At 49.3% G+C, this 139,291-nt stretch overlaps 6 protein-coding genes and 1 pseudogene across 23 annotated transcripts in view; 2 read left to right on the top strand and 5 right to left on the bottom strand.

Annotated features, from left to right (window-relative positions):
• The first annotated feature begins 903 nt into the window (after nt 1-903).
• SPRYD3 (SPRY domain containing 3) lies at nt 904-15,952 on the top strand. 2 transcript variants are annotated; one of them, XM_060166131.1, is made up of 11 exons: nt 904-1,005; nt 2,620-2,766; nt 3,775-3,850; nt 4,312-4,436; nt 4,739-4,874; nt 5,768-5,953; nt 12,649-12,798; nt 13,229-13,286; nt 13,902-14,021; nt 14,107-14,279; nt 14,598-15,952. In XM_060166131.1, exons 2-11 carry the CDS (start codon nt 2,630-2,632, stop codon nt 14,730-14,732), a joined length of 1,296 nt encoding a protein of 431 aa, XP_060022114.1. In that variant the 5' UTR covers nt 904-1,005; nt 2,620-2,629; the 3' UTR covers nt 14,733-15,952. The 2 variants fall into 2 exon arrangements, with proteins under 2 accessions (XP_060022114.1, XP_060022113.1); XM_060166130.1 differs by lacking the exon at nt 904-1,005 and adding an exon at nt 1,036-1,134.
• A 237-nt stretch (nt 15,953-16,189) lies between these two features.
• Nucleotides 16,190-34,907, bottom strand: TNS2 (tensin 2). Of its 14 annotated transcripts, none has more exons than XM_060166137.1 (29): nt 34,782-34,907; nt 27,773-27,881; nt 27,235-27,272; nt 26,304-26,342; nt 25,977-26,015; nt 25,774-25,823; nt 25,354-25,543; nt 25,026-25,076; nt 24,611-24,733; nt 24,460-24,524; nt 23,550-23,633; nt 22,880-22,992; nt 22,725-22,785; nt 22,386-22,461; nt 22,001-22,130; nt 21,847-21,912; nt 21,652-21,765; nt 20,247-21,458; nt 19,955-20,105; nt 19,243-19,832; nt 19,045-19,134; nt 18,616-18,741; nt 18,318-18,410; nt 18,114-18,191; nt 17,868-17,945; nt 17,289-17,457; nt 17,130-17,198; nt 16,994-17,023; nt 16,190-16,829 (listed from the first exon to the last, which is right to left on the bottom strand). In XM_060166137.1, exons 1-29 carry the CDS (start codon nt 34,854-34,856, stop codon nt 16,691-16,693), a joined length of 4,248 nt encoding a protein of 1,415 aa, XP_060022120.1. In that variant the 5' UTR covers nt 34,857-34,907; the 3' UTR covers nt 16,190-16,690. The 14 variants fall into 14 exon arrangements, 11 of the variants coding, with proteins under 11 accessions (XP_060022120.1, XP_060022122.1, XP_060022121.1 ...); XM_060166139.1 differs by lacking the exon at nt 34,782-34,907 and adding an exon at nt 32,302-32,389 and having other exon boundaries at nt 25,354-25,525; XM_060166138.1 differs by lacking the exon at nt 34,782-34,907 and adding an exon at nt 32,302-32,389.
• Nucleotides 34,908-38,797: 3,890 nt separating this feature from the next.
• Nucleotides 38,798-63,956, bottom strand: EIF4B (eukaryotic translation initiation factor 4B). Of its 4 annotated transcripts, none has more exons than XM_060166147.1 (15): nt 63,827-63,956; nt 55,581-55,718; nt 54,117-54,325; nt 51,984-52,100; nt 50,090-50,144; nt 49,272-49,406; nt 46,544-46,681; nt 46,268-46,441; nt 43,052-43,280; nt 41,781-41,872; nt 40,731-40,944; nt 40,143-40,198; nt 39,461-39,566; nt 39,120-39,189; nt 38,798-38,985 (listed from the first exon to the last, which is right to left on the bottom strand). In XM_060166147.1, the coding sequence occupies exons 1-15, from the start codon at nt 63,837-63,839 to the stop codon at nt 38,905-38,907; spliced, it is 1,827 nt and encodes a 608-aa protein (XP_060022130.1). In that variant the 5' UTR covers nt 63,840-63,956; the 3' UTR covers nt 38,798-38,904. The 4 variants fall into 4 exon arrangements, with proteins under 4 accessions (XP_060022130.1, XP_060022129.1, XP_060022128.1 ...); XM_060166146.1 differs by having other exon boundaries at nt 39,461-39,569; XM_060166145.1 differs by having other exon boundaries at nt 41,766-41,872.
• Nucleotides 63,957-73,404: 9,448 nt separating this feature from the next.
• LOC132528817 (proteasome subunit alpha type-3-like) lies at nt 73,405-74,177 on the bottom strand (annotated as a pseudogene).
• Nucleotides 74,178-103,997: 29,820 nt separating this feature from the next.
• KRT18 (keratin 18) lies at nt 103,998-107,938 on the bottom strand. Its single transcript, XM_060164893.1, has 7 exons — nt 107,170-107,938; nt 106,302-106,384; nt 105,861-106,017; nt 105,144-105,308; nt 104,912-105,037; nt 104,507-104,730; nt 103,998-104,164 (listed from the first exon to the last, which is right to left on the bottom strand). Exons 1-7 carry the CDS (start codon nt 107,581-107,583, stop codon nt 104,044-104,046), a joined length of 1,290 nt encoding a protein of 429 aa, XP_060020876.1. The 5' UTR covers nt 107,584-107,938; the 3' UTR covers nt 103,998-104,043.
• A 9,067-nt stretch (nt 107,939-117,005) lies between these two features.
• Nucleotides 117,006-117,347, bottom strand: LOC132529089 (cytochrome c oxidase subunit 6C-like). Its single transcript, XM_060165342.1, has one exon. The coding sequence runs from the start codon at nt 117,329-117,331 to the stop codon at nt 117,104-117,106; it is 228 nt and encodes a 75-aa protein (XP_060021325.1). The 5' UTR covers nt 117,332-117,347; the 3' UTR covers nt 117,006-117,103.
• Nucleotides 117,348-138,866: 21,519 nt separating this feature from the next.
• The window catches only part of KRT8 (keratin 8), a 7,113-nt gene continuing 6,688 nt past the window's right edge, over nt 138,867-139,291 (top strand). The window contains exon 1 of the mRNA XM_060166176.1: nt 138,867-139,267. Within this exon, the coding sequence (XP_060022159.1) occupies nt 138,923-139,267 (345 nt within the window). The 5' untranslated portion in view covers nt 138,867-138,922. The remainder of the gene's footprint in view (nt 139,268-139,291) is intronic.

Below are 139,291 nucleotides of genomic sequence, written 5' to 3' on the forward strand. Positions count from 1 at the left end.
GCAACTAAGCCCGTGAGCCACAACTACTGAGCCTGCGCTCTAGAGCCTGCAAGCCACAACTACTGAGCCCACGTGCCACAACTACCAAAGCCTGGATGCCTATAGCCCGTGCTCCGCAACAAACAAAAGCCACCGCAGTGAGAAGCCAGCGCACCGCAACAAAAGAGTAGCCCCCGCTCGCCACAACTAGAGAAAGCCCACGCACAGCAACAAAGACCCAATGCGGCCAAAACTAAATAAATAAATTTATAAAAAAAAAAAAAAAGAATACAGAGGAGGGAAAACCTTCCTATCTGGAATAGAGAAATTCGGTGATGGGAGGAACCGGGGAAGTCCTCCCCAGAACGGCAATAATCACCCTTTAGTAGGTGCTCAGTAAATGTCAGTATCTTTCTTCCCTTCACATTATGGCCCCAGCCTAACTTTCCTTAAGTTACACCAACCCCTCTGTTCCTGAACAGCGTGCCGTTTCATGCCACTGCTTTTTGCATCCGAAGTTCTCTCCTCCAGGAAGGGAATGCCCTGCCTAGAATGAAGGAAAGGTAACATGAAATGGAGCTCGGGAGAATACAAAGTATATGTTAACAGGCGCACGAACTGTGGAGGCCAGCCTCAGGCTCTGCATCTACAAAAAGGATTTAATAAGACTCATTTCATAAGGTTGTTGAACGGATTAAAAGGACATTCCTTCAAAGCTCTTAGCCTCACGACTAACACTGAACGAGCGCTGAGGCAACAGTCGCAGTATTTGTGGGTGCGCAGCGACCTTCCCCGCCCACCCCGCCCGGAGGGAGCCGCCCCTTGACCGGCCAGTCAGCGTCCAGGGCGCCCAGTGTGGCGTCCACGCTGCCACGTCGCCGCCTCCCACCCTCTCCACACCCGTATTTAGTAGCCCCTTACCCGGCACTAGGTACCGGGTTCACCGGGCCGCGCCCGACCCGGCCTGCGTCCTTCGATTGGCTTCTGCAGGTGCCTGTTGTCCTCAGCCGCTGCAGATTGGCCGGGGTGGGTGGAAAGGGGCGGGTCTCGGGGACCGTTGGAAGGGCGGGGACCCGGATGTGTGTGGTGGCGGCGGCCGAAGAGCTAGCGAGCGGAGCTCAGAGGCCTATGGATGAGGAGGACGCGGCGGCCCCGGTAGGCGGGGATCGGGGGCGGGGTCCCCGAGGCCTCGGGTCGGTCTCCACGGAGCCTGAGGCGGGAGGCTGGGGTCCTGGGAGGAGGCTTCGGAGTCAGGGGCGGGGTCTTGCGCTCTGGTCACTGGTCTTCCTCCCTGGGGACCCTCCTTGGCCCAGTGCAGGGCCTGGGGAGGCTGGGCGTAGTCACACTGACGGGCTAGGGCCCCTTTCCCCCGGGTCTCGTCTGAGTGATCGGGCTGTGCCCGGGGTGGAGGCGGGGCCCGGTGCGGCCGCGTATCGGCGGCGCCAAGGCTGTGGGGTTCTAGGCAAGCAGATGCCCCTAGGTTGGGCGCCAACATCGACCTGGGGTCGAGCCCCCTGGCCGAGTGCCAAGGAGGCCAATTCTAGGGCTGCCCCACAGCTGCCTACCCTTTTGGTCACGCGGTGGCTTGTAGCTACTGCAGACGCGTGTAATATGCGCATTGGGATTGAATTCAGCCTAGCCGAGGCTTCCTAAGCCCCTGCTGTGTGCAAGGCACAGTCAGGCCTGGATGGAACCCTTGTCCAAGGGTTTGGGGGATGGGAAGAGAAAGTACCTCCCCTTTTTGTCGCTTTGGGAAAAATTCGTCCATTCATTCATTCATTCATTCATATGTTAGCGCTGTTAGTGGTTTAAATACCTGGGTCATCCTACTCCACTCCATCTTCACTGCTACCATCTTTGGGGATGCCATCTCTCATTGGAACAGCTGCAGCAGCCTCCTAATTAATTGTTTGCCACTTCTGTTCTTGCCTCTTATGGGATCAGTTTAGTCTCCAACCAACCGCCTGAATGAGCTTTACGATCTGATAAACCTTAAAATCATACAATTTTCTTGCATAAAACCCTCCAGAGCTTTCCCATCACACTTGAAATAAAATTCACACTCCTTAACATGGTCTGTAGGGCGTTGATCTGGCCCCTACCTTCCTTCCATCCTCTTCTGGTACATTCTCCCTCCCTCCCATTCCCTACACACTAGCCACCTGGCCTTTCTATTTTCCTACCATGCCAACTGCCTTGCCCCTCGGGACCTGTGTCCTGGCTGTCCCTTCTGCCTGGGATGCTCTTTCTTGGGCTTGTTACGTGCCTGTCACCTTTTCATCTCATAGAGTTCACCCCATTATTCTTTATCAGAGCACTCTGCTTTTTCCTCCACTGTCTAACGTTGTCGTGTCTGTTTATTGCTGTCATGCCTCCCCCAATAGAATGGAAGTGCTATGAGAACAGACATCCCATCCATCTTGTTCACAGCTGTATCCCTAGCACCTAGGACAGTAGGAGCACATAGTGGGAGCTCAGTAAATGTTTGCTGAATGAAAGGATGAGGGTGGGGACTGTTGAGGTCAATCTGGGCAACTGGCTTCAAGTCCAGTGTCCTCTCCGCATTCTGGGTGGAACAGGCTGAGGTACTTTGCTCAGCGCCTTGCTTCTTCCTCCTCAATCTCCTTCTCCCCCTGGCAGGTTTGTTCTCATGAACAAGATGGATGACCTCAACCTGCACTACCGGTTTCTGAATTGGCGCCGGCGGATCCGGGAGATTCGAGAGGTCCGGGCTTTCCGATATCAGGAGAGGTTCAAGCACATTCTTGTAGATGGAGACACTTTGAGGTGAGTTTCGGGGAGTGCTTCCACATTTTCCTTTCTGTGCCAGGTCTTAGAGACGAAAGAGGGCTTTTGCAAAGGCAGAGGACTGTCTGCATTGCACAGCGAGGGGTATGCTGTAAACCCTGGAGGCCTTTCCGAATGGAGTAGTATATGCTTCTTCACCCCGCACCCCCCTCTGCCTGTGTCTGTGGGTCCCTCTGTCCTGGTCTGCATTGGAAGCAGTCATGTCAGAGATGGAGGCTGCTGGGGTCTCCGGAATTGCCCAGCTGCCTTGTTGAAAGGACTCCAGTGAGTCTGTGCGATGCCGGGCTCTCCTGCCTGCATCTCTGTAGTTGGGATCGGTGAAGAATGGCCATTTCAAAGGCAGTGGATTTCCTGTTTTGTGAAGGACAGTCCTGTAGTGCATCCTGCTTACTGCCTTCCAACCCTTTGGTTTGTGTGTTTGTGTTTGTTTTCGCTCTATTTTCTGGCTTGAACCTTCCCCTGACTCCATCCGAGTCTAATTCTGTCACAAAGTTGTCACTGGAAGCGGGGGAGGAAGTAGTGCTATCTAGCCTGGAGACAAGAAAGCTGAGGAGTGGGGACTGAGTAACTGTCTTCCAGTCTGCAAAGGGCTTTGGTCCCGAGGATAGAGACCAGCCGTTCTCCAGCTCCACCGAGGACAGAGCCAGAGGAAAAGGGCCGAAGCTGCAGCATGAGGGACTGAGGTTAGACAGGGTTGTGAGACCCCTAATAGGCAACTGAGGGAGGCTCCGCCTTCTCTTCCCCACCGGCAGTGAAGAAGCCAGGCTTGCATTGGTCTGGCGTGGGCTGGGCCCTGGCTGGAGGTGGCGGGTGGGGTGGGTGACCTCAAGTATCTTGTTATGGTGTTTGTGCAGATGTCCTGAAGTATGGCCTGATGGATTCTCTTCTGTGCTGGCCCTCACAGGGTGGGGGTTGGGGATGCTGAGGCCCTCCCCCCAACCCCTGGACTAGGCTGCTAATGGAACTTCCCCTTCATTCCTCCTTCAGTTACCATGGAAACTCTGGTGAAGTTGGCTGCTACGTGGCTTCTCGACCCCTGACAAAGGACAGCAATTATTTTGAGGTGATCAAGGCAGGGGGTGGGCAGAGCAGGGGGTGAGATGGTTAAGCTCCAAGGTGCTCTTTTACTGGGTTCTTGACTGGTCCTTTACATTTTCCATCAGGATTATCCTGTTGGCTGGGAAAAGGGCCCAAGATAGCATGGTGCCTAATCTGAGAGACACCCTAAAGTCCTTTCACCCTGTCCCTTCTGCTCTCCTGCACTTCACCTAGGTAGACTTTGACCCATGTCCTTTCCCACCCCCTAACCCAGGCCCAGCATCTACTCCATCTCCCATCTTTTTCCATAGCTTGGAAATTGTTTTCTAAGTAATTGTGGTAACGTGGGCCCCCACTTTCCCCAGTTCTCCCTCTGAGTGCCCTGACTTTTTCTCTGATTCCCCTGTCTTTTGCTCTTTGAGCCTCAGCCCCCTTTGATGTCTAACTCCCCTCCTTGCTAACTGTGCCCTGCTCTCCTCCCTCCAGGTGTCTATTGTGGACAGCGGGGTCCGGGGTACCATTGCTGTGGGACTGGTCCCTCAGTACTACAGCTTGGATCACCAGCCTGGCTGGTTGCCTGACTCTGTAGCCTACCATGCTGATGATGGCAAGTGAGTTGCCTTTTGTGGAACCCGACCCCTTTCCTACGGATTTGGGAATCTTGGATATAATGGACTACCTCAGGGTGGCTTTGGCTATTCCTTCACTGGTCTTGGGGTATTTTCATAGACCTTTCTGATAGGGACAGGAAGGTGGCCTGTTGGCTACCCTTGGAGGTTTGCAGACTTAAGGGGAGGGTGGAGCTCCGCCGAGAACAGAGGTCGATGCCGTTGCGGAGTGATGGAAGCAGGAGCACTGGGGAGAGGTTGGGAAGCCGGGTTCGGGTCCTGTGTCTGTGCTGCTCTGTCCACAGGCTGTACAATGGCCGGGCCAAGGGCCGCCAGTTTGGGTCAAAGTGCAACTCCGGGGACCGGATTGGCTGTGGCATTGAGCCAGTGTCCTTTGATGTGCAGACTGCCCAGATCTTCTTCACCAAAAATGGGAAGCGGGTAAGTGGGACATCCTGAGTGGGATTTAAACGGCTTGAAGCTGTCCAGGGATTTGTGTGAGTAATAAGAAAGAGTCTGCTAGTTGGGGCTTGCTCAGGGCCCCACGGGCTTATTTCCCATCTTCTTCAGTTCAGCCTCAGATTCTCCTGGGGTCTCCTGCATGTAGGAGAAGATGCTCCCCACACCCAGGGGAAGCTGGGACATTCCCCAGGTGATGGACGCAGAGGGGCAGGTTTGTGCAGCGGAGGAGGGGCAGAAACTGTGGGGGACAGAACTGGTGATATGGGGGAAGGTTTTGAGCAGAAAAAAAGATGGGGAGATTATGACCTGGCTGCATAAGCTGGAGGTCCTCTTGGGATTTTTGACTTGAATGCTTTTGGGGATATGTCCTTTCTGTGTTTCGTGTTCCTTATTTCACTTCTCCTTTCCTTCCCTCTTCAGAGAGAGACTAGTGATGGTGAAGGGATGGGATAAGAGCAAATAGGAGAGACCCCAGCTCTCTTTCTTCTTCTCCCCAGCCCCGTCTCCCACCCTGAGAAATTGCCTTCTCAGGCCTCCGCCGGCCAGCCTAGTGGTCTTCCTTCCTTAAGCACCTATGCTCAGCACTTTCCTGCTCCAGTCCACACTCACGCGTACCTAAAGTGTTTGCGGGGGGCGGGGGGGGGGGTTGACAAGAGACTTGTGTTTGCCTTTTAGCTCCGTGGGTACCTTGCTCAGCTAGGAGTACTCAGCAGCTTTTTATGCTTCTCTGTACCTCTGTTTTGCTACCTGTCAGCGTGTGTGATGATGACTGGTTGCATCATCTCAGAAGTCCCCTTGTGAGAATTAGATGAGCTGTGGAAAGGTGAGCCAGGCGGCAGCTCCCTCCCTTCCTTCCCCTCCCTCCGCTGCAGGTGGGCTCCACCATCATGCCCATGTCCCCCGATGGGCTGTTCCCAGCAGTGGGCATGCACTCCCTGGGTGAGGAGGTGCGGTTGCACCTGAACGCTGAGCTGGGCCGTGAGGACGACAGTGTCATGATGGTGGACAGTTACGAGGACGAGTGGGGCCGGCTGCACGACGTCAGAGTCTGCGGAACTGTAAGTAAGGGGAAGGGTAGGGCTGGGCAGAATCCCGGGGTCCACAGAAGCATGTCAGGATTGCTTAGAATAGGGAGTGAAGACATGGTCTTTTTAAAAATTACTTTATTTATTTATTTATTTTTGCCTGTATTGGGTCTTCGTTGTGGCGTGCGGGCTTTCTCTAGTTGCGGCGAGCGGGGGCTACTCTTCATTGCGGTGCACAGGCTTCTTATTGCGGTGGCCTCTCTTGTTGCGGAGCACGGGCTCTAGGTGCGAGGGCTTCAGTAGTTGCGGCACACGGGCTCAGTAGTTGTGGCTCGTGAGCTCTAGAGTGTAGGCTCAGTAGTTGCAGCGCACGGGCTTAGTTGCTCCGTGGCATGTGGTATCTTCCCAGGCCAGGGCTCAAACCCATGTCCCCTGCATTGGCAGGCGGATTCTCAACCACTGCGCCACCAGGGAAGTCCCAAGACAGGGTCTTTTGTAGCGTTTTGGAAAGTGGGAATTTTGTCAGGAGAGCCTGGCGTCCTGACATGATTCTTGAGTCCAGATCTGTGTTCTCCTTAGCGGTGGTCCTCTTTCCTGCCTTCCCTTTGTTTGAGAGCTCAGCCTAGTTGCTTAACCCTAGGAACGAGCAGTAGCCAGTAGCTCTCCTTTGCCTTCTTTGGTTACTTCAGGTCCCCCACCCCCCACCCCATGCACGCTGCTGCCCTGCACGCCTGCCTTTGAGAGGCTGGGCTGACTTGGAGGCCGGATGCCTGGAACACCCTTTTGGCTTGATCCCAGCCCAGCCAGCACAGTTTTCCATTCTCTGCATTGTGGAGCAGGTGTGGTCACAAATCCCACTCATGCTGGGGAAGGTTCTTTGAGTTCTTTTTCGAGTAAGCATCAATGACAGTCTCTTCTGCCTTCCTACATTTTATAGAGGATGAGAATAGAGGCAGATAATGATTCAGTGAGAGTCCTTGATCCTCCAAAGCTGGCCTTTTTATACACCTCACCATACCTGCTTTAGTCCCCTGCCTAGATTTTAAACTTTCTTGGGAAGTGTATGGACCTTGAGAGAGGGAAATTCTTCATATCTACCCTCTGTGCCTCTTACTGGTTTGGGAGTGAATGGATGCTGACTTAGGGGTCTGGCCCTGACCTCTAGTGGGCTGCTCGGGCCTTCCACTTTGAATTGTCCCTCTGCGGCCCTCTCGCTCCTTCCCTCCTTCCCGGCTCAACCTTTTCCTCCACCCTCTGGCATTCTCACCCCAACCCAGGCTGTTTTCAACTCAGCCTTTGATAGCAAAACAGAAGCAGCGGGGGGGGGGGGGGGGGGGGGGAGTGGGGGAGTGGGTGGATTATGAGTAAGGCTCTCCACTCTGGAGTTCAAGGTGAGTCAAACACAAGGAAAATGGCAGAAAGTGTGGCCTCCTGCAGCTTCGGGCACTCTGTACCCCTTTCTGGCACTAGGGTCCAGGAGGCCTCAGATGCCCACTCCCTGACCTTCATCCCTCCTTTCTTTTCCCCTTCCACCATCATTTTGACATCTGCAGAGTTGAGCTTGGGACTGAGCCAGGGCGATGTTCCAGCTCTCATCCTTGACCTCTCCTCAAGAGTTTTTTCCTGGCACCCTTTCCCTGCCTGGACTTGTCCCCACTCTGCTCCCTGCTCCTCCCAGGCAGTCTTTTCTAATTGATGCGGAATCCTGTAGACATTTATAAATAGCCTTCCTTCCTCCCTGCCCTTCCCCCAGTGCCCTCAGGCCACACATTTAAGAATTTTTTTCTTTCTTGACTTAAGCTGTTCAGTGTAGCTCTTCTGTCAAACCCGCACCCCAGCTGGGGACAGCTGCCAGGGTAGGCACACTGCTCCCTGCGCACTTGCTTCTCTGGGGCAGCCGTGGGCATGAGCCTCTTGAGGGACGCAGGCTTCTCTTCTAGTCTTGCCAACTACCTCATCTTTCAAATGAGGGTGACTTACCCAGTTTCTGCCAGCCCCTCGGCCCCCCATCCACTCTTGCCTCCTGACCTTCTTGCCTCATCCTTTTTGTCCCTCTGACCATCCACTGTATTTCCGATCCAGCAGTCAGAGTGGTGTCAGCCTGGAGGAGCCTGGGAGAGGTCATTAGGCTGTGCCTGTGCCTCCTATTTCTAAAGATGTCCAGCACAGCTGCTTCTCCTCTCTGCCCTTCCTGTTTTTACGTCCCCCTCTGTGGGGAGCCCTTCCCTGAGACCTCAGACCTCTGCTGTTGTTGCAGCCTGTCTCCTGCCCCAGGTGATGTTCCCAGGAGGACACCCCATAGAACCATAAAGGTCTGGAGGAGGCTTTGATGCCATCCTGTCCAGGTTTCTCAGTGCAGAGACTGTGGGCATCTTAGGTGAGACAGTTCCTTGATGTGCAAGCCATTTAGCATCCCTGGTTCCCAGACCCAGGATGCTGGTAGCTCCGACCCCACCCCCACCCCCTGCGCCCCAGTTGTCGTGACTGCCCGACATTCCCATATATCCTCTTGTACTGCTGAGAAAGCAGTCCCAGAGAAAAGTGAAGAGACTTGATCAAATGTCAAACAGCGAATTAGCAGCAGAACTAAGCCCAGATATTCATTCCTTGACCCCTACCCCAGCTTCTTCCACTGCCTGATATATGCTGCTGCCTTCTGCCCAGGCCCACTCTTCTGTAGCCAATCTCTCCTACTCGCTTCTCATAAGATGAATCCAGAGTTCCTGGGCTTAAACTCCCATGTCCCTGGGGATTTCTCCCGTCTAGTGGCTTAGCCAGGGGCCTCCCAGGTGAGTTTACGTGGCTACCTTGGAATTCTTTTACTCCTATAGCCCTTTCTCCCAGTTTTGTAGTCTCAATTATCCTCTTTTCTCCCTTCTCACTGGTTCTTCCCATACAGAAGAGTGAATTCAACTCCTGACCCTTTTTTTTCCTCCAGCAATTCATTATGAAAAGTTTCAAACATACAGGAAAGTTGAAAAAATAGCACAGTGAACACCCACTGTATCCCCACTATCTAGATTCGAGAGTTGTTAATATTTAGTTGTGTTTGTTTGATCTGAGGATCTATATATAGACAGACCGGCTCTTTCCAGAGGGAAGTCGTTCCCTGCTTCCTGTGGCCTCACTTTCCCCTCCTAAAGAGCACCCCCTTCCCTGCGCTCCGGGATGCTGAAGAATTGCTGTTGCGTTTGCTCAGGCGTGGGGTGCTCCCCCTCATTCCTGTCCCCAGGCCTTGCACAGTGAGGTAATGTGTCAAGGGGGGGGCAGTAGGTAGGGCTGGGGGATTAGACTCATTCTGTCTTTGTTTCTCATTTCTGTTCATAGCTCCTCTAACAACTCCTTAGTGACGGGGCAACAGCCTTGGTACACAAAGTGGGGTGAATGAGGCCCCACCCTCTCAGGGGTCCCCCCCGGGCCCAACCCAGGAGGAGACCGTGTTGGGGCCTGAGCTGGCCGGTGGGGAGCATGTTCTTGGTTCGTGTTTCAGTTGCTTCTAGGCCCTCCGGGCACTGAGTCCTCCCTTGCTGCTGTCAAGAGGGATTAGGGTCTCTGCTAGCAAGAGGAGGAGGGCGGGTCGCAGCAGGAGAGGAGGCTGAGAAGGGCTACTGGTATGAGGGAGGGGGCGGGGTGCAGGAGGCTCTCTGCACTCTGGTCTGCAGCTCCGCTCTGTGGAGTTGACCTGTTTGGCCTCTCAAGACTTCCGTTGTGTGTGGAGGGAGGTGGGGTGGGGAGGGGGTCTTGGGAGCCTTAAGGAAAGAGTTCCCCACCCCCACCAAAGATGTAAAGGAGCATGCCTGTTGATTGGGGGTATTGTTTGAGGAGAAATACTGGGAGGAAGACAGTTGGCCCCTTGGGATGGAGTCATATGAGGAGTGTCCTGGGAGCCCAAGGGAGCATTCTAGTTGGGGGTAAGGGCTGAGGTGAGAGAACCTTTCCTTCTCTGTGACTGGCAGTTCCAGTCTGTTGTAGACTGTTAATGTTTAGGGAGCATGGGAACTTTGGGATATTCCAGTATCACCCCCATTTCCTGAGTCAGGGAAAGGCTGACGTGTGCATTTATCACCTACCGGGGGTCAGGCTCCAGGCTAAGCCCTTGACACTCACTTCACTTCATCATACCCATATTTGGAGATGCGGGTAGTGGTACCCCTATTTTACTGATGAAGTATCTGAGGCTTAAAAAAGTGAGAGTCACTTGCTTGAGTTTAGTGACTAGTAAGTAATAGGAGCTAGGATTTGAACCCAGGTCTGTTTGATTCTCTTTCAAACTAAGAAGTATCTTGGGAATATCCTGGTGGTCCAGTGGTTAGGACTCCATGCTTCCACTGCAGGGGGCACGGGTTCGATCCCCGGTCGGGAACTCAGATCCCGCAAGCCCTGTGCCATGGCCAAAAAAATGTAGAAACTAAGAGGCACCTGAGGCACAGATTGAGGGACCAGCATCAAGATTCTAGCAACTCAGACTCTAGGTGCTAAACCTCTCATCTCTAGGTTTCTACCAGCCCTAGTCTAAGGAGGGGAGGAGTGCACTCAAGCAAGGATCTATCAGGGAGGCCAGACTCTCCCCTACCTGCTCCTCTGAGTGCTCTGAGAAGGCTCCCAGGGCTTGGGAGGACTTTGCCCAGGGGCAGGAGAGTGGATGCGAGAGGAACAGATGAATCCAGGGGCTTACACCCTAAGGGGTGGGTGGTTCCTCTCTTGAAGAGGTGGCTTGTGCATGGCCCTAGTCTTCCAGGCATTCAGCAGCCTGTCTGAGCTGCTCTGCGGGCTGGGGAGTGGGCTTTAGAGTCCCACGTTAGTGTGTTTCATCCTCCTGGCCTTTTAGCTTAAGGAACCATCCCCACCCTATCCACAGACAAACCGGCAGCCTGCCCTCCTCTGGGCTGAGGCAGAGGGAATGGTTGGGCGGGTTTTTCCCAAGGATCAGGATCTGGGTCTGCTGTCTCTTGGCTCTGGAAGTGGAGAACACTGTGTTTCCTATGCAGAGGCCAGTTGGATGGAGTGGGTCAAGGGCAGCTGTGGGATCCCCCACCCAGTTCTGCAATGCAGGGTGGAGAGGTTGGGCTGGGGGCTGCTCGGATTGGGTGGAGTCTATGTTAGTTAATGTGCATCATACCACATCCCTCCGGGCCCTGTGGGGAGAGATGCAGAGGAGGAACCCAGGCCACGCTGAGAACATACAGAGGACCAGAAATAGAATGTAAACAGTGTGGGCCTTCATAATACCCAGTAAATCAGAAGACCACCTGCAGGGGACCCCTTTCTGATGGAAGAAAGCAGTGTGAGATAATGGAGACTTGGGCTAGGAGTATGAATATCACAGAGCCAGTGTAGCCCGAAACATGTATGGTCCTGGCTGCAGGAAGGAGAGAAGAAAGTTTAGGTGGCCTCCTGTACACCTCTGGCCTTTCTCTTGGTGCCCCCTGTCCCCCGCCTCCAGTTCTCTGGAGAGGAGGGGAGAATGGGCTTGAGGTGACAGGGCTTCGGGGATCCAGGGCTGAGAAGGGGGCCGAGTCCCTCTCTTGCCTCCCTGAAGGGGTTGCTGAGGATGCAGCGCCTGCCTCTGCTGAAGACACATGGAGGCTTCGGCACTGGTGCAGGCGAGTGTGATGCCTTTCCTGTTCAGGCAGGAGTTCTTTGTGGGGTGAGAGGCCAGCGTCCCGAGGCTTGCCAGGGATAAGTGGAGGAGATCCTCAGGGAGTGAATTTTCTTCAGGGCCGGAGGGGTGGGAGGGTAGAAGAAAGTCTTGAGGGGCAGTTTGGTTAATTAAAAAGGGATTAAGGAATCCCAGGTGATGCTGAGGGTGGGGGAAAGAGGGGATGGGGTTGAGTCACAGCCCTACTATCACCATGACAACTGATAAATAAATCCTCCCAGATCGGGGGTTGCCGCCCCATCATGCCCAGGCAGGATCACTGTGGGGCCGAAGAGCCCCAAGAGCCCATCAGTCAACTCCCCTCCACACCCCTGCTCCAGCTTGAAAGAGCCGTGAGGGGCTGGGGGCAGGAACGCCTGCCTTTCTAGCTTCTCTCTGCCTGCTCCCCTCCCTCGCATTAAATGAAGGAGAAGAGCTGGTCGTCCTCGGTTCCCTGGCTCCCCTCGACCCCGCTACAAACAGCTCTGTTCAAAGCCAAGTAAAACAAAGACCTTGAGAAATTATATCAATCCCATCCCAGGCAGAACTGGCTTCTGGGCTCGTCTCCCCTCCCCCGGACGTCTGGAGTTGGCCCCTAACCTCTGCATCCTCCCTATCCGCCCGAGGCACCCTGAGAAAGCCATCAGGCTTCCTCTCAGCCTAGCCTTTGCTTCTCCTCTGTGTTCAGAGCCCCTGGGTGGCCCTTTCCTGGAAGGGTGATTGAGGGAAGTGATGGCAGAGTGTACAGACCCCTGTGTGGTCCTGGCGCTCGGCCATCTGGATCGCCGTGCTGCTCTCGCCGGGTCCCCACAGCAAGGAGAGGGTTTTTGGCTCGGTAGGCAGGTGGGCGCAGCCTTTAGCAGGGGGTCAGCCCTCTTGCTCGTGCTGCCACCTCCACGCCCCTGCCCCCATCCCTGTTCTCCCATGCCTGCCTGGAACCCTGAGGCCCACTTTGTGCCTCCAGGATCCCTTCCCTTTCGGCCAGGGCTTTCTGTGAGACCCAGGAAAACTGGTCCCCAGATGGCCCTGGAACCAGGTTTCCAGGGGTGGGGTGCTAGCCTGCCCCCCACCCCTGGTTCTTCCCCCACAGCTACTGGAGTACTTGGGCAAGGGCAAGAGCATCGTGGACGTGGGGCTGGCCCAGGCCCGGCACCCGCTGAGCACCCGTAGCCACTACTTCGAAGTGGAGATCGTGGACCCTGGAGAGAAATGCTACATCGCCTTGGGGCTGGCCCGGAAGGTGGGCGCCAGTGCTGGCTTTTGGCCTGTGGAGCTGCTCAGCTCTGGGGCTGTTGGGCCGGGGCCCAGAGCTCTTGGGGAGATCAAGGGGCTGGGCTGCAGGGGGAGGTCTAACCCGAGACAGAACAGGCCGTATGTGTCTGCCGTGTGAGGGCACAGACCCCAAGTCACCTCGGAGCTGAGAGAGGGTCGTGAGCGCACCACACGCACCAAGGCCTGGATGTGGGGTGGGGGGCAGCCTGCAGCCCTGGCTGGGAAAGCCAAGCACCTTCCCACCTTCCCCTGCGACCTCCAGTGCCTGAAGGGGTGAGGTTGCCGGGGTGGGGGCAGCCATCTGGGTCGTAGCTTGTTTCAGAAGTGGTTCGTAAGCCACTCTCGCATCCTCTTTCCTGTGCGAGGTACCACAGCTTTCTTTTCTCGTCTTGGTGTAGGATTATCCCAAGAACAGGCACCCTGGCTGGAGCAGAGGGTCTGTGGCTTACCATGCAGGTGCGTGAGGGGCTGCCCTGGGGAAGCTGGGGTGGGGTGCGGTATAGGGGCACAGGGACATCCATTTCCCTGACCCCACACTAGGGGCCTCGCCTTCAGCATCTGGCCCGAGAGACTTTCCCCTGCCGCTCTCTGCTCTCCCCCTCCCAAGCTGCTAGCGCTTTGTCTTCATCTGTGTTTTTCCTCCCAGCCCAAAAAGCCAGGGGAGCAGAACAGGGGTGGGGGATCTGGGCCCAAACTGGACATTCCAGGCCTCTGAGTTGGCTCCCTCTGCACCCTTCCTGCAGATTCTGCATTTTCTTTTTTTTTTTGATCGGCTTGATTTCCTTTAGGGCTTCCTTTAGAAAGGAGGGGCTGTGAGTTCCTGGTCCCGCCTCTCCCTCCCCTCCCGAGGGCCCCCGCTCTCTGACCAGCTCCCAAGGGAGTTTCTCCCTTAGCCCCTTGAGGGGACAGATGTGTGTCTCTCTTTAATCTGGTGCCCTCATTCTCTCTCCTCCCTTCCTCAGGGCCAGTGAGGGAGGGAGGGACACTTCAGCTTTAAGCAGGGGCCGCTCTAGGGGCTCTAGGGTGTCGGCCCCTCCCTCAGGTGTGTGTCCTCTCCCCTCCCTCCGACAGATGACGGGAAGATCTTCCATGGCAGTGGTGTGGGGGACCCCTTTGGGCCACGCTGTTACAAAGGGGACATCATGGGCTGTGGAATCATGTTCCCCCGGGACTACATCTTGGACAGTGAGGGTGAGTGGGGTGACCATGGCCAACCAGGCTGGTCGGGCAGAGGGTGGGGGCAGTACCACAGGAGCTCAGGTTTCCTGGCCCCCAGGTGACAGTGATGACAGCTGTGACACAGTGATCCTGTCCCCGACCGCCCGAGCTGTCCGGAATGTCCGGAACGTCATGTACCTGCACCAGGAAGGGGAAGAGGAAGAGGAGGAAGAGGAAGAGGAAGATGATGGGGAAGAGATAGAACAGGAGCACGAGGGCAAGAAGGTGGTGGTGAGTGGGGTGTGTCTGGGGTTGGACTAGGGGTCTTGGGCCTCCGTGAGGTCTGGTGTTAGTACAAAAAGCAGAGCCCAGGGAGGGGAGAGGGGAAGCCCTGGCTGCTGTGGGCGTGGGGCTGCTGAGTGGGGAGACTGGCTGGGAGGCCGGTTTCCGGCCTTGGGACGCCCTCTCGTGGTCACCTCCTGCATCGTCCTCTGTCTCTCGCCAGCGGTGGTGCGAGCTGGGAGTGACGCGGCTCAGGCCTGTGTAGCTCCAGCATCCTCAGAGGAGAGGCTAGAGCCTGCCTATCCCACTTTTCTCTTCCACCCCCAGGTTTTCTTCACTCGGAATGGCAAGATCATTGGGAAGAAGGATGCTGTAGTACCTTCTGGGGGCTTCTTCCCCACAATTGGGATGCTGAGCTGTGGGGAGAAAGTCAAAGTGGATCTGCACCCCTTGAGTGGCTAGGCCTTCTCCCCTGGACCTGCCCCTTCTCCCTCTCCTCGCCCTTTGCAGAGCCAGGTACCCCGTTCCTGACGCCCCGAGGATTTGCTTACCCAGCAGGCCCCAGGGGGTGTGTTGTCCCTCTGCCCTACCGGATCAGGCCCCTGCCAGGCTCCTCTGTGCCCATGTTTCTGACCTGGTGCTGCCCCTGTTGTTAGTCCCTGGGCGAGAGTTCCTGGCTGGACAGGAACCAGCCCAAAGGATGGTGTTGCTTCATGGGTGGGGCCCACTGGCTTTGGCCGTGGGCTCCCGCGTGCCCCTCCCACCCTGGCCCGTGTGAGGGGAGAGGAGTGAGCGCCCGTCTCAGCTGCTGTTGGGCGTGAGGCTTGGCAGGGGTGGAGCAGGACACCCCATCCTCTGTTTACCGCAGGGTTCCTCTTCCCATCTCCTTTCCTGTTTCCTGTCCTCGTCGTCGTGTGAAGCACTGCCGCTGTCATCCCCCCCCGGCTGGGCTGGGGGGGCGCTCTCTTGGGCCCTCTGTCTCCTTCCACTGACGGGTGTCCCGAGAAGACTACTCGAGGGCCTCCGTTCTTTCCCCTGCGAGCCAGCTTCCTCCCTCACTGCCTGCTCAGGCACCACAGTCCCCCCGAGAATGCGAGTCTCTGGCTTCCCCCAGCTGTACACACGTAGATGGTGTCCATGACGTGTTTGATGGGGTGAGAGAGGGGCTGTCAAATCGGGGGACTGGGGCCTTTGCTCCTGTCTCCCCCTTGCCCTCCTTGGCTCACCTCTGGCACCCGTCTCTCGTTCCTGGGGAGGCAGGCGGAGACTCCAGAGCCTGTCTCTCCCACGTGGTGGGGGCGGGACCCCAGAGCCCTAGCGAGAGCCCGGGGGCGCGGGGCCCACGCTCCCCTGCCCTGCCTTGCCCCCGCCCCTGCTTGCTGCCTGTGCCAGTTGCCTGTTTCGCTTCAGTGTTTGATTCTAGCGCTTAACGTGTCCTCCGCACCAAGCCCTCCGGTCTCCTAGCTGCTTGACCCCTGTCCCCTCCTCAGTGACTTCTGGGAGGGAGAGGCCTTGGTTTGGGCAGAGTGGGCAGGGCTTTGAGAAAAGGGGTGAGGTGTTGTGCTGCTGGGGCCTCCCCTTCGGCCCTCCCTTCAGGCCCTGCACTATGATGTATGAAATGTATGTACAGACCAGAGATGTTTATACAGCCAATAAAGATGGAGTTTCCATATTTATCAGTACGGCCGGGACAGGGGAATCCTTTCCAGTACAGGGGACCAGGGACAGGGCTGGAGGAGGGGGCGGCCCAGGGCACTTGCTCACCAGGCACGTGTGGACCAGTATGGGGCCAGGGAGGGGGATCGTGTGTGTCCCATGGGCCTGGCTTGGGCCTGGGATGCCCCAAGAAGCACAGGTGTGCCCCTGGGAGACCTGAGGCTTTGACCTTCCTGGAAACAAGGCATGACTCCAACTCCGACTAAACGTTATAGAAACTCTTTATTATTAGACAAAAATAGACTCTTTTTTAGCCCCCTTTTCATGTGATCCCACTCTGATCTCTCTGCTCAGAGGGGAGGCAGAGGAGGGAGTGCCTTGCTCCCCACACTCTCCCCTCTCCCTGCCATGCTGGGACCTGCAGCTGGGTGGAGCTAGCAGGGCCTGTCTCCGCCAGCGCTGATGTTCTCACGCAGGCAGGGCCATCCCCATCTCCTCCAGGCTCCACTGCTGATGCCTTCTCACCCTTCACACACCCATCTCTGCCATCTGCTCACATGCAAGGTCATCTCATGGGCCCGTCCACTTTGCTTAGCAGGCTGGGGGCAGGGAAGGAGAGCAGTGTCCCAGGCCGGTGTCCGCTCCCCGTTCCTAGGGGAGGGGCTGGATCCCGGGTCTCCTGGGTCCAGGCCAGGGGAAGTGAGGGCTGTGGGGTGCTGAGAGGGGCGCAGTGTCGATGTGGGCTCGGAGCTTGTGGCCTTCCTTCATTTTCTCTGGCCCAGTAGAACTTTGGTGATGAAGGTGACAATGGCGCCTGCAGGCTGATCTGGGTCAAGCTCTGCAAAGAGGTGACACACATTCTCCCAGGGGCTTCCCGGCTTCTTGGCCACGAAACCAAAGATCCTGGGGGTACAAAGGCAGGATGGGGAGGGCTTAGCATCCCTTCCACAGGGACTGCCACGCCAGGGTTGGGGGGGAAGGAGGTGCCTCGATGCCACGCCAGTGCCACGCCAGTGCCATGCCATGCCATGCCAGGGAGGGGCGACTGCATTCCCAGGGAGGCTTACTTGGAGGTGGTCCCGTCCGGGTTGGTCCATCTGCAGAAGGAGAAGAACTGTGAAGGGATGCACCCGGGGAATAGCTACCAACGGAAGAGCTGAGCTGGGGACTGTGGGGCGAAAGGGCTGGGAGGGAGAGGGTCACCTCCGGTCCTGAGGGTCAGTGCTGGCGAAGGTGATGCTGTTCACTGGATAATGGCGGCGAAAGAAGAGCCTGTGAGGAGGAGGGTGGGGAAAGTCACCCGGAAATCGGGGCCCCAGGGCCTGCACCCCCCCCCCGGGGGGGCTTGGCACGCACACTCACTTCCTCTGGTTGTCCGTCAGCGTGATGCCCTGGGCTGAGACCTTGAAGTGGACAATGGCTGGCGTGGGGCGGGGGCTGCAGCTCAGAGCTGCGGAGCTGGCCCGCGCCACCGCTTGGGGGCCTGTCAGCGACTCCGTCTCCACTGAGGTCAGGTAGAGCACACTGCAGGCTGGGGGGGCGGGGGGTTGGAGGGAGCAGCGGCTCTGCCTGCCCCCAGGTCTATCTCCCCTCGATCCCCCCACCCCACCGGCTCTCGCACTTTCCCCAGCCAGTGCGCTCGGGATGCATGTCACACAGGTAACCTGTTAACAAGGCCGATTCTGTGCCTCCCCCAGATCCACAGTCAGAGGTGCTGGAAAGAGGCCTGAGAATCTGCGTCCTAACAAGCCCCCTCCCCACAGAGCCTAGACCAAGGACTCCCTCTCCCACCGTGCCTACAGATGCAGGGCTCCCCCTGCCCTCAGGGCTTAGACGCATCCGCCAGGGCCCACCCACCCACCTCAAGGCCCTTCAGTGCCCCATGTATCAGCAACGGCCCCCTTGGTGCCCAGGGGGAGGAAAGGAGGGAGAGGCCCGTACCGGCGCCCTGGCGCAGGAGGTCTGCCGCTGTGCTCATGTTGGCGGGCGCTGGGGCCTCTGGGGCCTCCTCCAGAGGATCTGCGGGAAACGGGGGCCAGTGGGGAGTGGCAGTGCTGGGAGATGGAGAGCAACCTCTGCCGTCCCCGAGGGAAGGCAGGCAGGCAGGCGGGAAGCCAGGGCCTAGGGATTCTGCCTTTGCCTGCAGTGGGTGGGGAGAGGTGGGAGGACAGATGACCGGACACCCACCTTTGCTGGGAATGCGCAGGCAGCAGGGCAGGGACAGCGGGGAGATGGAATGCTGGGAGACCAGGGCCGACAGGCTGCCTGCAGGGGAGAGGCGAGTGGGGTCTCGAGGCACCCGGAGATACCCGCGGTCTACCTCCTCCCTCCTGACGCCTCTTGGCCTCCCTGGATCAGCCCAGTGCAGCCTTCCCAGACCCTGCTTCTCACCAAAGTAGGGCTCGCTGGGGCACCCCTTGATCTTCACCCCTTTGGGCCCAGTCTCAATGAGAAAATGGCGGACCAGCTGTTCCAAGGGGTCCCCTGAGCGGAGGGGAGGGGAGGGGAGAGGAAGGCTTCGTCAGATTCCAGGTTCTGCTTCTCGCCTGCTGGAATTCTTTCCCGAGCAGGAGAGGACACCTGCTCCCTCTCCCCACTAAGAAGCGACACGGCCCACCCTGCCTTGTCTGGCCTCTGGTACCTCCCCACACCCCACTCCCCGTTTCCCTCACGGTTGACCATTCTGTACCTTTCCAGGGCTGGGCGCTGGGTGGGGGCGTAGCCACCTTGAGAGCCAGCCCATAGGCTCCTTGGAATGAATGACTGTCCCTGATCAAGAAGGCCCCAGGGTCCTTGTCCTTCAGCAGGGCAATGGCTGCAGGAGGTTGGGAGAAGTCTTCTCAGCGGCCGACTGAGCCCCAAGGAGCCCCTCCGCTCCGCTGCCCAAGTTCCCCAGGCCTCTGGCCCTAACAGCTGCGGCGACAGCACCCGGGACGCCGCTGGGGAGTCAGCGCACAGAGCACTGACAGTGTTAGACCTCCTTGAGCCCGAAGCCCAGAATCACGAGCTAGAGAAAGGCTCGGCCCAGAGGAGGCCCGCTGAGACGGGGAAGAGGCACCGACTGGAGGGATGGGCTCCAAAGCCGAGCCAGGGGGGTGGGCGCAGGCTGGCTTCTCACCTTGGTCACGGGACAGGTGTGGCTTATACCAGAACTTGGACGTATCCTGGACAAACTTGACGTTGCTCTGGCTCTCTTGCATAGGGGGCTCTAGGACAGGGAGGGACTGAGCTTGGCCTCAGGGCGCCCCAGTCCCCATGCCATGCCCCTCCCTGGGTTCTCCCGAGGTGGCCCCAGCCACCTGAAGGCCTTTTATACCTGGGGGTTGGGGGGCATTATCCGGGAGCAGAGGTGCAAAGGTGACATGGTGACTCGTGCCTCTGGCTGGTGGCGATGCCTGCTCTGGGCCCCAGGGTCCCGGCTGTTGCCCAGGCCCCAGCAGGTGGCGCTTCTCGGGAAGTGGGGGCTGGGTAGGGCCACTGATGTCATAAGATGCAGCCAGAGGGAAGGCAGGTACGGGTGAGCTCCGTGGCAGCTCTGGGCTAGCCACAAGCCAGGGCATCTGAGTAGGCACAGGGGTGAGGGGGGACCCGTCTGGGCTGTCCGGGGAGTCTCGAAGGCCCTGCCAGGGGGCGTGGCGGAGGCCGGGCAGGGTGGTGGGTACAGGGCCCCTTGGACTGGTGCTGTCCGAACGGCCCCCCGGGCTCCTCTCCTGAGGCCAGTCGTTGGGTGAGCTGGGCGGGGAGGCTGGGGAGAAGGGACCAGGGGCCGGAGGCTCAGGCCCACTTCTTGCTGGCAGCTCTGGAGCTCTTTCAGCCCCTCCCTGGGAAGCAGGTGGCAAGGCCTCTCCGGGACTCAGTCTCTGAGTGGGCGCCAAGGTGGGGGACCTAGTGTCCTGCCGTCGGGCGCTGCGGGGTGGGAGGGCAGGTGGTTAGTAGAGCCGCAGAACCCCGTGAGAGCTGCCCCCACCCCAGGCTTCAGGGTCTGCCCGGACCAAGAGGCGCCTGAGCTGCCCAGCCCCTCTGGGTACCTCTCCTTGCCCTGGACTGGGCTGCTGGTGTGCAGGGGCGTGGAGGGACCGGACAGCTCAGAAGAGGCACTGCACTGGGCATCTCGGGGAGACCGAGGCAGGGTGCTGTGCCCGCTGGGGCTCTCCCTCCAGGACACCGGCTCCGGCGACTCTGCAGGGAAGGTGAGAGGAGGGGCTGTGAGCCAGGAAGAGCCCCTTCTGTCTGGCTTAGCTCTTTCTCACTCTGTGCCTTCCCCCACCATCTTCCAGAGCCCTCCTCTGCCCTGGGCACTCCCCATCCCAGTGCCCTCACCTGCAGATGCCAAGGGTCCTGCTGGGGCCAGGTGCCCCGGCGGCGGATACCTGTCCCCTCCCTCCTCTGCAGGGATCTCGTAGCTGAGGTTCCTGGATTGGGGGTAGGGTGGGCTGCCGGGGGAAATGGAGCCAGCCCGGGGGGAGTGGGCACCAGAGCTGGGATACCTTCTGCCCTCGCCTGGAGACCCGCAGCTGTGAGGCGCCCGGCCATACGCTGGGCAGTAACTGGGAACCGCTCCTCCATAGCCGTATGTCACCAGGGCAGGGTACCCTGGATGCCCATACCTGCCTTCGGGGCACAAGGCGTAGGAGCAGCCCTCATGCCCTTCCTCGCCTGCCTTGGGCGGCTTCAGGCAGCTGTAGCCGGGCACTGGGGCATGGTGGTGCCCACAGGAAGGCACCAGCAGGGGCAGCGGGTGCCCAGGCCGCACCGGGTGCAGGAGGGCCTTGCCAGCCTCATCCGCCCACCCCTCTCCAGCCTCCCTCTCCAGGCGCAGCCCATAGAGGGCTGCCGTGGGCAGCGCTAGCTTCTCCTCACAGGCGGGGCATGAGCACAGGGCAGGCAGCCCAGGGTCCTCCAGGATCACCACCTCCCGGTAGCCTGGGGCGCGGTAGCCAAAGTCCCCGTTGGCCGGTTTCCCCAGCTCAGGCGGGTAGGGGTACGGCCCCTCAGACAGCGATCGGCAGAGGCGCCTCTTCTCCACGGAGGCCTCAGCATAGCCCTGTGGGGGCCCCTCGTAGGCCCCGTAGGCCAGCCGCCTCCTCTCCAGGGTCCCCTCTGGCCGGTAGTAGCCCCCATTGGGGACCCCGCAGGGTTCCCGGTAGCCCTGGCGGCAGGAGCAGTGGCGGCTGAGGCCAGGCCTGTGTCCCGAATACATTCCAAGGCGGGGGCCTCCGCCCGCCGGGGGCTGCTCTTCATCATCGAGGATGGCCGTCTCACGCCCAGCTCCCCGGCCCCCGGCGGCCACGCCACAGCCCCCCAGGAGGCGCTCCAGCTCCCGCCGCTCGGCAGCTGTCGGGGGTGGCCGGCCAGGGGACTCGGCGGCGGGCTCGGCGGTCAGCGTGGACGAATGGCCAGAATCGCTGCTGACAGAGAGCAGCGGGGGCGGGGGCGGCTCCGGAGAGGGCGCCGGCGGGGTCTGGCGGGGGGCCCGCTGCACCTGGGCGTAAGGACTGCCATCCAGGGGCCCCCGGGTATGGGTGACGGAGTCTGGGTGGGGAGAGGTCCGGGAGGGAGGGCAAGCAGGCAAAAGGGGGTGAGAGAGAGAGAGAGAGAGAGTGTTAACAGGGGACAGCGCAGGAGACTCCAGCTCAGGGGGTGTCTCCTGGGAGGGGTGTCTGCCTGGGGAGGGAAGAGTGTGCCCCCCAAAACTCCACCTCCTGCCGCCCCGCGCCCCACACACCATCCACACTGTCCTCGTGGTGCAGGTTGAAGTTCTCGTAAGAGTCCCAGCGCACGGCAGGTTCTGCCGTGTTGTAGTCAACAGAGACCGAGGGCTCGTTCCGTGGGGTGCTGCCTACGGAAGGGCACCCGGGGGTGAGGCGCAGGGAGGGACGACTCCCCTCCGCCCCCAGCCGGGGCCAGGCCTGGCTCTCACCTTTGATCTTCTCTGGGCTGGAGGAGAAGACGAACTCCACCGAGGCTTGGAAGGGGAACCTCTCGTCTGCGGGGAGTGGGCAGTGAGGAACCAGGCGCCCGCCCGCCGGCCCTCACCTGGGCTCCAGTCCCCAAGCCACTTGTCTCCAACTCACCGGCCCAGGCCTCGTCCAGCTGGTCCTTGGGGAAGGTGAGCCGTGGTCCATGGATGGTACACGTGTGGAACTGGACTCGGAACACGAGGGTCCGGTCAGTCCCCCGGCTACCCCTGTGATAGCACGTCACCTGGGTGAGGGGAGGGAGACCGGCGTTCAGGCCCTCGTGTCCACTCACGTCTCCTCAGTGCTTCCACCCTGGGGACTATCTGGCCACGGCTCTGCCTTGCCTGAACCCCAGGGTGACCTGCCCATCAGGAGGATGCCCTCTTTGCCCTCCCATCGGCCTCGAATTGATGGCTCACCAGAGACTGTGCAGCTGGCGGCTCATACCACCGCCCCTCACCCCACCCCCAGGACTCCCCCTGTCGCTAGGCCCCCTCACCATGACATCGCCTTTGAGGAGGAGAGCCGGCTCCAGGCTGATGCAAAGCTGCTGGGGACCAGGGCCTGCAACATGACTGGGGAAGAGAGAGGGCAAAGGTGAATCAGGGGCACTCGGGTACACGGGTGGCTGTGAAGAGCCAGGAGGCAGTTGGGAGACTGGAGACTGAACACTGCCTTAGTGAGAGCCCCGTAAGCATCAGCCTCCCCACCTATAAAACGGATTCTGTGATGCTATTAGTTTGTGGGTGCAGTGGCTGGAGGCCCAGCTATCTGGGGAGGCTGGAGAAACAGGGACCCAGGGAGCAGGGAAGCAGGGGCCCGGGAACAGAGCCCTCACTAGATTCCAGACGTGTAGACAAGCTGCATGGACTGGTAGATCTTGAGGAAGGGCTGGAAACCTGGAGGGGCAAGAAGGAGAAGGCACGTGAGGGGTGCTGAGTGGAGGGGGTGGGCGACAGCCCGCTCCCCGGAGTACATTCCAAGCAGACTCACCCGTGCCAGGTTCAAAGGCTGGCAGCATGGGCACGAGCACATAGTGCAGGAAGAGAGGGCTGCTGTTCATTCTGATGGAGCCGGACAGCAGACCACTGAAGTAGCTGATATACCTGGTGGGGGGATGTCAAGGAGGACGTAAGCCCCTTCCTCTGGAGATCCCCTGGTGTCATCTCAACTACGAACGCCGCCCCAGCCACCTTCTCCTCGGCGCTTCCCTCCCATCTTCCAGCTCAACAGAGATGTCTTCCTTGCATCTAACCTCCATCCTTCTTGCTGTCTCCGAGGTTTTGTTCTTGCTGTTCCCTCTGTCTAGAATGCTCTTCCCCCAGATCTCTGCCTCACGTTATATAGCGGTGGGCCCTGACTGTCCTGTGAGTCTCCGTTCACCACGAGACTCAGCTTTATTTTTGTATAGACAGCACCTGTCATCATCCAAAACGACCTTGTCTCCGTATTCACAGGTTTATTGCCATCTACCCCACTAAGCATGTAAATAAGCCCCGTGAGAGCAGGGACCCTGTGCTTGTTCTGCGTTCTCAGCATTTGGCACAATCCCAAGCACACAGGAGGCGCTCCATGAAGGTGTGCGGCATGAATGAGAGAACCTCGGCCTTCGTAGCCACGGAGGGAACTGCTCCTCTGGCCCGTCCCCACCTAGGCTGCTCACCGGCGCTGGGAGGGCTGCAGCTCCGAGGCCACCTTGTCCTCACAGAACTTCCGCATGGTAAGGGTAGCCAGCGCCTGGTCCGCCCTGGGGAGAGTGGGACCAGTGTGGGGTCTTAGGGGCTGGTCTCCAACCTGGTCTCCCATCCCTAAGCCCCAGGGGAGGGAAGAGAGGTGCGATTTCCCCCAAGTCTAGAGGAGGCCCAGAGTGGTGGTGAAGAGAACTAGAAACCCCAGTCACTTTACTAGTTGTTGGACCTCGGGCAATTGTTCCCTGAGTTTTAGTTTCTTCCTCTGTAAAATGGGACAATAAGACCATGTTATGGGTTGAATCGTGTCCCCGCAAAAGATATGTACCTCAGAATGTGACCTTATTTGGAAATAGGGTCGTTGCAGATGTAATTAGTTATGATGTTATACTGGAGTAGGATGAGCCCTTAATCCAATATGATTGGTGTCCTTAGAAGAAGAGAAGAAGAGACACAGACACACAGACACACAGGAAGAAGGCCATGTGACAACAAAGGCAGAGATCGGAGTGGTGCATCTGCAAGCCAGGGAACACCAAGGACTGTTGGCAGCACCAGGAGCTAGGAAGAGGCCAGGAAGGTCTCTACCCAGAGTCTCAGTGGGAGTGTGGCCCTGCTGACACCTCAGATTTTAGACTTGTAGCCCCCAGAACTGAGACAACAGGTTTCTGTTGTTTTAAGCCACTTAGTTTGTGGCACTGTGTTACAGCAGCCCTAGGAATACTGTGGTGAAGTACAAGTGAGAAGAAGGAGGTGGAAAGGTCAAGTTTATAGTAAATGGCTCTTCTGAACACTGAGGTGGGCTTCAGAGGAGATGGGCTCGTCAAGGGCCAGCTGGAGGAAGGGTCACTGGGGAAGGGGGCGCTCGGGGCTGGGGAGCCTTACCCTGCAGAGATCTTGCTGTAGTGCATGTAGGCAGAGACGATGACCCCAAGCTTGCCCTTGCTCCCCTAAGGACAAAGAGACAGGGATGCAGGGCTTGCTGGGGCTCCTGGCTGAGGGCACCCAGCCCTGCGAACTCGCGCTCCCAGCTCACCTTGCAGTACAGTACGACCACATGCTGCGGGTCAGCACTGAGCCACGTCTCCATGGCTTTGCAGATGGAGCACAGCTTGTCCAGCGGGGGCGCGTGCAGCTCAGGCCAGCCAAAGTCCTGGACCTGAGGGGTGCAGGAGTGGGACTGGGGCTGGTGGCCACCAAAGAAGAGGTGGGTGGGGGTGGAAGGGGGACAGGCTGTAGGGGCCTGGAGACAAGGTCAGGGGCCTGTTGGCTGTGTCCATGGCAGCTTCAACACTTCCCTCACCTGGACAATGGGTTGATACCTGATGCACCATGCTTTGGGGTGTCCCAAGTGGCGTGTCATATGGGAAAGTGCTTCAGAGTGAAGTAGATAGCAATTGCTACTATTAATACCGAGGAGGCAGGGGGTGATGGCTTTAATCCCCTCCTACCTTGGGGTTTAGGCGGGTCAGGTCATGTCTTTTCTCTGAAAGGTTGAAGAGCTGCAAGTAAAGTGGGGGCATTAGGCGAAGTGACCCCAGGCAGCGAGGCGCGATCATGCTTGGAGGTGGTATCACCCGCTGTGACCCTAAGGAAGGGTCTTTCTCCAAAATGAGGGGGTCGCTAAGGCCCAACCTAGCTCGTACAGCCCAGTCGGCGGTCCAGGTTTGCGCCCGGGCCCCGCCCACTCGGGGCTCCGCCTCCGCGGCGTGACGTCAGGGAGGGGCCTGGACCTCCCAGCCCTCTCGTTGGCTGACTGAGGCAGGTCCCGCCCCTCACCAGGTACTTGTCGCGGTGCTTGGATTGCAGCACGTGAGCCAGCTCGCGCAGGTGTCCCCGGTGTCGCTGTTCGTCGGGCCGCGCGGGGAAGGCGGCGGCCAGGATCCGCTCCGTCACGTAGGTGAGGTCCAAGTCCCAGCGGCGCTCCATGAGAGGATCCAGGCTGAAGCTCCTGGGGAGGAGGCGAAGCCTGTGTTAGGAACAGGGCGGAGAGTGGGGGTGGGGCGGGCACCGGAGGCTGGTGTGGAGGAAGGGTGTTTGGCTGACTACAGGTGAGGTCTCCTGGGTCCTGAGAGTGGGTGGGACCAGCTGGGGGGCGGCGCTGGCCTGGAGAGCTTTGTTGGGGGGCCCTGCCCTGGGCTGAGGTGTGAGGCCAGCGGAAGGAGCTCATATGGGACCACACCCCGCGCCCTCACTTACCTGGGCAGAGTGCTGCGTTGCTTTGAGTAGTTCAGAGACTTGGTGGATCCCTGGTGGATGAGATGAGACTTTGCACACGTCTTTTGTGCCCCTCACTCTAGGCTCCCCACTCCAGAGTTCCATGAACTTTTGCCTCAGAAGAAACCTAGGTCCTTAGTCCCAGAGCTACCTGCTTCCGCCCCCCTCCTCCAGCATCACCTTACCAGGTGCTCTATGCGCCTCACAGGGGCCGTGTTTCTCCGCTAGAGGGAGATGGGGGAGGAAAAGGGAGTGGTTAGGGAAGGGGCGAGGACCAGCCGGCGTCCCTGTAAGGAATGTACTGGGGGGGGGGCGGAGTCCTAGCCCCCAGCAGGCCCAAGAGGACGATAGCAGAGGGCTCAAATTTTTTCCCACTGCCTCAGGATTGACCACTATCCACATTAGTCCATTCAAGGTAACCTCCTGGGGGCCCTCTCTGTGGCCACCAGACCTCTGGACACCGCCGCAGCCAGGTTCCTTGCCTCGGTCACCCCATCCCAGAGTATACTTACCAGCTCCGTGGGAGGCAAGGCCTGACAGGACGAAGTCACCTGGAAGGAGACGGGAGTGAGGAGCTGAGCTGCTGGTGAAATGGGCTTTCCCAGGCTTAAGGATGGGGCCACCCCTCAGCTTCAGCGAGAAGTTGGAGGGGCTGTCAGCAGATGGGCGCAGGCTGCAACTGAGGTTCCTCTATTTAAGGGAGCCTCCCCTCTGGCCTCTCGGTCCCCCACCCCTGGGCCCCCCACTTGTTACTCTTGGCTTCCAGCCCCCTGCCCACACAGACCCCCATTCATCCAGCTGCAGGGCAGGAGTTATATATAGAGCCATGCAGGCAGGCCATGGCTAGGGATGGACACTGGCCTCTTTCACTGGGAGACCCCGCCCCTGGGCACACAGCTCCCCAAAGCCAGCTCCAAGGCCCTAGGACCCCTCACACTGCAGGAGGAGGACCAGGGCACCTCCCCAGAGATGCAGCTGTCTCAGGTTCCCAGTGGACAGTGGGTGCTATCTACACCTTGCACCTTCTGCCCAGCCTTTCCAGGGCCCAGGACAAGACCCACTCAGGCATCCTGAGGACCCTTCCCCAGAAGGAAGGCACAGCCCATCCGGCTGCCAGTCTCCGAAATCCTGCTCTGACACCCACCCACCCCACCCTTCCTCCTCCTCGCTCTCCTCCTCTTCCCCACCCCCCATCCACTCGCCAGCTGCAGCCTGGGCACCGCACCAAGACAAACGCTGCGCTGTCGCTGTCTGCGCTGCCTGGGCCAGCCCTCCAGGGGGTGGAGTAGGATGGTTCTTAAAGGGCCCAGTACAGTACCCTCTCCCACCCAGCAGGGGTTCCCCAATGATGAGAAGGGTGGAGGGTTGATGCCAGTGTGGTCAGAGAAGCCTGTTTCAGAGGAGGACGGGACCCCAGTCCCCCTCCCCACAGCAGGTACCCACCTTTGCTTCACATTTTCTGTGTGTCGCAACCTTGCAGACTAGAGGGGATGGAGGGGAGGAGAGGGGTTAGCAGGGGCCCACTGGGGCAGTGGAAGGGGTGGCCCTCTCCCATCTCCCCAGGCCCTGGAACTAGACCTTGGGACTTCCAGGACTCCGGCTGTACTGAGCTGGCTGGAGTGGGGGAGCAGGGGCAGAGTTCAAGGGAAGCGCATGGCAGTGGTGCCCTACTGCCCAGGCCAGGGAGGGAGGGAGCCAGGGGTAACGTTCTAGGGTGGGTGCGGGTGAAGAGGAAGCAAGGGAGGAAAGCCTCCAGTCTCAGGTGACGTGGGAAGGTGATTTAGAGTACTGGGTCTCCTGGGGTGCTGGGGGAGCAAGGGCTGTTTGGAGGGGACGCAGTTCCTCTTGGCTCCCACGTGGCCCAGCCCAGGGGCAGCACGCGCAGTACGGGCTCTGTTCTGCGGTCTGCCTGCTGGGGTTGTGCAACCCAGTGGTGCTGGGTGATGCTCGCAGAGTCACAGCATAGGGCAGGGCGCCTCACCTCGGCATGAGACGCCTGTCCCATCGATGGTCACCTTACACACTGCACAGACCGGTGGTTTCTTCCGGAAAACCTTCTCCCGGAAGCTATGTGGCTCAGCTTTCCTAGGCTAGGTGGAGGGACAGACAGACAGAGGTGTCAGTTCCCACGGGCCCATCTCCAGGACCAGGCCGGGGCCCGAGCACTGCACAGTTTCTCTCTTCCATCCCAATAAAGCCCCCAAACTCGTAGAACGCACTTGGCCACAGCTGTTTCCGGGCAGTTGTAGGGCTTGTCCTAGACAGTGCATAGAACCTGGCCCCTTGCGTCACCCTAGCTGGGTCAGCTCCTCCCCAAGGGATCACTTAGGCCCCTCACGTGGCCCTGGTGTGTGATACCCTTGCGGTCACTGCCACCCAAGCCCTAGAGCTTCCGTCCTGGTGTGGGGGGATGGCGCTCCTTGACTCTGCTATGAAAACAACCTGTTTCTCCTCCCATCTTGCCCTCCCCAGCTGGAGGCTTCGGTAGAGTGAGCAGGGAGGGGCTCAGACATGAATGTACGGTGTCAGTCACACAGCACCCAGACTGACCCGGCAGGAGGGCCTCAGCCAGGCCTGCTCCCCTGGTCCCGATGTCCCAGTCCTCCAGGCGGCTGACACGCCCTCCTCCCCCTAGTGTCAGAACAACATGTTTACTCATTGTGCACCCAGGCGGCAGGCAGCAGTTGTGTAAGGAGGGGGCGGTAATGCTCAGAGGGAGAGGCAGATGGAGGCATGACTTGGAAATATTTCGCTGCCTTACTGCTCCGGGATGTAGTAAGTGCCCGGGATGTAGTAAGTGCCCCGTCACTTGAGGAGGTTCAAGTGGGATTCCAGCGTTGGAGGGGGAGAGGGTGGAGCAGATGCTCCTGGGCCCCTCCCCACCCAGAGTGCAGTGAGCGGGGAGGCTGGGATGCCCCCTATGGCCCAGGCCTACCTTGTCCCATCCCTCCCATCCTCTGGGGACCATTTGCTTCCTTGCCTCTTCTCTCTTCTACCTATTTTTCTCCTTCTCTGGCGTTCAATTTCCTGCCTCCCTCCCCCATTGTATTGTCTCATGTTGCCCTGAGATGCTTCTTTTGGGGTGAGGCTGAGAAAATGTGGGGAAAGGCAGTGAAGGGGCCTCCAGGCCCCTCAGCCTGGGGATGCAGGCAGCACCTCTGGCCTCTTGGCTGTCCCTGAAGCTTCTGGATTAAACCCAACTTGAACTCTTCTGGGCTGGACCAACTCTGCCAGACCCACTAGGAAACCTGGGTGCATTTTGGCATTAATGGCACACACAGGTGATAGCAGTGGAAAGCCAATCAACTCCCCCCGCTTGTTTAAAGCACTCCTGAGACCTGGCTGCCTCCCTCCCTCCCTCCCTTCCTTCGCCACCCCCATCCCATCTCCCTCAAACTTCTCAGCTTAGGGACGTCCTCTCTGGGGTTCCAGAATAGTACCCAGGAAGGTCCTACGGTGATGTATACCTTCCTGGGTGCAGGGCTGGCCTGGGCTAGGGCAGGGCATGTGTCAGGGGAGCTGAAAGGGACACCAGGTTTTGCTCTAACCCTAACGTCTGCTGCTCACGCCACAGCCAGACTGGCCAGTCCAGAGCGATAGCGTAACGAGGGGATGCGAGGGGATGCGGGACAAGGGGAGAAGGCTGAGGAAGCTGAAACTGGGAAGGGGGTCTGGCCTGAGTCCTGGCCCCCTCCCCCACTGCCCACACCTCCGCCCCTGCCCCTCCTCTGTCCAGCCAATGGGCCCTCCTACCCTGTTGGTGGCCCGGCTGCTGTCCCTCCTCCCCAGGGCTCTGAGCAGCCTCTCCACTGGGCCGCTGGACTTCATGGTGTCCGGCTGCCTGGGGTGCCGGCCGTGGGGCCCGAACAATGCTGGGGCCTGGCCCGGGGCTTCCTGGAAGCGGCCTGGCAGAGGCAGCCACTTCCCCTGGGTGGAGAGTAGGCTGTCTGGCTGGTGTGAGGAGAAGCCCAGCCCTGGAAGTGGAGGGGAGTGCAGGCGGGAAGGGGGCAGGTCGCTGCTCCAGGAAGTGGGGGCGGGTGGGGGGGGTAGGAAGTGGGGGAGGCCAGGAGATCAGATTCCCAGGATCTACCCTGCTGGGAGTGTCAGCCCAGGATCTTTTGCCCCCAGCCCACCCTGCTCTGGAGCTGCTCCATGCCCAGGGATCTGCCCTATCCAGGGATCTGTGGGATCCTGAGATCCAGCCCCCAGTGGGGCGGGGCAGGGGCGGGGTGGGAATTTAGGTCTCAGGGCAGGGCTCAAGGGCCAGCGGGGAACACCGCGTCCCAGCCAGGCCAGCCTCCCGGCCTGAACTCTCAGGCTCTCTGGGGACTTCTGGTGGGGGGAGTGGGAGCTGGGAATTGCCACCCCAGCCAGCTCAGGACTGAAGTGCATCCTGAGGGTTAGGGAGAATGGGACTGAGGGCCAGCTTCCTGCCTCAGTTTTACCAGTTGTGAAGAAATAGGAAAAGGAGAACGTGCACTGGCCCCCTGCCCCCACCATCTACACTGGAAGGTCAAATTCCAGCCAGAGTCCGCTCTGCGCACAGGAGCCAGCCATTCTCCTGCCCCAGCCCGAGGCATTTGGGGCCCTTCTCCTGAGAGCTCCCCAGCTGCTCTGCTCCTGACACAGTACCCTACTCACCTATTCTCTGGCTTGTTTCTCTCAGGTCTCTAGCTCTTTTGAGCCTTGCCACCCCAAGCTCTAGGTCTGGGCCCCCCCCCCGTCCCGAGCCTGAACGCTACCTTCATGGCTCTCCCAGCTCCGCTCTCCTTCCTCAGCAGCTGTCCCAGGGCCCGAGAACCGGACAGGAGGCCCCCCTCCCAACACATACTCCACGCCCCTCCGCGGGCCTCCTGCCTCCCTCCTGGGAATGCGGCCAGCTTCCTGTCCCGGAAGTTAAGGGAAGGAGGTGGATTGGGGCCTTGGAAAGGATGGGGGGGAGTAATCTTCCGAAAGTATAAGGGGTTAATAGCCTGGGGGTCCTCAGCCCCAAGCCTTGGACAGCAGCTCCCCAGAGCAGTCCAGTGGAACAGTCCAGTGGCTTGAAAGAATGTGCAAACGTGCGTGTCCCGCCCCCATTTGCAGCGTATTACTGAATGTCCCAGGGCTCTGGAAGCTCCCCCAGCTCTGGCTTCTCCCACCAGGTCCTCCTTAACCTTCCCTCTCCCTCCCTCGAGCCCATCTGGGTTGGTCTAACCCTGCCGCTGCTGCCGGGATGAGCCCAATCAGGACACTTCCTTGGGCTGCCTGGACTGGGTTTACCCTGAAGCTTCTCCCTTGAAGCTCTAATTCTCCTTCCAGGTCAGGAAGTCTGCCCCCAGGGTACCTTAGCCAGAGGGAGGCCTAGCCTGTAACTGGAGAGGGGCACTGGCTCTGCAACACACTCCCACCCCACCAGCCCTGGCTGGGTCCCAGGACATTCCAGGCCCCTGGCCAGTGTGGGCAACCGGGCCTGGCCTGGTGCAGTCCCCAGCCCTGCTGGGATCAGGAGAGGTGCTGTGGTAGTGGTGGGATGGCCCTTCTCCCCTCCTATTACAGTTACCCTGGCCAGGACCCCTCCAGCAGGCTTCTCTCTACTCCTGCTGCCTCCCGAGGCTGAAAGTCCCCTCACCTGGCAACAGGTCCCCAGACCTTCTCTGACCCTCACTCCTGTCCTCGTGGGTGGCTCACTAGCCCCCATGTTGGGTGGCCAGGGAAGCATGGCTTTGAGTCCCTCCCCACCCTGTGGAGCACCTCTGAAGTGAGATGGGATGGGAGAGCGCTGAGCCTTCAGGCAGTGCTGAGAGGAAAAGCAGCTCGCTGGGGCAGGCCTGGGAAGGCCAGGCCAGACCCCTGGGACCCTCACCCTCCTCCTGCCTGGAACTTTCCAGAGCCCGTCAGTCTGTCCCCCAGCCTGGCCTCCTCTTACTTCCCAAGCCCTGGGTTTGTTTGGAGAACCCCCTCCATCCAACACTCCCCCTTCCTGGAAATAGCTGTGGTTGGATGAGCGGCTGGGAGCCCAGCCGCGAGGAGGGGTGAGGCCCAGGGAAGGAGACAAGGAGGGAAGGCGGAGTGTGCGAGTGTGCCCAGGGTGACCTGGAGAATTGACGGTGGAAGCCGAATCTGCCTCGGTTTCCCCAGATGTGAAGTAAAATAGCAAAACCCTGACTCGCACTCTCCCCGGCCAGTTCCCGCCCAGGTCCCGGGCCTGCAGGGGCGGCGCGAGCGCGTGCGTGGCGGGACGGAGCGGCGGCGTGTGCGCCCGGGACGGGCGAAGGCGAGACGGCCGGGCCGGGGAGTGACCGCGGGCCGGCCCCGCCCCCTGGTCACCTTTCCGGCCTCCGGGCCCCGCCCGCTGCCGTCCCCGGCCCCGCGGCTCTCGACCCCCGGCCCAGCGCGCCCGCCCCGCTCCCCGCGCCCCCTCGCCCCACCCGGTGGCCCCGCGCCCCCTGGCGACCGCCCCCGGCACTGCCCGCCGGGCCGTGACGCACAGGCCGCCGCCCTCCCGCCCGGCGCAGCGCGGCCACTCACCTGCGGGGGGCGCCCGGCGGGGCGGGGGCGCGGCGGGGCGGGGCAGCAGCAGGGGGAGCCCCCGGGCCAGCCCATCTCGTCCGGGCCCGCGCCGAGCGGACGCGGAGGAGGCGGAGGAGACGGGGCGGGCGCGCTGCGCTCGCCCCTGCCGCTCCCTGCGCCGCCCTCTCCTCCCTCCCGCGGGCTCCTCTCCCTCCCTCTCTCCCTCCTTCCCGGGCTCCAATCCCCACGTGCCGCCCGCTCCCCGCCCCTCGTCCTTCTCCTTCTTCCTTTTCTCCTCCCCACCTTCTCTGGCGAACCCACGCGCCCAGGAGCTGGGAAGGAGGCATGCGGGGACTGGCAGAGACCCTTGGAGATCGGAAGAGACAGAAATGCGGGGAGAGATTTTGGGAGAGGTGGACGCGGAGAACACAGGGACAGGAAAATCTCAAAGAGTCCGGAAGAGACTGACTCAGAGGGACACAGGCAAAAAAACTTACGAGCCAAACAGACGCAGAAGAAAAGGTGGACACAGGTCCAGAAGGCACTAGAAACAAGGGTGCAGAGGACTGCCTCGGCCTCTCTCAGTTCGGCCCCTCCACGGGAATGCGTTTGGGAGTGGGCCTGACCCCGAAATCAGGGGCCACCTGCGGCCTAGCCTAGTGGGGCTAGCGCCACCTACCCACCGGGGCTTCAAACGAAGGCATCTGGTATCACTTATGTCCCAAGTCGCTGGACGCACTCCTCTGGTCCTCTGCCACCGAAGACTTCTCGAATGCCACCTAGTCTGCCCCAAAGGACTCACAGCTGAGGACCTTCAGGTCAAGTTCAACCTCCCAACCCCACGCCTAAGCTGCTCCAGTCGGCCCAAACATCGCCCTGCTTTGGACCTGGACTGTCATTCCTGTTCCCTAGGATAATTCTATTAAAGTCTTCCTCTCATTTAACTCAAGTTCCAGGCTTTCCAGTGGACATGGAAATTTATTCTGTGGTCTAATCTCATTCAGTTCTTTTGCAGTGTCTGGATCTGGTACTGGATAGGAACTTCCTGGAGCTGAGTTAATGGGCTGTGGGGCTGGTTTGAGTTGTGCCACCCTGGAGGGGAAGGTAGAGGGAAAGGATGTCTTTCTAGAAGCTCAATCAATCTATTCCCATTCCCAGGTTCCCCAGTGTTCTTTAGCAGTGAGCACTTCCTGACACTTTCTCCCTCACCCTCCCCACTGGATTTTCCATGATGAAAACTGGTGGGGGAGGGGGGCAGGCGGATTCTGAGGAGCCGGTGCCCAGACCTCAATGCCCAATACCTGCTCAAGGCAGCCAGTATCGCCCGCGCTAAGGCCTTCTATCCCTCCCTGTCTCCTCTCTCAGCTGGGTCTTTTCTGTGCTCATCTAGCCTTTGGCAAAGGCTGAGAAGTCTGGTTCTGATTACGAGGGAGTGGGGCACCTGATGCTAATCTGGCGGCAGGGAAGAGGCTGGGAAGCTGCGGATGGTGACAATGCAGGTCCCCCAGAGACTGGCATTTGGGAGGGGTAGGTGTGGCTGGGACCGGGGAGCCTTGATCTTACTGCTCTTGACTGAGTTGGTGTCCAATAGGCAGAGATTAGAGCGGCAGGAGTCACTGGGATCTGGAGGAAGGGCTGGGGGCCAACGGAGCGGGGGAGGAAAGAGGTAGGGAGGCACTGGGAGAAGGTGAGAGGCCAGAGTCTGGAGAAGGCCAGAGGAGAGAGGAGAACCACGGGGATCAGAGGCTACTGGCGAAGGGGCAGGGCTGAAAGGGCAGGGCTGAAGGTCGTTCTGTGTATTTTGGTAAGGTTTGATTATGTAATCGAGATAGCCAAGATAGGAAAATTCACTCCGTTCTTTGGAGCCTAAGTCTACCTCTTTTAAAATCTTGCTCTTTCCAGAGTTCATTAGGGTCTTTGGCTGGGCCCTGGGATGCATGCCAAAGGGTAGGTTTTAGAGGTACCAAAGGAGAGACTGGGACCCAGAGAAAACGTACTTGACTGGATCCCAGAATGATGGGAGGGCCAGAGCCTCACACTCATGCTGGTATTGCTGCCCCTAAGAGGAAATTTTTTTTTTCAAACCCGGCCCCTCAGCAGTGAAAGCCCCGACTCCTAACCACTGGACCGCCAGGGAATTCTCGCTAAGAGGCACTTCTGAGGTTCCAAGGAATTGGGGGGAGGGTCGTAAGATGGGTAGCGGAACTTCCAGCCCAGACTTGATTCCTGCTCTCAATGTGGGGACGGCGGAAGGGGGCTGAAGGGGGGAAGCTGATGAGGAAGGTTGAGAGTGAGAAAATATAGAAGGTGGCTTGGAGGGGGTGAAATTATAATGGGTGGCACGTGGAACATAGGGCCAGCCAGGCATCCTGACTACCAGCTCAGAGCAGAGGGGACTTTAGAAAGGAAGGGGAAAGGGAGGAGAAAAGCAGGATCATGTTAGTGAAGGTGAAACAAGTTGAGCAACACCCTCTGACCCTTCATGCAGGGTTTCTTACCTTAACTATGCAGGGGGCAGCCCATCCTGGCACGGAAGGCTGAACCCCCTCTTCCCTGGTCTGGGGTGATCCCATGCCTGTGACTGAGTGTGCTCAGATCCTGGGGGTGGGGGACTATAGGAGAGCATTGAGGGAGTAGGCTGGTCTGGCTGGAAGAGGTCAGGGGAACTTCAGGGGAGGGTTTGGGCTCTGGGAACCAGGAAGAGTGGGGGAAGGGGAAGAGCTGTCTCCAGAGGCAAGATCTCCTAGCTGAGGACAGAGGATATATTGTCCAGCTGGGAGGTTGCTGCAGCTGGGCGGGGAGCTGCACAGCTCGCCTCTTCCAAACTCTTTCTTTCTGCTGAGGCTGGGGGGTGAGGGAAGGCACGTCTTCCCTCCACACTTGTGGCCCTGGGGGCTACAAATTGTTGCTGAGAAACAAGGTTTTATTTGAGAAATAATGCTTCCCAGGAGCAGATGTGTATGTAGCTCTCCCACTTCCTGAGAAACCAGATGCTGTGAGCTCACTTAGCGCTCGAGGTGACGCCCTCAGCACTAACTGGGACCCTGCCTTGGGATCCAGAGCCTAGTGTTTGACTCTGTTTAGAAGAAACTAGGCCGTGTGGATTGGAATACACGAGGGACCTGACCAGACTGAAGTTGATGCCAAACCTGCAGCCTCTGATGGCTCAAGATTTACGTAGGTTGACAGGGCTGACCCATCCTGGGACCCGTTTCCACGGCTGGGCTTCTGAAAGAGTCCACACATTCTTATGACTGAGGATGGGGGCCATACCGGTGCCTACCTTTCCCTTGAACTTGAGTACCCTGTTGGGCCATAGTACAGGGAGTTTTCCTCCCTGCCTTTTCTGTGCACAACCAACATGAACCTCTTTCCGGTCAGCCTTTCCTAGCTTCACCCTTTTTTCCATCATCATTTACCAAGACCTCAGTATTACACAGTGAGGGGAGTGGCTTGAAATGAAGGCTTTGGAGGATGTGACTGAGGCTGCTGCCTGCGGTGGAGCTGCAGTATGCAAGCGCTGCCTTGTAGGCTGTAGGTACAGGTAGCCTGGGCCGGAGCTTTTCCTCCCTACCCACAGGGATCACAGCACACCAAGCCACTTATTGCTCGACTTCAGAAGTCAACGCACCAGCAAAAAACTACAAGAGCAGCTGCTGCTGCAGTTGGCCCAGGAAAGCCACCTGTGTCACTGTGCTTCCATCTCCTTACACCTCCCGCCCCACACTTCCTCTTGGCTCCAAGTCCCCAAAACTGTCGACTGAGGTTTCCGTGGCTTTCTGTGCTCCCACCCCCTTGTGACCTTAAGGATTCTCTGCCACTGTTCTAACCTCTTTCCTGCCTTGCAACAATGAACAGTCTGTCCCTAGCTGTTTGGAAAATTCCCACTGCCTGTGCATTAAAAGTGGCCTCAGTTGTAACCCACACCACGCTGTCAACCGTAACTCCACTCTGCCTGTGTGGTATAGCCTAGGACAGCAGACACATAACCTCTCCAGACTGAAGGGTGGAGGTTTATGGAGACACCCCCTCAAGGACATGAGGATATATCCCTAGAGTTCCCGCTTAATCTTATGACTAAAATAAACAGTACAGGAAATGGAACACAGATACTCTCAAATATTAAAGGTAACCACCAGGTAAAAACAGAGGGGAGGGCTTCCCTGGTGGCGCAGTGGTTGAGAGTCCGCCTGCCAATGCAGGGGACACGGGTTCGTGCCCTGGTCCGGGAAGATCCCACATGCCGCGGAGCGGCTGAGCCCATGAGCCATGGCCGGTAAGCTTGCGCGTCCGGAGCCTGTGCTCCACAAATTCCCAGTTCTGGGGCCTCAATCAACAGATTCCTCTTGTACTCCCACCCTCCACCTGCATAAAATGGTATCCAATACTGAGAGGGAACTTCAGAAAGGGGTGTGTGTGTGTGTCTGTAGAGCAGAGTATCAATAGGGAGTGGAATAGTGTGTGTGTGTGTGTGTGTGTGTGTGTGTGTGTGTGTGTGTGTGTGTGTGTGTGTGTGTGTGTGTGTGTGTGTGTGTGTGTGTAGAGCAGACTATCAATAGGGAATGGAATAAAAAACACAGCATGAGGCATGCACGCCAAGACACTTAAGCATTAAAGTGAACTTTAAAGATCAGATTTATTTGGAGAAAACAAAAAACCCCACAACCTAAAGGATGGGATTTTACATCTCAAGACATCTCCCAGGTATTAAGTCTACAGATTACAAATCATTTTCATAGAAGATATTTTTGTACAAATTTTACATGTATTGAGGAGCGGGTCATAAATCCCTGTTTGTTTTAACAGGGTGGCAGGGTAGAGGAATGGGGGAAAAAACAGCTTTTTTGGACACATCTATTTGGAAGCAGACATGAAGAGGGCAAACCCTACTTTTTCATCATCTATAGCAAATGGTTAAAAAAAAATACCCTCTCAACCTTGGGTATCTCTAAAAGCCACTTCCTAGCTACTACCCACTCCAAGCCAATTATTTAAAGTTACTTCACTTGGTATGTCTTTTATGTCCACTGGGTAAATGATTCATTATGCTCACTGCTGCAGCACTCATAAACCAGCACCCCTGCACGGCTGTAAAGGGTCTAACCTAGGACTGATGCGAGAAGAGAGCAAGGTGTCTTTCCTCTGCAGGTACCAATATTGCCTGTAAGGACACCATCTGTTGAGCTGACAGTACCAAGGTGCACATAAAAGCAGGCAAGTAAAGCTACTGTGTTGCAAGAGAAGCCAGGACCTTGTGAAATTGTTCTTCTCCATTATCATTTATTCTCTCAAGGGGATGCTAAAAAAACAGAACCAAAAAAAACACACATTGGTCTAGGCCACATTATAAATCCAAACATTGGTGTGGGATTTCACTTGGAGAGAAGGAAACTTTTGTTTTTTAAAAAGCCCCTCAAACCCCAATCAAGGTTGTAAGAAAGGCTCCCAATTTAACCACCCTCGCTCACCACCTAAGACTGGTAATTCTTTTCTGAGGTGTAAAAGGGGTCAAAGCAGCAGGAGCACGAATGGCTGGAGGGAAGGAGTGTCAAAACATGAAGGAGGCAAGAGTTGCTTGAGAAAAAGCAGTGATGATTCCTCAATGGACAGCTCCCAGGGGCTCTAGAGAATGCTTAGGAGGTCAAGTATGTGACTTAAGCAGAAGCTGCCTGTAGGAAGGTTAACAGGAAAGATGAACATAAGATGATGACAAGAGTCTAAATTTTTAAAGCTCCAAGATTTCAACAGAATGTGGATATATTTGAACTTTCAGAAGGGACAGGGTTTAAGAAAGGGTGAAACCAGGACACATAAAAGACCTGGGAATTCCCACAACCCCTAAGTGCTTCCTGCTCCAGGAGGTAAACGATTATGTGTTTACTGGAGGTCATACCATTTTCCCTGTTACTGGTGCAAAATAATTCATCAAATCCCCATGCTTCTTTTCAAATCACGATTTCCCCATTTACTTTGGTCACCAAACAGTCCTATTCTTCAGTGGCCTGTAGACTCACTCCCACCTACCCCCCTGGGGGGCACAAATGAAGGAACTCCCCCTTAGGCTGGCCCCAGTAACTCAGAATTAAATAAGAGGTGGGGCTGGCAGCCTCCTGGAGACTAAAACAACATCAGAGACTAAACCTACCTTGCCAAGAATGGAGAGTTTATTCAGATACTGTTTGCTAATTCATGTATGCCACAACGGGATAAGAATTAAAGGTAGAAACCTCACACTCTTCCTTATACCTGCCTACTGCCCAACTAGATTCCAGACACTGCATCACTATCACTGCCATCTTGCTAAACGGAGGCCCCTAGGCACTAATCACACAGGCAACTGCACGTGTCATAAAAATGCACCACAACTTTAAACTTACAGCATTAAAAGCTGTACGCCTCTCTCTGGCTACATTGGTGAGTCTCCAGTTAGTTCAATATTTTAAAGGCTGCAGCAGCATGCAAAAGAATTTCATTTTGTTTCTTTTTTTTAAAAAAAAAAAAGTTAAGAAAGGTATCCAGGAGATGGTGAGTTTTATTTTATCTTGTCTGGATAGAGGTTTGATTTGCTCTCGAATGTTCCCGGGTGGTGAGAGACTAGGAGAAAGCACAGAATGCAGAGGTCTATTCGGTGTAATCTTCTCCCTCATTTTCATCTTCACCATCAACGGCAAGAGCAGCATACTTGCTTGCAGAACTGAACTTCTGTAATAGACACGATCGATAAGAACAAGCAGCAATGCCTATTTCCAACCACTCTGTTTGCAGCCCCAAATGTACAGGATTTCAATGGCAAAAGTAAGCTACAAGAAGTTGAGGGCAAGTCTTTTGACACTCACAGAGGCTGGATCTTCAGCTTTCTTTGGCTCAGGTGCAGATCTGGAGTCTTGATCCTTTTTGCCATCTTTCCTGCAAAGACATGAACAACTTTAGGAGAGGACTCTCCCGATACTCACAAGCAGTTCTGACGTACTGAATAGGCACCTCCAATCAACAGTTCTGGCTATCTAGACATTTTGTAATCTAGATTCTCAGAATTGTAACTGACTATATTGGTTGACTTCAATGGGTTCACAGTGGGAGATCTGGCAAGGCTTGGAGAACCAAGAACTTTCTCATACAAAGACACAGGTATCTAGCATCATATCAAAGATTACAAATGAGGAGGGAACACACGTACCTATCTGACTCCTTCCAGAGGTCTTTGTTCCCTCCATCTCCTGGACCACGGCTGGAATTTCCACTTTGGCCTTTTGGGGCACTCACCCCATCTACTTTATTTTCATCTGCTTGAGTGGAGACACAAAAATAAATGGAAGTCAGTAAAATAGACACTCTTCCTCTCCCAGGTTTCCCTTAAGCTGAAGAGAAGTGTGCCCATATGTACTGAGGGAAATGAAAACTACCCCCAATCCAGATTTCCTTCCTAAGCCCTTCTTCCCTTCTATTATCAGACACAGACACACACACACACCGCAAACAAGATCCACTAAAAAATTCCACCGTGGGGTTATGCCATCATAAAAAGCAAAGTGGAAATAAGGACTATGATGCTGTGTAGTGACCTTGGCCTTGCAGATGGCAACATTTCTAATCTGGACTGAGCATGTCAATTTCCTTCCGATTCTTTTTTTTTCCCTTTCAAAGAAATGTTCTACCGGGAAAGGGCAGGGCTCTATGTTTTCTCCAAAGAGGCTGCTCCTGCCCTCTACTGGAAAGAAAAGGCAGACAATCAAAGAACCTTTAACACAAAAAAATGGGTGCAAAATACAATGATATTCAGTATTTTGTGACTCCTCTATGGGGACTTTTTTATCTAGGCCTCTATCTGGGCGAATAACCTATTCCCCTCTTGGCCTTACCTTTCCTTACTGGTCCTTCCTCAGATGGTTGAGCTGGAACTACTTTCCCTCCACCACTAGAAGGAAAACATGTAATCACATCCATCAGCTATCTTAGGGAAGGAACAGATGAGAAACTTCTACTTCAAGTGAAGTTTTACAGAGAACCAAAAATACATACTTAATGCTGTGAAACATTAAAATACGGGACAGCAACAATGAAAGCAATTATGTGAACTTGACCAAATGTCATGTCCTTTAGAATTATTATAGTCATGCTAGGTTAATCTTATCCCTCTACTTTACAAATGAGAATCCTAAAACTTAGGGAAGTGATGTGACCCCCAAGGCTGTACTGCCAGAATGTGGCATTGGCGGGTTCTGATTTATAGTGAGTGCAGATTGAGTCACCAAAGTGATGTTAACCAGCTATCAAAACTCCAGAAAACTGAACCACCGGCACACCACAGAATTTGAACTATGACAGCAAAGATGGCAGAACTTATCAGATGCCATAAGGCCAGTACCCCACAGGGCACCTTCCACCATGATAGCACAGCACTGAAGAGTCTATAGCCAACCAACTGCTATGTTTCCAAGCTGACTCACCTTGTAGGGGACTGCTGCTCTGTGTCTGAGCTCTGAGATCGAGCAGGAGGGTTAGAACTTCGCTTCACCCAAGCATTCTCCTTTGGTGGAGGGGCTGGCATTACCTTTAGAGGCTGTTCAGGTTTGGGAGGCTTAGAAGTTGGAGACTGACAGTCTTCCTCTTTATTGGGTGTTTCATTTTCTAGAGACTTCTCACTCTCTCTCCTTCGTGCATCTGTGAAGTCAGAATGGGAAGGTCAAAGCATCAGGAGAAAAGGGCTTATTGGACAACAATCTATTAAGACCTCAACAGAGTGGCAAACGGTCCACATCCGAGTTTACTGCTTTTCATCGTTATTCTTTTTTTTTTTTTTTTTTTTGCGGTACGCGGGCCTCTCACTGTTGTGGCCTCTCCCGTTGCGGAGCACAGGCTCTGGATGCGCAGGCTCAGAGGCCATGGCTCACGGGCCTAGCTGCTCTGCGGCATGTGGGATCTTCCCGGACCGGGGCACAAACCCGTGTCTCCTGCATCGGCAGGCGGACTCTCAACCACTGCGCCACCAGGGAAGCCCCTCCATCATTATTCTTAAATACAGACCTGCTGAATTTGATTCCCAATAGATACAATTATCCCCAAACTGGTTTCCAAATGTCCTCTGGCGAAAATGTTTTACTGATGCAAGAGAAATAGGAAAAATAATGACACTCCAAGGATAGCTATCTGACCTCTCCTAGGAATGAGAATTCTTTATTTTAGGATTATCATCTTTCTGTATTCTCCATGTTAGAACGTTGGTACTTGAAGAAGGATACACATATGTGTGTGAAGGGGACCTACAATGAAATTGTAAACTCGAGGGACCACTGATCAACTTCCACATAGAGGCTCAATGCACAAGTGCACATACACCCATAACAAAAGTCTCTTCTGGTACACATTTCTCAGACTTTTCAAAGCAGATGTGAAAGTCAGATCAATCTATGCTAATACTCCAAAATCTCTGCATAATTTGGTTATGGATAGGTTATGGAAAAGGGCAATAATAAGATACCCACCCTGGTCTGACTTACTTCTGCCAGATGTGGATGAGGTCCCCGTTTGTGATGACTCACTTCCTGTCCTCGATCGTTCCTGAGTTTCTTCACTTCGCCAGCTTGGGTGTCTGTATAAAAGAGATTTGACAAAATACATCATGTCCAGCTCAGTGAAGGCCACCTTGGACCCATGCCGACCCCTCAGGAACTATCGCTTATTAATATTTTATCGTGCTGGCTTTATTTACGTGTGGGTGCATGCACCTGTCTCTTTTGCGCAAACCGTTTGAAAGCAGCAGACATTAGCATTCTTTGGTTCTAAATACAGGTATCCCCTGCTTTTCCAAAGTTTCCTTTATGCCACTTCACTTTTACAGAAAGATCCATATATGCTGCTGCTAACCGAAAGAAATCCAAAGAGGATTTCTGCTTTTACATAACCTACATAATCTACGACTCTGCCCTCCCTTAGTGGTAACACAATTCCGCAAATTGCTCAAAACCAGGCCTAGCTTTTCAGCGTATTATAGGAGGTGTCTACCCTATTGGATGTCATGCCATCTTTTTAATAATAAACACTCCTTTACACTGTCCTGAAATAACAGATAATATAACCAACATACACACAAATAAAAATAACTGGAAAATAATTTACAGCCTACACTTAGTATCAGTGAAAACATTTTGTCTACTCCATCCCTAATAACTTGAAAAGAGGTAAATCCATTCACCTCACTATGGTGGAGTTTTACTCTACACAATAAAGCAGGGTTTGGCAAATTTTTTCTTAAAGGGCCAGATAAACTTTATTTATAAAAACAGGTACAGGCCACAATTTGCAGACTCTTGTATTAAAGTACCACCAGGGCCCAGGAGGCCTTTTGAAAATCATGAGGGATAAACAACAACTCTTCATCGGGTAAAGAAACTTTCCCACACGCTGCAGACCACCTAGCAGCCCCACCCCACACACACTAATGCTAGTAAGTGACAACCAGTAACACCCACATGAATTTTCCAAGTGCCCCGTGGGGATGTAAGCCCCCCATTAAGAATCACTGGATTGGGGACTCCCCTGGTGTTCCAGTGGCTAAGACTCTGCACTCCCAATGCAGGGGGCCCAGGTTCCATCCCTGGTCAGGGAATTCGATCCCATATGCCACGAATAAGAGTTTGTGTGCTGCAACTAAGACCCGGCACAGTCAAATAAATAAAATAAATAAATGTTAAAATAAAGACTCAGGATTAAAAAAAAAAAGAATCACTGGATTCATGGATGTGAAATCCGTAATACAAGACAACCTCACCTCTCCCGAGGCCGTCGTTCTAGTTTTGGCTCATCCAGCTGACGCTGCAGTTTCTCCTGTTCCTTCTGTAGCCGCTCTTCTACTTCTCGTTCTCTAGCAGCTGTGTCAACAGGCTTTGCCCCTCCAAAGATAGAGGCTGCTCGACTGGACTGGGATGTGCTAGCAGAGGAATCATCTTCCTTAGGAGTACTCCGAGGCTTTAGGTTCAGTTTGGGTCTTTGGGGGGGACCTAAGTTAAATGAAAGTCTAAGTAATAGTTTTTGAAAATCATCAGAAGCCGATGGCTGAAAGCCAGATTTCCAGACATACCTCTTAACGAAATGCTTTTTGGGATTCAGATTAGTGAGTGGCCTAGCCAATCCAGCAAAGGTAAAAAGGGAGATCATTTAAAAATGGGTGGCCCAAAGAGCCAAGTCCAATTAATCTTTCCACTACCACATCCATGATGCAGTACCAGACTGAGGGAAAGACTAAAAATAGTAAAAATTTCAACGGTAAATTAAGCATTTATCATGATTACTATTATCTGGGGGAAATTTTTTGACTATAAGATATTGGATGAAAAGTATCTTGTTAAAAAATGTGGTCTGGAAGATGGATTGCTTCAGTAGGTTAAGACAAACTTGTAACAGTATGATGCGGAAGGCTCTAGTTCTTATATTCTTATCTCTGGGTAGAATATAAATTTGATGGTGATTCATAGGGCAAAGCATGCAACACCGAACATTAGAATATAAACTGTAAGGGAGTCTGACTTCTTCCTGGATCCAAGTTGTCAGAATATTTCAAGATAAACCTGAGTGCTTCAAGGATATTGTATTTCTCAAAATCAGTGTTTATTCTAAGTATTTCAGACACAAAATACATAAAAGATATAAAGAAAGCCTGTGTACATCAACCACCTGACACCACAAAAACCACTGAAGCCTCCCGATAACATGCTTAGTGCTGCGCTGTCTTCTCATAACTAGTATGCTGAATTTGGTATCTATCATTCTTATGCGTCTTTGGTCTTTTACTACATATCTATGCAACTGCAAACAAAGAGGGTATTGTTTAACAAGATTTAAATTTTCTACAAGGGTTTTAAGTTGGTAGTTTATATAACTTCCGAGATACATTTTTCATCTGTATAACCCTGCGAAGAGCCCATTACCTATGTGAATAGGGTACAACTGGGGTCAGAAAGAGGCACTCATTGAAGTCACACAGCTAACACCTGGTGGACCAAAGAATGAAATCCACGTTATTGAAGCAACTCCACTGCTCCTCCCACTATGGTACACAATGTCTCCTTCTTCCTTTGGTAATTTCGTTTACCTACTCAACAAATAACTAGAACACCTATATTTCAGATACCATGCTAACATCCGGAATATGATGGTTGGGCAATTTTTGTGGAAGGGATGGAGACAACACTGAAGAGGTACAGCAGTGAAGGCCCTTGTATGTCAGAGGTACAAAGGGATATCTTTCAGGCCATGAAGAGACAAGATACAGTTTTAGAAGGAGGAGAATAACCTAATTAGATATCGTTTCAGAAAGACTACTTGGGCCAACGTGAAAATGGAGTGAGGCAGGGAAATGTTAGTAACGTGGGCATAGCAATGAAGTCTGAACAGAGGTAGTGGCAGTGACCCTGAGGACAAGGGGGGCAGATCTTAGAAGGAGTTGGGGGTTTGATCATCGGGGGGAAGGGGGGCTGGAAATCAGGTGTACAGCCATTGGGGGAGGCAAGAAATGGCATGAGAGGCTAAGGTCAGTAGTCAATGAAGACTACATCTGAGCCTCGACTTTTCTCACAAGTAAAGGGAAGACGATAACTGTACATCTACCACATAGAATACTTAAATAATACCTGTATGAGCACTCAGCTCATTGTTGGTGCAGCATAAACGCTCAATAAATGTTAGCTATTATTTCCAGGTTTCTTGCATGGAAATAGAGGAAACATATCATCAATACTTTTAAGAATAAATTTTAGGGACTTCCCTGGTGGCACAGTGGTTAAGAATCCACCTGCCAATGAAGAGGACACGGGTTTGAGCCCTGGTCCAGGAAGATCCCACATGCCACAGAGCAACTAAGCCCGTGTGCCACAACTACTGAGCCTGTGCACCGCAACTACTGAAGCCTGTGCTCCTAGAGCCCGTGCTCCGCAACAAGAGAAGCCACAATGAGACACCCGCACACCGCGATGAAGAATAGCCCCCGCTTGCCACAACTGGAGAAATCCCGTGTGCAGCAACCAAGACCCAACACAGCCAAAAATAAATTAAAAAAAAAAAAAAGCCACTGCAATGAGACACCCACGCACCGCAAGGAAGAGTAACCCCCGCTCGACGCAACTAGAGAAAGCCCGTGCACAGCAACGAACACCCGTTGCAACCAATAAATACATACATACATACATACATACATAAAATGACATCACTCAAGTCAGAACAACAAATGGTGGCCATTTATAATAATTTTTGAGAGGTCAGAGTTGTAACACACTGTATGTTTTATATAAATGATACAATATCAGGGGCATAATTTTAGAATAGGTACACTGACATCTCACCATTAATTAATGAGTATCAACTACTTGGTATCAATGGCATTGAAATAAGCAACACCTGGTTTTTAACCCACAGTGCCAACCAATTACTGGCTATGAGACCATGTTTGAGTCTCATTCCTTCACTTGAAAAATGGGGCTAAAACAGCCTATTTTAAGTGAGATCATACTATAAGAATGTCTGGCAAATGTTTTTTCCTTTGTTTATACAATATAAATTTTTTTTTTTTTTGGGTACGCGGGCCTCTCACTGCTGTGGCCTCTCCCGTTGCAGAGCACAGGCTCTGGACGCACAGGCTCAACGGCCATGGCTCACGGGCCTAGCCACTCCGTGGCATGTGGGATCCTCCCAGATCGGGGCACAAACCCGTGTCCCCTGCATCGGCAGGCAGACTCTCAACCACTGAGCCACCAGGGAAGCCCCAATTAAATTTTAACTGAAAAAATCTATATGCTAAAACAGGTTAGAACTAGACTTTATTTCCATTATGTCCATTTTTATCTGATGCTCTTTCCATTATGTTCCAATGCAACCTTTACTATGTGTAGGTTCTATCTGTGCCCACTTAAGGGATCTGAAACATAACTGAAAAATTCCCAACCAGTTCCTCTAGCGGTAATGCCCCATTAAGTAAGCAAAAGCAAATGATTACCTCTATCATCTCGCCTATAATCATCCCGAGAGTAATCGTCTCTGGAGCTCCATGACCGGTCATCTCGTCTTTCGTATCTGTCTTCATAGCGGTCCCCGCCTCCTCTGTAGTCATCATCCCTACGGTACCCACTACCAAATGCTCTTCTGCCACTGCCTATCCTGGAATCGTAGCCTGTAAACATATCCCAAATTGTGATCATCACACTGGAAGGGAGAAGGCAAGAAAGGAGTTCTTAAAAGAAAGCAATTTAACTTAATTGTGTTTTACAACGACCTCTATCATAGTCTCTGCTGCCTCGGTCATCATAGCGATCTCGGCCCCCGTATCGATCCATGTCCCGGCGTGGGCCATCACGGTAACTGTCCCGATACCCATCACGATATCGGTCTGAATCGTAACGATCTCGATACTCTAGAGAGCAAAGAGACAGGTATCGTCATTCCTTTTTCTTTGACACATACTGATAAGAACAAACATAGCCCATTAGGTCAGTTTGTTTTCATGACTTCATATTCACTGCTGTGTCTGTTTTTATTTAAAAAAAAAAAATCGCATTATATCCAAGGTAGAAGAATTTGTATTGAATTAAAGTTTCCTTGGTATTTATTTTAAAAAGTTCTCCACTAATTCAATAAATGTTGCTGGGCTAACAATTTAGGAGGGAGTTAGGGGAGAGAAAAATCTCTATACAGTAGTACTGCCTTATGTGTGGTTTCACTTTTTGACATTTCAGTTACCTGTGGTCAACCAGTCCAAAAATTTTAAATGAAAAATTCCAGAAATACACAATTCGTTAAGTTTTAAATTGCGTGCTGTTCTGAGTAGCATGATGAAATCTCGTGCCGTCTCCCTCCAACCTGCCCGGGATGTGAATCATCCCTTTGTCCAGCATATCCACGCTGTACAGTATAGGACAGTAAGATATTTTGAGAGAGAGAGATCAGATTCATGTAACTTTTATTACAGTATACTGTTATGTATAGGAAAAAACATAGCATAAAACATAGGGTTCAGTAATATCTGAGGTTTCAGGCATCCAGGAGGGTTCTTGGAATGTATCCCCACAGATGAGGGGGCGCGGGGACTACTTTATATCCCATAATGAACTTCCAGGATTAAAGATGTGAATACTAAAAATGTAAGCACAAAGCACCAGAAGAAAATATAGTTGGAATCTTTCATGCCTGATACCAAAGAACCAAAGACTACTTAAAAAGTTTAGCATGGAGGGAATTTCCTGGTGGTCCAGTGGTTAGGACTTCGTGCTTCCACTGCAGGGGGCCTGGGTTCCATCCCTGATAGGGGAAGTAAGATGCCGCAAGCCACATGGCCCGGCAAACAGTTTAGCACAGAAAAACAATACACATACCACAAATCTGAGAGGCAAACAAAGTAAGAAAAATATATGTAACATATGACAACTGGTTAATTACCTGTTACTGCTTAAGTAACAGAAACTAAAACGGGACACTGTTTTCTACTGCCCAAATGGAAAGGTTAAAATAAATGATACATCTTGTAGTGGCAAAGTTTAGCACAATAAGTCAATTCCTACTCTGCTGAGTTAAAAATAGTTCAAAGGCCTTGAAAGTTGTTTCGGAACTATATACTGAAAGATTTAAAAAACATGTATACCCTCTGGGCCAGCAATTTAACTTCTAGGAATTTAACCTGAGCAAGTAACTGGACACATTATACAGATATACGTATAAGAAGGTTCTTTGGATTGTTGTTTATAATATTAAAATCGTTGCATGCTATTTAGCTTCAGGTGACATGTCAGAAACCCAGATTTTTATATGGAAAAAAAAACCCCTCAATGTCTAAACATGAACCAATTAAAAAACAAAACAAAAAAACTTAAAAGACATTTTAATTGTGAGTAGGCCTAAGAAGTATCTTAGTTTTATGACAGCTTCCTTTTAAAACAATGGTTTCATTTTGCAAAGGACATCACTTTGTCTACGTGAACATTCATCCGCAGGTAGTTTAAATTTTAAAAATTAAGGGACCTCCCTGGTGGTCCAGAGGTTAAGACTCCGCGCTTCCAGTGCAGGGGCAAGGGTTTGATCCCCGGACCAGGGCAGGGGGGATGCAGACGGACAGGGGGACGACACTAAGACTCCACAAGAGGCTTGGCGCGGCCAAACAAAACAGGTCTTGAATTTTATCCTTGTCATCACATGTATGTTATGCTATCATATATTCTATTATATAGACAAACCACTACTTAGTCATTTCTTTTTTTTTTTTTTTTTTTTGCGTTACGCCGGCCTCTCACTGTTGTGGCCTCTCCCGTTGCGGAGCACAGGATCCGGAAGCGCAGGCTCAGCGGCCATTGCTTTATGGGCCCAGCCGCTCCGCGGTATGTGGGATCTTCCCGGACCAGGGTACGAACCCGTGTTCCCTGCATCGGCAGGCGGACTCTCAACCACTGCGCCACCAGGGAAGCCCACTTAGTCATTTCTTTATTCAACAGAAGGTCCTTTCCATTAAAAAAAGAAATGACAGTGTTGAGTCTTTCTTCATGTATTTCAATGAAGTTGTAGCATTTTCTCCACAAACGTTTTACAAAAGCTTTTATTGGATTTAGGTGGTGTGTGTAAAAGTTTATCCCAGCTCCTACCCCATGACATTCTCTACTCCCCTTCTCTAAATTACATTTTATTTGCATATTGTTTCTCTCGCTTGGTATAAATAATGTCCAACAAAGACAGTATTTTTGTCTGTTTTGTTCACTGCTGTATCCTGAGCTTACAAAAGTATCTGGCACGTGGTAGACATTTAGTATTTTTGAAGATAATGAATTTTCTGTTATTTTAAAAGGCATCTTAAATTTTTTTTCTGCATCTACTGCTACCCTTTATCTGCTATGGTGATCATCTACATTAACACATTTGTCTTTATCTGCTATGGTGATCATCTACATTAACACATTTGTCCTATTACAAAACAACCCCCCAGAATACACAAGAAACTAACTAGATAAAAATGAACTTACTGTCTCCAAAGCTATCATCACCTCTTCTAGGTGGGTAGTCATCAAAGCTGTCTGTAGTAGGACGGGCCCTCCAGTCTGTATCTGTTTTGTCAGAATCCCGATTTCTATCGCGGCCAAAAGAACGATCATCCCTGTCTACAGATATATAAAATGAAAAAACACAGGTTAGCTCACAAAAACTTTTGCCAGCTATTTCTCATATGCACAGAGGCCCCCTCCTGCCCCCACATACTGCACTTCTTGCTTACCCCACAGCGTCATCACGAAGTCGCCCCAGGCCCCATAAGTGTACTCTCCAACTCAACCAAGTGACTCCCTTCCTCACATTTATTCCTACTGGTTTAATGCTTACCTGTCTCATCTTCTGGATAGGCATCTTAAAATTTTTTAAAGATAGGCCAGGAACCCCCTGAAATATACATGAATCAGGCTCCTCTTGTGTCCAGTGTGCTGCTAAGTATGTAATCTATTTAGTATATACTTAACGTTCATCTAGGTCAATCAGGGTTTCTCAGTCTCAACACTACCAACATTTTGGGCTGGACAATTCTTTGTTGGGGCGGCTGTCACACGCATTATAGGATAGTCCCTGGATGCTATTAGACGTTAGGAGCCCTCCCCACAGTTGTGACAACCCAAATGTCTCCCAAAATTGACAAATATGCCCTGTGAAGCAAAACCATCCTCAGTCAAGAACTACTGCTCAAGGTTAAGGTGGCCCCCACTATCTGCCTCTACTACAAGTTTCTGGGGAAGGGCACCTCTGCTTTGTCTTCCCAGGACCGTGACAAAACAAAACATTCAATCATCTTTCCTACCTTTATCCTGTGCTTGATCAGCAACGTCCACTCGAATTCTCCTGTTACCTAGAGACTGAGAGCACAGGACCATATTAACCAACCTTTTGCCCCATTATGCACAAATCCCATGAGTGACCTTGAACGTCTGGGCATAGCAGAAGCACTGGGGGAAGGAAGATAAAGGAAGAACACTGTAATCTAGCCAACACTACAATTTGTTGGCTAAAGAATCCTTTATAAAGACTTGAATATAAAATAACCCCTTAGAATTAACATTTAAGTTGGGCTTAAATGAATGTCAGGTCAATTGTCTTACTATTTTTATAAAGTCAAACCTCACAGAATAGATTTAACTTTTTAACTATCACAGGCAATTTGTCACATGTAATAAATTAAAAACATTTCTAGACAACTAGCTAAATAAAAGGTATTATTTGGGTCCAGGGCAATTATACATTCAAACATTTATAGAGTCCCTACTATGCACCAGCAAAGTTGCATAAAGCATGGTCTGTTTATAATCTCAACTTCTTTCACTCAGTATTACCTTACGATAAATCAGTTCCTCCAGGATACCCTCTGATTTCCCTTTCCCACATCACTATTTATATACTTTGAACCCAATTATTTCTACTGATGATATTTTTCTCATTTCATAGTAGAATCTACAGTTGAAGAAGGATAACAATGAAATTTAGTTAAGAACACCTGGAATTATATTAAATACCACTATGATGATATCTCTAAATACAAACTAACTCCCAAGTCTGGACCATGACAACACTATTTAACAGTCAATTCAGCAAACTTCAGATAATAACAATTGTATGGTATTCTTTTTCTTATTCAGACTGAGAGGTAAAAGTTAGTAATGTTACTAAAACCTAAAATGACCTGAGAAGAAAAACTTTCAAACAACTTTTGCTTTTCATATATTTAACTAAATACATGAATTTTATTCCTATTTGACATCTGCTTCAGATTATCATGGTGGTACTCAAGTTATGAGATAGGAAAAATATTTTAAGAGGAGTTGCTTTCAATCACGTCCAATGGCAGACATGGACCATAGAATTACGGCACAAATGGCATTGGAAATTACCTTCTCAACGAACAATGAGATGTTTCTGGAATTAAAAGAGAAAAAAAACAGCCTTTTTTTCTTTCGATATATAATCAGTTTGATTTCTAAAGTCACTCACTAGAGATAAAAAAGCAGTTCTTGGATTAGAAACTTCCATCACTAACAAGTAACTAAATGTTTCAATATCCTGCTCTGGCTAGCCTAGGAATCCCTACCTGGCACCAATCACTTAAATAACTGTATTTCAATTAGATTTAATCTCCATCCCCCCTCATGTATTAACAGCTAAATCTCCTCTCCCCACAGAACCTCTAGTGTCTGGATTAAAAAATATCTATGGGCAATGTTACAAAGCAGGACTGAATGTTTACTGTCATTCTCCTGTACCAGATTCCCAGGAGAGCCCTCTTAAAAATAAAAAATTACTTCCCTGAAAATGAGGTAACGTCTTTAAATACTAAAATAACATGATTTTTCTATTTGCCTTGATCCGGTCATATTATTTTGAAGAAGCAAAGCCACAGAGCTGAGGCAAAGCTGTGCGTAAACTAACGTGAGATTTTATTAAGGACTTCGTCGTGGATTTCTTCACAATTTCCCACCTAAACACATTCCTGAATTACTAGGCCCTGCTGAACTTGCAGAAGGGAGGTGTGACGTGCTAGATGTTGAATGTTAACCGGTATATTGATAAATAATCCAGGCTTTTCTTTGTAGGTACTATGGGAACCTTCGAAACAGCTATTGACCTGGCCTAAAAACTATCAGTTTGATAAACACAAGAGTTGTTAGCTCCCAGCCCTCACCTCCCACCCTTAGTTTATTTACCTCTTCATTGAGGCTCAGGGCAGTGAACAAGGAATCCAGGTCCTCAAACTCAGCATAACCAAAACCTTTCAACCTCTCAGGATTGCTGGGTTCACGTGGTAAACGCACTGCACTGATCTAAGGAGGAAAGAAACAAAAAATATTTCCTAATTCAATGCTCTTGTTCATTTATCATCATCTTCTTTTTTTTTTTTTACCATTGTGTATGCAGTGGATTTCTCGGAAGAATACCCAAGAACCTGGCTGTCTCCAGGATGAAAACCGGTACAGAGGGATACAAGAGAGACTTCATCGTATACCCTGTTAAACCTTTTCAATTTGAACAATATGAATATCACCTTTAAAAAACTAAGGAGTTCAGTGTATTCCTTGTACCCCTGACTTCTGCTTCATTCTACATTTCTAGTTTTTAGTTGTTTTTCAATTAAGAGGAACTGCCTGTGTTCCACAATTAGTTTATTTCCAATTTTTGTCTCTCAGAAATTTGACTCAGTTTTTGCCAAAAAATTTTCTGGGCAGTATATTTTTTGGCAAGCTGACTTACCTGAGAAACATTACTTACTGTCTTCATTATTAATAGCTTGGCTGAATCAAACACTGGATTGTAAACCCTCACCATACTTACCCCTTCTGCCGAATTCTGAGATGGTAAACCACTGAATTGTACTTTTCACTTTTTATGTCTGTTTTCTTACTCTTTTTACTTATTTCTTCATTTCTCCAATATTCTGCATATATTCAAGCTATCTTTTGCATCACTGATTTGATACTTTATTCTGGGCTCCTGAGATATAGATTTTGTCACAGTCGCTTTTAAATTCTAGTTTAACTCAACTTATGAGGAGAGCAGGAAAAGGAACAAAATAAAAAGGGAATAAAATAAAAGGAAGTAGCTACAGACCAATTCTAGAGCATAAAGGTGAAAAGCCTGAACAGGCCAGAGATTATTCAACACTCTACGGAAAGAGGCTACTAGAGAGGAATCCAAAACAGGTCATGCTTCTAGATGTACTACATAATTAAACAGAGAGTAAAATTTGTAAGTTGTTATCAAAAATAATCACACAAGAAAAGCCAGCTACAGAAGTTGATGGCCCATTGCAGAGAACAGGATCTAGTAAAGAAGTCAACCAACATAGCAAAAGCGAAGGAGGGTTGACATATATACACTAATATGTATAAAACATAACTAATAAGAACCTGCTGTATTCATAATAATAAAAAAAAAGCGAACGAGGGAGGGACTTCCCTGGTGGTCCAGTGGTTAAGAATCCATCTTCCAATTTAGGGGACGTGGGTTTGATTCCTGGTTGGGAAACTAAGATCCCAGGTACCGCGGGGCAACTAGGCCTGCGAGCTGCAAACTAGACAGCCCAAGCACTCTGGAGCCCACAACTAGAGAAGCCCACATGCCGCAATGAAGACCCAACGCAGCCAAAATAAAAAAGTGAAAGAGGGAGCAGATTCTTAGAAGAAGCCTAGTTTTTAATGTCTTCTCTTCAGCAAAGACTCTGGAGAAAAACCGAATAGAATTGGAAATTATTACTCATTCTTCCATTTTTGAAATCCTAAGTATTTTTTCATCAAAGTTTAGAAAAAGGATTCTTAGCACCTCACACTCACTTTTTCGTCTTTCTGGACACTTCTAGGTGTTTTCAAACATCCTGCCTTAAGCTTTTTAAGCAAGTCTGTGAATCCCATTATATGTGAACAGACTCTGTTAATAAAAACTACACATCTGCTCAGTTAAACGTATTCATATAAAAAATTAAAATGTAATTTTGATATAAGCCTGAATGTCAAGAACAGAACAGCTGAGTTCAGAGAAACTGTCTTCCACTTTCCAATGTTTAACTGGGTATGTCACCTTTAAATTTCATAGAGAAGGGATATATATTTTTGAGAGATTCTCTCTATATCAATAAGGTATTAAATTTGCTGATAAGACTGTCCAACTGGTTTTGGATGAGAACATTCTCAGCCAAAGGGCCTAAACAACACTAAATTACATACCTGTTTCTTCCAAGTATAGACATAACCTCAGATCCTTTCTCAACACAGAAATTCAGAGACATTCACTACCCATACAGTACCCTCCATATCTAGTTAATTGCCTAAAACCTTTACACTTACATTTAATCCTCTAAAGAATTCCTTAATGGAGTCTTCTGTCACATCATAGGGCAGGTTCCCTAGAAAAGCAGTGTAGGGTGGTGATTTGGGAAGACGGCTCCGGTCGATATTGGGTTCCCGAGCAGCCCGTGGAGCAGTGGGCAGGATGGAACGGTCAATTGGAGGTGCCCTATACACGTCATCATCATTACTATGCCAAGTGGTTGAAACTAGGATAGAAAAGTAGACATAAGAAATTAGAAGAAACTTCCCTTACTGCCACTGTAGAATAAGAGGACATATGCTAAGCGCCAAGTATTAAATAAGCTATATCAGGAAATAAACAGATAAAAAGGGTAGGGGGGTTCAGCAATAAGGACCCTTTACAGACAAAATGCTTCTGAAATGTCAGAATCAGATAGCAATGCAAAGACTCAGTACTATTTACTGCCTCTTTGTTTCTAAGTATTTCAAGGCCTTTCAAGGCCTAGGCTTTTGTTAACAGAATCATAACTCATTCCTTATGCAGCAGAGAAATGAGAGAATATCAATCACTATTTATGGAATGTTACCGTGTGCCAGGTACTTCGTATTCATTATATCCCAACTCACCTTTGTAATAATCATGTGAGTTTGTTTCCCATTTTACAGAAAAGGAAACTAAGATTTCAGGAAGGTTTTGTAACTTGCCCAAGGTCACACAGATGGTAGTGTAGTAGGATGGTAATCTTAGTGGAGCTAGGAGATACCGTCCCTACTGCACTGCCCATGAATTTGTACTTCAGGTATCAACACTTATGGAAAACATGATCTAGATGAAATTTCTTGTTACAAAAACAGGTCACAAAAGAAAAAGTATTCTTCTGTTTGCAATTAAAGCTTTTAGAGAAAAATGATGGGTGATCAGATTTACGTCATACCCAATGATCTTATAGCTCCTACCTGTTCCTGGCTATTCCTTGAAGGCACAAATTCAAATGATACCCCAATGACTCTTCTGCATTTTCCCACCATAATTCCTAGTCCTATTCCTTTTCCTCAGACCAGTTCTGTTTACCCAGGGCGCCCTGACTTCATACTAATAGCCTTAGAACAAATTATTCCTTGACTCTTGAGTATAAAGACCGTATAGGTTAATACTGCATATTACTTTATGAGGACATCACAGAATTTCAGACCTAAAATGAAATAATCTAGTCCTTACTTTACAAATGAAGAAAATAAGGCTTAAAAGGATAGTACGCTGAGAAAGCCCTGTTACTACAATAGCCAGAATTAGCACTAAGCTCTCTTGAATCACCACTTTAGCCCCTATCACAAACTCTTAGAGCCTAAACCTAAAATTCTACAAAATACATAAACATAGGTTCTACAAAATTAGTTAAATTCCTTCCAAATTACATGTGAGAACAATTACTGTGGAACAGATTTTGTCTAGAAGGTAATGAAAATTCCAAACACGACGGAAAACAAAAGAAAAGTTACCATCTCCTTCTAGGTCATCTGTTTCATCAGCCCAGCTGACTGGTTTGGGGACATAGGTGCTTCCTCCACCAGTCCCTCCATCCTCAGCCAGGAAGTCTGTTAGGGAGATAGTCTTCCCCTTCTTATTCTTCTTTTTTGCTATTTTAAAAGGGCCAGAGAAAGATTATTCATCAATACTTGGGTATTTACAGAGTTGTACAATGCACTATTGTTAAATGTATTTATAAAGAAAGCAACAATAAATGCCCATCAAAGGTTCAGATTGTGGTGCGTTTCTGTGAAAGAATTCCATGCAGATATACAGGAGAAAGCACAATGTACTGGCACAGAAAGTCCGAGATGTGAACAATAAAAAGTTACAGAATACGTATTATGTAAGTCCCCCTTTCTTTTAAAAAATTTTTTTATTTATTTTATTTATTTATTTTTGGCTGCATTGGGTCTTCGTTGCTGTGCGCAGGCTTTCTCTAGTTGCAGCGAGCAGGGGCTACTCTTTGTTGCAGTGCGCGGGCTTCTCATTGCAGTGGCTTCTCTTGTTGTGGAGCACAGGCCCTAGGTGTGCAAGCTTCAGTAGTTGTGGCATGAGGGTTCAGGAGTTGGGGCGCACAGGCTCTAGAGCACAGGCTCAGTAGTTGTGGTGCATGGACTTAGTTGCTCTGTGGCGTGTGGGATGTTCCTGGACCAGGGCTCGAACCCGTGTCCCCTGCATTGGCAGGTAGATTCTTAACCACTGCGCCACCAGGGAAGCCCCTATGTAAGTCCCTGTTGTTTAAATATACATTATGCATACGGATGCAAAGGGGTCTAGAAGGGTTTTCAAACTTACTCTGGGAGTAAAACTGAGGTGGGGGCAGCAACCTTTTATTTCCTACTATATTCACTTGTGTAGCATTTGAGATTTTTGTAGGTTACTACATTTATTGCTCCTGGGACACAAAGAAATAAAACAAAATCCCTATCCCTAATAATATATTCTGTATGACACTTTGGAGAATTGTTTGATACTCGTAAAATAATCACATGAGGAAGGAATCATTACTATCAATTTACAGAGAAGGAAACCAAGTCTCAGAGAGGTTAAATGACCATCCTAAAGTTACAGTGATATTAGATGGCAGAGCTAGAATTAAACCTAAGGTTTTGGATACCAAGTCTAGGGCTCTTCCCATGGGAGCCCCAGCCCCTAAGAAGCTTGTTATTAGTTCTATGGCAGGTTATCACAACCAGGGCAAATGTACTCACTGTCATTTGAAAGTGTTCAAATTGTAAGACTCATATACACAGCTTGATTTCTCTGCCCTCTAGGGGAAAAAAAAAAAAATCTCCTTCCCTACCTTAATACCACATATGAAGATATTATACTAAAGGGAAAACATAGGAAATCCCTAAGAACCAACAATTTAAATGTTTCCCATGGTTATGAAATCTTTAGGAATCTCTAAATGGCTCCACTTAGTGGCCTGACCTTGGCTCTTTAACTCTCCAGCCCTCAGAACTTCTGAGATGGCACCCACCAGCAGCTAACGCAGAAGAGTTGAAAGGACTAACTGAAGTTCTAAAACTGGCCCCTGAGAACAGCTGTGACATAATTAAGACAAAAAACAAGCAGCTCTGCTGTTAACAAAGATCATTTTCATGGCTTTTATAATGATGAGTTCCTCCTCCATGTTCCAATTCTCAACAAATTTTCCATCCAAGAGGATGAAGAATCTGTAACTCGATGCACCATTTGCTTAACTGAATGAAGATTGTTCTCTCACCTGGTACCTGCCTTTCCTTTAAAATACCATTTTCAGGAACTAAAGACCTGCTTGCTACGAATGTTATGAACATTCTGGACACAATATGAATTAAATTCATATATAAAACAAAGGGAAAAGGTATACCTCAATCAAACTCTTATTATTCTTATGTTGGACTTGACCTCATTTTGCACACTGAGATTATGGTCTCAATGTGCAAACCAGACAAACTTGGCTGTAATTATACAGAGGAAAGATGGTCTTGAACGTGAAGTTTCCATGTCTCTCTCAAGTGACTTAACACTAACCCTGCTCCAAAACTATAATTTATGATCACTAGGTTATATTTTGGATCTATTATATGCTTTGAAAGAAAGCAGCTATGCAAAGTTTAAGTCCTATAGCACTGATATTGCTCCTAGCTCATATGCAAAGGCCTAGGGGAAATTTTAATTTGAATAAGACATAAAGCATACCTCTGTGGTAGAACGCTTATAATGTATAGGCTTATTTTAGTTGTCCAATTTAAAAATAAGTGTCTGGGACTAGTATGATGCTAGCTAGAGATCTTTACCTTCATGGGGCTTAAGGTAGTATCATGATCTGTCTGGTCACTGAGAAAATAAAAATAGAATTGGTGGTCAGTCATACAATGAGGTCAAGTCCAACATAAGAATAGTAAGAGTTTGACTGAGGGATCCCTTTTCCCTTTGTTTTATATATGAATCTAATACCAAAACAGCACAGTCTGGAATTAACCTGCCCTTTGATCTGATTTTGGCTTACATCAATTTTCTAAATCAGAGTTTCTCAACTTTTACCCCTTGACTCTTGACAAACAAGTCTCACACTCTCCTTTAATGTTATTTGAAATTTCAAAATAATAAATATCATGACAAAGAAAAATATTAAAGCACTGTTTTAGAATGTCTTTTCAAATCATACATCTCCCTCTCCCCTGATTCTGTGACTGGCCCCTCCAAAAACTTCTGGCTGAGAATCACTGTGGGATGATGGACAGTCTTCAATTAAAGACAGGCTAAAATTCTTCCACAAGATCCCTAACTTCCGTTTCTTTAAATCTAGCAGCAGCATTGACTCAATCACAATATAAGCAGATTTAAAAGAACAAGCCTTTAAAAAGTAAAATGAATAAACCTAAATGTTTGTTCCACTGTATTTTATTTCAGTAACCGAGAAACAATGTTATCTAAATCCTCCTTGTGCTTTGCTCCTTCAATATCTAGGTCCATTCCATGTTTAGGATTTCAACAATGTTCTCTCCTTTATAAGTAAAGCATCATTTAATGCTCTAGGGGTATCAATCCCTTGATACAATGATTGAACTGGTCCAACTCTTAGTTTTCTTTAAATCTTATGTGAATTGGTTAAAGTTAAACCAACCACCTGGTAAACAAAACACACTCCAATTATTTAGGACCAAATCCACATGGACTAAGAGGAAAAAAAACCATATGTCCCAGAAATTTTCTTAAATCCTCTAACTGCCTGCTTGTCTCATTACAATTGTAATTTATTCACTAAGTACTAGGTTCTTGTGAAGGTCTTTATATACTCATCTAGGTTAAAGAAAAGATCTTACAATTACCGTCTTCTTAATTAAAAAAACAAGCTTTGTTATGACATATAAAAATAAATACTACAACTGATCAACTTAACTCTTTGTTTCTCTATTTCTGCATCACTGACATTTGAGGTTGGGTAATTCTGTGTTGGGGGGCGATGGGGTGTCCCGTCCATTGTATGATATTTAACAGCATCTCCAGTCTCGACTTAGATGTCAGTAGCAACCCCTCCACCCCACTGTGACAAAAATGTCTCCAGACATTGCCAAATGTCCTCTGGGATGGGTGAGACAAAACTGCCCATGATTGAGCACCACTGCTCTAAGTGGTAATTTCATATCAATAAATAAGTAGACAAACAAAAGGAAACGTTAGCCCTATATAAAGCACATCAGCAGAAAAGTGACAACATTCAACCAAGTCTTCAGGACTATCAGGCTGTAGCAAGTAAAAATGCTTCCTTTATTTTTCTCAGAATGTTGCCCTGTTAACTCCATTGTATTAGTAATAAAAGCACGAACTGACAGACACTGGAGTGATAAAATCTGTGGAAGTGCTGTTTTCCTTAAACAAAACAGAAGACACCTTAAAGTACTTTAATCAATAAAGCTTATTTGTTGTACAATGCAGCCCTACTTCTCCATCTTTCTTAAACTAGTATCTCTTATTTAGGAAGGAGAATTCACATAGCTCTTAACATTCAGATAAGTTGTCAAAAATTCAGTTTCTTAATTTTAGATCTTGCCAGACTAAGTCCCACTTACTTTACAGGGTTATCAAGTCTTCTGAATGTGTTAGCAACTACAGACTAGGAGGGCTTCCCTGGTGGCACAGTGGTTAAGAATCCGCCTGCCAATCAACGCAGGGGACATGGGTTCGATCCCTGGTCCCGGAAGATCCTTAGCTGCCGCGGGGCAGCTAAGCCCGTGCGCCACAACTACTGAGCCTGCACTTTAGAGCTCACGAGCCAAAACTACTGAAGCCTGCGCACCTAGAGCCTGTGCTCCGCAACAAGAGAAGCCACTGCATTGAGAAGCCCGTGCACCACAAGGAAGAGCAGACCCCGCTCACCGCAACTAGAGAAAGCCCACATGCAGCAACGAAGACCCAATGCAGACAAAAACAAATAAATAAGTAAACTTATTAAAAAAAAAAAAGACTAAGTAAGTCAGAAAGTGTCATAAAAGCCCGTACAAAATCACAGCATTATTCATAATAGGCAAAAAACTGGAAACAATCCAAATGCCCACCAACTGATGAATAGATAAATAAATTGTACATGTCCACACAATGGAATTGTCAATAAAAAGGAACGAGTATCCATACATCCTACAATATGGATGGATGAACCCTGAAACATGCTAAGAGAAAGAAGCTAGGAACAAAAGTCCACCCACTATATGATTCCATTTATATGAAACGTTCAGGATAAGTAAATACAAAAACCCAGTAAGATTAATGGCTGGTGAGGGGAGAAGAGAAATGACTGCTAATGGGAAAGGTGTTTCTTTCTGGGAAGTGAATCCTGCCAGTCTCCAGAATTAAAAGCTAGTTAACGATCAACAAATATTTCCTTAAAGAAACAATACTGTACAAATGCAATCTACTCAAATACCAGAGTGCCTAGAACTGAACTAATCTGATTAGAGCCCAGCACAAAAAGATATTTCATACAATGCAGTACAGTATCATGATGTTGAGAGGCTTCAACCTTTACTATGCTACTGTTTAGCAGAGTAGAGAAGAAAGTCTAAGTCAGGACCAGTAAGCTCCACCACCTTGACTCCTATGTTCAGTTGTTATGGGACCTCTCTTCTCTGTCCAACTTCTTCATCTTGACACAATCTGAGGAAAATGCCACACTGTCTTTTCCTTACCTCTCCACACTACTCAATTTGATCACTTACATAAAATATATAAAATAAGTGTCCAATACAACATCATGCAGATAGATCACTACACAAAGTACTTGCAGCTTTTCTGTAAGAGAGGAGCTATAAAAATTCAAGAATAACTTCTTGCTTTGGGCATTTTCCTACCATTAGGACCACAGCAATATCCATTACAAACCTAAGAAACTGACTTTGGTGTGTGCACTTACAAATGTACATACATATACTTAATTACAAACAAGCAGTTAAAAAACAAACAAACAAACCCCAAATCCTTAAGTTAACTCTTTCCCCCATGATCAGGAAAACAAATTCTAGGATGTTTTGAGACAAATACAATGTAGTAGGGTATCCTATCTCAAGCTATACATGGTATGTGACATACGTCAAAGCTGTACAAAAATATATACATTTTTAAAAAAGTGACATTACTTAGAAATATGTTTTACCTTGGTACTTCTCTCTGTATTTGTACTTGAATTTTCATAAGGAGTTTTAACCTTGGCCTTCTGAATCTGGGTATCTTACTCCCAGAATAACAAACATGATACAGGAAGGGATATGAAAATAGGTAATATGTGAACAGCATATAATAGCAACCACTGAAACTATTTTTCACCATAAGGGTCAGAATTGTATGAAAACAACCATTGGACACTATCCTCACCCCATAAAAAATAATCAAGATGATACATATAATTCTGGAAAGTGTTATGCAAATGAAAGGCCTTGTGTGGGCATAGATACACTATTTACAATCTCAAAGCAGTCTAGTCTCAAAAACTGTTAACCCATATCAAATACATTTGATCCCCCATAGGTAAGGAGAGTAGATTCAATAGTCAGCTCTGGGACACCTCCTGTTCTTGAAGTTCAATAATGGGTCACACTAGATACTGGTATTACTGCAAAGAATTTTTGGGTCTCACTTAACAGTAAAAGAGGCCTATGAAGTTTTATCATGTATTTTCACTAAGAAAATGTAAGATCTGTTTTTTCAACAAGACACCAGGCACCCTCAAGAAGTATACTGAAAATACACTAATTTTACGGACTCATTAATACAGTCATGTGGCAATACTGGTCACTCAACCAAGTCAATGCAATGGGAAAGCATTCAAAGTGGGGAAAGAAATTTGATAGTTTCTCAAGGGCAGACTGTCAGATGCAACCTTGCACCTCGATACTAGCATAAGTGTAACTTACACATACTACACAAGCTAAAGATTCATGGAACAGAATGAAATGAGATGAGGGCTTCCAGGCAGGTAAAGTGGAAGAACAGGAAGAGACCTCACTAAGTACATCCAGTTTAATCAGTCTGGATTTCACTCAATTCTGTAAAATGAAGGACAGATTGTTAATGGTGTCTTCCACCTCTAAAAATTCCACACAAGTTTTGAGAAAGGGAATACAGGCTTTTCTCTAGATTATGACACTAAGCCATCAGGATGGCAGATTCAGGCCAAATAAGTAGTTCAGATGAAGCTCTTGGGCAGCATCCCAAACTTAGGATGACATGGACGCCAACCTTGTTAGTTGCAAGTTGATAATAGAGAAGAGTGAGAAGTTTCAAAGATATCGACCTTACTCTGCCATCAGCACGCAGTGTGACCTGAATGAATCATTTCATCTTCCTCAGATGGGAGACACCAATATCTGCCTATGTTATCTCACAGAACATCAAATTATACAACATACAAAATTGCTAGGTCCACGTCAAGCGCTACACTAATAAAAGGTATTATGTTCAAATGCACCTCAATTTCCTCAAAGACATACATCTCTATGTAACAGTGGAGAGAAATCCGTGGTGAGAAATGAGTGTCCGGAGATAACAGTTGTTCAATAAATGTTTTGTAGAATGCAGGGTCATGCCAGGGAAAAGAGACCATATCTGCCAAACTAAAATTACTGCTACGAAATGTTGGCACAGCTCACTAAGTCCATCAGAAATGCAAGTAGACTTGCATGTCAGTGATATTCCCTCTCCCAAAGTCAAAGAAATCAACTCTAACCACTAATATTCTAAAAGCACCCCCAAGCAGTTGTGCAAATATCTTCCAAAAAAAAAAAAGCCCAACTCGACCACTGGGGCTATCAACACTCGACCAAAATCAAAATGGAAGTTGTCAAGGGATCAGATCTTGCTCACCATTATATCTCCAATACCTAGAATCGTGCCTGGCACGTATATAGCTCACACTCAGTAAAAATGTTGACTGAATAAAACAGCCTAGAAGAAATGTAGGTCTCCACCCTGTTTCTCTCCTCCAACACGTGGGCGCCCCACACCGGGTTCCCCATCCCCATCTAACTCCAGTAACTTCAACCTCCAAACCTAACACATTTACCCCTGTAAAAATATAAGGGCCGGGTCACACTCTAACAGGGGAAGGTCAGAAAGTGGAAGGACCTAAAAAGAAAGCAACACAGGTGCGTAAACCTTCCCATCTGGGCTCTCGCGCGTGCTTTTAAGGAGCGCCCGTCTCCACTACCCTCGTCTCTTCTACCGCGCACGCGCACCGCCGCCTTCCCCCGCCCCTCCACCGACTCGCGCTCTAACTGCCCCCCCTTTATTCCCTGCCCCCACCCCCGTCCGCAAAGGCCTCGCGCCTCTGAGACCTGGTCTAGTGTGCACCCGTCCGCGCGCCAACCGCCTCTTTCCCTCCACCACGCCTTCACGCGGACACAGTGCTTCACGTCTATGCGAAGGCCTCACGTCTCCCGCGGCTCTTTCTGCGCCTCCTCCTCACTCCAAGTCAAGCCAGAGTCCACCATTGCTCCCAAGTCCAACCTCGCGCATACGGGGTGAAAAGGGTGTGAGGGGGAGGGGAAGGTGTCCTTCCCCTCCCCCCAAACATCCCGAGGCGATAACCTCACATGGCCTAGCCGCCAGCCTGCCGCAGCCCCAAAATCCGAAGGGAAGCGGTGCCGCCCATCCCCCGACTCCAGAGAACCAATGGATCAGGGTCGGTGAGTCGCTTCGGACCCCGGTCCTTGGCCGCGCTCGGCCGCTCACTCACCTGAGGCCGCCATGTTGGGAGAGGGAGAGAGAACGCAAAAGACCCGGATGGGGCAGTCACGTGATTATAGCGAGCGCGTCGGGCTAGGAGACGCAAAACTGGGAGGGGGCGGGGAGGCGAGGAGGGACACAGGAGGCGGGGCGGCGCTGCTCTGGGTTCGTAAAGCAGCGCGAGGAGGTGGCGCGGCGTCCGACGGGAAGACCTGCGCGACATGTGGCCAAAGGGGTGGGGCCTGGGCTGTCGCGAAACCCCGCTTTACGTAGGGCTACGCGCGGACGAGGGGCAGGGTCTGAGCCCGGGGCGGGGTCTCCTGATCCGCAGACTTCCGGCCGGTGCGGAAGGGGCGGGGCCGCGCTTGCAGGTTCCACCTCTCTGGCACCGAATGGCAGCTGGCTGGAACTCAGAATGGGCGTGCCACAATTGGTTTCCTGAAAGGGAAGATTTTGAGTTTCTTTGTAAATTGCTTTTTGTTAAAGCAAAACAAACCCAGTATTCTGCTTAAGGATGGTTTTAATTGGGCATGTTTAGAAGGAATAAGTAACAAATACTGAACGCTTACTTGCCACGGGCTTTTACCTCTTTTAAGCCTTCATTTTACTGACTAAATTAAGTCAAACTCAGGCCCTTAGGATTTCACAGCCGAGTGCCATCCACGCTTCCTCTAGCTAATGCTATATTTTTATCATAGATAGTAGTTAATTCAATGAAAAATTTCATTGAGCGCTTACCATGTGTCAGGCACTGTTGTTGGCGTTTTGGGTACAACGGAGAATAAAACTGCTCCAAAGGATGTTACAGTTCAGTGAGACAATAAGCAGTGAATAAATAAAATATTAGAAATGATAAGCACTCTGCAGGTAATTAAGGTGACTTAATAAAAGTGATTTTGTGCAACTTTAGATTGCATGGTCAGGGAAGTCCTCTGAGGAAGTGACATGTAAACTGAGATCTGAATTACAAAGAGCCAGACCTGTGAAGAGCTTTAGCAGAAGGTAGAGGGTGCACTACCAGATCAAATGCTCCAGGGCAGGAACATGTTGGCAGGTGGAGGAATTTAAAAGCTGGTAGCTGGAGTTTGGTGAGGGAGGGGGGAGCGTCGTACAAGATGAGGTTTGAGAAATAGGTAGGGGTTGGATCATGTGAGGCTCTGTGAACCAGGTTTAGGAGTTTAGATTTTATTCCAAGTGGATTGGGAAAGCACGGAAAGATTTTATGCAAGGGAATGTCATGACTTGAATAAAATTTGGAAAAGGATTATTTAGTATTTTGATGTGGGTGGTGGTTACATAAGTGTATATTTATGTATGTCAGGTTGTACACTTAAGGGTTGTGCACCTTACTGTATAGAAATCATACTTTAAGCAAGGACAACAAGATTACTCAGTTTAGTGAATGGAGAGTGGATTATACACATGCACTCATGGAAGAGAAAGACCAGTTAAAAGGTTTTTGCTGCCAGGACCTCATAATGACTTTTCATGGACTCTAGGTACTTTTGCCTTCATAGGCCCTTTTCTCCAAAAAACAGTATTAAAAATTATATTTTATGATTGTCCTGGTATAAAGACCAATATATTAATATTATACATTTTCTTTGACCTAAACATTTCTTTTTTTAAAAAATATTTATTTATTTATTTTTATTATTATATTTTTTTGGCTGCACCGGGTCTTAGTTGCAACATGCGGAATCTTCATTGCTGTGTGCGGCATCTTTTTTTTTTAAATTTTTTTTAGTTGCGGCATGTGGGATCTAGTTCCCCGACCAGGGATCGAACCCAGGCCCCCTACATTGGGAGCATGTAGTCTTAACCACTGGACAACCAGGGAAGTTCCTATTTTTTTCTTATAGTTTAAAAATAAACTAAAATGTTTTTGTGGGCCCCTTAAAGTATGGTGGGGCCCAGGCATTGTGCCTGCTGTGCCTACTGGATAAGTCAACCCTGGTGTAATCCTGATGAGAGAAGTTGGTGTTTTAGGCATGAATGAAGAGATGGAAAGGGATAGATGCAGATCTATTTTGGAAATGGACTTCATGATTGATTAGATGTGAAGGGCACAGGAGAGGGAACTCTCCCAACTTTTTGGCATGAACACTTGGGTGATGCAATTTACTTAGTCTCTGTCTCAGAAAGTCAGGAGGGAATACGTAAAGAAGAGAGCCTGAATTCTAGTGTTGATTCTGCCCAAGTCTCTGGCTGGTCGTTAAAGCATGAATGCATGAACTGTTCAGCTGAGGAAAGCAAAAAAAAAAAAAAGAGAGAGAATTGAACTGAGATCTGAGCTGCCGTCTACCTCATGTGAGAGAGGTTGTAGTTTGGGTCCAACCAATTTAATTGCTTGCTAAAATGAAAACATGAACATTTTTGGAGGATGCCTTAGTTCCTTGTACCTGCTGTAGGAAATTTCCACAAATTTAGGGGCTTAGAAAAACACAAATTTATTCTTTTACGATTCTAGGTCAGAAGTCTGAATGGGTTTCACTGAGCTAAAATAAAAGTGTTGACAGGACCGCGTTCCTTCTGGAGGCTCTATGGGAGATTCTGTTTCCTTGCCTTTTCCACCTTCTGTATAAATGCCCATGTTCCTTGACTCATGGTCCCCTTCCTACATTTTCAAAGCCAGAAACATTGGGTTGAATCCTTCTTGTATTGATCACTTTGACTCTGGCTTTTCTTTCTGCTACCCTCTTTCACTATTAAGGACCCCTGTGATACATTGGGCCCACCTGGATAATCCAGTATAATCTTCCTATTTTAAGGTCATCCAGTTTGCAACTGTAATTCCATCTGCAGCCTTAATTCCCTTTTGCTGTGTAATATAACATATTCACAGGTTCCAGAAGTTTGGATGTTGTCATCTTTGAGAGGGCCATTATTCTGCTTGCCACAGAGGGATATAACAGAATCTAGAGTCTTCAAAACGTAACCTTCACGATGTATAGGATACAGTTAAAATTATTCAACATGTGAAGAACATGGAAAACGTGAGCCCTTCTGTTTTTGTTTTTGTTTTTGCGGTACGCGGGCCTCTCACTGTTGTGGCCTCTCCCGTTGCGGAGCACAGGCTCAGGACGCGCAGGCTCAGCGGCCATGGCTCACAGACCCAGCCGCTCCGCAGCCTGTGGGATCTTCCCGGACCGGTGCACAAACCCGTGTCCCCTGCATCGGCAGGCGGACTCTCAACCACTGCGCCACCAGGAAAGCCCATGTGACCCATTCTGGAGGGAAAAGACAACAGAGGGCAACCTTGAGATGAGCCATATGTTGAAATGATCAGACAAGGACTTTAATGCAGCTATTATAACTGTGCTTGTTGAGTTAAAGTAAAATATACTTGTAATGAATGAAAAGGTAGGAAATTTCAGCAGAGAAATAGAAAATATGAAAAGAACCAAATGGAAATTTTCAAATTGAAAAATACAATATCTGAAATAAATTTCATGGATGAGATTAAGAGTGGAAGAGAGACGATAGGAAAGAGTCTCTATACTTGAAGGTAGATCAACAGAAATGATCAAATCTGAAGAGAGGGGAAAAAAATTGGAAAAAAGGTAGTGAACAGAGCCTCAGGGACCTGTGGACCATATCAAAAGATAGAACATGTTACTGAAGTCTCGAAAGGAGAAGAGAGAAAGAGATAGGATAGTAAATATTTGAAGAAATAATACCCCCAAACTGTAGATTTGGTTAACCACATTTGGTTAAGATTCGGGAAGCTCAGCAAACCCTGAAGAGTGTAAATATAAAGAAAACTGCATTGGCTTATCATAGTCAAAATGCTGAAAACCAATGATAGCAAGAGAATCTTGAAAGCATTCAGAAAAAAAGTGACATCATATACAGGGGAACAATAATTTGAATGGCGATGGGCTTCCCATGAACTGTAGAGTCCTGAAAGCAGAGAAACAAGATTCTTAGAGTGCCAGAAGAAGAAAGCTGAGGGGAAATGACACCAGAGGAAATTCAGATCTTCAGGAATGAATGGAGAGTTTCAGAAATCGTAAATTGCTGCATAAATATAGAAGACTTTTTTCCCTTTTATTTTTTAAAAAATGCATCCGATTGTTAAAAGCAAATTTTAGAACATTGTGTTGTGGGATTTATGATGTATTTAGGTGTAATGTGTATATTACAACTATAGCGTAAAGGGTGATGGTCCTTCTGTCTGAAGAGATTCAATATTAACTCTAAGTAGGCTATGAAAGGTTAAGGATAGATATTCTAAGCCTTAGAACGGGAACTTTAAAAATAATGCAGAGGGCTTCCCTGGTGGCACAGTCGTTAGGAATCCACCTGCCAACACAGGGAACACGGATTTGAGCCCTGGTCCGGGAAGATCCCACATGCCGCGGAGCAGCTAAGCCCATGCACCACAACTACTGAGCCTGCGCTCTAGAGCCCGTGAGCCACAACTACTGAAGCCTGAGCTCCTAGAGCCTGTGCTCTGCAACAAGAGGAGCCACTGCAATGAGAAGCCCGTGCACCACAACAAAGAGTAGCCCCTGCTCGCCGCAACTAGAGAAAGCCCGCGCACAGCAACGAAGACCCAACGCAGCCAAAAAAAAACCGCAGAGAAATAATACACTACCAAATGTAAAATGGATAGCTAGTGGGAAGCAGCCGCATAGCACAAAAGGAGATCAGCTCGGTGCTTTGTGTCCACCTAGAGGGGTGGGATAGGGAGGGTGGGAGGGAGATGCAAGAGGGAGGAGCTATGGGGATATATGTATATGTATGGCTGGTTCACTTTGTTATATAGCAGAAACTAACACACCATTGTAAAGCAATTATACTCCAATTAAAAAAAAAAGGAAAGAAAAGAATGGGTTAGTTGGAAACCTTTAGGGTTTCACAATTGATGGGATGCTTGTGTAAACTATGATAGTGTGCCTAAAGTCAATAAAACTTACTTAAGCAACTTAAACATAGACTAGGATTTGGAAATATAAACATCAATGTTTTATTAGTGGTGGTATCTGGATACATTAAAATATCTGGAGGCATGTGATTTTCCTATGACTTTTTTTCACTTAATTGTATCTTAATTGTAAGTATTGCATTTGTAATAAGGAAAACTAGAATTAATCTAAAAATAAAATTTACCATAAAAGGAAAATGAGTAGGTTTGGGGGCTCTCGGTGATTAAAAATGATAATTCATTATAAACCAATTATTTCACTTCTGCTGGTTTGCTATGTTTTAATTTTATGCTTAGCTGTGAAAAACAGTTTGTTCCAATTAATTCCTCTTGCTGGACATTTAATTTTACTTCCCAATTAAACCCATATTATTGGATAAAAAATAATGCAAAGAAGTATAGCTAAAAATCCAATAAATTAATTAATGTGGGATTTAAAAAGTTATCTAATCCAAAAGAAGGCAGAAAAGGAGGAACAAATGATAATAATTTTAAAAACCAGAGGGGAAAAGTAAGATATATAAAGCAAGCACTTTAAAGGGACAGCACATAAATTATCTTCCTGAATAACGTTTTACATGGGGATTCGTAATTTCTAGAGCCTAGTAGTGCAGGTTCTTGTTGCAGCTCTGTTCCTACTCAGCTCTGCAGAACAAGGGTAAACAGAAAAACGCAATGCAAGGAAAAGTAAAGTGGATAGAATATAGAAGAATATTCTTGACTATGAGGAATTTGAAATATGCAATGGCTGGAGCGCAAGAACATTTTGAATCCTCATCTCTGGAGAAAAAGCAGGCATCCCTCAGTGGTGTGCCCAGGAAAGTGGGAAAGGGATGGCTAGGTGTGGGTGTGGGTTCTCTCGATAACCAGCTACCTCGGGGAGGAGAGGAAAGGCAGAAAGACACCTGCCAGTGTAGGGTTCTGTTGTGAGCTAGCCTCTGGTAACATTCCACAAGGTTCTCTACCAGCCCTCCTCTCTTTTTGCCCCAAAGGCTATGGATGCAGATGCCTCCAGGAGTCAGGCAGCTATGGGAACATTTAAGCAGCCTGGTAGGTAGGCATTGTGGCAAACTGCATACAGAGCACTTGCTCCCTGTGGCAGAGACATCTACTGCTCACCCCAAATCCATAAGCTCCCCATTTCTCAGCTCCCTACTGGGGGAAATGTGACTAGTTCTGGCAGATAGACAGTCAGTGGAAGGAGCTGTGTCCCATCAAGTAGGAAGCATGTTAAAAGCTCTGGAGCAGCTCGATCTGAACAGCTGCTGCTCCCTGCTGATCATGGAGACCGTAAGTTAAACTAGAGCCATAAGGTGTAAGCAGCCTGGATCCCTGAGTCATTACCAGGAGGAAAGCTGCTCCGGAGAGTTGCCCGACTGACCCTGGACTTTGAGTGAACAAGAAACAAATCTTCATTCTAAGCTCCTTCTATTTCATAGCCTAGCCTACCCTATACACTTCCTTTAAAGGCAGCAGTCACAACTCAGCTCAGACTCTTATTATCAACTGGAATGTTAGCCCAGTGTCACCAGATCTTCCAGTTTCTGCAAGATAAACCAGAAATAAGGATTTTTTGCTGAAAATTCTTAACATTTAAAAGTAGATGTTAGGGAGCTTCGCTGGTGGTGTAGTGCTTAAAAATCCTCCTGCCAATGCAGGGGACACGGGTTTGAGCCCTGGTCTGGGAAGTCCCACATGCCGTGGAGCAACTAAGCCCGTGTGCCACAGCTACTGAGCCTGTGCTCTAGAGCCTGTGAGCCACAACTACTGAGCCCATGAGCCACAACTACTGAAGCCCATGTGCCTAGAGCCCATGCTCTGCAACAAGAGAAGCCATCGCAATGAGAAGTCTGCACACGGCTGTGAAGTGTAGCCCCCGCTCACCGCAACTAGAGAAAGCCTGTGTGCAACAATGAAGACCCAACACAGCCAAAAAAAAAAAAAAAAAAAGTAGACATTAGGGACTTCCCTGATGGCACAGTGGTTAAGACTCTGCATTCCCAATGCAGGGGGCCAGGGTTTGATCCCTGGTCAGGGAACTAGATCCCACATGCATGCCACAACTAAGAGTTCGCATGCCACAACTAAGGAGCCCGTGAGCCACAACTAAGGAGCCCGCAAGACACAACTACGGAGCCTGCCGGCTGCAACTAAGACCCAGCACAACCAAATAAATAAATTAAGTAAATTTAAATAAAAAAGTAGATGTTAACTTGAAAAATAAAACCTTGTGTAGCCCAAATAAAACATTCCTGGGTGGGCTTCCCTGGTGGCGCAGTGGTTGAGAGTCCGCCTGCCAATGCAGGGGACGCAGGTTCGTGCCCCGTTTCGGGAGGGTCCTGCATGCCGCGGAGTGGCTAGGCCCGTGAGCCATGGCCGCTGAGCCTGTGTGTCCGGAGCCTGTGCTCCGCAACGGGAGAGGCCACAACAGTGAGAGGTCCGCATACCGCAAAACACACACACACACACACACACACAAGAAAAACATTCCTGGGGGTCAGTTTAACCCTGGGGCCACTAGTTGCAACTCGAGCTCTGCATTTTCTTCCTTAGTGACTCATCAGTTCCCAAAGCTTCTGTTGTCACTCCTGTTCAGATGGGGCAGAGACCAGATCTTTGTATCACAGCTCCTGATGAGCTCAACAGATGCCTCCAACTCTGGGTTTCTCGCCCTGGTCTAACTTGTGGAGGGCAGCTCTTGAGTGCTAAGCCATGAGTCCTACCTGGCTCCCTATAGCCAGCACAGATAAATGCAGCCTGTAAAAGACCTAATGGTTCTTTCTCATGGCCTTGACCCCAGTCACCTTTTCCTGACATATTTCATATTCAACCTGAATGTTTCTTCATGGTTTCTGACCTAGTGATTTACTTTCCCATTTATGCCCTTGACCATCTATGGTTGTGCCCTTTGTACCTGACTCTCCATCCTGCTCCTCCTTTCAACCGTTTTCCTCTCAGCTTTTGTTTTACTCTTTGGAGGTTTGGATTCTGCCTTCCACTTCCCTGCAGGTTTGCTCTGGACTAGTCCTGAATTTTCAATGAATCTCATATATCTCAAATTCAACATGTTCCATGTTGAACAAACACTTTTCTATCCCAACTTTCCTATCTCTGTTAAAGGTACTACTTACTGTCTTCCATGTCACAGTCTCAAACTGTTGATGTCACATTAACCTACCCATCTAAAACCAATGCAGTTATTTATTGAGTATTCATACTGTGTGCCCTATTCTAGGCACTGAGGCTACGACGGTGAACTAAAAAAATCTTTGCCCTCATGGAGCTTGCACACTATTGGGAATGGGCAGAAAATAAACAAATATATATTAGGTCAGATGGTGATAAATGCCATGGAGAAAAGTAAAGCAAGGTAACAGAACTAGGGAGTGCCATGATGGGGGAAGGGTGCTATTTTATATTTGGTGGTCAAGGGGACTTGAGTAGAAGTGAAGGAATGAGACTTACATACTTCCGGGGAAGACTGTTGCAAAGGCAAAGACACTGTGTGGAGGCATGCCTGGCATGTTTGAAGTCCAACAAGGAGACCATTTTGGCTGGAACTTGGTGAGCAAGGCAGAGGGTAATAGGGGCGGGTTACCCACCTCTCCCATCTTTGTCTTCTGCTCTCTCTCCACCACTTCTGCCCTAGCTGTGACTGTCCTTTCCCCTCTGGACTGCTTCAGGAATTGTCTGACTCTACCCAGCACAAGCTGCCTGGATGAACCTTGGCTAAACCTGGGCTCTGTGTTGGTTAATTTTATGTGTCAACTTGACTGGGCTAAGGGATGACCAGATAGCTGGTAAAACATCATTTCTTGGTGTTTCTGTGGGGGTATCTCTGGAAGAGATTAGCATTTGAATTGGTAGGCTGAGTAGAGATAACCTCCACCAATGATGCTGGTGGGCATCATTCAATCCACTGAAGGCCTGAGTGGAATAAAAAGGCAGAGGAAGGATGAATTTGCTCTCTCTGCTTGTGTTGAGACATCCGTCTTCTCCTGACCTCAGACATCTGTGCTTCTGGTTCTCAGGCCTTTGGACTCTGACTGAATTACACTACCAGCTTTCCTGGTTCTCCAGCTTGTACGGAGCAAATCATGGGACTTCTCAACCTCCATAATCATGTGAGCCAATTCCTATCATAAACCTCCTCCTATATTTATCCCTGTGTATCCTATTGGTTCCATTTTCTCTGGACAGCTCTGACTAATACACATCCTGTTTCTTTCCAAGGCACTACTCCCTAGCACTGAAAGCATTTCATAATCTGCCTTCAGCTGGCTTCTCCAACTTTACGTCGCCCCCAACTTCTGCCTTGCCCAGAGCAGACGCTGGGCTTTCCCACTGTTACTCACAATTCTCTTCGCTTAGAATAGCTTGCACCTTCTCAGTCTCATAGGAGAAGCCTTACCCACTCCAAGACATCATCCCAAGACTTCTTGGCCTGGTTTCCTATTTAGTTGTGTACTTGGTTGATTTTATCCTCCTAATTAGATTATAAACCCCAAGACGTATTTTACACATTTGTTTTTCCTCTCCTCCAAGGCCTTGTACCCTGTTCTTGTTTTTTACAAGACAAAGATTTAATGAAAGTTGGTCAGTGGGTATGTAATAGTCCAAAGGGCTAAATAGTTAAATAGAAGTAAATGAAGTAAATGTTACATGTTATCATCATCTGATTCGTCTTCTTCCTTCAAAGATTCCTTGGCCTATTTCTCTGCCTCTTTCCTTATATCTTTTGGAACAATTCCATGTCTTCCATTAGTTATTTCACCAACCCAGCTGAGCTCTAGTTCAAAAGCTTTATCCTTAACTTCATCGTGTACTGTGTAAATTATTTTTGCAACTTCTTTAACAACATCACGGCAGGTCATTTCTTTCATCTGAAGCTTTTCAATTTCTGTCTTCGCAGCTTGCCTGGCTTTGCCAATGGCACAGCCCCAATAACCACATGAAACACCCGATGAGTCAATCATGTAGAGCTGTGCACCATCATCACACTGTAAGACCCTAACCAGAAACTGCAGCGAAAGGGTCTGACAGCACTGTAGAGTGTATAGGCATGTACATACATGGCCACTCTGTCTGCAAGATGTTTTAGTGGAAGGTTATATCCAAAGTTAGATCTAAACTTGGAAGCCTCTTCTCTTGCAATGTCTGCTAAAGAACGAGCATCTGCCAACAAACCTGCTAGTGCCATTCAGACATGCCGATCCACATTAAAAAGTCGTTTGTTAGGACCTTCTTCATAAAGTTTAGAGAGAACTAATTTTTCTACCCCAAAGACAACGCCATCTTTACATCTGATTCCAATAGCTGTACTACTATTTTCCACAGCCTTCATAGCATACTCAACTTGAAAAACTCTTCCATCAGGAGAGAACGTAGAGGCTGACAGGTCATACCTGGTGCCGATTGAGCTCATTGTGCTAAAACCACTGGGACGCCTAGGGCTTCAGGGTCTAAAGCGATCCCCTCACCCTGTTCTCTTTCTGCTTGAGGAGTGTGGGTGGGCTTTTTCTTGCCCAAATCCAACCTCTGACACCAAAGATGCCATAGTTCCACTTCCTGAGTTAGAGACTGTTAATCAAAGGAGGGGCAGGTGAGGGCTTTGGCTAGAGATTTGCCATGTAGTGTTTCAAACTCGAACCCAACTCTGGACTTAGGCAAGAGAGCAGTCGGGTTGCTCATCAGGACAGGCTTGTTTGACAGCAGCAGGCTCAAGTTCTTCTTTTCCTTCTCACTTACCAGTTCAAACTTTTTAATGCTGAAGTGTGTTTGAGAAACAGCTAAAGGCCTGACCCCTGCCCCTGAGGAGTTTACAAATCTGTAGTTAATTGTGTGCTCTTGACAGGTATTGATAAGAATATAATTCAGCTGATTAATGTTTTTATGGTATGTCAGTGGAGAAATGAATAGTGAAATATTCTCTAACAGGCAAACCAAAGGGAAATGCAACAGTGGAAGGAGCTAGGGATGAACCTGTCACAGATCCTGGTCGAGTTATACTCTTTTTTTTTTTTTTTTTCCCGAGTTATACTCTTTTCCACATTGACCTTGCCTTGCCTTCCCTGGGACCATCTCCTCCACCTTCTCTTTCCTTCTCCAAATCTTGCCCATCCTTCAAGGACCAGTTAGACCACTGCTCCTCCAGGAAGCCTTCCTGGATGACTCCAGACTCCATTAACCTGTTTTGAACACCAGGATTAATAACCTTTGCCACACAGTTTAGAACTTAATGATGTACTTAAACTCTTTGCTGCTGTTTTGTGTGATTTCCCAACTAAATGATAACTCTTTTGAATAATAATAATAGTAACAACATTAAACTAGCTAATATTTATTAAGCATTTATTATGAGCCTGGTACTTTGCTAATACTGGGTTGGCCAAAAAGTTCATTCGGGCTTTTCTGTAACATGAAAAACTCAATTGAACTTTTTGGCCAACCCAATATATCTATATAATTTATCTAATTTCATCTGCCCAACAACCCTATGGGGAAGTTCTATGATTATTACCATTTTACAGTCGAGGAAGCTGTGTTGTAGGATAATTTTCAAAAAGGGAAAATAATGACTCACACAAACATGAAGTGAACACATATCAAAGATTTTATTTAACTCACTAATTAAAGAGGAAAACCTGCAATTTGTTAAAACCAACTGAAAGGAGAATCTGAAGAGCAGACATTTATAGGCAATCAGGAATGCTGAAATGAAGTTGCTAATATGTTCAAAACTGGTTAATATTCTATGTGTACTAAAATTTGAAATCATCTTTTCTACTGGGCAGAAGCCAGTTTTATTTTATTTTTAAATTTATTTTATTATTATTGTTTTGAATGACTATTTAGCAGAGGGAGGAGATGGCCACTCTGGAAAGAATTGGTCTTCCAGCATGGGAGGCAGTAGAAGAGTCTGGCTATTAAAGGACTGGAGTAACAGAGCTTCTATCATTCAGCCTGGACGTCTATCAATGCTGAACAGGAGTAGCCATGGTGTTTTCTCTACAGCTGCCCCGATTGGGCCTTACCCCTGGATATTTAGCCATGGAGCGTGTCTCACTGGTCCTCTTAGAAATCTGTGAGCTACTTAAAATCCCTTAACAAATTTGTTTTCTCTTTTTTTTGTTTTTGTTTTTGCGGTACGCGGAGCACAGGCTCCGGACGCGCAGGCTCAGCAGCCATGGCTCACGGGCCCAGCCGCTCCGCGGCACGTGGGATCTTCCTGGACCGGGGCACAAACCCGTGTCTCCTGCATCGGCAGGCGGACTCTCAACCACTGCACCACCAGGGAAGCCCCTGTTTTCTCTTTTCTTCAGAAACCAATTTCATCTCACCTTTTATCTCAACGTTCATTTGCATTTCTATGGCCCCACATTATCTGCATTACTATCAGTTTTCCCAACTTGCAGAGCTATAAATGAGTCTAGTCAAAAACAATGAAAGGGGGACTTCCCTGGCAGCTCAGTGGTTAAGAATCCCCCTGCCAATGCAGGGGACATGGGTTCGAGCCCTGGTCCAGGAAGATCCCACCTGCTGCAGACGAGCAACTAGAGAGAGCCCACACGCAGCAACGAAGACCCAACACAGCCAAAACTAAAAATAAAGAAAATAAATTTATCATTATTATTTATTTACTATTAATTAATACTGGGTCTTAGAGTTCGTTCATACTTAGGTATTGAGCACAACACCTAGTGCATATTAGGTGTTCCATAAGTGTGGATTGGTTAATTGATGAGAGTTTTTGAATGATGGATTATAAAGCTTGTGGTAGATTGAACACTGTGACCAAAATATTTTCCATCTCTTTCACCAAGAGGGAGAGTCTAATTTCCTACTCCTTGAATCTGGAATTGCCTGTGACTTGCTTTGGCCAGCAAATATGTCAGAAGCGACAATGTGTCAATTCTGGAGCCTAGACTTCCAGAGACCCAGAAGCTTCCACTTTCACTGTCTTGGGACCTGCCCTTACTGAGTAAGAAACCTCTTCTCCAGAAGGTCTTCTTCTGGAGAGTCACATGGAGGAGAACCGAGGCACCCTGGCTGACAGCCCCAGTTAACCGTCGTATATGTGAGTGAGGCCACCTTGGTCCATCCTGGTCCACGTGACTGCAGCCACATGAGCAACTCCAGGTGAGACCAGCAGAAGAACTGCCCAGCTGAGCCCAGCTAAAATCGTGACCTCATAAATTGTTGTTGTTTTAAGCCTCTAAGTCTTGGGGTGTTTTGTTATGTGGTGATGGCTAAACTGATGCAGAGGTGTCAGTGCAGTCATAGAATGTCAGCCGGGAGCAGGGGACAAGTGTTTATTCTTTGGGGATGGAGACTACTCCCTGTGATTGAATTTCCTGGCTCAGCCGTCCTGCGCCCAAGCTGACTGGGACCCCTGTGCTGCTCCTTGACAGAAGTATTACTACCTGGGTATGTTGTTTGGTCCCAAACCTTGTCCACGGAGAGGAGCCGCTTTGACAGGCTCATTGTCTGCACTGGGCTGGTGACTCATGAGAGCAGCGGGACTCCACCCTCTTCAAAAGAAGAGAAGCGACACTCTTCTAGGAACTTTACATCTAACAAGGACATGGTGTGTCCATAATAAAGTACAAAGTTAAACCTGTCGTTAATATCTGCCTCCTCCCTTCCCTCATATGTGTCATGTGACACTTTTACTTTCCAAACATCTTTCTACTTAGCTTGAGTCCCAACGTAGCCCAGTGAGTGAGAAGCACAGGTGAGGAGATCAAGAGATTTGCCTAGCACCACACAGAGCTTAATCGTGGGCCAGATCCCAGGCCTCCTGCTGCAGTGTCCAGTGGCCCAGTGCTGGGACTGCCTAGAGCTGGTTGCATGTGTAGCCCTGTCTCTCTGAGGGCCCTCAATCCAGGCGGTACGTCCAGGACATATGTATGAACTTGAGATGATGTCAGGGTGGCAGTGTGGTGACAGGGAAGACGTCCATTCAGTTCTGTTAGCTCCTTCAGCTGTGTGATCTCAGGCAGTCACTCAACCTTGCTCAGTCTCAGCTTCCTCATTTGTAAAATAAGATTTAAATTATATCTACCTATACTTAAAAAACCTGTATATAGTGGTTGCATCTGGAGTAAGGTATGGGGCTGGACATCTGGGATAGTAGGAAGACCTACTTTTCTTTTTTGTTGTTATATTCACTGGTTTTATTTTTTTTTAATTTGTATTTATTTTTTGGCCACGCCTTGCAGCATGTGGGATCTTAGTTCCCCGACCAAGGATCAAACCTGTACCCCCTGCAGTGGAAGCGTGGAGTCTTAACCACTGGGCCGCCAGGGAAATTGTTTTATTTTTTAAATTCCACGTATAAGTGGTAACATACACTATTTGTGTTTCTCTGTCTGACTTACTTCACTTAGCATAATGCTCTCCAAGTCCATCCATGTTGCTGCAAATGGCAAAATTTCATTCTTTTTTATGGCTGAGTAGTATTCCATTGTTTACACCACATTTTCTTTATCCATTCTTCTGTTTTAATTTTTTTTTTTTGGCTGTGCCACGTGGCTTGCAGGATCTTAGTTTCCCAACCAGGAATCGAACCCGGGCCCATGGCAGTGAAAGCGCTGGGTCCTAACTGCTGGACCGCCAGGGAGTTTCCAATCCATTCTTTTGTTGATGGACAGCTTGGCCATTGTAAATAATGCTGCTATGAACACTGGGTTGCATGTATCTTTCGAATTAGCGTTTTCGTTTTCTTCGGATATATACCCAGGAGGGGAATTGCTGGATCATGTGGTAAGACGTACTTTTCGTTGTATATCTTTTTTACCATTCAAATTTGTAATTGTGATGATTGAGCTTATGTGGACTTGACTGGGCTACGATGTGCCCAGATCAGTAGTAAAACATTATTTCTGGGTGAGTCGTTAGGGTGTCTTCGGAAGAGATTAGCATTTGAATCAGTAGACTGAGTGAAGGAGATCGTCCTCACCAATTTAGGTGAGCATCTTCCAATCTGCTGAGGGCCTGAATAGAACAAAAAGGTGTAAGGAAGGGTGAATTTGCTCTCTCTACTTGAGCTGAGACATCCACCTTCTGCCTTCAGACAATGGCGCTAAGGAAGGGTGAATTTGCTCTCTCTACTTGAGCTGAGACATCCATCTTCTGCCTTCAGACAATGGTGCTTCACTGGGTGCTTGCATTCAGACCAGGACTTTTACCATTGGGCCCCAATTCTCAGCCTTTGGACTCAGACTGAATAACACTACTGGCTTTCCTGGGTCTCCAGCTTGCAGGCAGCAGACTGTGGGACTTCTTGGCCTCCATAACCATGTGAGCCAATTTCTATTATAAGTCTTGTCTTGGAAATTCCCCGGTTGTCCAGTTGTTGGGACTCTGCACTTTCACTGCCGCCGGCCCGGGGTTCAATCCCTGGTCGGGGAAGTAAGATCCTGCATGCTGTGTGGTGTGGTCAAAAAAAAAAACCAAAATAAATAAATCTTGTCTTATATATATCTCTATATATTCTATTGGTTCTGTTTCTCTGGAGAACTCTGATACAGTAATCATAGGGCAAATGTTATTAATTCAGTAACAATGCTAATTAACCAAGAAATAAATTATTAGTTCATAATAATTCTAATTAGCTAATAATAAATACATCTAAAAAATGAAATTATGTCTTTCTCCAGTGGCGTACTTGGAAACTCCTTCCTCTACAGGACAAAATTATTTTTAGAAAGAATCATTCTTTTCTTGATTCACTTTTTAGCTTAAGAACAATTAGTAGGGCTTCCCTGGTGGCGCAGTGGGCTTCCCTGGTGGCGCAGTGGTTGGGAGTCCGCCTGCCGATGCAGGGGACGCGGGTTCGCGCCCCGGTCCAGGAGGATCCCACATGCCGCGGAGCGGCTGGGCCCGTGAGCCATGGCCGCTGAGCCTGCGCGTCCGGAGCCTGTGCTCCGCAGCGGGAGACGCCCGCACACCGCAAAAAAACAAACAAACAAAAAAAAAGAACAATTAGTAATTTTAAAATATTATTATTATTTTTGTGGTACGCGGGCCTCTCACTGCTGTGGCCTCTCCTGTTGCGGAGCACAGGCTTCGGATGAGCAGGCTCAGCGGCCATGGCTTACGGGCCCAGCCGCTCCGCGGCATGTGGGATCTTCCCGGTCCGGGACATGAACCCGTGTCCCCTGCATCGGCAGGCGGACTCTCAACCACTGCACCACCAGGGAAGCCCTAAAAATATTATTTTAAAAGATATTATTCAGATTCAGTGTAACATTTCATGTATGACCTGTATACATGTATGACCTGACATGTATTACACTTACCAAGGAAAAATATACCTTGCAGTTTGCAGTCATTATTTTTAATCTTAAACACAAGTAAAAGTTGGAAATGTCCACATAGAATGGCAGAGTTGGAGTTAGCCAAGGGCTATTTCTTTATAATTACCGTGTCTGGTCGTTGTCTATTTCCCATCTACTATTTAAACCCTGGAAGGTGTATTATCACAAAGGCTGGCTGGGCAAGGGCTTGGACAATTCTGAACTGTTACAAACTTCTCGCCAAATGAACAGGTATCATTGTTGAAAACACTGGGTATCCACTGCATACAGAATACTATGTTCATTGAAAGATAAGTAATGAAAGTGTGTTCATTTGAAGCTTACACATTTATTATCAAAACTCAACAGTCGGGCTTCCCTGGTGGCACAGTGGTTGAAAGTCCGCCTGCCGATGCAGGGGACACGGGTTCATGCCCCGGTCCGGGAAGATCCCACATGCCGCGGAGCGGCTGGGCCCGTGAGCCATGGCCGCTGAGCCTGCGCGTCCGGAGCCTGTGCTCTGCAACGGGAGAGGCCACAACAGTGAGAGGCCCGTGTACAGCAAAAAAAAGACAAACCAAAAAAACCTCAACAGTCATCACGGCAATTGTTTAGCACTTAGACCAACAAAAGATTTCCTTATAGAATATTTTATAATTTACCCTGTTTATTTTTTGGCCACACCACTAGGCTTGCAGGTTCTTAGTTCCTGGACCAGGGATGGAACCCAGGGCCCCGGCAGTGAGAGCGCCGAGTCCTAACACTGGACCACCAGGGAATTCCCTCACTGACTTTGTTTAGAATTGTCTATGCATGGGAGTTCCCTGGCGGTCCAGTGGCTAACAATCTGCGCTTCCACTGCAGGGGGCACGGGCTTGATCCCTGGTGGGGGAACTAAGATCCTGCATGCCTCACTGCGAGGCCAAAAAAAAAAAAGAATTGTCTATGCATGAAGATAATAAAAACAGACTTTTAGTCAGTTTTATTGTTTTTAAATTCTCTGCTGACAACGATCCCCCTTGTTGCCTAACTCAGAGTGGACTACTTCCACAGCCCTGCTCTCCTTACAATGTCCTTGTTAAAGATCAAATGGGATAGTATCTTCCCGGGTCTCAAACTCAAATTCAAATGCTGCAGGGTTCAGAGGCACATATGTGAAGCGGTGTAAGTCACATAGCACTGTGCAGTCCATGGAAGACTGTGGAGGGTGTGTCCTGCCTAGAGGCGTTCACTGTCAGTTTTCCTTTCCGAGACATATCCTTCTGTGGCATAGGCTGACACCCTGTGACACCCATGAGTAACAAGCAATTCAGACTGAGGTCTGGGCTGATTTCAAAGCTCTTTCCTCTATGCCATGGTAAAAATACCACCTTACTTTTAAACTAATGCATAGATGCGTACTGATTTATGTCCTAGGTAAGAAAAATAAGAAACAAGGAAGCCCTGGAGAGGTTGAGACTAGAAGCAGGTGGGATTTAGATGAGAAGTGAGTCTACTGGCCCCTGTGCTTACAGGAGGAGAGAAGGGGATGGACCGCAGGAGGGAAAAAGGTGCGGGGCTCTTCTATCTGTGAGGTCCTCACAGTTTAACAGGGTAAGCATGCCACCCACAGGGGCATTTACAATGCAAAATTAGTTTTTAAATGACCAGAGAGATGTTTGTTGCAATTCAGTTTGTGATAGCAGAAAACGAAAAGCAATGTAAATATCCAAAACTAAGGGAACGGTTAAATAAATTATGCTGTATCCATTCGTTGAAGGGATACTATTCAATCCTTAAAAATAATATTTATTTCACATGGAAAGAAAATCCCATTATCTATATGATGTGTAAAGAGGAGATTACGAAACAGTGGGTACAATCCAATCTCACTTTTGTGAAACAAAAACAAAAGATCTTGAAGGCTACACATCAAGGTATTAACAATAGTTATAATTAACAATGGCTAGGTGGAGGTATTCTGGCGGTTTAACATTTTTCTTATTTCTGCTCATCTGTGTTTTCTAATTTTCTACAGTGAACACATCTTGCTTAGGTAATAAGGAAAACCCACATTTATTTATTTATTTAAAAACATTTATTTATTTCTTTGGCTGCGCCAGGTCTTAGTTGCCAGCACTCGGGATCTTTTTTGAGGCATGCGGTATCTTTTTATAGTTGTGGCATGTGGGATCTAGTTCCCTGACCAGGGATCAAACCCGGGCCCCCTCATTGGAAGCGTAGAGTCTTAGTCACTGGACCTCCAGGGAAGTCCCCACAATTATTTGTTAAAGTGTGGTGAGAGTCAAGTGGACAGGGTCAAAGATTGTGTTAATAGGTTAATAGGACTGAGCCAATCTGGAAGAGAACCTCGTAGGAGGCTGATGACTTTCCACCCAGGGTGAAGGAGGGTGAGAGGTGTGTGTGTGTGTGTGTGTGTGTGTGTGTGTGTGTGTGTGTGTGTGTGTGTGTGTGTGTGTCGGGGGGGGCAGATGGAAGGCAGGACCAGGAAACCTGGGATAGCTTAGGCACAAAGGAGATATCAGGGCCTCACACCTGCCATGCATATTGCCAGTTCCTTGACTGCTGGACTATGGTCATTTGCCACTCTGTCGTCACCTCTAGCATGGCCCTCCAGAATGAACTTCAAGCATAGATGAACTCTGGATGGGACTTCGTCCACTGAGGTCGTTTACACTCCAAGAGGCCATGATTCTATGAGCTCTGCCCAGTGGGAAGGTTGAAAAGAAATTGGAGGTGAATGCGGGTGGAGAAACCGACTATCAGCAGCTTTGGCCAGATGGTGGTGCTATAAGGCAGAGAATCAGAGCACAGCACGGTCGTCCCGGGTTAGGCGGGAACAGCCGTCTGCTCCTGGAAGGCCACCAGGGGGCAGAGGAAGGTTAAGAGGGTGCTGCTTCCGGAGGGCCTGCTGGAGTCCCCTGTGTACAATGCCATCAGCTGCCATTTGATAAAACGGATCATTGTAACAGTGAAGTGCCAGGGAAAAATCAGAATAATTCAAACAGGTGCAGATTTGAAACTAAATGCTCGGACTTCCCTGGTAGTGCAGTGGTTGAGAGTCCGCCTGCCATGCAGGGGACATGGGTTCGAGCCCTGGTCTGGGAAGATCCTACATGCCGCAGAGCAACTAAGCCCGGGCGCCACAACTACTGAGCCTGCGCTCTAGAGCCCGCGAGCCACAGCTACTGAAGCCCGCGTGCCTAGAGCCTGTGCTCCGCAACAAGAGAAGCCACCGCAATGAGAAGCATGCGCACCGCAACAAAGAGTGGCCCCTGCTCCCTGCAACTAGGGAAAGCCCGCATGCAGCAATGAAGACCCAGCACAGTCAAAAATAAAAAATAAATAAGTTTATAAAAAAAGAAAGAAAAGAAAAGAAACTAAATGCTCAAAGGCAGTTCAAAGGACCCGTCTAAACATTGCCCTCAGCCCTCCCCTGCTCCCACATACACTACTCTCTGCTGTGAGCCTCACTCACCCACCATGCCTCTTCCTTCCCTCCCTGTGTCTTCCCTTCCTTCCCCATGTTCACTGAGTGCCTTCTGGGTGCCAGACCATTTAGCCAGAGCCTGGGGAGGAAGCCAGAGCCTGAGAGATCTTTTGAGCATGAGGTAGGAGGGAGCTAAGTGAGGGACAACGTGTGTGCGTAGGTGGGGGTGTGACTGGCAGACAGGACCACACTCCCAGGTCCTTGGGCTGGAAATGTGTGCCTGGTTAGAAGAACCGGGTGAAGCCCAGTGTCGCTGAAGGCTGGTGAACATGGAGGAGACTGGAAAAGATGGGGCTGGAAAGAGGGGACTGACCATGTAGTTTGCATGTTTCTGAGACCATTGAAGGATTCCAAGTAGGTGACGGATATGATGAGAGTTATTTTTAAAGAAGACCACACTGGATGGTGTGTGGAGGATAGCTAAGGGGTCACAGGCAGCCATGAGAAGGCCTACTTACTGTTAGGGAGATATTGTAGTACAGAGGAGAGATGGCTGCAGCCTGGACACCATGTGTAGATGAAGAGAAGGGGACAGGTTTGGATTTATTTTGGAAGTAGACTTAGTAATTCATTAACTGCAGAGGGATGGGGTAAGAGAGAAGGAAAGGTTGAATATGATTCCCAGGTTTCAGGCATGAGCAATTGGATGGGTGGAGTATCATTTACTAAGATGAGCAATAATTAAGAAGGAACCGGTGGCGGTTAAGATCAATAGTTCAGTTTTCAGTTTTAAACAGGTTAAATCTGAGATGCCTAAGAGACATCTAAAAGGAGGCATCAGGAACTTCCACGGTGGTCCGGGGGTTAAGACTCCATGCTTCCAGTGCAGGGGGCACGGGTTCGATCCCTGGTCAGAGAAGATCCCGCATGCCTCGCGGTATGGCCAAAAACAAAAACAAACAACAGCAACAACAAAAAATAACAAAAACAAAAGGAAGCATCAGGTAGAAAGTTCCATAGACTAATCAGGAGCTCGGAAGGAAGATCTGGGTTGGACATCTAAAATTGGGAGCCTTTGGTCTACAGAAGATAGAGTTAAAGCCATGGCAATGGGTGAGATCACTCAAGGAAATAGTACACGGAATAAAAGCAGAGGAATGTCAACGTTTATAGAGCAGATAAAGGGGGTGAGCTGAGGAAAGAGGCTGAGGAGCTACGTCTGGAGGAAAACCTGGAGTGAGGTGTCAAGGAGAAGAGGGAAGGAGAGTGTTGCAAGAAGGAGGGAGTGTTCATATTCAGCTGCTGAAAGCTAAGAGGTCAAGGAATAGAAGGAATGTCAAGTGTCAACTGATTTTAACAATGTGGTATCTCTAGGAACCTAGGCTAGTGCAGCTGCCATGGGGCAATAGGAGCCCTGGCCAGCCTGGAGTGGGCTGAGGAATGAACGGGGCAAGGGAGGGGAGAGCCTGTGGAAAGGAGCAGAGAGCTAGGGAAGGAGCTGCTGGGTCAGCGGTCCAGGGAGCTTGTCTTAAGGTGGACAACAGTATTTGAATGCCAATGGGAGGACCCAGCAGAGTGAGAAAGAAATCTGACGGAGGAGAGAGAGGAAGGTCAGCTGATGATGTGCGGGAAGGGATGGGGTCCAGGCCTTGGCTTATGCTATTCCTGCTGCCTGCAATGCGCTTCTGAGCCTCACCACCGCCTTGCCACCTTGTATGGGTCGTTCAAAGACCAGCTCAGATGTCACTGCTTCTGGGACATCTGGAAGACAAACGTGGTCTCCACCCACTCACAGCATGTTTATAGCTGGATTATAGGTTTTATCATACATCGTCGATGACAGAGACTGTCTGTATCCCAGCATTGTGTCTGGCACCTATACAGGAGGCCCTAATAAATGACTTTGAATGGACGGCCAGATAAATGAATGGGTGAAGTGTGGCACCCCATACCACGGTAGTGGGGAAGGGCGATGTTGGTGATGGAGTGGAGTCCTGACAGTTCACAGACCCTCTCATATTATCTCTCAAGGAATCTAGCTTAAAGGATCCGCCCAATGTAGATGGAGAAACAGAAATCCACACAGCAAGCCTGGAGGTCAGAGGTGAAGGGAGCAGGACTGGGGCGGGGGCCAGGGGAGGCGCCTGAATTCCTCTCTCCCAGCACTTAGCGGGGACCCTCAGGTATTTTCTAATTAAGATGAGAAGAAGCAGCAGGGGCCCTCTGGAATGTAAACGTCAGATAAGATCAGCACCCCCTCCCCTCCAGGAAGCTTCCATTTTCTTTCTTCTAGGATGAATAACACATTCTTTCCCAGGAACTAGTTTCTGCCCCCTTTAGTCCCTGCAATTTATCCTCTTCCCTGGGGGGAGTGAATCTTTGCGTCCCTAGTGCTTTCCATGCCCCCTGCTTCAGCTCTTGCCTCCATCTTTTGGGTCTCTTTTCATCCCTTACGGCTTCCTCATCTTATACAGGGCCTGTGCTTCTGAACCTGGAGGGGGACATCTCACTTTAATCATAATATGAACATCTCTTGGATTTGGGCTTGGGGGGTCAATGACCCCTGCTGTGGGCTTCTCTATCCTCTCTCTTCCAGGATGGTAGAACAGGTGTCATCATTGGATCAATACACCTTTCGTTCAAATAATCAATTCCAGCCAACATATGGGACCAGGCACACCAAGTACTAAAAGAACAATCTCGATGAGTGGTCCTAATGAGAGGGCGCCAGGATCTGGTGCCAGGGCTATGGGGAAGGCTTCAGGGAGGAGGTGTCATTAGTGCTGAGCCTTGAGGGAAGTGTGGGAAGTAGGAAACAGAAGAGTAGGGGGGATTATAGAGGCGTGGGCAGGAGGCAGCTGAGGAAACAATGTTAGGGAGCAAAGAGTTGGGAGAAGGAGGAGACTGGAGAGTTAAGTAGGGAGACAAATACGGGGTGATAGGAGAGATGGAATGCAAGAATAAGGAGGTGGGATTTTATACTTTCAACAATGAAGGTGTTTGTCGGGGGAGGGAGTGGTGATAGGGGACAGATGGGGATTTACAGATAATTCTGGAAGCAAAGTGTGGACTGTTGTCCAGCGTAGAGAGGTAAGGGTCCCATGGTCTCTTATCTCCCCCGCTTCTTACCCTTTGCTGTTGCCACTGTCGCAGCGGGCTCACGAATGTTTGGAGCAGAGATCCAGGATGCGTGGGACTGAGGGAGCCAGGAGACACACGTCCCCCCATCTCCCAATCCAGGGATTCTCCAGCCCTTGGGTCCACACTTGGCCAGTGGTTCTGTCCACAATGGAGCGTCCCTGCCTCTCGGGTGACACAGGACAGGGTGAACTCTTCTGGACCAGATGACCTGGCACCATTCAGGGAAGGGTTCAGTTCACTGGTGCCACCTGGCTTCTGCAGGCTCTGACCTCAGTGGTGGGGTGGTGGGTGGGAGTGGGGAATGGAGAAGCAAGCGGAGGGAAGAAATTCAAGAGCAAGGGGATGGTTTGGAGCAAGCTCACTGGGTCTGGGAGTACATCCCAGAGGCTCAGTCCAGTCACAGAGGCTCCCCAGATTGTCTCCTTTCTCTCTCGTGACCCCCAGACCCAGGCCTTACCAACCCCCAGAAGTCAAGACCTGGGAAGAGAATTGTTCACTGGAACGCAGATCCTGGGTCTAGGAGAATGTCTCCCCAAGACAGGGAATGGAGGCAATGATCTCTCCAGGATTGTTTTGTGGGGGCATTGGCTGGGCTCTTGGACTGCCTTCCGGGGTGTCTCTGGGAATCTGAGCCTGGGCTGTTTGCAGCTGCTATTACAGGAAGGGAGAGAACTTTCAGCAAGCATGCTGGGATCCCAGACCCTTGGGTTTTCATTCCTCCCTCTCCTTGTCCCAGGGCAGGCCACTTGCCTTTCTTCATGCCATGGCCCCCTTCTCTGACTCCCTGCCCAATGCCCAGTCCCCAGGCTGCCTCACTGGGGTGAGGACACACATCCTGTATCCTCATTGGGCATCCTGATTGTGGGAGAACCCCTTACCAAGTCCTTCACTTTGCTCCCCTGGGAGTTACAAAGACCAGCTCTAATTTCTCTTCTCCTAAGTGACAGACCTTCAGATACTTGACATCACAGAAAGTAGAAGGGAACTCAGAGGAGACTGAAGGCTAGATGTACATTTTGTCAGTGAGGCAAATGGCCCAGAGAGGAAAGAGCTACGTTAGAGTTGCATAATGAGTCAGCCTGACCCAACCCAGGTCTTCTGATACCACCCAGGGCGCCTTTCTTGCCTCCCAAGCTTCCTTTTCTCCAGGCCAAACTCTCCTCTCCCTTGAGATCTTACGTTGATCTCCTCAGTCCAATTTCACTCTTAGGTGGGCACATTCTATCTCTCCTTGAGTTCACCCTGTAACTTATACGTTGTCTTGCCCACAGGGGCTTAGCAGTACAAGGCTGTCAAGGAAGACTTCACCGGGTGAAGGAACAGTCGAGGTAGCCCATGCCCACTGAGCTCCTTCAGTGTGCTATGCGTTTCACTTACTTTCATCCCCACCCGGTGCTCCTCCAAGGTGGGTTCATTTAAATGATGAAGAAACCCATGTGAGGAAATGAGTGTGTTGCTCAAGGTCTGACCGCTGGAAAGGGTGAAGCCATGGCTGCTGGGCAGCTGGTATGCCCCTGGGCTGCTGTGTGATCGTTAAAGCATGGGAACATTGCACTTGTGTCCCATTTGGGAAATAGTTACTGCCTGAGCTGTCCGCGTCCCCCCGCCCTGTCTTGTCTTCCTGGGATCCCTTCCGCAACAAGCTCTAAGGAGCAGGCCTTCAAGCTTGGAATCTGTTTGCTCTAAATTTAAGCCTGGGCTGATGCTGCAAGTCCACAACCCCTGAAACCCAATCCTGAGGTCCAGATGACCCTTGGGATTCAGAATCTTTCAGATTTTAGAAAGGAAATGTAGTGCTTATAATGTATAAGGAAAACCCCAGTGAGGTTTGAGGTGGCCCCTGGAATCATGGAATCACATACTTTACTATTTATGCAGTGAGACGCAGAAACATTCCTCCTAGGTGGAATATATAAAACCTTGATGTTTCTAGGTTAGGTTTTGCAGGTGAGTGAATTACAAAAAACTTCTGGGTCCAGTGGTTAAGATTCCACGCTTCCACTGCAGGGGGGCGCAGTTTCAATCCCTGGTCCCTGGCTGGGGAACTAAAAAAAAACTTCTGGTCTTCAGAGCTTTCTGGAGTTCGAAATTCTTAGATGAGGGTTTGTTATTGCCTTTTGAGGATCATTGTACATCACTTAGTGGGAGCTTGAACAAACAAGAGAACTTGCTGGGGAGGGCTGGGGAGGGGTGAGAGAGGCCTGGAAGTGGGTGGCACGTGAGACACAGCTCCAGGGAACCCCAGCAAGGCTTTGCTTTGACCAGGGCTGTCACAGTCCAGCCACCCTTAGCCCTGCCAACCCAAGGATCTGAGAGCTCTGCAGAGCAGAGCGTGGCTGGGCCTGGTGCCAGACAGGCTCAAAGCAGTGCTAAGGTGGGCAGCAGGCCTTTGAGGCCCTGGATGGGCAGAGCCAGGTTCGACAGGCAGGATGTCACCTCCTTATTTAGGCCCGAGGTCTTGGGGCAGCTAGGGGGCTGGCATCCTAGATAGTAGCTGCAGGGAAAAGACCTCTTTGTCTGTGCTTTTGGCTCAGCTCAGCCCCACTGTATGCTGCTGCTTCTTCTGCCAGTCCGAGGTTATCTCTCTGGTGATGGACTGACTGCCTGAGACCTGGCATTTGCCCGCCCATGCTCTCTTGCCATTGCTACAGCCAAGAGCAGACTCAGATTCTCTGGGACACTATGAACATGTATTTATTGAATACCTACTATGTGCTAGGCACTCAGTTGACCTTGGGGGCTGTGTTCTCATTATTCTCTCAGCTGGAACGCACACTTCTCCCAGTGCACAAGCCCTAGTATCCCTTGGATTCCACTTGTGCATGAATCATGATCACCGCCTTTCCTCTGAACTCCTGTAGTGTTTACTGCCCTGCCATTCCTTGGCTCTGAATTTAGCTCATGACCTTTCTTGAATCCTTGTCTCATACTTCGTTGCTTGAATTTTTATTTGAACACTTTCTTGTTTTGAATCAGTTAGGGCTAAGGTCTCCACCTGGGTTCAAGCTATCCCCAAAGTAGGAACCTGCCCCTCCTTCCCCTCCCTTGAACACGTGTGGAATGCAGGATTGACCCCAGGGGAGAACTGCAAAGCCCTTCAAAGGAGAGGTGGAAAATGGTGCCTGGGGCCTGTAAACATTTGCACTGAGCATTCCTAAATGACAGCAAGATTTATAGTTTTAGCACTTCCTATTACAAAGGTTGTTTAAGTGACTCAGGGAGGCTGTGTCATTTCTGTACCTGGAAATTTAAAAAAATGGTAGCAACTACCTTACATGAGCTTAGTATTCATTCCCCATGCTTTAATATTCACTCTAGGGCTTTTGTAACATACAGGATTTTCCTCTGGCTAGGATGGCTTAGGTTGTGGCCTGTTGGAAAGCCCTTGAGGTTTCCTGAGAGTCTGTGGCTGTGAAGTGGGGCCACAGACTGAGGAAGTTCAACTATTCTCCCACTGGGTTCTATTTCTTTGTACAAAGAGGAGCTACAAAGGGAGAAAGATGACTGTTAACAGCTTAAAAGATCCCCCTACTCTCCTTATTACTCCTTCCCTTGAGTGTTCTGCCTGTAGAGTCCCATCTTGGTAGGTTATTCACTCATTTATTTGTTCATTCATTCACTCATTCATTCAAAAGGTAGGGAGAGGGCAATACTGCATCATTTGGGTGTGTTATGGATGCAAAATCTGAGGGGGAAGCTGGCCTTGGGGCTTTTTCATCTCACAGCATTTTACTCCAATCACATATCCACACAAGTGCTTCTCTTGAGATATCTCGAAAATGGGAGAAGAATAAAATTGTTTATCCTCCACAACTGCCTGGAGAAGCTCAGAGATCAGCTGGACTTCCTTGGTGGTGCAGTGGTTAAGAATCCGCCTGCCAGTGCAGGGGACGTGGGTTCGGGTCCTGATCCGGGAAGATCCCATATGCCGTGGAGCAACGAAGCCTGTGCGCCACAACTACTGAGCCTGCGCTCTAGAGCCCGCGAGCCACAACTACTGAAGCCCGCGCGTCTAGATCCCCTGCTCTGCAGCAAGAGAAGCCACTGCAATGAGAAGCCCACGTACTGCAAGGAAGAGCAGACCCTGCTCGCCGCAAGTAGAGAAAGCCCCGTGTGCAGCAATGAAGACCCAACACAGCCCAAAATAATAAATAAATTAATTTAAATATATATATTTATATTTATATGCTGGTTAGTCAACTCTTCTGCTCATACCCTTCCATTTGAAAAATACTGCTTTAGATGTTAGTGAGGGTAGGGCAAGGTGATGGGGATAGAGACGTTTAGACATCAGTCAGGGTAGGGCAGGGTGATGGGGATAGAGAAGAGTGAGGAAGGTTTCCTGGAAGAGACTGTAGTGGCTTTTGGAAGAAGAGGGAAAGGAGCTGTATGTCTGGCCAAGGGAACTAACTTGGGGTGTAGGACATGGGCCACAAGGGACTGTAATTCATTCCCCAAACCTAGGAGGCTTCAAAGCCTCTCCCTGCTTCCCTCCCTTCCCACTGGCCTCCCAAGCCCTTTCATCTGGCCTTGAGTATAAATCATTAGCTCTAGCTGGGGACACAAAGCAGGACTCTAACACAGGTATGTGTGGGAAAGGCCTGGAGGAAGTTCAACAGTATAAATGAATGTCTTCAGATCCTGACAGGTTGGGTGGTGGAGAAAGGTCAGTTAATTTGGCAGGCACCCACTCAACCCTGCTGCTTGGGGTGGGGTGGGGGAGAGCTCTGTGTGCTTTAGGCCCAGGGCATTGCAACGCCTGAGAATCCCTAGAAGCTTACCCTAAATCCCTCCTGTTGCAGCACCCGCCACTTCATCCTGTTCTGATCAGGGCCTTTGGGAGAAACAGCTTCCCAAGACCTGAGGATCACTAAAACCATTCATTCATTCATCCATTCATTCAAATTCCTTGAGTTGTTCTTTTGTAGAACAGTGCTTCCCCAGCTCAGCCCCAAGCAGGTGGGGCTGAGGCCAGCAGTGGAGCTAAATCTGTACACAGTGCTTGGGGCTCCCTCTACACAGGTTAAGAGAATAATAATCACTCACAGATAAAATCTCATGGAGGAGGGAGTTCTGTGTAACTTCAGCAGGCAGAGCTGTGTCTAGAAAGTTGGAAGGAGGTAGATTTCAGCCCAGTATAAGTAGAAATAATATTTTTGGAATCAGAGTGCGCAATGGGGGCACTATCTTAATGTCACTTAGGCTATCTTTAAAAAAATTTTTTTAATTCAAGTATAGTTGATTTACAATATTGTGTTAGTTTCAGGTATACAGCAAAGTGATTCAGTTTTATATATATATATATATATATATATATATACTTTTTTTTTTCAGATACTTATAGGCTATCTTAAAGTCTTCACACTGAAGCCAGATGTCCGGAGGGCTACAAAGAAGATTCCTACCCTGAGAGGCCAAATTTGAACATTCATTCATTCAAACAATTATTGGCCACCTATTATGTGCACTGTACTAGGTGGCTGGAGTCATTTCTGAGGACAAAGCAGATCAAAATCCCTAATCTCCTGGAGCTGACAGGGCTGGGAGGTGGGAGGAGCGGGAAGTCAGGCACTGTGTGACCTGGCAGCCCTCCTATAATTCCAGGACTGTAGAATGTGTGGAACTCTATGGAACCTCATGACTCACTTCCGCCTGTATCATTTCAGGTAATCCTCACAACAGCCTTTCAAGTTGTTAGGGCAGGCCAGGCCAGTGTCTACCTCATAAACGCGTACTCAAAAAAGCAATATCTTTATTCCACTCAGGAAAAAAATCAGGCCCGGAGGGTGGCTGACTCAAGGTCATGGAGGTAATCTGGTTGGGACAAGGATTCAGATTTTAGAACCTCCCAGCTTTTCACACTCTGGTCCGTGACCCAGACCAGGTGGGGCTCGAAAACCTCCCCCCTTACCCCCCTTTCCCAAGGAGAGCTGAGGCTTTCCCTAGGGTGGGGAGAGGGGAGAGGGACCTGGGCCGGGGTGAGGGGACTGACTGGAGGTGTGTGTGTGAGGGCGTCTCTGCACCACCCTTCTCATTCCTGGTGACAGTAGGCATAAGCAGATTGTGACAGGCCTTCCAGAGAGGGAAAGGGCAGGGGCAATTATGGAACCTGAGAAGAGGACATGGGAATTCTGGTGCTCAACTACCTGTAATAATATCAAGCCTTACATAACGCTTACTATGGGCTGGGCAGGGTACTACAAGCTTTACACCTGTTGATTCATTTATTCCCACCGCAACCCCAAGAAGCATGCACTACCCTTAGCCCTATTTTAGGAACAAGGAAACTAAGGCATTGACATAAGGAAACCGCCCAGGGTCACCCAGCGAGTGAGTGGTTCTCCTGGGGTTTGTGGCTGGGCAGCCCAGCTGGAGGGCTAACCTGGGTCCGGAGCCGTCCTTGCTCCCGATCTCCGTCAGCGGGCACCTGGCCAACACGCTGCCCTGGCACCCGCTGGCCCTGCTCAAACCAGACCACATCCAAGGCCTCCTCCAAGGTCGCAGTCCTCGTGGGCGGGACTGAGGGGCAAAGAGGAACTGGGAGAACAAAAAGAAGCTTTGTGTCTGGCGGGGGGATTCCCCTTAAAGCCACAGGCCTGGTGGGAACGGATGGGGATGCCGGGAGAGATGGAGAGGTGGCGCCAGAGCCCGGGACCGCGGGGAGCGAGGGGCGTGCGGACGGGCGGCGAGGGGTGGGAAGCGGGACCCTAACTCTCAAAAATTCGCCCTAAAGGACTCTCTGGAGCTGGGAGAGCTGCTTCCCGGCTCTGCGCCGCCCGCCGTCTCGGGTCGTGTCCCGAGCAAACCGCGTGGGGAAGTCGCATTCCGGCCCGCGCCCTCCTTTCTCTCGCTCAGTCCCCACATCCTCGGGTCTGCCTCTCCCGCCCCCCTCGCGTCCCCCGTCCCCAGCGGAGTCAGCGGGGGGCGCCTGGGTGTCTGCAGCCCCGAGAGCTCAGGGCAGTGCCGCCTGTCCCTTGGCCCCGCCGAGGCTGGGCTCGCACCTGGGGCAGGGTCGCCGCGCTTCCTGCCGCCGCTTCCCCAGCACCCCCCAGCTGGGAGAGTCTCCTGGTTTCCAGTTGGTCCTGGGGCTCCTGGGAGCAAGTCCCAGGGCGAGTCCTGTGGCACCTGCAACCAACCCTCAGTCTCCTAAGATAAGAAGGAGAACTTTCCTGTCGTAACACATAACACTCAAAGGGAAAAAAATCTCGTGTGTGTGTGTGTATTCGCGCGCGCGCGCTGAACGCGCGTAAATGTTTAGGATAAGGATTGAATATTAAAATGCAACCTTAATTTTTTGGGGGGAGAAAATAAATGCGAAACATTTTACATACCCATTTTTTAAAAATTAAACTTTTTAGTTTGAGATAATTGTACACACGTGCAGTTGTCAGAAATAACACAGAGAAATCCCATGTACCCTTTACCCAGTTTCCCCCAAGGGTAGCATCTTACCAAACTATAGTACTATGTCACAGACAAGATTTTGACATTGATAAAGTAAAGATACAGGACATTTCCATCACCACAAGGATCTCTAGTGTCGTCTTTGTATGGCCACGCACACTTCCCTCTGGCCCCATTTCCCCCTTAACCACCGCCCCCCCGCCCCCATCCCATCCCCCACAGTTACTAAGCTGTTCTCCATTTCTATAACTTTGCCATTTCAGGAGGGACTTGCCTGGCGGTCCAGTGGTTAAGACTCCGTGCTGCCAATGGAGGGGGCCTGGGTTCTAGCCCTGGTCAGGGAACTAGATTCTGCATGCCGCAACAAAGACTCAGCACAGCCAAATAAATAAATATTAAACAAACAAACAAAAAGGAATGGAATAGAAATGGAATCATATAATATGTGACCTTTTGGGATTGGCTTTTCTTAGCATAATTCCCTGGAGATTCATCTAGGCTATTTCATATGTAGCTGAGAAGTATTCTACCACATGGATGTGGTACCCCAATTTAACCATTTACCTGTTGAAGGACATCAGTATTTCTTCTAGTTTTTAGCTATTTTAAGTTTATTTTTAAAATAAATTTATTTATTTTATTTATTTATTTTTGGCTGTGTTGGGTCTTTGTTGCTGTGAGTGGGCTTTCTCTAGCTGCAGCGAGCAGGGGCTACTCTTCGTTGCAGTGCGCAGTCTTCTCATTGCAGTAGCTTCTCCAGTTGTGGAGCACGGGCTCTAGGCACGCAGGCTTCAGTAGCTGTGGCACACGGGCTCAGTAATTGTGGCTCGCAGGCTCTAGAGTACAGGCTCAGTAGTTGTGGCGCACGGGCTTAGTTGCTCCGTGGTATGTGGGATCTTCCCGGACCAGAGCTCGAACCCGTGTCCCCTGCATTGGCAGGTGGATCCTCAACCACTGCGCCACCAGGGAAGCCCTTAAATTTATTCTTTGTGTTGGTTTTCCTATACAGGTTCTTGTATGAAGATAAAGTTTTTATTTCTCTAGAATAAATGCCCAAGAGTGCAAATGCTGGGTTGTGTGTTTAGATTCTTTTAAAAATTAATTTATTTTATTTATTTATTTTTGGCTGCTGGGTCTTCATTGCTGTGTGCGGGCTTTCTCTAGTTGTGGTGAGTGGAAGCTACTCTTTGTTGTGGTGCAGGCTTCTCATTGTGGTGGCTTGTCTTGTTTCAGAGCACGGACTCTAGGTGCGTGGGCTTCAGTAGTTGTGGCATGCAGGCTCAGTAGTTGTGGCCCACGGGCTTAGATGCTCCGTGGCATGTGGGATCTTCCCGGACCAGGGCTCGAACCCGTGTCCCTTGCATTGGCAGGCGGATTCTTAACCACTGCGCCACCAGGGAAACCCCCGTGTGTTTAGATTTTTAAGGAACTGCCAAACTGTATTTCAAAGCGGCTGTGCCATTTTGCATTCCCACCAGCAATGTATGAGTGTTCCAGTTTCTCCACATCTGCTCCAGCTTTTGGTGTTGTCCATTTTTAAATTTTAGTAATTCTAATAGGTGTGTCATGATCTCTTATTGTGATTTTAATTTGCATTTCCCTAATAGTGACATTGAACATCTTTTCATGTGCTTATTTGCCATCTGTATATCCTCTTCAGGGAACTGTTTCTTCTGGTCTTTAACCCGTTTTCTAAGTGGATTGTTTATTTTTCACTGTTGAGTTTTGAGAACTCTTTATATGTTATAGACACTGGTAACTGTAGGATGTATGGTTTGCAAATATTTTCTCCTAGTCTGTTTTTTCATCCTCTGAACAGCTTATTTCACAGAGTAAACACTTTAATTTTGATGAAGTCCAACTTAGCAATTTTTTCCTTTTATAGAGCATGCTGTTGACGTCAAGTCTATGAGCTCTGCCTAGCTCTGGATCTCAAATATTTTCTCCTATGTTTTTTTCCTTATAGTTTTATGTCTTCCACTTAAGTTTGTGATCAATTTTGAGTTAATTTTTGTATAAGGTGTAAGACATGGGTCAAGACGGTTGTTGTTGTTTTTTGTTTGTAAGTGTCCAGTTGCTCCAGTACTGCTTGTTGAAAAGGCTATTTTTTTCTCTATTGATTTATTTTAATGCTTTTGTCAAAAATTTGGGCCTATTTGTGTGGATCTATTTCTGGGTTCTCTATGGTGTTCCATTGATCTGTGTGTCTGTCCCTCCACCGATACCACACAATCTTGATTACTATAGTGATAATAATGTCTTCAAATCATGTAGACTGATTTTTCCCACTTTTATGTAATTGTTTTAGCTATTCTTGTTTCTTTGCCTTTCCATATAAATTTTAGCATAATCTTGTCTCTGTCTACAAAAAGAAAAATCCCATTTCATTGTTGTTGTTGGCAATTTGTTTCTTCTTTCTTTTTTAATTTGTCTGTCTTGCTAGAAGTTTGTAATTTTATTCATGTTTTCAAAGAAATAGTTCTTTGTTTCACTGATTTTCTCCATTGCTTTTCTGTTTTCTGTGTCACTGTTTTCAAAATTTCTGCTCTCCTTATTATGTTCTTCTTTCTGCTTGCTAAGGGTTTATTTTGCTGTTCTTTTTCTAGGTTCTCGAAATGGAAGCTGAGCATAAATTTCTCTCTCAACATTGGTTCATCTGTATCCTACCACTTTTAATTTAATTTTTCATCTGTATCCTACCATTTGTAAATTTTCATTCACTTCAATGTGTTTTTAAGTTTCCTTTGAGACTTCTTTGACCCATGGATTACTTAGAAGTGTGTTGTTTAGTTTCCAAGTGTTTGGAGATTTTCCTGTTATCTTTCTGCTGTTGATTTCTAGTTTGATTCCATTGTGGTCAGAGAAAACATTCTCTATTATTTAAATTCTTTTCAATTTTTTGAGGTTTGTTTTGTGGCCCAGGATATGGCCTGTCTTGGTATATGTCCAGTGGGCACTTGAAAAAAATGTGTATTCTGCTGTTGTTGGTGGAGTGTTTTATAAATGACAATGAGGTCTTGGTTCATGCTGTTTTTGAGTTCCTCTATAGCTTTGCTGATTTTCTGTCTAGTCGTTCTATTAATTAATAAGAGAGGGGTGTTGAAGTCTCCAACTATAATCATGGATTTGTCTATTTCTCCTTTCAGTTCAATCAATTTTTTTACTTCACAAATTTTACAGCTCTGTTGTTTGGTGCATACACATTAGGATTGCTATATCTTCTTGGTGAATTGACTTTTCATCATTATGTAATGTCTCTTTCTATCTTTGGCAAGGTTTCTTTGCTCTGAAGTCTACTTTATCTGATATTTATATTGCCACTTCTGCTTTCTCTCGATTGATATTTCATGATATATCTTCTTTTTTCATCCTTTTACTTTTATATCCTTGACTTGAAGCGAATTTCTTATAGGCACATTTATAAGAGAAAAACAAAAGATGACTTTAATAGACCGCCTACTTATTTTAGAACTAGAATCCTATGACCAGGTAATTACTGCCGAAGATTCCTGTGGGTCAGACCATTCTGATTATTATGCTGGCCCGGTTGCCTTTTAAGGTAACCAAACCTACCTTGCCTCTGGTGGTCAACTGCTGCCCCTGGCTGTTCCATGCTGGGATCCATCATTGCTATCGAAATCAGGAAGCCCATTTCCATAGCAGCCCATCCATCTTCATTCCTGAGTGCAGAGAAAAATCAGCACAGCCCTTTTTAAGCATGCTGTGCTTCTCTTACCAGTATATTTCTCAATGCCTCAGTGAAGGACTTTTCCCCTAGGCCCTCTTGGGGGAATTATTTAGGGATGAGTGAGTGGATTGTACATGATAAATCCGCTTCAACATTCCTCTCTCTTTAAGTCTTTGGATTCCTTTCTCTGCATTATGCAACAGGATTTCTTGCATTGCAGCTTCATTTGTTGTACACCACTCCTGAATCCAGATTTTAACAAATTAACTAAGGAAAGAGATAAAATCATTCCTAACTGCTGGAGTTAGCACACCGAGCTTGGAATCTCTGAACCCATATTAAAAACTTCAGCCCAGGGAATTCCCTGGTGGTCCAGTGGTTAGGACTCTGTGCTTTCACTGCCAAGGGCCTGGGTTCAATCCCTGGTCAGGGAACTAAGATCCCACAAACTGCGAGGCGAGGCCCCCCCCCTGCAAAAAAAAAAAAAAATCAGCCCAATTCTAAAACTGTGTTCCTTCCTCTCTGGTTTAGCATCTTTAGAATCCCACCCCACCCATATTCCCCAAGTTTATGTTTATGTTTAATAATATAGCAAAAATCTTTGTTCCTTCCTCTAGGGTCCGATTTTGTACTTGTCCCCCTAGTTACGTGTCTGAGGCGCCCATTGCACATTGACCACCTCAGGTGAGCCTTTTACAGAGTCTCCAAGCGAGACAGGACCAGCCTCGTTAGACGGAGGAGGAAGGGCTGCCTCTGCCAGACAGTGAGATTTAGGGGGGCCTGGGCGTTCAGCATCCTCACATAGATCCCAAAGCCCCTTTGCGCATTCTTAGGATTCCTCCTTAATCTCTCGGCTTTTCCCATGAGACCTGGTAAGGTTTCAGCGGCATCAGCCCTGTGGCTACAGGAGTTAAGAGATTCACCTGGGAAGTCTTTCTTAGGAGCAGCCCGGTCCTCTTCAGACAAGAATTTAAAATTTAAATTTAAAAAGAATTTAAAATGTCAAGCTTGCCATTTCCTTTTCTTAGGCTCAAAGCAGCCAGACCACACCAGAGTCCTTGATCTCCTTTTTCCTTTCTGTGAGGAAAGGAGGGAAGGCCATGGTGCCGACCCTCGGTACAACTTGGGTCTGACTCTCAACACTGCTTGCCCAATGGAATCACCTAGGGGCTCTTTTAACATTTGCCTGGAGGCCTGCACCCCAACCTCAGAACAACTGAGTCAGGATCTCTGGAGATGGGACCTGGCCTTGGTATTGTTTATAAATCTCGCCAGGTGATTCAAATGTACATCCAGGGCTGAGAACCCCTGGGTTAAGTTGTAATCCACACAGGAAAGAGTTTGGGACTGGGAATCTGGAGATGTGTTTTCCTGCGTTAAGCTTCTCGCTCTGTAGCTTCGGACAAGCCACATGATCTCTGCGAGCCTCTACGCCCACGTCTCTGGGCCAGAGCCAGTAATAACCACTGCCTTGCCTACCTCACAGGACTGTGATGAGGATCAAATGCATAAGGACCCTGGGAACTGTGAGACATTGTCCGATGGGAGGGCTAGTCATACCCCACGCATCATCTCGGGTTACTTCCATCAACTTAGTTGCAAACACTGCTCAGCCTCTGCCAGGGACTTTCTGCTTCATCCTCGGGCAGGTACACATCCCATAATGTTGGCTGGGGTCAGTCTAGTCTCAGGCCTGTCTGCTCACCGTACCACATCAGTCTCTCCTGGCTAAGGGCCCGGGTAGATAGATTCCTCCTGGCTAAATTCCAGTGGTGGCCAGCCAGGGCAGCGCAACCCTTTGTAGGGGCTCATCAGACTTCCGGGGCACCTATGTGGTCAGAGGGAGCACATGCCATGTCATACTTACACATTTGGAAAATGGTATGGCAGATGGGGCAAGAATACTACCTCGATGGCTTTCCTAAAACAAACGTCAGAAAGTAAAGCTCTACCATCTTGCCCCAAGGATTCATATCCTGTAGACTCCTGCAAAGACTGGGGTCAGGGGACAAAGTAGGGGTTGAAGAGAGATTGGGAAGGAAGAAGCGGGATAGGTGATTGTTATGTTTATTCAGGGAAGGTAGGTTTAAGAAGGATGAGACGCGCCTCACTAGGGCGCCTTGCTTTCAGGTAGGAAGTTTTCCTCCAGGTAGCAGAACCCAGGCACCCAGAGGCAGTGGGGTTCCCTGCCTGCAGAAGCTCCCAGGTGACCTCTCGTGGGGCTCAGGAAGAGCAGCCCTTGCTCTGCTCGCTTTGCAGCCTCTCTGACTCATCTTCTCTTGGGGCCTGACAGTGATAAAGACGCCCACCCCCTCCCTCTGGGGGCTTCCCTGCACCCTTAGGGGCTGCCTGTCCTGGCCTCATCCTCCTCTGGGCCTCTCAAGGACAAAGGGGCTTGAACAATGCTGTCTTTAGCTTTTCTCCAAGGACCCTCATGTTTTTAGAGACTGCAGAATAGACACACTGTATTTTTTAAGTAAGAACTCAGTTTTCCATTAGTTGAAGATTCATTATCCTGGGATCATCACCTTTTCACTTTCCTGACTACAATTCTCCCTGCCTGCTCTATCCAACTTATAACACTTGTCACCTGTTAACATGCTATATCACATTTATTATCTGTCTCCTGTCACCAGAATATAAACTCCATGAGGATAGGAATTTTGTCTGTTTTGTTCACTGAAAATCCCTAGTGCCTAGAAGAGTGGCTGGTGCATAATAGAGGCTCAGTAAGTTTTTGTGTGAGGAAGGAATAAAAACGCAAATACTTTTGACCATTAGGCTGTGACCTCCACGAGGTAGAGGCAATACCAATTTTCTTTACCACGTATATAATCACAGGGCCTGGCACAAAGTAAGCACTTCATAAATATTTGTTAATATGGCAGTCCAGCATACCATTTTAGGAATTTATAGATAAATTCCTAGATATGCTCACACAGGGCATATTAATTAACATTAATTGCAGCATTTTTGCGAAAGCAAAACTACTAGAGACCAAGACGTGCATCGCTAGAAGATCTTGGTTAAGTGAATTTGCACTCCACACACTAGAGTACCAGACATCTATTAAAAAGAATGAGGTATATGTGAAATTAAATATAATAGCTCCCTTCCCACCAAACAACAGTTTTCTTTTTGGTTGTTGTTGCTGAGACCTGAGAGAAAATTATTGAAGCTCCTTCTAAAATAATGATCCTAGGGAATTCCCTGGCGGTCCAGTGGTTAGGATTCCGTGCTCCCATTGCAGGGGGCATGGGTTTGATCCCTGTTCTGGGAGCTAAGATCCCGCATGCCACATGGCGCGGCCAAAAAATAATAATAACAACAAAAAAAATAAAATAGGGACTTCCCTGGTGGCACAGTGGTTAAGAATCCTCCTGCCAATTCAGGGGACACGGGTTCGAGCCCTGGTCGGGGAAGATCCCACATGCGGCGGAGCAACAAAGCCTGTGCGCCACAACTACTGAGCCTGCGCACCTAGATCCTGTGCTCCACAACAAGAGGAGCCACCGCAGTGAGAAGCCCGCGCACCGCAACGAAGAGTAGCTTCTGCTCGCCACGACTAGAGAAAGCCCGTGCGCAGCAAAGAAGACCCAACACGGCCGAAACTAAACAAATAAAATAAATAAATTTTAAAAAAGTAATTATTAAAAGTAAATAAATAAATAAAATAATGATCCCAACATCATTCCTATACAGATGCAATAGAAATTTTATGTAAAATTATATCATATATATTTTAAAAATAAATTTATTTATTTATTTATATTTTTGGCTGCATTGGGTCTTCGTTGCTGTGTGTGGGCTTTCTCTAGTTGCGGTGAGCGGGGGTTACTCTTCGTTGCGGTGCACGGGCTTCTCACTGCAGTGGCTTCTCTTGTTGTGGAGCAAGGGCCCTAGAGTGCATGGATTTCAGTAATTGTGGCACGCGGGCTCAGTAGTTGTGGCTCGCGGGTTCTAGAGCGCAGGCTCAGTAGTTGTGGCACACAGGCTTAGTTGCTCTGCGGCATGTGGGATCTTCCTGGACCAGGGCTCAAACCCACGTCTCCTGCGTTGGCAGGCGGATTCTTAACCACTGCGCCACCAGGTAAGACGATATATTTTGTATGATGTTTCTCAAACTAGATGGTTGACAAATTACTAAGGCGAGGGTCAGGAAAGACCTAGATATCATTTCTCAAATTGGTCTGCGGAGCATGATTGGACATTACACAGATCAAGGTTCTGATTTTTAGAAAGAATTTGTAGAGTGTAGTAGTTATTCTTTATTGCAGATTAAGAGCAGATTTATGTGTTATAAACATTCAACTGGACAATGGGTAGGAAAAAATTAATTGAAATTGGCATTGAAACAGGGGAGGTGACAGAATGCATAGTCACTACAATTCTGCATTTCCCCCCCTCAGTATTGGGCTAACGATATCCTTATAGTAAATGGAATATGCATATGGATTCCACATGAAGGTAGAAGAAATTCCAAATTCATTCATCTGGGTAAAATAAAAAAAGCAAGTCTGCATATTTTGATTCAGAAAGGTGTCCAAATTATACTGTGAAAAGAAGAAAGCAGAGTTTAAGAAATCAAGATGAACAGTATGAGCCTGCGTACCTACAATAAAATGTGTTTGTATATGTCTAGTTTAGGAAATTATTTTACAGTGGTTACCTCTGGGGAGTGGAATGGGACATATTTTTCTTTCCTTCTTTCTGCTTGTATTTTGTGCTTGTTTTTTATACTTTTTAACTTAAAAAGGTAAATTATCATTCCAATCAAAGCGTATTAGTTTTAGACATCCTTTGTTTTCACTACTAGATGACACACTTCCAATCAAAAGCACAGAACTGTGCAACTAGGGATTATCATACTAAGTGGAGTAAGTCAGAAAGAGAAAGACAAATACCATATGATATCACTTATATGTGGAATCTAAAATATGGCACAGATGAATCTATCTACAGAACAGAAACAGACTCACAGACATAGAGAACACACTTGTGGTTGCCAAGGCGGGGGTTGGGGGGTGGCGGGTGAGAGATGGATTGGGAGTGTGGGATTAGCAGATGTAAACTATTATATACAAGATGGATAAACAACAAGGTCCTACTGTATAGCACAGGGAACTATATTCAATATCCTGTGATAAACCATAATGGGAAAGAATATGAAAAAATAATGTCTAGGGCTTCCCTGGTGGCTCAGTGGTTAAGAATCTGCCTGCCAATGCAGGGGACGCGGGTTCGTGCCCCGGTCCAGGAGGATCCCACATGCCGCGGAGCAGCTGGGCCCGTGAGCCATGGCCGCTGAGCCTGTGCGTCCGGAGCCTGTGCTTCGCAGCGGGAGAGGCCACAACAGTGAGAGGCCCGCGTACCGCAAAAAATAATAATAATAATAAAAAAATATATATATATATATAATGTCTATATAATGTAAAAAAAAATGAGATAATACCTACTCCATCGGGATGATCATGAGCATTACATGAAATAACCTGGCCAAGGACCAAGCAAGAAGCAAACTTTCAATGCATAGTAGCAATTAACAGGATAATTATTACTGCAATTATTTACAAGAAAACCACTTACACACACACACACACATACACACACAAGCACAGAACTGGAAGTGTTCATTATTACTCAATTGGGTGGTTACTTAAGGGGACCACTTACTTAGATGGGAACCACTGGTGTAGACTAGTCCTTCACCTGCCATGATTGCATTTACTCCAATTCTAGCCAAACCTCTAGGACTCTTAAAAATCATATCCCATTCTCAATTAAGTGAATGAGCAGAGCATAGGGGACCACTGATTTGGGGCTGAGTGTAGGAAGGGTGTGTGGGGAGAAGCAGTGGGCCGTGGGTCGTGGATGCAGGGTGACAGGGATGGGGAGGGCCAGTTGTGCTCTGGTCTCGCCTCTTCCCCTTTCCTTTGCCCTCTGTCCTTGGCTCCACTTCCTTCTCAGGCTCAGATTTCTACTAAGGAGCACCTGTCAGGTGGGGGCCTTATGATCAGTTTTCTTTAAGGTTAAGATTCACAATTCTATTGTAATTTTCCCCACTGCCATTGGCCCATCCTATCTACTGGCTCCCTTCTTTTTCTCTCAGAAGGTGTTTCCAAGAACCCAGACCCTTCTTCTGCCCACTCCCCGACCCGTATGAAACCTCTGGGCTCAGAGGCGATTTCTGCCTGGTCAGAGAGATAGGACTACGGAGTCAGGGCATTCGTACGCTCGCAGTAGGAAATGAGCCACGGAAGACACAAAGTGATATGCAGTAACGTCTCAACTTTTATTGGCCTCTTGCTCCCCAGGGCACCCTGCTTCTGCTGACTCAATGCCTCAGAACTTTGGTGTCTGAGGTCTCAGACACCACTTTGCCGTCCACGAACTTCAGGGTGGTGGTCTTCTGGATGGTTTGCATGGAGTTGCAGCTGTCCACGGCGTCAGCAAGACTGTAACAGAAGACAAAGCCCCAGTTATAAACAGCACCGCAGAGAAAAGAGAAACAAGGAAAGTGGAGAAAAGAAGGCTCCCGATCCCCGCCTGCATGTCCCAGTGCCCCTTCGCTGCTTCCTTCATAAAAGGAAAACTGAAGGCCAAATTCCACCTGTGCTCCAAGAACGACTAGGAGCAATATTTAGTCTATTCTCTTCTCGGGGCATGCGCAGAGCACCAGCGCAGTGCTCAGTGGGTACCAATGAACAGGCACATGGGGGGTTTACAAAAGCTCAGGCTTTGGGGAGAAGTGGTAGCTTGACCCCAGCTTATACAGGTAGGAGGAGAGCCCCACTCACCTGAAGTCCTCCCCATCTTCCAGGAGGCGGCGGTAGGTGTTGATCTCAGCCTCTAGCTTGACCTTGATGTTCAGCAGGGCCTCGTACTCCTGGGTCTGGCGTTGCCCCTCCGCCCGGGTCTCGGCCAGCTCCGACTCCAGGTGCAGGAGGACACCATTGAGCTGCTCCATCTGCATGGCATAGCGGGCCTCCACTTCCCTCAGGCTGTTCTCCAGGCTGGCCTTCTGCAGGGGCATAGGGAGAGGGTCGGGTGAGACAGGGTGGAGGGAGAGTCTCTGCAGCTTTCAGCCCTCTTTGAAACTTTGAGTGCCTACTGTTTGCCAGGTACTAGGGTAGTGAGTAGAAGCAGTGGGAAATACAGAGAGAAACAACTCTTTCTGAGCGAAAGGCATTGAGGGCTCTCACCAGATTTCTCATGGAGTCCAGGTCGATCTCCAGGGACTGGACAGTGCGTCTCAGCTCCGTGAGTGTCATCTCAGCAGCTCCTATCTCAGCGGTCTTCGAGGTGACCACTGTGGTGCTCTCCTCAATCTGCGGGGGGGATATGGTCCTCAGGTCCCTCCTTCTCTGTCGGCCTCCTCCCGCACCCTCGTGCCTCTTGTGCTTAGCCTGGCATCCATCCCTCTCCCTCGTGTACCTGCTGGGACCAGTACTTGTCCAGCTCCTCTCGGTTCTTCTGAGCCAGCTCGTCATACTGGGCCCGGATGTCTGCCATGATCTTGCCGAGGTCCTGAGCTTTGGGGGCATCCAACTCCACGGTCAACCCAGAGTTGGCAATCTGGTTTTGTAGACCCTTTACTTCCTAAAGGAGAAAGGGACAAAAGTGAGGAGGTGCTCAGGGTCAGAGCTCCAGGAAGCCTCTTCACCTGTGACTGCCTCTTCCAGGAAGCCTACGGGATCAGTTGGAGAACAGAACAGGGGAATCTCTTGACTTTGCTCTCTGGGTGTTGCCAGTTCTGGGCCTTCTACTCCAGATGGCTAAAATGCCAGCTGTCAACGCCATGCTTGTCACTCACAGGTGGTGGTTTCTCTCTCCTCCCTTCACCCTGTCCCTCCATCTACAAACCTGCTCCTTGTACCTTCCTCCCTCACCTCCTCCATCAGGTCTCACTTCTGCTGCTAGCTGTTTCCACTGTGGTCCTCATCTCATCCTCTCACCCATGGCCTTTTGAGCTCATCACACTCTAATTCAGGCGACCCACCGAGCGTGGCAACAGTCTGATGAAGAAGCACTCAGGCTGGTAGTTCTAAACTCCCCCGCAAGGCAGCTTGCAGGCGGCCTGCTCCGTCTAGTCCCCGGCCCAGACTCATCTTGGTCCCTTGGTTCCTGGCTTGGCCAGGGTCCCCTGCTTGCCTCCTCGTGGTTCTTCTTCATGAACAGCAGCTCCTCCTTGAGAGCCTCGATCTCAGTCTCCAGCTGCAGCCGGGTGACATTGGTGTCATCAATGACCTTGCGGAGCCCGTGGATGTCATTCTCCACAGACTGGCGCATGGCCAGCTCTGTCTCATACCTGTGGGAGCGGAGGTGATTGGAAGGGCCCTGTCTCTGATCCTGAACCTTCTCAACCCACGCCACCTACTAAGAGCAGCCCCGTGCCCACTGCAAACCAGCCACCTGATTCACAAATCAGGCAGTAATCCTCTGAGCACTGTTCCTGGCACTTGGGGGACAGTGTTCTTACACTGGGTTACGTGAAGAATAAACTGATGGAGGCTTACTCTCATCCACCCAGCTCTACCCACAGCTGAACAAGATCCCCCTAACGGACCCCAGCTTCCTAGCCCCCAGCCTTACTTGACTCTGAAGTCATCAGCAGCAAGACGGGCATTATCAATCTGCAGAACGATGCGGGCATTGTCCACAGAACTTGCAAAAATCTGGGGGGATTGTAGAGAGAGGTCGCTCCATGAATGGGAAGTCAGTGATGGGGTGGGCTGAGTGTGTGGAGGGTGTCATGTGTCTCAGCGAAAAACCCTTCCTAGTCCTTGGAATAACCAGAGGCTTTCCTTGTATACCTATCCCCTTCTACCTGTGCCCCCTCACACTGTTCCCTCCTTTCCTGGAGTCTCAAATCCCAGCGTTCCCAGTCTCCTGCTGCCCTTCCTTCTAGGCCTCTGCTGGCTGGCCAGCCCGGAAGTGAGCAGTTACTAAACCGCCCTCTCCCTGGCCCTCTCCCAGCATTTTTCCTAGTGCACCTGCTCCGCATACCCCCGCCCCACCTGTGGGCCTCCTCTTTACTCCCAGATGACTCAGCCTTATAGCCACATCTGCTTAACCCCTCCAATTGTCCCCTCTCCACCAGAAGCCAGAGTGTCTAGGCCCTCTTTATTGAGCCTTGTTTCACTTCCCTCTATGCTGTCCACTCCTCTGCGAAGCTCCCCCCTCCTCTTCCCACTCTGTCCTGGGGAAGGGCCCTCCTGTGCCCATTCACCACCCTTGGGGTCCCTGTGACCAGGGGCGATGTCTATGGAAAATTCGGGGCATTCCTAACCTTCTGCGGGTGGAGTTCGGGGCGGGGCGGGAGATGGACAAGGGGAAGGAGTGCGTGCACCCCACCGTACTACAATTCCTATCCTTGGGGGAGGGAGAGGAAGAGGGGAGTGGATAACTGGAGGGTCAAACGTGGCTGGGAGTTGGGGCTGCTCCCTCCATGCCCCCTTACCTGAACCCTCAGGTCCTCGATGGTCTTCAAGTAGTTCCCCCAGTCCCTGACCTGGGGTCCCTTCTTCTCTAGGTGTTCCCGGATTTTGCTCTCCAGTCTCCTATTATCGGCCTCCAGGCTCCTCACATTCTCCAGGTAGGAGGCCAGGCGGTCATTCAGGTCTTGCATGGTCTCCTTCTCGCCCTGGATGCCCCCTACACCCACCAGACCCCCGGCCATCCCGGCGCCCAGGTTCCCGGACCCCCAGCCGCCCCGGACGCTGGTGGAGCGGGACACGGAGATCCGGGAGCCCGAGCCCCCGGCGCCTGCATAGACGCTGGCAGCGCTGCTGACCGGTCGGACCCCGTGGCCAGGTGACTGCGCGGAGCCCAGGGACCGGTAGCTGGAGAAGGTGGACTGGGCGCTGAAGCTCATGTTTGTTCCGCGAGGAAAGAGCGAGGCCAGGACTCAGGTGCTGGGCCGTGGAGAGTGTGAGGTCCGCAACTCAAGTTATAGCTCTCAGGGAGGGGGTGGGTGGGAACCCGCCCCCCGACAGGCCCCGCCTCCGCCACCAGAGTCGCCGCGGAAGCGCGGAAGCCTGCGCCACAGGTGGACCGCGGGGACTCCGCGCCTCAGGTTCCTGACCCTCTCCAGCCTTTCCCCGCCCCCTCAGCACCGTCGTGCTAAGGTCACCCTCCAGCCCCCAGGGTGGCGGTGAGTGAGTGGGGCCGGGACAGCCGTGGGCAGCAGGTGAAGTTGGCTCTGGCAGCTGGGACTTCAGGGCAGGAAATGACGTCATGGTACCCCCCCCCAGGTAGGGGAGGTACAGGCCTGGTTGAGAATTTGGGGGATGAGTGTTGGGGTCGGGTGTGAGTCTCCGTCGTTGTCCTTAGCTGCAGCCCAAGTTCCCACCTGCAGGGGGCATCTTGGGGAATCCCGGAACCCTAGGAGTCCTGGGGAAGAAAAGTTGGGGGCTGGAGAAGAGGAAGAGAAACGCGATTCTGAGCCTCAAGTCTGCTGGTTTACACTCGACCGCCCCACACACTTGGTTCCCAATCGTGACCTCCTGCACTTGTTCCCTAGCACACACTCAGCCCCTATCCTATGCACGTGTATCGTCAATTACTCACAGAAACGCTTACTCACCAATTACCTTCACTCTGAACCTTCCCACTCCCTCCCCATCCCTCAGCCCACTGCCGCTGAGGCCTGGCCTTCCTCGAGCACTCTGTGGTTTGAACAGGAGTCCTCACCTCTACACACCTGCGAATCAGCCTTACCCACACCCTGGGTAAACAAATATTTCTGAGCACTTCCAGTTCGACAAATATTTGTTGGGCACCTACTGTGCATCAGGCCCTGTTCTAGTTGCTGGGAGAGCAGCAGTGGAAAGAGACCAATAATCCCTCATGGAGACTGCCATGTGTCCCATTTGTTATGGGGCCTGAGAGGACAGACACGCACACCTCCAAACATTCTGGCTGAGACTCAGCACTGGTGGCCAGCCCTTTCTCCCTCCTTACTAGGACTGTTCGGCAGGCCCCCTCCTTCCCCTGCCTCTCCTCCAAAGGCTCTCTGGATCCCAAGCCTGTCCCCAGGGGGCTGCCTCCTCCAGGAAGCTTATGTCAAGATATGGGTGAGAAGGATGGACGTAGGGAAGTTCCCCCTGCTCCCTTCACCCCTGAAGCTGGATGGTGACCCTCTGCTGAATGAGCTGGAGGAATCCTGAGGTACTGGGTGTTCAAGTCTGTTGCCACCAGCAGCTCATTTGTCTGGCAGGGCCTGGCATTACACACCTGTCTGTGCTCTTTGCTCTGGGGAGGAGCTATCGATTCTTATCGAGCTGCCATCTGAACTGAAGAGGTGAAGGCAGATGGGAGAGGAGGAATGGGAAGAGGAGGGGCCCCAGGAGTAGCTAGGTCAACGGACCAGACAGAGGGGAGGCACTGCTCAGATGAGGGGCTTGGCCCTGGATCATCCCAGGCCTGGCACCTTCTGGTGAGGAAAGCCCCTCAGCACCCAAAGGGAGCTGGCTAGGAGCAGGTCAGGGTGGGAGCTGGCCAGGGGAGGGTCAGGGCCTGCTGAAGGTCAAAAGGCAAATGGGATGCAAATTAGCATACAAATAAATGCCCACTAGTTTTGCATGGAGGATTTCTGGGAGCTTAGAAGTGCCTGTCAGTCAAAGGGGTTTCTCCTGCTTTCACCTTCACATTCCCCCATGAAGTTCCAGGATTGTCATGTTGTGCAGAATTGCACAATAAGGTGTAGAGGTTACAGATGTGATGTATTGCCTTTGCTGTTTTTGCTAAACTTGAAGTCAGACAATCTGGGCTTTGCCAGCTGTGTGACCTTGGGGAAGTCACTTAATTCTGCATTTCAGTTTCTTCACTGGTAAAAGGAGAAGAAAGCCTGTCCAGTCTATCTCCTTGGGTGGTAATTGATATGAATGTTAATTATTACTCATTTATTCACTGAACAAGTGCTAATTACTTACTGGGGAGTAAATCTCCAGGAGGGCAGCTGTGAGGGGGTCAGTGTAATTGTAAAGATGTCTGCATGATACAAGGACTCTTTCTAAGTCACTTAACACCCCTAGGGGACTTTGAATTCCAACAGGGATCAGGCCCAGATCTAAGGATTCTTATCTAAACTCCTTTCCAGGTCTTTCTCTGACTCCTGCCCCACTCCAACTGCTTGGGACATTTTGGGGCCTGGGGAGGGAGGCACTGTCTGGGGCTGGAGGAGGAGAGCTGCCAGCCAGGTCTTATCTCCCATAGCTGATGTTAGTGGCCACATTCCTGACCTCTTGCAGCACCGGGGCAAATACCGACCTCAGGTTTCCAGCACCAGCTGCCCTTTTCCACCACATCCAGATTCCTCTGTGATTCAGGGCCTTTTCACTCTTCTGAGAGCCTCTGGGAGAGCTGGGGAGGGGGTGTGAGGGGGGAGTTTCAGACCCCCAGGTTCCCAGCACCGGGGCTCTGGGGTGGTGGTGGGATGGGCGATGGTGAGGCCGGTCCCTGGAGTAGGAGGAACAGGAAGGGTCCCGGTGAGAGGCCGGAACAAAGACAGATGAGAAGGTGAGTGGAGTAAAGGAGCTCAGCAGAGGGGGGTCCTGAAGGAGGGGAAATGGTCCCCCACCCCCATCCTGCCCTGTGTTCCGGTGTCCTGCTGAGGGGGAGCTGGGAACCTGAGAGACAGGTTTAACTACTGAGTAAACTCCGAGATGACCCTGATAAGAGGGGGCGGGTCAGCTCTTTCCTCCCCTTCCCTACACTCTCCCTTGGAGACCTGGAACCACAGCCCTGGGAGAACTAGATAGTGGCGAGATTAAGGGATTGGGGGATCATGGGGGCCTGGAGCCCTTTAGGCTTTGCTTTATCATTTAGTCTGTAAATTTTGTACCCAACCCTGAGGAGGGGATTGTTTAGAATAGCAACTGAAGTGTGACGGTTGGGGTCTATAGACCAGACCGCAGGGGGCGGGGGAGGGCGGGGGCGGGAGTCAGATTCTCACCATCATCTCCAAGGATTGAAGGATTGAGCACGACTCCGGAAAGGGCCTTCCAAAGGTGTGAGTGTCTCGGGGGCAGTGAGAGGTCTTTTCAGTGGGAACAGTAGGGGGCAGCAAGGCGGGTGAGAGGTTGGCCTGGGAGGCTCCCCTCAGCTCCCCTCAGTGCAGGGCCCAGCGTGACAGCGGACCTCCCACAGGAGGACCCCAAGGGCTACTGAATTAGGGGCAGAGCCTCCGAGGAAGAGAACACACAGAGGGAGGAAAGGGGCGAGACCCAAGGGAAGGGAGTCTGGCTCCTGGGTGGGAATTCCTCTTGCTCAGCCCTGAGTCTGGCATGTAGCGGGAGCTCCATAAATGATTTTGATTTAAACAATTAATGAAAAGGGGGGCCGAGGAGTGTGGTTAGGTAGGCTGTGGAGGCAGGTGGGATGATGGGGGTGGCAGCTGGGTTGGGAGCGAGGCCCAGTCTGAATCCCTCAAGACTTTTGGGAATGTCCCTGCCCCATTTGGAGAACCTGGACCTGCCTGTCTAGCGTAGACTGGGGGAGGGGTTCTGGGGCCAGGCCCTTTCCCCCAGGATTGGGAAGGTCAAAGAATGCTCTGGTACTTTTATACCATTGCTTCAGCTGGGCTTGTATCCTGGGTTATTTTCCAGGGATAAAGGAAGGAAAGACCATGAAGAACACGTAGCTGCCCAGGAATCTCCAGCGATAAAGCTCAGAGAGGGTTCCAGGAAATCTGGCCCTTCCAGAGTCCCCTCAGCTCCCTGGGGTCCCCTGCAGTCTCCTCTGGCAAAGCCAGCTCTCACCCACCAGGCGTGGCCTCTCCTATTCTTATGACCCCTTCCCCTTCCCCCGTCTGACCCTGGTACTCCTGGTCCCTCCTCTGGTACAGCCCCGTTACCTCAATGCCATCCCCCAGCCCATCACCTCTTTCCAATCTGCCAAGAGGTGTGTGGCGCACAGGGATGAGTGTGGCACTTGGTGTCAAAAGACCTGGGTTCAAGGTCCCACTGCTGCCTGGGTGACCTTGGGCAGATTTACTTGCCTTGGTCTCCTCAGCTGTAGAATAAGGATAATAGTTACATCTACTCCGAGAGCTTTCATGAGAACCAAATGAGACAATCTGCCTGGAAGGGCTTTGACAGCTGAAGAAGTCAGTTCATTTCCTCTCTTGTCTGGTTTGCCGCCATCTACTCTTTGCCTTCCCAGGTCCCTTATTTTGCTCTCACTACCCTCTAGCCTTCTGCTCCCTCCTCATCACTATTTCTTTACTTTCAATTTGGGCACAGGGCAGGGGCAGCTAAAACTGAGTCTGTGGAAAAGGGGGCGAAATGCAAAAGTAGAGTGGCTGAAAACCCATCTCAAAATCATCCCATCAATGGCCACGTCTCTACCAGTCCCTCTCCTTTTGGCTTTGAACTAGGCAGATCTACGAGCAATGTCTGGGGAAACTGCCCTGTGAGCAGCTAGACAGGCAAGGCTACAGCTCGAGAGAGGCATGGGGTATGGAATGCAGCTTGTGGAGCCAAGGCTAGCCCTCAGGGCCTTGGCAAAAACTGGACAAAGTCAGCCTCCTCCTTGTCTCCTTGGCCTGTGCACTGACCGACCTGCACAGGCAGATGCGGTAGCCCTGTCTGGAGCCATCCCCCTAGAGGATCTGGGGGAAAGCCTGGTGTGGATGAGATGGCCTAAGGAAAAAGATCAGACAAAAAAAGTGGGCAGAATTTGCATAGAGGGACCCAAGGCAAGAAGAGGAGGAAGAGACAGAGGGAAAAGAGAGGAGAGAGGAGAGGAGGTCCAGACTCCTGCCAGCTCCCAAAAGAGACCAGGAGAGAGGGCTGTCATGAAAGCCAAGGAGAAGAAGTTTCAAGGAGGGGCAGATGCGCACAGAGATCAAGGAGGCTGTGGAGAAGCAGAGCACTTCCAGTAAAGTGATGGAGACCAAAGCCAGATGCTGAAAGGGCAAGGAGTCAGTGGTTAGTGCTAAGTGGAAGCAGAACGTAAACTTTTCTTTTACGAAGTTTGGGGGAATGCCCTTGCAGTCCAGTGGTTAGGACTCTGCGCCCTCACGGCTGAGGGTTCGGGTTCAGTCCTTGCTAAGATCCCACAAGCCGTGTGTTGTGGCCAAAAAAAAAAAAAAAAAGAAGTTTAGGGAATTTCCTGGTGGTCCAGTGGTTAGGACTCCATGCTTCCACTGCTGGGAGCATGGGTTCGATCCCCGGTCGGGGAACTAACATCCTGAAAGCCGCATGGCATGGCAAAGAAAAAAAATTAAAAATTAAAAAAAAAGGTTTGTCAGGGAAGGAAAGGAGAAAATGGGGTGATACCCTGTTGTAGGGAGCAAGGTTGATGGAAGGTGTCCTCAGCATGATACTGTTTAGCCAGGCTGGTCAGTGATTAAACAAGCAATGACCACGGAGTGAGGTTGGTGCTGGGCCAGGGCAAGTCCAGGGCCCAATGGAAGCCCATAGCAGCAACTGCTAACCCAGCCTAAGAGCCTAGGGGAAGTGACATTTCAGCGGAAACCTGAAGAGTGCTAGTACTAGTAGGTGGCAGACCTGGGATTTGTCATACGTAACCTCTACATGCTTCTGCCTCTCTACCAATGGCAAGAGCAGGACAGAGGCAGAAGGAGCCTGCGGCACGCGTGATGAGGTAACATGGTCTACCCGTGGTGCATGAGGCTACGTGAATGGTTCTGAGGTCCCAGTGAAGGTCACACAGCATGGCTCCATGATGAGACCAACCACATGAGAATCTGTATCCTGGGGGAATCTCTTGCTGAGAGATGAGCGGGAGGGAGTGGTGGAAACTCGGAGGCAAAGGAATCTAGATTTACAACATTGTTGAAATAGACTCTTGGGGTGGGTTGAGTGGGAAAGCAAAGACAACCAGAAGAACTCAGAGGAAAAGGAGTCCAGGGCTTGGGAGCTGACATGATGGATGGCAGTCTAGAAAACAAGGGAGCACGAGATGTGGCATGTCAGAGGGGATTGTCGGAGTTTGGGGTCAGAGCAGATGATATCATTTAAGGGTGGCTGAAATCATGGAGTTAAGGATCTTAAGGAAAAGAAAGGATAGGAAAAGAGCATAGATCTTGGAGTCAGGCAGATCTGAGTCTGTGTTCTAGCTCTGTTGTTTGCCTGCTGAGTGACCTCGTTCAAGTCGGGTGCCCAAGTTAGTAAGCTTCTCTGAGCTACAGTTTCCTCATCTGTTGTTGCAGGAATTAAATGTGCATGATAGGGCCTGGAGCATAGCAGTGCTCCCCTGCCTTCTTCTGCTGCAATAATCATCAGCATGGAGGTTCAAGTCTCTCAGTTTAGTTCAGTTCTACAGTGAGGTGGGGATACAGAGATAAATAAAAATAAACAATAATAATCAAGGAGATGATTATTAGAGGGGACAGATAACCAGACCAAAAAAATACAGTGTGATAGGTGCTATGAAAAGTTCTAAGGTAGTATCAGAGGAGGGAATAATTCATCCATTCATTAACAATTTGTAAGGGAGCTGTTATGTACCAGCCATGTTCTAGGCTCTGGGGATACAGCAAAGAAAAGCCAGATAAGGTTGTTCTTGCGGAGCTCACATTTTAGGTGGAAGGGTTGGGATCGTGGAGAACCTCAAGAAGGAGGGAATGCTCTGGCAGAGCTTCAAGAAAATGAACAAGAACTTGTTAGAGAGACAAGGGGGTCAAGGAGAAGTCTTTACAGATAGAACGGTATTGTGATCTGTTACAGTATCCAACAGAGTCCCCTCCTCTGAGTTTCAGATATGTATCTCCTGCCCATCACTGGATATTGTCCCCAGTTGGAGTTTTCAAAGAAATCTTTTTTATTTAAAATTTTCTTTTGGCTGTGCCGTGCAGCTTGTGGGATCTTAGTTCCCAGACCAGGGGTTGAACCTGTATCCTTGGTGGTGAAAGAGTGATCTCCTAACCACTGGACTGCTGGGGAATTCCCAAAGAAGTCAAGCTTATTAGATGTAAGGCTGGATCTTCCTGCAGCTTTTTTTTTTTCTTTAAAAAAATTCAGATTTATTGAGGTACAATTTGCATAGAGAAATGTTCACTCTTTTCAGGGATACGGTTCAGTGGGTTTGGACAGATGGATACAGTTGTAGACCTGCCACCATAAACCAAGATAGAAAACATTTAATCACCTCAGAAAGTCCTATTGCATTCCTTCATAGTCAGTCTCCCTCACCCACCCCCAGCTCTGGCAGCCATCAATCTGCCCCAATGATTTTTCCTTTTTCAGAATGCCACGTAGATTGAATCATAGACTACGTTACCTTTTGTCTCTGACTTCTTTCACTTAGCATAATGCTTTTGTGTTTCACCCATGTTATTGCATGTATCAGCACTTCGTTCCTCTTTATTGCTGTATAGTATTCTACTGTATGGCAGTATCACAATTAGTTTATTCATTCACCAGTACGTGGGTATTTGAGTTGTTTCCAGTTTTTAGTAATTATGAATAAAGATGTTATAAATATTTGTGCACAGTTCTTTGTGTGGATATAAGTTTTCATTTTTCTTGGATAAAATAGCTAGGAATGGGATGGTGTGTTGTATGATAAATATATGTTTAACTTTATAAGAAACTGCTAAACTGTTTTTCAGTTGAAGTTTAGTTAATTTATAATATTGTGTTCAAACTATTTTCTAAAGTAACTGTACCATTTTGCATTCCCACCAATAATGTATGAGGGTTCCAATTGCTCTTCACCCTCACCAGCACTTTCTATTGTTTTTCTTTTTTTAAATTATAGCTTTACTGGTGGGTGCATAGTAATATCTCATTGTCGTTTTAATTTGTATTTTCGTAATGACTAATGATGTTGAGCATCTTTTTTTATGTGCTTTTGTTGCCATCTGTATCTCTTCTTTGATGAAGTGTCAGTGCAAATCTTTTGCCCATTAAAAAATATTGGGTTGTCCATAAAAAAACAAAAAGACAACCTATGGAATGGGAGAAAACATTTGCAAATGATAAGACAGAAAAGGGCTTAATCTCCAAAATATACAAACAGCTCATACAACTCAAGAAAAAAACAAATAACCCAATCAAAAAATGGACAGAAGACCTTAATAGACATTTCTCCAAAGAAGACATACAGATAGCCAGGAGACACATGAAAAGATGCTCAACATCACTAATTATTAGAGAAATGCGACTCAAAACTACAATGACGTACCATCTCACACTGGTCAGAATGGCCATCATTAAAAAAGTCTACAAATAACAAATGCTGGAGAGGGTGTGGAGAAAAGGGAGCCCTCCTGCACTGTTGGTGGGAGAGTAAGTTGGTGCAGCCACAACGGAAAACAGTGTGGAGGTTCCTCAGAAAACTAAAAATAGAACTACCATATGATCCAGGAATCCCACTCCTGGGCATATAACCAGACAAAACTATAATTCAAAAAGACATGTACCCCTATGTTCATAGCAGCACTATTCACAATAGCCAAAACATGGAAACAACCTAAACGTCCATCAACAGATGAATGGATAAAGATGTGGTACATATGCACAATGGAATACTACTCAGCCATAAAAAAGAACGAAATAGTTACCATTTGCAGCAACATGGATGAAACTAGAGATTATCATACTGAGTGAAGTAAGTCAGAAATAGAAAGACAAATACTGTATGATATCACTTATATGTGGAATCTAAAATATGGCAAAATGAACCTATTTACAAAACAGAAACAGGCTCACAGACATAGAGAACAGACTTGTGGTTGCCAAGGGGGTAGGGGGCTGGGGGAGGGAAGGACTGGGAGTGTCGGATTAGCAGATATAAACTATTACATATAGGATGGATAAACAAGGTTCTACCGTATAGCACAGGGAACTATTTTCAATCTCCTGTGATAAACCATAATGGAAAAGAATATATAAAAAAAGCATGTCTCTATGTGTATAACTGAGTCACTTTGCTGTATAGCAGAGACTGGCACAACATTGTAAATATACTATACTTCAATAAAAAACAAATTAAAAAATATTGGGTTGTCTTTTTTATTATTTATTTATGAGAGTTTTAAAAAATATATCTAGATTTAAGTTTTTCATCATATATGTGATTTACAACTATTTTCTTCCAGTCTGTAGTTGTCTTTCCATTTTCTTAATGGTGTCTCTTGCGGAGAAGCTATTGGTTTTGAAGAAGTCCATTTTATCAAGTTTTTAGTTTAAGGATCATGCCCTGGTGCTGTATTTGAGAAATCTTTGCTTATGTGAAAGTCACAAAGATTTTTTTCTGTTTTCTTCTAGAAGATTTATGGTTTTAGATTTTTTTTGTTGTTTGTTAATCGTTTATTTATCATGAGAAACTATTCCTTAGCCCAGATATTAGTAGTTCATAGTTCAGGAACACAGGTGACAAACTTCCATGGAACTCAACCCAAAGAAATTCTTTATATTCCAAAATCACTCTGCACTCTGAAAGATACCAGCCTTCCTCATCTCCTCAAAATCTTTTATGGAATCATCAGTTTTGTAGAAATCTGCATATGCCTTCTTTCTTGGTTCAGTCATAGCAAACTTATAGAAAGCTGCAACTCCCAAGGGGACAAAGAATGCTCCAACAATATGAAATCGTAGACGCTTGGCCAGAAGGCCACGCATCTGAGGTTTTGTCAAAGAACTGGAAGCCATGGTAGTTTTTCTCCTTGACAGCGGACTATTTCAAGGTCACGCAATCAAGAACACTCCAGCAGGTCCCACAGGGCCCACTTTGTGACCCGGACCTGAAGGCCGCGGCGCGCGGGCCAGCCTCCCAACTTTCGGCGAGCGCGGCCCGGGCAGGGGCCTATGGTTCTAGATTTTACATTTTGGCCTAAGATTCATTTGAGTTAATGTGTTTGGCAAATATTTTCTCCCAATCTGTGGCTTACTTTTGTATTTTCTTTCTTTTTTTTAATAAATTTATTTTTTGGCTGCGTTGGGTTTTCGTTGCTGGGTGAGGGCTTTCTCTAGTTGTGGCGAGTGGGGGCTACTCTTCGTTGTGGTAGGTGGGCTTCTCATTGCGGTGGCTGCTCTTGTTGCGGAGCATGGGCTCTAGGCGCAGGCTCAGTAGTTGTGGCGCACGGGCTTAGGTGCTCCATGGCTTGTGGGATCTTCGCGGACCAGGGCTTGAACCTGTGTCCCCTGCATTGGCAGGTGGATTCTTAACCACTGTGCCACCAAGGAAGTCCCTACTTTTGTATTTTCTTAACAGTGTCATTAGAATAGATGACATTTTTAATTTTGGTAAAATTCCATTGTCAAATTTTTCTTTAATGGTTTATTTTTGTGTGTGTGTGTTCTAAGAAATCTTTACCTAACCTAAGATCACTAAGGTTTTTTTCTTATGTTTTCTTCTAGAAGTTGTATATTTTTAGGTTTTTTGTTTTGAGTTGATTCTTGTCTATGACATGAAGTATGGGTTGAGGTTAATTTCTTTTTTTGCATGCGGATGTCCAATTGTTCCAGCACTATTTGTCGAAAAGACTATGTTTTCTGCAATGATTTACCTTGGTACCATCGTGTGAGTCTATTTCTGAGCTCTTACGTTCCACTGATGTATATATCTATCCTTATGTTAATACCCCACTGTCTTGATTACTATAGCTTTATGGTAAGTCTTGAAACCAGGTAGTGTGAGTTCTTCAACTTTCTTCTTTTTCAAAATTGTTTTGGCTAGTCTAGGCCCTTTGTTTTTTTATATAAATTTTTAGAATCAGTTTGTCAATCTCTAAATAAAAGCTTACTGGAATTTTGATTGGGACTGCATTAAATGCATGAACTTTGTATATCTCACCATTCTAGATCTTCTTTAATTTCTTTCATTAACGTTTTGTGGTTTTCAGCACACACATCTTGCACTTGTTTTGTTTGATTGGAAGGTATTTTATGTTTTAAGTCTGATTGTTAATGATATTGTGTTTTCAATTTCAATATCCAATTGTTCATTACTAGTATATAGAAATATGATTGATTTTGTATATTGATCATTTAGCCTGCAACTTTGCTAAACTCTCTTACACCAGTAGCTTTTTTGTAGATTGAAACCTTTTACATAGAATATCATTTCATTTGTGAATAAAGGCAGCTTTATTTCTTCTTTTCCAATCTGTATGCCTTACTTTCTTTTTCTTGACTTAACTGCACTAGCTAACACCTCCATTACAATGTTAAATAGAAGTGGTGAGACAGCAAATACCTTTGCTTTAGTCCTGATCTTGTGGGGAGAACATTCATTCTTTCACTATTAAAAATTATGTTAGCCCTAAGTTTTTTGTAAATGTTCTTCATCAGGTCAAAGAAATTCCCTTCTATTCATAGTTTGCTGAGAGTTTTTCTTTCTTTTTTTTTAGATTTTTTTAATGTGGACCATTTTTAAAGTCTTTATTGAGTTTGCTGCAATATTGTTTCTGTTTTATGTTTTGGTTTTTTTGGCCCCGAGGCATGTGGGATCTTAGCTCCCCAACCAGGGATTGAACCCACACCCCCTGCACCGGAAGGTGAAGTCTTAACCACTGGACCACCAGGAAAGTCCCAAGAGAGTTCTTAATCATAAATGGATGTTGAACTTTGTTAAATGTTTTTTCTGCATCAATTGAGATGGACATATGATTTTTCTTATTTAGTCTATGAATAAAATGAATTACATTAATTGATTTTAAATATTCAACCAATCTGCCATACGAGGGAGAAATCCTATTTGATTATGATCTATTGTTCTTCTTATCTGTTGTTGGATTTGATTTGTTGATATTTTGGTAAGGGTTTTGAATTAATGTTCATGGAGGATATTGATCTATATTTTTCTTGTATTGCGTGTTTTTTTTTTTTTTTTTTTTTGCGGTACGCAGGCCTCTCACTGCTGTGGCCTCTCCCGTTGCGGAGCACAGGCTCTGGACGCGCAGGCTCAGCGGCCATGGCTCACGGGCCCAGCCGCTCCGCCGCATGTGGGATCTTCCCGGACCGGGGCACGAACCCGTGTCCCCTGCATCGGCAGGCGGACTCTCAACCACTGCGCCACCAGGGAAGCCCTTTACTGATTTTCTATTTGTCTTATTAATTATTGAGAAAGGAATATTGATGCCTCCAAGCATAATTTTGGATTAATCTACTTCTCCTTTCAGTTCTTTTAATTTCTATTTTATGTTTTTTTCAAATTAATTAATTAATTAATTTGGCTGCGCCGTGATTTAGCCGTGGCACGCGGGATTTTTGTTGCTGAGTGTGAGCTCTTAGATGCGGCATGTGAGCTCTTAGTTGTGGCATGCGGGCTCTTAGTTGCAGCATGTGGGATCTAGTTCCCTGACTAGAGATCGAACCCAGGCACCCTGCACTGGGAGCTTGGAGTCTTAGCCACTGGACAACCAGGGAAGTCCCTCTATTTTATGTTTTTAAAAACTCTGTTGTTGGGTGCATACACATTTAGGATTCTTATAGCTTCCTGATGAATTGGCCCCTTTGTCATTCTGCAATGTCCCTCCATATCCCAGATATATTCTTTGTTTTGAAGTCCATTTTGTCTGATATTCATGTGACCTTCTTCTAATTTCCCCCTTCTCATGGAATGGCATCACCATCCAAAGAGGTGTCTAGGGCAAAAACTGGGTTGTCATCCTTGACGCTTCCCACCCTCCACCACCATATCAGCCCATTATCAAATCTTGTCCATTTTACCTCCTAAATGACTCTTGAATCTTTCAGCTCCTCTCTAGCTCTATAATCATCACCCTAGTCTAAGTTATCGTTATATTATCTCTTGCTTAGCCTACTCTCTTAGTTTACTGATGTCCTTGAATCCACTTTGGTCTAATGTGCTCTCCACATGGCAAGCAGGCACGATTAAAAAAAAAACACACACAAATGAAGTCACCTCTCTAAAGCTAATTAGATCTAACTAGGTCCAATTATTCTTAGGGTAAGGACCCCAAGTCTTAAAGTGGCTGATGAAGCCCTGCATGGTCTGGCCCTCTCAACCTCTGCAGTCTCCCTCTGTACCTTTTCTCCCTCTTAATATGGCTACACTGACCTTCTTTCTGTTTGTGGAACATGTTGTACTCCTGCTTACCCAGGGCCTTTGCACATGCAATTCTCTATAACTAGATCACTCTCTTCTCCTTTTTCAGCCTTTTCTATTAATTTACTCATCTCTCATATCTCAGTTCAAGTATTGCTTCCTGAGCGAAGTTTCCCTAACTCCTTCAAATTTAGGTCAGGTTGCTCTACAATATACTCTCTTAGGATTGTGTTCCTCTCGTTAAAATAATGTATAGCAGTTTATATTTACATTTTCATGAGTGTGATTATTAGGTTACTATCATTCTCTCCAACTAGATTATAAGCTCCAGGGGCCATGTCTATTTTGCTCACCCTTGTGTCCTTAGTGCCTGCACTTATTAGGTGCTCAATAAATACTTGTCGAATATGTAAAGAGTCAATGGGTAGCAGAGAAAAGGAAGAGGCAGAAGATGAAATGGGAAAGGTTGCTGAGGGCTGGGTCAAGGAGGACCTTGCAGGCCTTGTAGAGTTTTTCCTTCCTTGCTTCTCAATTCTATTTTGCACCAGATACATCAGGAAATGTGCTATGATCACATGTGCCAAGGTACCACCCACGTCTGCAGGGGGTTGGGTTCTGAGCCTCTATTTATAACAAGTTCCCTAGGGATGCACCAGTGGCTGTGGGCTACTGGGATGACATTGAAGCTTGAAGTAGGGAAGTGTCATTGTCAGAATTGCATTTTGGCAAGACCATTCTAGCTGTATGTCTTGGAAAGACAGGAAGGGACAAGACTGGAGATTACTGCCATCATCTAGGCAAGTGACATGAATGCCTGGACTAGGGGGAATCAGTGGAAAAACAGGGAAGAAAATAGACTCAAGGGAAATTTAGAAGTTAGAAGTTAGGTCTTGGTGTCTAATTGGATACAAGGGGAAAGAACAAGGAAGAATAGCAACCACAATAATTAACAATTACTGAGTACCTATGATGTGCCAGGCATGAGCCTATGTGCTTTACACATATCACATTATTTAGGCTCATAACAACCATGTGAGGCAGGTTATAGTACCATCCCCGGGGCTTCAGGTGACTCCTAGCTTTCTCGCTTTGGAGGCAGTGAGGCTGTCCACCAGGTAATGATTATGAGAGGAAGGAAGGCCAGGAGGGTGGTGTTAGACAATGACTTCTGTTTGGAACCTACTGACTTTGCGACTTGGGTGAGACATCCAGGTGGCAATTGGAAATATGGGTCTGAAACTCCCCTGAGAGTTGGGAGATGTGGGTCCAAGAGCCATCATCCCTGGGAGTGGATGGGATTGTTCAGAAGAGGTTAAGGCACCCGTCCCAGGGCTACTAACTTTCAAGGCCGAGGTTCTTAATCTGGCCTCTGTGATGGTTTCCTGAGTACATGAATCCCTTGAGGCATATGAGAGATGCTGGCAATCTGTGATGGTGCCTTAGAGTCTCAAAAGTGTGCATGGTCCACCAAAAAGATTAAGGGCTATGGATACAAGTGGTGGGTAGATGAAGAGGATTCAGGAGTGAATCAGTAGTGTCCAGTCCAATATTGCAGGGAGGTCAGATAAGAGAAAGCTTGAAAAGGTCGACCAAATTTGGCTCTTAGTTGATCACGGGTGGTTTTAAATTTCCATGGCTGGTGGCTGGGGTGGGCGTAGGTAGGATGAGGTGAAAATTGAGAACAAACATGACCTCTTTATTGGGAAGAGGAGAGAGGGGGGTCAAGGGTCAAGGGTAATTTCCCTCCCTCCTTCCCTCTCTCCCTCCCTCCCTTCTTTCCTTCCTTTCTTCCTTGCTTTTTTAAAGTAGAAAAGCCCTTGAGCAGGGATACAGGTAGAGGGGAAAAGTCCCTCCAGGGATGGGGCTGGGGGGAGCAGGACCAGAGAGAGATGGTCCTTGATGCAGCGAGGTTCTGAGGGGATAGAGTTCAGAGTGCAGGTGGCGGGCCTGGCTCTGAGCACAGTGAGGGACACCTCCATCTCCAAGAGGGAGGAAAGGGTGGGGATGGATACAGACAACGGATGAGGGGGGCATTGTTAAGGATGGTGGTGGCAGCCATGAGGGCCCCTTTGGGTACCAAGAGTTTACGATTCTGGTGACTAGCAGAGGGGAAAGAGTGATGGTGCATCTGGTCTCACACTAGCTGAGGAGACACTGTCTTTTCCTTAGCCTGGACACCCTCCTCCTTATGTTTGGCCTTGTCCTCCTCCAGGAAGCCTTCCTTGACTGATAACTCCATTCTGCCCCTTCCCAGCAGCTGCCTCAGCTCCCTGTTCCCTCTTTGTCTCAGCACAGAGGCCAAGAGCTCCCCTTGGTTCAGTGTCTGCCTGTCTGTCTGTCTCTGGTCTCCAGAGAGAAGGCTCAAGGAAGGAGGTGAGGAGGGGATGGGAGCATTTGTGTATCTGTAAAATGGGTGGCTACTTCCTCAGGACGTTCCCTCCCCAGCTCTCAAGACAGGCTGTGCCCACAAGGGGGTGTTCAGCCAGAGAAGGCCTGCTTCACATGATCTGGGCAAACAGCCCAATTGGCAGGCTGTCAGCAGGGCCCTCACCTTTGCTCCCTGCTCAGATGGCCCTGGCCTCCGTTGCCATGGTTGCCCCTTAGTTTGGGGTAAACAGAGCTCTCCCTCTCCCTATCCAGACACCTAAGTGTCTCTCTGGGGAGGGGTTGGAATTTCCAGCGTCCAGGTATCCCTCACCCTGCTTCCCAGAAGGCACAAGGATGGTGAGCCACAGCATTTAGGCCCCTTTCCACCCAGTCACTGCTCTCTGGCTGGCCCTGAGGCTCCCTTCTGCTCCACCTGTGTCCTGTGAGAATTGGGGAGGGATAGGGAGAGGGCTGGAACTCACTGTCAAGCTGGGTGGTGGGTATAGGGAAGAGCCTTCCTGTCTTCCTTTGGGCTGTTTCTCCTGGGGCCTAGATCCAATCCCTGGAATGAGTGAGAACGATTACAGCTTCTTTCCTCGTTTCTCCTGGATCCTTAGGGCCTAGGGTGAGAGAGAGGAGAAGATAGAAAAAACAAATGTGAAGGAGAAGAATACGGATCAGAGTGGAGAAGATGATTCATCTGGATAGAAGTGAATCTTAGAACCATCCTTCATTCATTCATTCATTCATTCTGTGAATCAAACAAATTCCCGTGCTGGGTACTGAGGGAAACAGAAACATGTAAGACACAAGCCTGCTTTTGAGGAGGTGCCTTGGTGCTGGTGTGAGGGCCCTGGATTTGGAAACTGGGGGCCCTGGTATGAGCCCTAACTACCACCTGATGGACAAGTCACTTCTCTAAGCCTTGGGTTCCTCATCTGTAAATCAGGATAATGATACTTAACTCCCAAGGTTATTGTGCGGATAAATTAGATGAACATGGACCACTGCCTCAGTTGCCGGTGTTCAACAGCAGTTGGATGCCTGTGGCTCAAGTTTGCAGTCAGGGAGGAGCGCTCAGACAAATATGACCCAGCCCAGGGTGTAACGAGGCCAGTTCTTGGGGTCTCTGTGGGAGAGGCCACTTCCCACAGCGGTGACGGCGGCAGGGAGGTGCTGCTGGGTGGTTTTCGTTCAGTAAATGTTTGCAGAGTGCACACGGTGCGCTGCAAGGGTAACTGTAGGCAGGATGGGCAGAACCCCGGGGCTGGGGCAGGGAGGCAGCTAGTGCCAGGCAGGAAAGCTCAGCTCCATCATCGTGAGGAGCTTGACCTTTACTCTGGAGGCAAAGGGAAGTGCTCAGCTGGGGAGTGACAGGATCCAAGGGGTGTTCATAGACGATCAGTCTGCCTGGGCCCTGGGAGAAAACACCTTGGGGCAAAGTAAAGCGAGTCCATCGTGGAGGTAGAGGGGGGCGCTGGGCCAGAGGGAGACAGCGTACATGTCTAGGAGCCTCAGGCGGGCAGTGAGGTCACCTCCCCTGCAACTCTGCAGGGAGGGGGGCATTCACAGCAGCACGTCTCTTTCTCTGGGGGCCCTTCTCACTTGCCTGCGAGGAGGAGGGAGGGAACATCGCAGGGAGGTGGAGAATTTCTCGGGAACACTGCCCCCTTCCGCCTCCTCCCTCCACGGGACCCAGGGCCTGGCTCAGAGGTGGGAGGGGGAGAGGGGGACAGGATCGGGGTCCCATCTGGGTCCCTTCTGGGTCCTGCTCCTGTCCTCTAAGAGAGAGGGTGAGTCAACTGCGGTTTTTAAAGCTGGAGAAGTAGTTCATGGTGGCAGAGAGATCGAAACCCCACAGGCCACAAGAACTTCACTGTCTTGAACCCCAGAGAGCTACCTGGAATACAGTGCTGTCCAGCCCCGGGACATAACTTTCTTGGGAGGGAAATTTCTGGCCGGGGGGAGCTAGTTGATAGGAATCGAGGCCCTCAGCCTTTGGTGGTACCAGTGATCCTGGCCCCCCTTAGCTCCCACCTCATTTCCGGATGGGCCACCCACGCTGGGGTGACTCAGGTATGCGGCTCAGGCCTGAAATCCTCCCAAGCCCCTGGGCTGACTCAGCCTGAGCTCCCGGGAATGGTGAGATCGTTCCCCCAGCTCTCCCGAGGTGGGCAGATAAGGCTTATGGCTCATTATCTGTGAGATGGTGGGCTGTGCAGACATACCTGCAACTGCATTCCTCCTGGGCCTGACCCTGCCTTACACAGTCTTTTCCAGGAATTTCAAGCGTCTGAGCACCATTTATTTTCAGAAACCTGCTTCTCAGCACCTCCTCCCCCGAGGGGGTCTCCTCCCACCCAGGCCTCGCCTTGCTCTTGTCCCCCTGAGGCCTGCCGCTCCCACTCTCCTCTGGGCCTTGGCTTCTGGGCCGGCCTGCCCCACTCGATGTCCGAGTGAAAAGAGATCCAGCACAGCTCCTTTTGCAAGGAAGCATATCCCCTTCCCTTTTCCCTCATTTCTACTACTACTCCTTGCCTTACCGGTCCTTCCTTCAGTCTAGCCTTTTCTCCCTTTCAATTCTTAAATTAAACTTCCACTTAATTTAATACTTATTTTCATTTTATATCCAGGTCACATTTTCTACATTAAAATATAACCATATAATAACTATAAATGGAGTATAACGTTTTAAAATCGTGACCCACTATATTGTACACCTGTAACATATGATATTGTACAGCAACTATACTTCAATTAAAAAAGACTGTGGATATTGACAGAAATTTTGGATTTGGGGAAAAATATATATATATTCATGCTGACTTCCCCCACCCCCTACACCCTCAGAGAAAAAAGTGAACTTTACACACCTTGAAAGATGGGATGCACAGAGAAAGATGGAATTGCACCCAAGTAACAAAGAACACAAAGAGACCCAATAGTAGACATGTCAGAAGCTCATAGGTGACAGCTCAGGGCTTGAGGGCTTGCAGCAGGAAGGAGGAGGCATGAAAAGGCTAAAGTTTTGAAATGCTATCACTGGTGCCACACTGAAAGGGAGAAAAGGCTAGACAGAAGGGAGGACTGGCTAATCCAAGGAACAGAATAATAGGAGTAGAGATGAGTGAAGAGGGAAGGGGGACTGCTCCTTTGAAAGGAAAGCATTCCTTAAAGGAGCTGATGCTGTTTTGTTCATGGGTTGGTATCCAGTGAGGCAGACTCTGGAGAGCAGGTGAGGGTGGACTTATCATAGGAGCCCTTTAATGGAGGAGAGGGAGGTAAAAGACAGGGGGAAGGGTGAATTCTTGGAGAAGAGTTTATCGTTTTCACCCATCACAGCAATAGTCCTATATGGGGACTGCACAGGGGCAAAGAAAATCTCTTGCAAATATTATCATCATATAATTGATTTTATAGAGGAGAGAACAAAAGCTGTTCAAATCAAATCAGTGTGATTTCAAGCTTAATGCTTTCCCCAAGACATTGCAATCACTTTGGGAAGTTCAAAGTTCTAAAAACGGAATGAATTTAAATGTCATTAATAATAAAATGTGATTTCAAGGAATTTTAGAAATAAATGGGACTGTTCCTTCACTGTACAGATGAGACAGCTGTAGCTCTGAGAGGGGAAGTGACCTGTCCAAGGTCACACAGCAATTTAGAGACTGAGTTGAGAGGAGAGCACAGGTTATTTGATTCCCCAGTTTTTGTTTTCCTGCTAGTCCGTATTGTTCCAAGAATTGCTGAAAACAATTCTCAAAATGAAAATGAATTCTCACGACAAAACCTAGAGCACTTTGGAGGTGGTGATAGGAATTTGCAGAAGTGAAAGGGCTTGAGGGTGTGCCAACTCACAGGATTCGTGGGAAGTGTGGGAAGCCAGGAAGTCAGCTGGCCAGTGAGCCAGCTTTCAGCTGTCCTGGGATTCCTAGGCCTCCCCAGATCAGCAGGGCAACTTCTGCAGGCCTTCTGGAAGTCATCTTCCTTTATCAGAGGTGCTGGCTGACGTGAGTCAAAGCTTTCATGCTGGCCTGGAGAATTTGCCTTCCTATCTCCAGCGTCTTTCAGTCTGTGTCTGGTTAGACTCAGGACTGGGAAACCCAGTGGGACTGGGAAACCTAACTGGGTTCTGGGGCTTGAAGAGTTGGGTTGAATTCTGTTCCTGACATTTAGGTGCCGTGTGACCTTACAAAATGGGTCGAAAGTTTCTAAACTTCCATACCCTAATGTGTAAATAAGACTAACTGTACTTTCCTCATGGGTTTAATTGTGAGGATTAAATGGGATTATAAAAGGTCTATGGGGGCTTCTCTGGTGGCGCAGTGGTTAAGAATCTGCCTGCCAATGCAGGAGACACGGGTTCGAGCCCTGGTCCGGGAAGATCTCACATGCTGTGGAGCAACTAAGCCCGTGTGCCTCAACTACTGAGCCTGCGTGCCACAACTACTGAAGCCTGCGTGCCACAACTACTGAAGCCTGCGTGCCTAGAGCTGGTGCTCTGCAACAAGAGAAGCCACTGCAATGAGAAGCCCACGCACTGCAAGGAAGGCTAGCCCCCGCTCACTGCAACTAGAGAAAGCCCGTGTGCAGCAACGAAGACCCAACACAGACAAAAATAAATAAATAAATAAATTTATTAAGAAAAAAGTCTGTGGTGCAGGGAGTACCTGGCATTATGGTACTATCCTGAAGGGATACAGAGAGAGGGAGGTGTACCGCAGGGAGGCGAGACCCAGCTTTGGGGGCAGACAGGGCCCAATTCTACTGTTGGAGCACAAGCTATTCTTAACTTTGATGCTCAGTTTCCTCAGCTCTAAAATGGAGATATTGCTTATTTCATAGTTTCTGTAAAGATTAAAAGCTGTCATGACTGCCTTAAGGAAACTCCTAAATCATTGGGGGTACTTGGACCCATGCCAAACTCTGGGAGACCAGGTGAGAGTCCAGGCTGGGAGGCTGGGGGAGAAGCCAGGAGGGGAAAGTCTGGGAGGGCTTCCTGTAGGAGGTATTTGGAGTGCAACCAGGCTGGAGCGACAGAGAGAGAGGAGGAGGGTCTGGTGAAGAACCAGGTGGAGAGTTTGTGTAGGAGCTGGCTACCAAGTGAACAGGGTCAGGCCATGGTGGGGGAGGCGTAGTTGGGGGCAGAGGGTTCACGTGGGGGCCATGGCTCCCATGGCCCCATGGGTGTAGGAGGAGGCCTGGGTAGTTTGACTTCTGCAGCGGGATACTTCTGAACCAGAAGCTCTGGAGCTCTGGTCTGGTAGGGAAATGGCCCTCTCCTCTGCCTCCCATGTTCTGGAGGCTGCTTCTGCCGTTCAAGCTTCTCTTAGCTTCCCCAGATGATCACCTGGGAAACCTGGGGAGGCAAGGAAGGAGAGGGCAGCACTTGTGTGACACCTTGGGGAATCCTGGCCTCAGGCTGGAATTCTGTTGGGAATGCAGGAGCACACAGTGGGTTGTGTTGCCGTGGGAGATTGCCGAACACTTCCCTGAGGCTAAATTGGCTCCGGCTGGCCCAGACCAAGTCCAGTCCCACCTTCCAGGTCAGCAGCTTTGTCATTAGACCTATGATTGTGACACTGTGTCCTGCTTTGGGGTCGTCTTAGCCCTTAGACACCTGGGGATCCCGGAAGAAATGTTGATTATTGGGTGGTTGGTAGCAGGGCTTTCCTTGACCTGAGCTGGTCTCCCACTCTCCCTTTTACTTCCTTTCTAATAGATACACACACACACACACACACACACACACACACACACACACACACACACACACACACACACGATGGCAGAGGCTTAGTCAATCCTTAGTGAATTCATCATATGTTGGTGCGGTGCCTTCTAAGCGCTTTCTAATGCTGTAGATACGGTAGTTAGCAAGGCAGTTAAGGTCGTCGCTCTCATGGAGCATTCCTTTAGGTCGGGAGGTGTCCCCTAGGTCTGTCTGGATCACTGAGTAGGAGAGGTCATTGAATGTTCAATGAATGCATGTAATATTTATTTTTTGGATTGCTAAATAAAATGAGAAAAATGTTTTGGGGACATTTCTTCTGGGTTATCCACAATGACTCTATATGAAAGCATCACTGGAAAGAGCATGCCCAGGCTTTTGGGCTTACACCAGACTTGAGGTCAAGTCTTGAAGGACTTTTAGTTTCCTTATCTGTAAAATGGGATAATGTTACCTTCCTCCTGGGTTATTTTATGATTATAAATATGTAAGAGATCTGACACTTTGACCTTTAGTTGGAACCCAGCAAATGAAAGCTGCCGTCATCATCACCATTATTCATTCCCTACATCACCACCACCACCGCCACCATCATGGTCGGCAGGGAAAGGAACCCTGGGTTGGGAGATGGGGAAGCAGAGGGCGTGTCAATAGGCAGAGCTCAGTTTACATGGCTGGCTCCCTGGGAATTGGATTTGCAAACTTCTGTTTTGCATAGTGGCAGAGTTTTGCTTGTTATCCCTTTATTACTATCCCAGAGACTCCTTCTTTTTTTTTTTTTTTTTTTTTTTGCGGTACACGGGCCTCTCACTGTTGTGGCCTCTCCCGTTGCAGAGCACAGGCTCCAGACGCGCAGGCCCAGCGGCCATGGCTCACGGGCCCAGCCGCTCCGTGGCATGCGGGATCCTCCCGGACCGGGGCACGAATCCGTGTCCCCTGCATCGGCAGGCAGACTCTCAACCACTGCGCCACCAGGGAAGCCCCAGAGACTCCTTCTTATCATCCCAGTTGCCACCTCTCTCTAGTTAGCCTCAGTCCTTCCGAACCAGCGCTCTATCCCACTTGAGCACCTCCTGTGGGCTGAGTGGACACTGCAGAGGACACAGAGATGCATGAGACATGGTCCCATCCTGCAAGGACTTCAATTCTCACAAGGCAAATGAGTCAAAGCGGGTGTGAATACAAGTTCCATGGGGTGATGATCTCAAAGACAGTGAAGGGATGGGGGAGGCTGCACAGGGGGGTGGTGTGGTGAGAGTCGAGCTAACGTTGATTGACAACCTACAACTGTCAGGCACTGTTCCCTTACCTGATGTTCAGACTGGTCCTCTTAGGTAGTTGCATTTTCAGCTGAGGAAAAGGAACATCAGAGAGATTAAGTAGAGTGTCCAGCTTCACACCGTTGGGAAGTGGCTCCAAAGTTCTTTTGATTGCATTCACTATCCTTTGGCCTTCAGTCACACCTGGCTGCAGAGCCGATGAACATGCATTAACAGGCTTGGTGAGTCCCACCAGTGAGGAGTCCACGGGGTTCAGATTCCAGTGCTCTTCACAGCTGTGTGGACCTGGGCACGTACCCATCCCTGCCCGGAGAGGTCTTTATAAGCTTGCATGAGCTGAAGTTTGCAGTGCACATAGTTGGCCTTAGGATGTGTGTCTGGGGCTCCGCCAACCCATCTATTGACCCTCTGCCACAGCCTCCCAGATGACGATGCACATGGCACTTGCACAAAGCTTGAGCTTTGGGAGTTCCTTACTTACAGTGAGCAAAAGTCTCTCTCTGGGGGCTTCTTCCTGCTGGTGCTGGACGTATCCCTTGGGCCACAGGGATGAATGTCCCTTCTTCTTCCTGGCAGTTCATGTCTCTTCTCCAGGGAACATACTCAGTGCCAGCTGAAAATGCAACTACTTAAGAGATCTGTGGAATGTGGTTCCCATTCATCTCCTTATCCCAGACATCTCCTTGCATCAGCTCCCATTTGTCCAGGTCCCTTGTAAGAGTCAGACAAGAGCCAAACCCTGTTCTCCAAGCATGGCACGATCAGAGGGGAGGAAATGGCCTTTCCCATGCTTGGATCTGTTGCCGAGGACCACGGAGGGTTTCACGGCGGCCTCGTCATGCTGTTGCTGGCATGAAGGTGTGCATGTGCACGCGTGTGTGATGAACAAAGGTAAGGTGATGGGTGTAAACTGTGTGTTCAGGGGAGGGTCTACACATTCCCTCTGTGGCATGTACTCTGGGTCAGGGCCCTGCCAGGCAGAGGCTGGCAAAAGAGTTGGGAACTATACTCAGACACTAGAGGATGCTGTCCTGTCTGCAAGAAGCTATGGTCTGACGTCACTGAGAGGAAAGTGATGGCAGGGGAAAGTCCAGCAGCTCATGACAAGTGTGTGCAGCAATGTGGTTGGAGCAGAAGGTGCTAAGGTTCAGGGAGCTACGGGAAGTGCCTGTGTTGGCCTCGGCCATGCAATCAACTGCCGTAGGTTCTTTCTTCTTACCGTCTTCTCTCCGCATGGCTCCTGGCACCCCACAAGCCTTCTCACTTGTGTGCTGCAATAGCCCCCTTTCTAGTCTCCTGCCAGTTTTTGCCCCTACCATCTAACCTACACATCTCAGCCCCCGAATCTTCTTAAAGCACCACTTTAACCATGTCCCCTCCTGCCCCACACCTTCCTTGGCCCCCATGACCACCTTCACGTTCCACAGGAATCCTGTTCTCATCCAATAACTTATTGCATTTCCATACTTTTCTTTTCTAAGCTCAATTCCATCAAGCCCAAGCTCATTTATTTTTATTTTTTTGATTATTAATTAATTACTTTTTGGCTGCGTTGGGTCTTCATTGCTGCACGCGGGCTTCCTCTAGCTGTGGTGAGCAGGGGCTGCTCTTCATTGCGGTGTGTGGGCTTCTCATTTGGTGGCTTCTCTTGTTGTGGAGCACAGGCTCTAGGGCGTGGGCTTCAGTAGTTGTGGCTCGCGGGCTCTAGAGCGCAGGCTCAGCAGTGGTGGCGCACGGGCTTAGTTGCTCCACAGCATGTGGGATCTTCCCAGACCAGGGCTCGAACCCATGTCCCCTGCGTTGGCAGGTGGATTCTTAATCACTGTGCCACCTGGGCTTCTCTCCAAGGTGGGCTGGGCCTTAGCTGTTTGCATCCCATTCCTTCCTGTTTCAACCTCAGCTCTTCACTTCATCAGAACAGAATGGTCTCCCCAAACCAGAGCTTCCCCGCCAGGGTGCCATATACGAATGATCATTTCCTGTAAGTCACGACACGACCGTGGAGAAGGCTGGGAATGGCCTAAGCAGTGGCCGTTTCCTGGGGTGAGGTGGAATGAGATCCAGATACCCGGAGAACTCTCAGAGGACCACGCCTTGCCCGTAACTTTTCATGACCCCACCAATGTTGTGCAACTTTCTCTTCCGTACTAGGTGTGGAAGGGTCACTGCTCCTGTATGTCAGGAGAGCAAGAAAGGGCCCCTCCTCTTCACCCAGGGCTGGGAGGGGTGCCTGAGCTACTGTGTGAGAGTGGGCCCTACCCTGGGACCCTGGCAAGTACAGGGTATCAGGGCGTTCAAAGGTTCTTTTTTTTTAATTGAAATATGGTTGATCTACAGTGTTGTGTTAGTCTCAGGTATACGGCAAAGTGATTCAGTTATACATACATATATATATGTATATTCTTTTTCAGATTCTTCTCCATTATAGGTTATTGCAAGGTATTGAATACAGTTCCCTGTGCTATACAGTAGGTCCTCGTTGTTTATTTATTTTATATACAGTAGTATCTGTTAATTCCAAACTCCTAATTTATCCCTCCCCAAAGGTTCTTGTCCAACCACACTAGTTATGGTTTTTAAAAAATGTTTATTTTAATTAATTAAATTAATTAATTAGGTTGTGCCTGGTCTTAGTTGTGACAGGCGTGCTCCTTAGTTGTGGCTTGTGGGCTCCTTAGTTGTGGCATGCAAACTCTTAGTTGCGGCATGTGGGATCTAGTTCCCTGACCAGGGATCGTACCTGGGCCCCCTGCACTGGGATCGCGGAGTCTTAACAACTGCGCCAGCAGGGAAGTCCCTAGTTATGGGTTTTTAAGGGGGTGCCGGGTGGGTGTTTTTCAGACCACAAAGAGCTCCCCTTTTCAAGCAGACCCCTAGATTTCTCTGAGGCTGGGGGGTGTGGGCTGAAAAATGGACAATCAGAAGTGCATCCCGGACAAGACCAACTTCAGGCAATGTGGCGGTGAGGGAGCTCACTTCAGCATGCTTCTCCACCTCACCAGTCCTCCTGCCTCCTTGGAGGACCCTTGGACCCAACTCTGACACTCTGGTCCTCTTTTCATCAAGGCATGCCCCCCATCTCTCAAGCCCTGCCCCTGATAGTGTCAGTTTGCTGATCTGAGGACAGTCTCTGGGCTGCTAAACGCCCACACCACTCTTCTTGCTTCTCATCATTATACAGGAAGTGTGATATAGTGGTTAGGGCCTTGGAGAAAGAGCCACACTGCTGTGTGAGTCTGGGTATGTTTCTTAACCTCTCTGTGGCTCATCAGGTAAAAATGGTATTATAGCACTTACTTTATAGGGTTCTTACGTAGTGTAAATGAGTTAATACTTGGAAGACATTTTTGTACCATATCAGTATTATTATTACCCTATTAGAATAAGTGGCATTATGTGTCTGTCTCTCTCTCCCTGCACACAGTGAAGACCATTGGGGACCCAGTTCCCTCAGAGCCTTCCCAACACGTGCCCAATGTATAGCCAGCCACCAATATACTGAATTAATGAAGAAGGACTCCTAATATTCACCTTTCAACAGAAGCCTTCAGGCCACACCTTGCTTTGGTCATAGAGGCTCCTACCTGTACTGAACTGGTGTGAAGGGAACCAAAAAACTATCTCACCATACTTTTTAGGCTACTGCCTGATAAGTAAATGAGTGGACAAGTGAATGAATGAGTGAACAAAACCAGGACGGAATAAAGGCCTGGGGTCCCTGCCCCTGACTCCCCACCTTGGTCCTCAGGTTGCTGGGCAGGAAATTCAGAACAAAAAACCTCTGGACAATAGCTCCATTGCCCAGCAGCCCAGGCCATGGGTAATTCTCAGTGCTGGAGGGGGTGGTGGTGTGTGTGTGTGGGGTGCTGTAGCTGAGGCCCAGGTCCTTGCTGTTCCTTTTTCCCTCCTGCGCTCCTGTCTGGTTACCTGACACACCTTTAGGAAAGCTTTCTTGCAGTGGAGCTGTGTAGTGGGGCTGGGCTGTGTGATTACTTCCTTAGGGTCCCATCCTCCTGGGGAGCCTTCTTCAGTGACTCCCTGCTTCCCACTTCCCATCACTCAGGCCTCTTGCATGCTGTCCTCCCCTCCATGAGTGGGACCCATTCGGGTCCTCTCTCCATCTCTGTCTAGGTCCCTGGCCACCCCAGTGGAGTGTCAGGCTCTGGGGACTGGCCACTCTCTATTTTATCCCCTGAGGCACAGGTGTATCATCCTTTCTGAGCAGGGACCCTGCAGTGCACTGGACTTGGGCTCTAACCTATTCTTCCAGGGGGAAGAGAAGAGTGTGTTCCTGGAGGTCTTGGTGTGAGAGCAGAGCCAAAGCCAGGTGCTCAACCCTGGCGGCACCAAGGAAGCTTTACAAAACATGCAGGTGCAGCCTGGGTGATTTTGGTGTGCAAGTCCAGACAGACAATCAGAATGAAGGGGAAGGACTCTAACAGCTGAGCTAGGCTTGACTGCCCATCCAACGGATGGCCTCTTCTGGTTTGGTGTCAGTGGAAGTGAGGGTGTGAGGATGGGAAGGTGAGTGGGAGACCTCATCATCTCCAGGCTGTCAGGCTTGTCTCCTTTCCTCCCTAAGAAGGTTTACCTCATGGGGAAGGTTCTCCCCATGCTTGTTCTAATAATTTCTAACCACATCTTCTATCAAAATCAACATTTCGGTTCGGAGAGCATTCGTGGATGCCTAATCAAAGCGTAAAGCTCTGTGATGGTAGAATATGGATCAAGGCTCTCAGAGTGGAGAGGATTGTGATGTTCTCGTCCGAACCCTTACCTGATTTAGGAATCCTCCTACAGTGAGCCCAGTGGACAGCTGGTTAGCACACCTTAGGCTCGAGACTTCTAGGGACAGATGACTGCTTCCTCTCTAGGCAGTCCATTCCCATTTGGGCTGGCTTTAATCATCAGAGCCGTGTTTATCACGAAGACAAATAGTCGCCATTTACCGAGCATCGACTATGACCAATTTTGGCCTTGAGGCACATGGCACAAAAATCAACAATCAAATCAACTTTATTATATTCATGATGTGGCTTACTGATGGGTGTTCCCACCATCTGTGGCTTCCCACTTAAATGAACTATTCTCGCTGCCTTGGTGCTAAACTCAGCTATTTCCATGCCAACAATAAGATTTTAAATTGCTCATCTTTTAAACTGATTTCAGCGCTTTGGAGATGCTGCCCTGGTTACCTAGCGGCAGGGAATCTACCTTCCCTTCTATCCCCTGACCCGTCTGCTGGCCCACCAAGTCCGTACTTTATATATGTGGCTAATTTATGCTTTTTCTTTTTTGTAACAGCTTTATTGAGCTATAATTCACATACTGTACAATTCAACCATTTAAAGTGTACAATTCGATTTTTTTACTATTTTCACAGGCTTGTACAACGATCACCATAATTAAATTTAGAACATTTTTATCACTCCAGAAAGAAACCCCATACTTTACCAGTTACCTCCATTCTCCCCAGCCTGGAGGTGGTTTGGCAACCTCAGATCTGCTTTCTGTCTCTACAGATTTGCCTCTTCTGGACGTTTCATATAAACAGAATCATGCAGTATGTGATCTTGCGTGGTAGCATGTATCGGCGATTCATTCCTTTTTACTGAGAATGATATACCATCGTATGGATACGTTGCATTTTGTTTCTCCATTCATCAGTTGGTGGACATTTGTGTTGTTTCCATTTTGGCTGCTGTGAATAGCGCGGCTGCGAATGTGGTGTCTTTGTGTCACCATTCCTGATCACTGAGAAGAACGTGTTCAGACCATCTTTTCCGATGATTGTGAGTGATGTAGTGATAGGAGCTACCCTGCTCACCCATCTAAGCCCTCAGCCTTGACACAACTGCTCAGGGATTCAGGGCCTCCTCGGTGTCACCCTGAGCATCACCATCGGGGTGGAGGGGGCACGCCTCTCCTCTTTCCCTCTTCTGATCTCCAGGAAAGGCAGTTTGGAGCAGAATCGTCTGGGTTGGGCAGTCACCAGAAACACTTTCCCTTTCAATGGGTAGGCAGCAGTGTGCAGACCACAGTGGCCAGAGACAGTCTTACAAGGAGTTGTCCCCACGGGCCACCTTAGTGCAGTTTTCTGTTCCCTCACCACTAGGCCCTTGTCCTGGGGCCTCCCCCTATTGCCTCCATCCCGGAATCCCAGGCAGAGGCCACTGGAGAGGGCAGCTTTGGTCTCTTCTCTTGCACCAAGGCTGGGCTTGGGGCATGGGGGAGGGGTTGGCTGGGGTCTCTGGGCAATAGGGTGGTGATAAGTGAGATGCAAACACTTCCGGCCCTGCAGTGTTCTGGGCTGCCCCAGCAAAGAGGGACTCCCCCTGGGTGAGATCTGGGCCGCCCTACAGCCCGAAAACCACAGGGTCCCTTGTAGCCGGCTTTGTCCTCACCTTAAACAAAAGGCAGTCCTGGAACCAGGAAACCAGGTGAGTTCGGGTGGAGGGGCTGAAATTTCAGGGAGGGCTCTGGGCTGCAGTTCTGTGCTCAGGACTTCAGGTGAGGTCTCTCCCCTCCAAGTCTGCCCAGGTGTACTCTGTTGGGGAGGAGAAGTGGGGAGCTGGTCGTCCTCCCTCCCCAGGGCTGCCATACCTGTCTGACCAGCCCCTCCCTCTCTCCTTCCGCCTTCTCTGCGCCTGATTTGGCACCGAGCCCATATCCCTCCCTTTGGTCTCAGGAAGGTGAAGTCTCTCTTTCCTGCACGGTGTGGGAGTCTGTTGGGGAAGGGGTAGCTTGCATTCAAATCACTCCTTGGAAAATTAAGCATTGTTTAAAGGGGCTGAGAGAGGGCCTGGTACAAACAGGTACTGCCTGGTTCTGTGTGGCAGGAGGCCGGGGCTGGGGAGGGTGGGGAGGAGAAAAGAGGGGTGGGGAGAAAGGGATGTGGTCTCTGCGTTCCCTCTAAGAGTCTTTGTCTTTGTCTTTCCGGAAGGGACTTCAAAGTGTGTCCTTTTGTGTGTACGTGTGTGTGATCTGGTGTGTGTGATCCGAGGGGAGCTTATCAGTGTGTCTGTCTTTTTGGATTTGTCTCTCTTCCAAGGAGGGGGCTTCTGGTCTCGCTGTCCCTCTGTAGGGGTCTCTATGCCTGTCCTCTGGAACCCTGGGTGTCTTTACTGGAGAAGGATAGGGAGGCATCTGCACATCTGCCCCCCCCCCCCCCCCGTGATAGGTGGTCAGGGTAGCAGTCACCCTCTCCCCTGGGTTGGGGGTTGGGGGCTGTGGGCCACCTGTCCCTCTACCCCCAGGGGATCTGTTGGTCTCTAGTTAACAGCTATCCAGTCCCCACTTCATGCCCTGCAGGATCTTTCAGAGAATCTAGCCCCAGCCATTAGAGAATCGAAGCTGGAATCTCTGCCTCGGGGACCCAAACCTCCTGTTTTCCACCCACAGCCTGCCCCACCCAGGCCTGGGGTGCCTTACTCAGCTCCCCATTCTCCAGCCTTCTGCAGGTGCGTGCTGTGCCCCAGCCCACTCTCCTGACTCATTCTCATAACGGGTTTGTGGAGACAGGTGCAGGGACTCTTCCCCTTCTCCTCTGGTCATCTGGGGGCCTGGGAAGAGAAAGAGAAGGAGGGCCCAGGTGGCTGCAGGTTGACTCACCATCGGTGCCCCCCACTCCACAGTTCTGCCTCCTTTCCTGTGATTCACCCACTGGGAGCTATGGGAATGACTCCCCAAGCAGCAAGGAGAGCGATGAGATGAAGTCCCCGCCGACGTAGCTGCCTGCTCTCCTGCGCTCTCCCAGCCTGCCCACTGGCTCTTGTTCACCCTCCTCTGTGCCTTTCAGCCCGGCCCAGGGAATCCCGTGATCTTTTTATTTTTTATTTATTTATTTTTTTGCGGTACGTGGGCCTCTCACTGTTGTGGCCTCTCCCGTCACGGAGCACAGGCTCCGGACGCGCAGGCTCAGCGGCCATGGCTCACAGGCCCAGCCGCTCCGCGGCATGCGGGATCCTCCCGGACCGGGGCACGAACCCGTGTCCCCTGCAACGGCAGGCGGACTCTCAACCACCGTGCCACCAGGGAAACTCAATCCTGTGATCCTGGGAAGAGAGAAAGACACGGGGTTGTGTCCAGGACAAGTGCTGTGTTGGACCTCACGTTAACTTGCATGTACAGCCCCAGAGGGAAGACAGCCTGTGTGTGTGTGTGTGTTCATTCATTCATTTCACAAATGTTTACCCAGCCCCTCTTGGCATTGCACCAAGGGCTGGGGGCACAGCAGTAACTAAGGAGAGACTGGGCAAATGGTTGACCTCGGGTTCAAGGATTCGGAACCCAGCCCTGTCCTCCAAACTGGGCAGACCTTCATAATCACTCCAAGTGGAGAGAAGAACACGAAGGACACGGGGTGGTGCCTCTGGGGCGTCAGCTGCTCAGAGGAGACCCAAATGCCACAGATCACTTTCCTGCTCTGCTCCTCAGTCTGTGCATTTATTTCCCACAGCAGGGAAGGAGATAAGACCTAGGATCCAGGGTTGCAGTGGCTGGGCCACCCCGCAAGGCTCTGTTAGGGAACAGGTAGAGGCTGGCAGCCCTTGCACGTCTCACATTCACGGAGTTACCCTTTCCTGGGCTCTGCGGTGGTGCAGGGGTGGGCTCCGGGCGGGTGCAGCTCTCTGCTGCCCCCACCTGAGTCCGGCCTGTAGGTGGCAGGTGTCAGGTTAGGCCCTGCCCCCTCAGGGCCTAGCCACTCAGCTACAAGGCCGATCCCCTCCTCCTGGGCTGGGCTCTTTCTTATAAGAGGCCATCCGGGGAGCTGCACCCCACCTAGGAGCAGCTTCGCAACTCCTCGAGTCTCTGTGTGCCTCAGCCTGCTCGCCTCCTCTCCAGCCTCCACCATGTCCATCAGGGTGACCCAGAAGTCCTACAAGGTGTCCACCTCCGGCCCCCGGTCCTTCAGCAGCCGCTCGTACACCAGTGGGCCGGGCACCCGCATCAGCTCCTCGGCCTTCTCCCGGGTGGGCAGCAGCGGCAGCTTCCGGGGCGGCCTGGGCAGCGGCATGAGTCTGGCTGCAGGTTACAGTGGGGCCCCGGGTCTGGGGGGCATCACAGCTGTCACGGTGAACCAGAGCCTGCTGAGCCCCCTCAAGCTGGAGGTGGACCCCGACATCCAGGCCGTGCGCACCCAGGAGAAGGAGCAGATCAAGACCCTGAACAACAAGTTCGCCTCCTTCATCGACAAGGTGAGGGCTCCCCCTGCGTGGCCC

The sequence above is a fragment of the Lagenorhynchus albirostris genome, chromosome 11, assembly GCF_949774975.1.
Source record: "Lagenorhynchus albirostris chromosome 11, mLagAlb1.1, whole genome shotgun sequence".
Lineage (NCBI taxonomy): Eukaryota > Metazoa > Chordata > Mammalia > Artiodactyla > Delphinidae > Lagenorhynchus > Lagenorhynchus albirostris.

What these genes read in the sequence shown, in the direction of transcription:
- SPRYD3 (XM_060166130.1), top strand. Translation starts at nt 1,112, where the DNA reads ATGAGGAGGACGCGGCGGCCCCG. An exon ending in AGGAGGACGCGGCGGCCCCG is followed by an intron (nt 1,135 to 2,619) that starts GTAGGCGGGGAT and finishes TCCCCCTGGCAG; the next exon opens with GTTTGTTCTCATGAACAAGA. An exon ending in TCACCAAAAATGGGAAGCGG is followed by an intron (nt 4,875 to 5,767) that starts GTAAGTGGGACA and finishes CCTCCGCTGCAG; the next exon opens with GTGGGCTCCACCATCATGCC.
- TNS2 (XM_060166137.1), bottom strand. Translation starts at nt 34,856, where the DNA reads ATGGGATCACCCCAGACCAGGGAAGAGGGGGTTCAGCCTTCCGTGCCA. An exon ending in CAGCCCAGAGAAGATCAAAG is followed by an intron (nt 21,766 to 21,846) that starts GTGAGAGCCAGG and finishes GCCCTTCCGTAG; the next exon opens with GCAGCACCCCACGGAACGAG. An exon ending in CCGGACGGGACCACCTCCAA is followed by an intron (nt 16,830 to 16,993) that starts GTAAGCCTCCCT and finishes TTGTACCCCCAG; the next exon opens with GATCTTTGGTTTCGTGGCCA.
- EIF4B (XM_060166144.1), bottom strand. An exon ending in TGATGATAGCTTTGGAGACA is followed by an intron (nt 46,682 to 49,271) that starts GTAAGTTCATTT and finishes TTTGCTCTCTAG; the next exon opens with AGTATCGAGATCGTTACGAT. An exon ending in CAGAAGTAAGTCAGACCAGG is followed by an intron (nt 40,945 to 41,765) that starts GTGGGTATCTTA and finishes CTGACTTCACAG; the next exon opens with ATGCACGAAGGAGAGAGAGT.
- KRT18 (XM_060164893.1), bottom strand. Translation starts at nt 107,583, where the DNA reads ATGAGCTTCAGCGCCCAGTCCACCTTCTCCAGCTACCGGTCCCTGGGC. An exon ending in GCTGATGACTTCAGAGTCAA is followed by an intron (nt 106,018 to 106,301) that starts GTAAGGCTGGGG and finishes CCGCTCCCACAG; the next exon opens with GTATGAGACAGAGCTGGCCA. An exon ending in TGGACTCCATGAGAAATCTG is followed by an intron (nt 104,731 to 104,911) that starts GTGAGAGCCCTC and finishes ATGCCCCTGCAG; the next exon opens with AAGGCCAGCCTGGAGAACAG.
- LOC132529089 (XM_060165342.1), bottom strand. Translation starts at nt 117,331, where the DNA reads ATGGCTTCCAGTTCTTTGACAAAACCTCAGATGCGTGGCCTTCTGGCC.